Below are 144,179 nucleotides of genomic sequence, written 5' to 3'. Positions count from 1 at the left end.
GTCAAAGCAGCTTTACATTGATAACTGGTATATAATTTTTCCTTTTAAAGAATAGTGTCAATGCAGGCAGATCAAAGCACTGTTGAATAAATGTCAAGAATACTGTTGAATATCAAATGTCAAGTCAAATTAAATTAAATTAGGGCTGCACGATTAATCGTATTTTAATCACGATAACGATATCTGCTTCTCCCGATTGATTTTAAATAATCGTCACGATATTGGCCCACTCTATGAAAATGAACATAATTTGGAAATATTGGAAGTAATATTAGGAGTTTCGCTGTTTTATCTTTTGAAGTTCCTAAAGGTTTCACCGGTTTTCATAATGTTGATCAGCTAGAAATGATTGTTCTTTGCTTTACAAATTTGCCGGGCAATTTGAATCTGGTTTGTCTTATTGCAAACGAATTTTGTTGCTTTAAAATCTAATGTGAATACATATTACAAAGCGCTCACCAAAACCATGTTTTGTATTGATTTACCATCTAACGAAGTTATCATAGTTGGTTAAATTAAGTCGTTGTGCCACCTACAGGCCTTTTGGGTGAATTGTAGGTTGGTAAAGAACTTGCAAAATAGCCATAATTACATTACTCTTTTGATAGAATAAACGTAATTAATAATCGTGATTATAATTTTGAGGAAACTGTGGCACTGGCTGTCGTGTCGATGAGGCCTTCACAATGGATGATCTAGTCGACTCGATCTCGGCTGATACTTCAGGGCTGCGTTGTGGTCGTGTCAAGGCGCCGGTCCTCGGTCTCATCTGGATACGGCCCGAATCCGGTTGATTACGGTAAACATGTAAACGATGTAATCGATACAATCTTTAAAACTGTTATCTTTGGATCAGCGGCAGCGCAATCGCAGATCTGAATGTTCTGGTGTGATTTTGTTTAAGTTTAAGAGACACAGTTGAATATTTATCATTGAGGAATAATATTGCATGGATGTTTGAAATGAGATTGTGATTTTTTTTAACAATTAATCATGCAGCTTTACTATTAAGCTTGTCATAATTATGAATTTTGTACTGACGATTAATTTTCATATAAATCATTCCGACTGGCGATTTTATTCTGTCTTGTTCATGCCATTTACAATTTAAGCCTATTTTTTATTTGGAATCATAATATACAAAAAAAATAAAATTTATAATAAAAACAGGCCCATATGATTTATTTTAATGATGTGAAAATTAATAAATTTTAGATTATTTATAATATAATATTATAAAATTAAAATATAATTTCCCTTATTTGGATGGCAAAACGTGATTTAAACGTTACAATTGACCCTTCGCAAAGACCCGCCCCCCGCTGTCACGCCACACGCGGTGAAAAATACATCGCGGAGCAAAGAGGACACTGACAACACGTCGACAGACAAGACAGAGCAGGTTACTGATGATATTAAACAAACTCCCAGCTTTCAAACTGTGTAATTTTTAAAGAAATTCGGACAATAAAAACGTTTTGTGGCTCTTTAATGTGTCGTGACAGATTGAGCGGCTCAGCTCAAGCGGCTCGTGAACCGATCATCTCTTCCTACTAGTTCATTTATAGCATCAAATAAACATGAACGAACATCAGAAGGAATGTTGTTTCAAATCCTGAAAGACACCATTTTTCAAGTTCAAGTCCACTGAGGTTAATCTTCTAACTCCTGACTGCTTTGGCGGACAAAATGGTGGCATTATGAATGGTTAGATCGCTTGTCAATCAAACTCCCGGCGAAGGTTCAATTATTGAGGCTATGTCAAATAATTGTGATTAGATCAAATAACCACAATCAGACGATTCATAAATAATTGCGACAAGCCTAAAATACTATGATTGAATTAATTCAGAAAGATCTGGTCTCAGTCTAATGGCAGATCTGGCATAACATTTTGTCCTTGCTTTAATTGAGGTTGTTATTTTGATGATTGTTTAATTGAGGATTATTTTGCTCTCTAAAAAGAAGAATTGTTTCTCTCCTAGTTAATGGGAAAACATTAAATATGAAGGAATATTGCTCTCTAGTAAGGTATGTTCATGTCAGACCGATGGACTGAACAGAAGAAATGAACCAGAGAAGAAACAATCTCCAAATGAATGTCGTCTTGGTCTGATTTTGTTTGAAATTACGTCACACCAGTTCATTCTTCGATTTCACTTTAACGGAAAACGTCCTTTGCAGAAAATTACTAGTACAGTTTCCTGATTTTTTCTTACAGTGTGTTATTATACCGCATGAGACAGTAAGAGAGAAAACTGAAAGTAAGACAAAGGGAGGGATGAAGAGGAAAATCCAGAAAGGGAGGATCCAGTGAACACACTCTGACCTACTTAACCCCGGAGCGGACAGTGATGATGACTAACCCGTCTGCGCTGCAGATCTCTGACTCCGCATGTAAACAGTCTGCCATGACAATGCATTTCAAAACACGGAGCAGCGTTCATAACAAACTTCAGTAACGTCACATTTTTACAAGAGAAACAAACACATCAGGAACTGACGGTGATGAAAACGGTCTGAAGACATCAGCTGAAATCACTTCATTTACTGATTCAGACGGATAAAGTGTGGGGTCACACCTGACAGACTGAATACACCAATAAAACATCATAAATCTGACTTCAGAGATTCAGGCCAGACTTCAGGACAGCAATGCATGCACATATTAGAACTAGGTAACCCATAAAAACAGCTAATTTGCAGGAAAGCGAATGTCGCCCTGCTTCATCACTGCATCTTTATCGCCAGCGGGTCAAGGTTAGGCCGGTTAGCGTCACTGCTGGCAGAACCACATGATTATTATGGTGGGAAAAGAAAAAGTATCATTCGGCAGTTCAAATGTTTCTGTTAAAACACATTTTGTTAAGCAACATATGAATCTCAACAGGTTTTGCACTGTCACGTTTCAAATGGATTATTAAAACGGCTGTTAATATAGTGAATAAACGTGGCCAAACTTTTGTCTTTTGTCTGAAGCTTTGTTACATTTTCTTCTGACTATTATTTGATATGTCAGGTTAAAAGACAGCTTAAATCCAGTGTGTTGAAGAGGTGAGGATGAGGACAGGAGAAACGCTCAAACACACACAGACTGTATGGATAAGATAAGACTATACCGAACAGAAGGTCAGAATTCCTACAGATTTTGAGAGAATTGATTTGTGTCTTGGACTGAGTTGTTGTTGACATGCCGTCACTTTACGCCGGACTGCTTCACAAACGAGGGTCAATTCAACACAAAAGATGAACATGACGGCACATGCTAGTGGATGAGTTGAATCAACTCCACAGCAACTACATCAATTTATCCACTAACCATTCAGAAACGTCTAAAAGTTGTAACTTCTTCCTGAGTCTCTCCATCAGTGTCGACTCCGGTTTGAACAATGTAAGGCTGAACACTTTCCTCATTTTGGCTGCGTGAGATTCTCCAGCTTTGTTGTTGTTGAGCTGTTAAAGCTCCGCCCTCTTCTGGAAAGCGGAGCTCATTTGCATTTAAAGGGACACACACAAAAACGGCGTGTTTTTGCTCAAATAGGGGCAAATTTGACAAGCTATAATAAATGATCTGTGGGGGATTTTGAGCTGAAACTTCACACACACATTCTGGAGACACCAGAGACTGATATTACATCTTGTGAAAGAGGCATAATTGGTTTAAATTTAAATATGTAAATGAGCAAATACCATAGACCAGGGGCTTTTGAACTTTAAAATAAATAAACCAATAAATCAATTAATAAAAATTAGAGAAAAATATATTAGGGATGCACTGAAATTTTTGGGTTTCCGGCTGAAACGGTTTTGGAGGGAAACGCTTCTCTGATGGCACGTTTTGACTGTGTTCAGCAAACTACGACACTAGCTCTTGATCAAATATATTCATTTCTCGATTGTAATCAGTAATGATATGGTTCTTTTAATCTAAAATCTCTTAGTCACTGCCGTTTTCTGTTGATGCGTGAACATAACTGCACAAAAACATTATTTGAAGCTCGCCTGTCATCCAATAATTCTTACTTTTAATATGGAGCAAAGTCTCAACTTTAAAATTCTGTTAATTTTATAATGAAATTCAAACAAATGTGGTTTTGGCGCTCTTTAATACAGTGTGAGAGCGCCTCAGTTCATCTCGTTACAGCAGCAGATAAACATGAATGAACATCAGAAGGTACAGAACAACTGACTGAAATGAATCATGTCTCATGTAATCCATCAATCAGTGTTTCGACCGCAGAAACATGTCAATAAATCAGCTTGTAGGCGCTTAACGTCACATTTACCTCAGAAAAGCCATTCAATCACCATGAACTAGTCAGAAAAATAAGCATATTGCTAAATATACAGATTGTATTACATATTCATTCTATTTTTATGATGTCTTCATACATGTTTGAAAAAAATCAGTTATGAAAACAAGTTATTACAGTTTATTGTCATTTAAATGATTGTATTTCACCAACGAACTGGAGTAGAAACAATTGTGTTATTAAAATTTGATATAAAAACTATTTGATGAACTGGTTTTCAGCCCAGAATTTTCATTTCAGTGCATTTCTATAATATATAGCTATATATTATATATATACATATATATGTGATTGAAAAAATATTGGAAATCCTTGCTGGTTATAAAATAAAAATACAAAATAAATACATATTTACTCTAAACAAATAGCCTAAAAGAAAACTTATATTGATGACCCACTGAGGGCGTCTCAGGTTTAGTTTCATTATTAATTGTGACGCAATGTTTTTAATTAGGTGATGATGTTTACTGGTCCAAACCCCCCTTCACCTGCACTGACCAGATCAAACATCAGAACTATGATTTACCAAAGCACGATTTTATTCTGATGTGGCGGAAATGATGTTTCACTGTATCTGTGACGACAAAACATCTGTCCTAACTGTGTGTGTGTGTGTGTGTGTGTGTGTGTGTGTGTGTGTGTGTGTGTGTGTGTGTACAAACACACACCTGTAGGCCACGATGCGTCAAAACTACAGTCGTGTGGACGCGCGTAGACGCGTCGCGATCATTATCATTTGTGTGTCGGATCCTCTTAAGCGTCCTGAAGCACCGGAGACTCGCGGAGGAACCGATCGCCCGTTTCTCTCAGGCGAAACCGAGAGCAAAACTTTACATTCGGGACTTTCCCTTCCGCGCGACACCACAACACCCCGTTCTCGCCGTTCAGATGAACAAACACGACATTATAACACGACTTACCGTCCATGTCGCGCGTCACTGCCGCTCAGGTCACACTCCGTCGTTTTTTGACGTTTCCGGGCTGTAGTGAAGAATGAACGACACACACCAACAACACTTTCCCTTCCGCGCGCCGCCGCGGCTCTACAGTCACCGAGTGCGCGCGCGCTTGTGCGTGGAAAAACCCGGATGACGCGTTTACGTCGCCAACACAACACAGACAAAACTACTCAAAACACACACACACACACACACACACACACACTTTACAATAATAAAAAACATTAAAGCGCAGAATAATTTTACTGAAACATCTTCGCGAGAATCTTTAATTTCTCTCAGCAGATGTTTGATAATAAAATCGAGTGTAATTCTTCAGAGGATCATCAGGCTTCACCAGCAGAGGCCGCAGAAACTACATTGAACACTAAATACACACGGCACAAGATCTGATTTAATGTTGGAGATTAAAATCTATGTCAAATATAAGATGGATGTAACAAATGCATTTGCATAAAGCTAAAATCTATCTATCTATCTATCTATCTATCTATCTATCTATCTATCTATCTATCTATCTATCTATCTATCTAATGTGTCTGTCTGTATTTAATGTTGTGAGATGGAGAATAAAGTGAAAATCTAAATCTTTTTTAGATATGACTGCACTTCTGTTGATGTTGAAGCAATAATAATATAATATAGCTGCGAGCAACAATTATCGGGGTTCAATCTCTTTAAGACCTTTAAGTACATGCGTAAAAAGGAATTATGTTTTAATTAAAGGTCCCGTTCTTCGTGATCCCATGTTTCAAACTTTAGTTAGTGTAATGTTGTTGTTAGAGTGAGCTTTAAAATTGTACAGATTTTATTTATAAAGTTCAATGCCAAGCGAGATATTTTATTTAACAGAAGTCGCCTACATCGAACGGCCAGTTTGGACTACATCCCTCTACTTCCTTCTTTAATGATGTCACTAAAACAGTTTTTTGACTAACCTCCGCCCACAGGAATACACAAGAGTTGCGTTTGTAGAGTGTGTTTGTCGCCATGTCGTCGAAACGCTGTTATTTTCATCCCGCAGTCCAATCACCTTTGTTTGGCCTTCCCAGGGACGCTGTACTTAGAGATCAATGGTTACAATTTATGTTTAACTCGGTTCCCGAAAATTATAATCCACTGAGCGCATACATCTCCACGTTATGGTAAGAGGCGTGACCTTTCCAGGCAAGGTGCGCTGTCGAATCACAACACAGGAACCGCTGGCACAATCAGAACTCGTTACGTATTTCTGAAGGAGGGACTTCATAGAACAAGGAAGTCATCAGCCCGTTTTTATGACAGTGGAAACAGCGGTATACAGATAAGTAAATTATGTGAAAAATACTGTGTTTTTTTACACGCGAAACATGAACACATGTTATATTGCACACTATAAACACAATCAAAGCTTCAAAAAAACACGAAAAACGGGACCTTTAAGCAAGCCTGTAACCATCACGATCATAGATGTAAAAGACCCTTTACAGCAAATACAGGCAATTTACAATAGGAAATATATGGTTTATAAAGCTTTGTAACAGTCCAAAAATCTAGGACTAGTTCACCAGAGTTGGTTTTTGAAATACTCTCCAATATTTAACGAATGATTCGATGGACAGCGGCGGTCCTAGAGACAAAGCTGCTCAGAATGAGGAGTTCTGCCATGTGGTATGAATGTCGTGGGCGTGTGCGAAAAATCATGCGATACACGATCCTTTACACACGTTAAAAAACACAAAGTTTCGTTCTGATCGGCCTCCATTAAAGGTCCCGTTTTTCGTGTTTTTTTGAAGCTTTGATTGTGTTTATAGTGTGCAATATAACACGTGTTCATGTTTCGCGTGTAAAAAAACACAGTATTTTTCACATAATTTACTTATCTGTATACCGCTGTTTCCACTGTCATAAAAACGGGCTGATGACTTCCTTGTTCTATGAAGTCCCTCCTTCAGAAATACGTAACGAGTTCTGATTGTGCCAGCGGTTCCTGTGTTGTGATTCGACAGCAGTTTAGCGCTCCTTGCCCGGAAAGGTCACGCCTCTTACCATAACGTGGAGATGCACGCGCTCAGTGTTATCGTAAACATGTCTTTAATTTTACCCTATCAATTTGAGCCGGAATCGGACCCGGTGATTGGACTGCGGGATGAAAATAACAGCGTTTCGACGACATGGCGACAAACACACTCTACAAACGCAACTCTTGTGTATTCCTGTGGGCGGAGGTTAGTCAAAAAACTGTTTTAGTGACGTCATTAAAGAAGGAAGTAGAGGGATGTAGTCCAAACTGGCCGTTCGATGTAGGCGACTTCTGTTAAATAAAATATCTCGCTTGGCATTGAACTTTGAGCTTTAAAATTTTACAGATTTTATTTATACTCTAACAACAACATTACACACTAACTAAAGTTTGAAACATGGGATCACGAAGAACGGGACCTTTAACCTTGTCTGATAGCTGCTCAAAATTCATTGGTCGATGGCGGACATGTTTTTTTAGATGCGCCAAAAGTCCTTATAGACAGTCATCGCACTTCAGACAAAGACACTGGATGCCAATTTTCAAGTCAGTTGGACTAACGGTGAAGTAGTTATAGCCATTTTCAGTTTTTTTCCTGGTATAGCGCCACCAAGTGGCCAGTTGCCGTGTCCCACAGTACGAGCTCTTACACAGGTGTGCTGAGTGTAGTGAAAATATCTCATTCTGTTCACGAGTTATACAGTGCGTCCCAATTCGCATACTTGTGCACTATTCTTTGATGTTTTTAAGTATAAACAGTGCAAGTAGTGGCTCCGCCCACTTCAAATGTTTTGGCAGCCATTTTGGGGTGAAGCCATTTTTTGGGGCAGCAGTCCACTGCTTTCCATGGCAAAATCAGCTACTTTGTTTAAAAAATGATTTTTGTTTAAAGCTGAAATCCAACACATCACTAGCGATCATCAAATCCTTTTTACAGTTTATTTTACAGACTTTTTCCTCACAAAACTTTTGCGCTCTAGAAACCCAGTCAGTTTGGGTTAAAATTCTTTGAAGTTCAAGTATTAGCATTATAAACACTGAATTATTACCAACATATGAAATTAAATTAAGGACATGCATCAGAAAAATTGGGAATGTTGGACAATAAATATATATCAGAATATAATAGCTTGACAGAAAGTGTTTTTGCAGTGTTGTCTTATATTAATGTCCGTTAAAGCAAGACTATGTAAACAAAAAAACACAATTATGGGATTATGGGATAACAGACACAGAAATGCATCATGTTCTATTAAATCATTATGTTTGTTAAAACATATATTTCAGACCTAGAGGAGTAATTTACTATATTACTAGGTCTGAAATATTGTATGTTTTAATCCTCTGGATCACACTACAAACGTGATGATCTTAACTTCATTAATTATTAATTTATTAATTTACTATTAATAGTAAGTAAAGTTGCATTAAATTAAATACTCAGTATATAGGCTAACTATGTTACCTCAGATGTGTAATAGTTGGATTCAACAACTGATAGACAATACAACATTTACTGTAGGTGTCATAAAATTTACCGAAGTTGAGAAATTTTCTATTGCACCTCTGATTGGGCAGTGAGATTCGCCGATTTGATTCTGTTGTCCTTTTTCACCCCATGATGTCTGCCGCGCTACCGGAGCGCCTCCTAGTGGCTGTTACCCCAAAGCATCAGAGTTTCTCCTCTCGGGTTCTAGACTCTTTGACTACAGTGACAGTGAAGGTCTACATAGACGACAGATTGTGTGAAGAGGTTAAAAAGTACACTCATTTGTACAACTCTAGCATGAAAGAATGCAAAGATAAGTAACTCTCGTGGCGAGAGATTTCTCAAAACTGCGCATGCGTCAAACGCCTGTGATCTGGTACTTATGAGCGCTGTAGCGCCCCCGTCAGGCCGATCAGGCGAGTCTACCAGCCCTCTTCCTGCTGTAGAGCCATGAACAAATCACACTTTTAACTAATTATAACTATGATGAGTTACTGATCCAGCAGTATGTCAGGCAGTCCAGAGCTCTCATTATAACACTGCAGTAAAAGTGTTTTTGTTCATCAGTTACACAGAATCAGTGGTCAGATTGATCTGTCGGTCACTGACGTCAGTTCAGCTGTATCTGACCATCTCTGCTGTGTTTCCTGGTACAGGTCATCAGCTTTATTAAGACTCTTTCCATTACACCGTCTCTTTGTGTCTTTCTGCATGAATGAATCAGAACTACAAGAAACAGCCAAAGTGATGATCTGATCATTCCAGCTGACAAAAATATGTTCTAGGAACGTTTGAACAACGTTGCCATTAAGTTATATTATTTCTGAATGTTCTTTGAACGTTCAAAACGTTCCAGTATTGTTAAATGTTTTTTCTCTTGGTTGTGTGAACGTTAAGAGAACATTCTGTTATTGTATCATTCAAACATTATGTGAACGTTACTTCTGAATGTTCTGAATCAAGTAACATTTAAAAAACATTAGATGAACATCCAACTCAAAAAACCTTCCATGAACGATGTGTAAATAATATTTTTGTGCAAATGTTTTGAGAACATTATTAAAGACTAGATAACGCTGAACAAACGTTCTATTAACGTTGCTGGAAGAACGTTCAGAGAACCTTGACAGAATATAGCTGTGATTTCTTCATGTCCTCAGCTCATTTAAAATAAATTTATGTCCACAGAAAAAGTGTTTTTATAAAGTTTATATAAATATAAATCCAGACTTTTTATTAGAGTTTTACTGTTTATTAACAAAACTGAAAAAATACATATTTTGACACTATGCAGAAAAATATCTCTATACACACAAACACACGTGACATACAGAACATTACAGTGATCATCTACATACTGTAGAACTAAATATCAAAAAATGTTTTTGTTGTTTTCCAGAACACTTTTCCCTAATGAATATCATTCCTTTTACAGAAATTACTTGGCGATTTCTCATCTTCAGAATTTATAGATTTAAACAGTTATTAGTCACTCATCTATCCATGAAATCAGAGAAATGTGTTTTCATTACAGAAATAACCATGATGAGCTTTCATGATTTATGAATTTTGTTTTTCAAGCCACTTTTTAAATCACACTTTTAAAAAACCCTGATGTTTGTGTGTTTGTGTGCGTCTGAACCCGTATCATCCGCTGCTGACGGTGTCATCGTATCGACAGCATCATCACAAACTCTGGAGGAACACAGGAGAACATCATGTTCAACAGCATGAGGTGTGTGTGTGTGTGTGTGTGTGTGTGTGTGACGTTGATCTCCTCACCATCGAAATCCACGGTTCCGTCTCCGTTGAGGTCCAGCTCCTTCAGGATCTCCTCCAGTTCTCCCTTCTTGAGTTTCTCTCCTAGCAGAGTCTTCACGGCCTCCTTCATCTCATCCAGAGTGATCTTCCCGTCTCCATCAGTGTCAAACTGACCACAGACAGACAGTTCTTTCAGTGCTCAAACTGAAATACTTTCATTAAATTCAATTAAAAACTATTTTAGCACATTTGTGTAACGTGTATATTGTGTTTTCTATGTGAATATATAGTAAAGTGTAATTTATTCCTGTGATCAAAGCTGAATTTTCAGCATCATTACTCCAGTCTTCAGTGTCACATGATCCTTCAGAAATCATTCTGATATGATGATTTGATGCTCAAGAAACAGTATTTTAGAGGAAACTGATACATTTTGTTTCAGGATTCTTTGATGAACAGAAAGTTCAAAATTTATTTGAAACAATTGTAACATTCTAAATGTCTTTACTGTCACTTTTGATGAGTTTAATGTGTCCTTGATGAATAAAAGTATGAATTTCTTACTGACCCCAGACTTTTGAACTGTAGTGTATATTATATAATGTTAAATAACACCCTATATTATATATATGCGCTATAACAGGACAGATGTGAATGTCTGACCTGACAGAAGGAGCTCTTGATCTCTTTGAGTCCGAGCATATCCGCCGTCTCCACCATCATCCTGGGGCCCATTAACTCACAGAAGTCATCGAAATCCATCAGACCGCCGACTGAACACACACACACACACACCATGTGAACACACCAGATCATACACACACACACACACACACGTGTGCGTTCAGGCTCAAACTCACGCCTCATCTTGATCTGTTGGATGATCTCCAGCAGCTCCATCTCTGTGGGCATGTATCCCATCGTCCTCATGCACTCGGCCAGATCCTTGTAGTTCAGATAGCCGTCCTGATCGTAGTCGAACTCCTTAAACGCCTCGGACAGCTCTGGAAAACCAGGACTCGTGTCACGCTGGTGTGTTGTTTAGATCTGCGATGTGATGTTCTGATACTCACCATCCAGCTCCGGCTGAGACAGCTCTCTCTCCTGACGAACACAGACAGAAAATAATGCTTGTGTTACAGTTACACACTCATTACTTTTCTTTGGTGATCTTTATGATACACATTTATAATATATATTCATTTGTATACATGTTTATTAATTGAAATAAAGCTGAAATTAAATACAATGTAAATACTAGATGAAAAAAGATTATGAAAATTAGAAATGTATTAGCAATAGCTGAAATAAGTGTAAGTTGAAGCATTAAAATTACTAGATGGAATTGCATAAAAACTAAAACTGAAATAAAAAATAAATTAATTAAATAATTTAAATAATTAAATTATCAATAAAATTAAGAAAAATTAAAATAAGATTAAAATGAAAACAAAATAAAAGCTCATTCGAAATATTAATAAAAACTATAAAAGTACTGAAATAACAGTGATTTTTTCCACTGAGTCAGTCAGGACGCAGTGGGATTAAAGTTTCCGTGGCGTGTTCTGGGTCAAAGAAGACTCTCGTCACTGTTTCCTTTAATGTTTCTCTTAACGCTCTGATTTATTAGAAGAGCGACTGATCTTCATCTGGCTGTGAATCTGTGTTCAGGCACGGCTGTGTCAGCTGAACCCCGAGAATATCTGAACTACGACATCATCACGATGAAAATTATTATATGTGCAAATTAAAGTTCTAGTTTTTTAGTTTTCTCTATATTTGTTGTTTTTCATTTACATTTTTAATCTTTGCATGTTGTAATTCAAATTATTCATTATTAAATATGCAAATTAAATTAATAAACAGTCTTGGGGAAAAAGTTTCCCGTTTAGTTTTTCATTGTGCATTTTTACCCAGTTTGATTCAGTTACGTCGCTAGCACACATTTCTCAATACTTTCTCCTAACTTTCAGCTTCACAGCAGTTCATTTCACATTCAAAATGCAGTAAAACTACCAAAACACTTCATTCAGTCTCAAATCAACTCATTCTTCCAGAGCTTTCTCCCAACAAACACACTTTATCACTCACAGGAGCATTAGACAGTGTTTTCTTTTCTAAAATGTCTTTACAGAACAAGAATGCATGTTTACATTACTGTACAGAATTATTCTTTGTATAGATGAAGATGAAACTGTAAGATGGATATCTCTGCTGGAGTTCAGATAAATCTAATTGTTTTGATAGTATTTTTTTAGATTTTGAAAATAATTCAATATGGTGTTACTGTAGAAATTTTGCAAATATCTGTCTTATTCAGTTTTGTATTATGCAAGATTTTAAACAGTTTTGAAAAAATTGGCCTGTATATTGTGTAAATGACCGTGATTTTAACAGTAAAAGACTGTAAAAATGCTGCAGTGAAAAACTGTCAATTGGTTTACAGAAAGTTTCCGTACTATATACGGTGAATAACTGTAATAGATCTAACGGTACATTTAATGTAATTTTATGGTAAAATACCGTTAAATTAACAGTTTTTGGAAGTGAAAAATAACAATTCATTGTAAAATTTACAGTGAAAAACCATAAATTGATATTCATACAATTCCCTGCGTGACACTTCACATTTGATATATTTTCGTTGAAATAACTCTGTTTCTTCTTAGTTTTTCTCATTTTTTTCTAATCAGTTATGTACATTAGGGTTTCATGTTACATCTAATGTTGTTAAATTAATGTTTATTGCATTTTTAAATTTCATGCATGTTACCATGATGGTGTTTAGTGTGTGTGTGAATGACACTGTGTGCACCTTCTATATATTAGTATTGTTCTCCTCAGCTTGTGATGAACTTTGATTCATCATGTGACTCTCATCACCACTGTGTTTGGTGACTGTTAGTGTATTATAAAGGTACAAAACAGATATTAGTACTTCATTAAGTTGGTAAATTAACATTATATCAGTTAATGAAATACGTTATTTTACTGTAAATTTAACAGATTTTTTTTTACGTTGCTACTGTATTTTTTACGGTAAAGTTCTGGCAACCACAGCTGCCGGTTTTTTACCGTAAATTTTACTGGGATTTTTTTTTACAGTGTGGTGTGTGTGAGTGAGAAAAGAACTGATGGAAACTGAAAGATGTCGTCACTGAATGTGTTTTGTGAGCGATGATAAATGATCCTCAGACCGATGCTGTGATCACTGTGTGAAGAGTTTTGAAAAAGTGAACTAAGTATTGAGAAATGTGTCCTAGTGATTAAAAAAAAGAGCCGTTTTATGTTAAATTCGTTTATATGAGGTTTAAATAATTTTTCAAAAAACGTTTATGATTACCCACATAACCCTGGTTCCCTGAGATAACGGTTCACTCGCATTGCATCAGTTTTGCTGACTCTTATGGGGAACTTAATTCAATAGCGCCGTGCTACAAGAGCAGAACTGAAGCCGATCTTGGAGTCGACAGCTTGTGGACGCTCGAGTCAAGAGCCTTTCGATCAGCTGCATGAAGAGAGGCTCAGATCACAGTCGGAGATGGAGGTTCTCCAGGATCTGTGGACGCATAGCTCCTGTTTCGACAGTTAATCATCAAGGTACTTGAGTATGTGGATTCCCATCTGTCTCAGAGAGGAGAGAGACATGTGTACACGCCTCAAACGTACACGGAGAGTCTGAATGGAAGGACTGTATATTGGTACGCCACACCTTCAAACGTGAATCTCAAGATCAGTCTGTGATCTGGATATGAAATAAGGGTCTTTCAGATCCACTGATGTAAACCAATCCAGGGGCGGATTTGCATGAGGATTCGTTTCATAGTTAATGTTCTGAAAGGGCGTGTCATGAGGGTGCGATTCAGACATCTCAGATTGAGGAAGAAAAGGCTATAAAAGCTTCCGTGGGAACTCTCTCCACAGCGCCTTTTTCCAGCAGAGACTGAACTTCGGCTCTGAGGACAAGGGAACTTTTGTTTGTGAATCTCATCCATGAAGAAAGGTGGTCTGTGAGTGAATTGGAGTGAGTAACCTCGTTCTATTATCCCCAAAATCCAAACTCCGCTCCAGCACTATAGGCTGGACATGCATGTGGGCAGTGGCTTTGGCAGTGCAGGGCCTGGTTCACGGTCAGGTCCAGACTCGTCCATGTTCTGGAGAGCTCGGCCTGATACACTTGAAGCTGAATGTAGTGCAGAGACAGCCTTAGAGAAAGCAATCCATGAGCTCAGAGAGTTCAGATAATGTATTCATGCAATTCAGGACTGCAGCATATAAAGTTGCAGTTATAAGAATGAACACACCGATAGTGAAAGAGACACGTGTGTGTGTGTGTGTGTGTGTGTGTGTGCCTGAGTGAAGTCATGAATCAAACCTCAGCAGGACGACTTTCCTCTGGTGTCCGTCCTTCACTAATCCTCGTTAAAGCTCGTTAGAGTAAATGAAGAGTGACACTGAACCCCGTCATGGGCTATTATTATGAGCGTCTGAGTGGGATTATGCAGAGATAACGTGTGTTTAAGAGACGTGCGACACACACATGACGCTCTGACCCTGAACACACACAGCACAAGTCAATCCGCTCACACACACACACACACACACACACACACACACGCTGAGCAGCTTCTCATTTCTGTGCAAAATCCCACAGCACTGAACATGCGAAACGTTTTTAAATGTTACTTGTTTCAGAACGTTCAGAGAACATTCAAAAGTAACGTTCATATAATGTTTGAAGAATGATACAATAACAGAATGTTTCTTTAACGTTCACTCAACCATGAGAACATGTTTTTATTTTGTTAACATTAATGTTTTTACGTTTGGGCTGATTCTCTCTGGAGATGCAGGGACGTGTGAGATACCTGTCCGAACACGCTGCTCAGCAGGTTGGTGTACACCTTGTTCATGGCGTCCTCGTTCGATTTCTTGCCTTTCTTCTTTTTGTTGGCGTCGATGGACACCGTCTTGCGGAGGGCTGGTTTGGGGGCGGAGCCTTCAGCTGATTGGCTGGATTTTCAGAAGAAAATACAGATGTGTGAGAAACTCAGTAACATTTCTATTTCATGTAATACTGACTAAAAACAATTATTAATAATAAACTATAATAAAGCTTTTATGGTTTGGACATGCTGTAAATCTGGGATTATTCTTGTCTTTTTTTGTGGTTTAGCAACAGAGTTCAGGTCATTCCCAATATCAATGATCAGATGTACCTGTCTGTAGAGGGCGCTCTCTCCGCTTTCTCAGCCATCCTGTAGCTGTCAATAAGAGACACAATCAGTAAACACAATGTATATATAGCTGACAGAGAACATTCTGGTAACGCTTTAGTTTATGGTCCAATTCTCAGCATTAACTAGCTGTTTATTATCATGCGTATTATTATGATATTGGCTGTTTATTAGTACTTATAAAGCAGATATTAATGCTTTATTCTGCATGATCTTATTCTACATTCCATACCCAATACCTAAACTTAACTATACCTTACTAACTATTAATAAGCAGTAAATTAGGAGTTTATTGAGGCAAAAGCCTTAGTTAATAGTGAGAATTGGACCCTAAACTAAAGTGTGACCGGCTCTCTCAAAGTAACGTTAATAGGACGTTTGCTCAAAGTTATCTAGTCTTTAATTACATTATCAAAACATTATTCATACATCGTTTTTCTTCATATTTCTGAAACATTTTAGTTGGATGTTCATCTAATGTGTTTTTTTAAACATTACTACTCATAACGTCTGCAAAATGTTCTGAGAACATTCAGAAATAACATTTTCATAACTTAAAGCATTCTTAGAGCATATTTCTGTTATGGGTGAATGTGACGTTTATGTGATTCTCTTTAGAAAAGCATCAGCTGTAAAATGTGTAAAACAATAACTTACTCTGATATATTCACTAACACACTTTATGAGTATTAATCAAGAGTGTTTTATTAAAATACTTTATGTTTCAGTCTCTGAAAATGAAGCGTATTGAACAATGTGCAGGACACCTGACACACTTTTTATTGCCTTTTATTCCCATTACATAATTCAGTATCATTCGAAAGCTGAAACACTCAAGATTCATCCTGTGAAAACTCATCTGACATTGCATTACCACAGAAACAGTACTTTAAAACCTTTTATCAACTTCAAATTTGAAACAAAACTTGGTTATACATATGGCTTTGATTTTATAGAAATTTAGACTCCAAATAATTTTGTAAAATACATATTTTTTATAAAATAAAAAAGGTTTAGTTATAAACAAACTTCTACAGTGCAAAAAATGCTTTTCTTACTTAGTATTTTTTGTCTTGTTTCCAGTCCAAATATCTAAAACTTCTTAAATCCAGATGCTTTTACTAGATTAGTAAAATGACATAAGATATTTTTTTGTCTTGTTTTCTGGGGAAAATTAAGTGAGTTTTTGCTTAAAACAAGCAAAATTATCTGCCAATGAGATACAGAAACAAGAAACACGATTATTTTTCTTACCCCATTGGCAGATAATTTAGTTTGTTTTAAGCAAAAAGTCACTTCATTTTGATCTTTTCCCAGAAAACAAGCAAAAATATCTAATGTCATTTTACTTATCTAGTAAAAGCATCTGGATTTAAGAATATTTAGATAATTAGAGTGGAAACGAAACAAAAATACTAAACAAGAAAAGCACTTTTTTGCAGTATTTACTCTTTTTTACTCTTTCATTTTTTGAAGCTGCTTCAGCAATAATCAGAGTGTTTCTTCAGAAAGAGACGTTCATGAACTATAACCACTCTGAGCATCTTCATGTCTATGAAGCCCAAAGCAGAGCTGTGTTTACTGTGAAAGGACAGAAGTGTTGGCTCTTACCGTGAGCAAGCTCCTCCAGCAGCTCAACCTCCTTCTCCCTGCGTCTGAAGATCTTAAAGGTGATTAAATGGCTGAAGGTGCCCAGATTAAAACAGGAAACATGTGGGTGTGGCCAGAGAACCAGAGGAACCTCCTATACCTGCTCTGATGGAATGACACAAACAGAGAGAGAGAGTGTCATGATCATGAGTTGGAGTGCCAAGTTTAGCCACCAGAGGGCACTCCAACAAGGACTTTTGTCACCTGTCTACTACATTACCCATAAGACACTTCCCTGGACTCATTATCTCATTGTCATTGCACCCAGCTGTTTTGTGTTTCATCATTAGTGTCTGTCTATTTATACTCAGTTGTTTCTGTCCTTGGTTGTGGTTTGTTGTATTGTGACGTGCACTTTTGTATTTCTGGCTTTTGTTTTTGTGGACTGATTATCTGGATTTTGACCCCTTGCCTGCCTTTGGACTTACGTTTCTGGATTCCCCAATAAATGCTAATGCTGCAGGATCTAGTATTTATGGTGGTTTGTTCTGTCACGGGCACACAAGAACAAGATGTTGAGATCCAGTTGCAGCATTAGCATTTATTGGGGAATCCAGAAACGTAAATCCAAAGGCAGGCAAGGGGTCAAAATCCAGATAATCAGTCCACAAAATAATATGATAATGAGTCCAGGGAAGTGTCTTATGGGTAATGTAGTAGACAGGTGACAAAAGTCCTTGTTGGAGTGCCCTCTGGTGGCTAAACTTGGCACTCCAACTCATGATCATGACAGAGAGAAATATATTTATTAATTGTGATTTAATATTTACTGCCAGATTGTCTTAGTTACACGATACACTAACTTTCATTAATATCTTCAAACATTAAGCATTTTAATAAGCATAAGATTATGCTAAACTGCTGAGCTCATTTCCTTTACATTCATGGGTTCATCAAATCAACAGAGAAAGATTTACATTCATCTTATGAAGGTTTACACTCAACTAAACCAACTGAAGGTTAGAATCACACAAATCATTCAAAGATAGTATAGTACAAATCAGCCACATATGGAAATACATTTTTAAATATTTACATCTAAGACCCCCTGATTTGATGATCAGTTTGTAGCACGTTTAAAGAAAACACAACAGAATTACACTGAAAATGGTGATTCATCATCTGGTAAACAGTAAACAGTGTCTTCAGATGTCTGTTTTATTGGGATCACGCTATCTTTAGAAAGTGAAAGTAAAGAGGAGGAGAAGCAAGAGGACGCTTGATGGATTCTGTTTTTTTTTTTACTATTATTGTGTTGTAATTAATGTAAACCACCAGATTACTGTGATTTAACAGACGAGTCTTTGTCTCCGGTGAGTTTCTGTTTCCTCACTGAACACGACACTGATTTATTATCTCTCTCATGAGCTATTATTATTCGTGTGCTTCTGGAAAAATCCCTGAGTCAGTGTGTTTTATTTGAGTCTGTCTGTATTTCCACAGGAATGTTGTCGATTATTATCATCGCTTTACTGGTCCATCTCCTCATAGAGGCTTCTGGTAAGAACAGGGCTGGGTTTCCCGATAACGTTGTCTCTTAGCGCGCTATGAAGACTCTAAAGATAGACCTTAACTGAAGATGTACAGTTTCTGGGTGTGTTCCCCGAACTATCCCTTAGGCTTTATCTTCTTAAGTGCGACGTTACCAGGTGCTGTCCATGGCGGCGGTGCTGAATCGATAATTCACTCTATACAGGGCGGTCACTGACCGCAGTAAAGATAGTTTGCGGTTTGATATTCAGATTTCTTTTGGCTATAAATACGCAGTGCGCTGTCATAGACATGCAAATAATACCGAATATCGTTCTCCATTATTTGTGAATTAAGGTGACGCTGTCCTTTGGGCCGAAATCAGTTTTTTTTTTCGTAGCGACTCTTAATTTTATAATGGCTATATCTCCAAATGTTGGACACTTAGAGGAATGAAACTGGTGTCATCTTCACCAGCTTGATCTGTGAATTTTTTCACAGCAAAGCTCTTGTCCGTAAACCCCTTGGTAAGTCCGCCAGTAAGGAATGTGAAATAAAGGCGTTCTTCATGTTTAACGTCTATTACCAATGAACACGCAGACTGCTGGAATAAAATAACATTGTTTTAGGTCGAGCTCGATTTGTGAAAACTTTCACAATTGCATTTTATCTCGTGGTCGTGTTTCTCTTTGCTCTGCCCCCCGTTTTTTGTATAATATGATATATATATTATATTGCTGTTTATCATATGCTATAGATTAAAAAAAGAAAGAAAAAAGTTAACATTGGCCTAAGTATGGTGGACATCAGTGATCTTAATCAGTGCTCGAAGTGGGACAGTGTTTGCCAAATACAGAAAAGGAAAATAAGGGACAATTGTGGTTCTTTATGAAAACAGGGACAGAATAAGAGACCACACAGTGAATGTTATTTCAGTGTCTGCAGTTATGTAGGATAAATTCAGTATTATTGGGACACTTTTTTGCCATTGTAATGATTTGGAAAAAAGTGTCCCAATCAACCTGAATTCACCCTATGTGTATTAAGGTTCTCAGGCATAAACACATTTGTTTTGCCCAAAATATTTAAGTACAATTTAATTTGAAAAAGAATTTTAATGAAAGAAATATCACGTTACAAACCACGGTTCAAAAGTTTGTTGTTGTTGGAAAGAAATGAAAGAAATTGATACTTTTATTCAGCAAGGACGCATTAAATTGATCAAAAGTGACAGTTAAGACATTTATAATGTTACAAAAGATTCTATTGTAACGTTACAGGTCTATGACCCGTCTCTGAATGACAACAATAGGCAATGGGACAAAAGCAACAGAAGTGATACTTCCTCATGCATAATACCGCAATTATAATCTTATGCATACTACAGTGCAGGGATTGGACTGAACAAGCTCTTTCTCATGAATAAATGCAGAGAAGTGCTCAGAACTGGGGTGACGTAGATTCGCCCCTGCAAGCCTATCTATCACACACTTCGAGGCCCGAATCTACATCAGATTTTGTGACATAGCTTTGACTTTGCTTTTCAAACCAGAAATACAAAATTCATTCCAAGGACTCCTTTTCAACTCCTGTCTCCAGCATTTCTCTCCATTGTCACTGTGCACTTCCCAAACCACATTTCCATCCAGCTGTCTTGACTGCTACATATACTCTGCAAAACAGAAAAGACTGTTGAGCTCATTCAAGTTACCGTTCTCCATTGCATTGCTATATCTCAGTACCCACCTGCCTGACTTGCTTACGGCTGCTTAAATAAATTAAGGGGCAAATCAAACATATTGCCAATGGAATATACAGGAACTACATGAACACTGATCACCATTCTGGTGACTCAAAATGGTTGTTCCTCTTTCCTTCAGTGATTTTACTCATTAACTTCAGATGTCATCACTACCGGTCACACTGAGCAGTGTTCATTAAACACAGGGGATTTTGCTGTGTAACATCCACCTTAAGCCATTTTAAGACTAGTTACTGACCCTTAATAATTAAAGGACTTTCGAAGAATGCTTTCTGCCAAAATTATTTTAAAAATTCATAAAATACCAATGACAATATGTGGTGATTTCATGAACATTGTTTTGAAAGTGTTTAATTCCAACACTTGCATAACCTTTACATAAATTTAAAAGAAAAGTTAGAAACAATAACTATGGGAAAACCTTCCCTCGTTCCAAGGATGTTTTTTAAAATAGCACACACAACCTTATTCATTTGAGGATAGTTGTCTAATTCTAATGTTTAATGGATGTTCCAAGAATGTTGTTCTAAGAATGTTTTTCCCAACATTGAGAACAATTAAAAACTTCCAAAAACGATGTATAAATAACGTTTTTGTGCTAAACGTTTGCGAACATTGTTGAATAACAGATGACATTGAACAAACATTCTATTAACATTTGTAGAAGAATTTTTTTCATAACTTTGAGAGAACCTTGCCAGAATGTCAGCTAAAATTATGAAAATGTTTCCTATTACTTGGGATCCAGTCATTCCAGTAGGAATCAGTGCGATTGGAAATTTCGATTGAGGACGAAAAAAAGTTCTGGATGCAGATTTTACTCATATTCAATTTGGTCAAACAGAAGGTCAGACAGGCAAACAGAAAGCTGCTTGGTTTGAACATGACTTCTTTGGGAGCTGTGCATCATATCACTACATTATTGACAATATAGCCTACAATAAACCCTTTTTCGCATGGAAATTCTCGCTGAAATATCGCTAAAATTAAGTCTTAATTATTTCCATAAAAATATGCTGCAGATTTAGAACCACTGCTATCAGTAAATAAATACAGTGTAGAATAAAGTCTACCCCATAGTATATTTCATTCAGAGTGTCTTTCTGTGTCTCACAGTGTCGTTCACTGTTGTGGTTCCTCGTGATCAGATAGTGGCTCATGTCGGGTCCACAGTCACTCTGCCCTGCTGGATCACTCCTCCTGAGAACGCTGAAGCTCTGGAGATCCGCTGGTACCGTCATGACCAGTTCAGCAACCCTGTTCTCTTCTATCAGCATGGGAAGATCCAGGACCTCCAGGAAGAATCGTACAGGAACCGAACCTCACTGACTCTGCGCTCAGATCAGTCTGGAGGACTGAAGGATGGAGACGTCTCTCTACAGCTGGAGAAACTCACGGTTCAGGATGAAGGTTCATTTCACTGCTATGTGAGTGGAGATACAGCATATGACAGCAGTAAAGTGGTTCTCAAAATCACTGGTGAGTCAAAATGTTTTTATGGATCTACACCTCATTATAGGAATAGTTCACCAATAGAAATGATCAAATCAAATGTGAATGTGATTTTTAATGTAATTATTATAATTGATTCATATATTTTGCTCCAGAGTTGAGTTCTTCCTCAGATCCACTAGTTTCATCAGATCCATGGAAGACTGCTTTCTTCACTCTTCTCATTTTTGCTCTTCTGGGTTTGGTTGGTCTGATCCTGTACAAATACAGACACAAACTAACAGGTAAAATCTGGAAGAAAGATTTCAAAACATTTAGTCTTCAGTGTTTATATCCAGTGTCATCTATGATATTATTGATCTGTTTTTCAGGGAAGAAACCAGCAAATCAAAGTAAGTAACATGAACTCACATCATTAACATCTAAACACAGTCATGAGTCAGACGAACCCTTTCAGTTACTGAGAGAAAACTCTTTCTCAACTCTTATTTTGCTTTAGAGTTTAAAATGGAAGTCTTTGCATTTTATGAATATTTACATATATCTTTGTACAATAATGTTGTTTCATTGAAGGTAAATGCTGCAGAATGAGAATCAATAAATACAATGATACCAGTATTTTAAAATAGGGCTGGGCGATATGGCAAAAATGTAATCTCGATAATTTTTTCCAATATTGATCAATAATGATATATTTCGATATATAAACTGCTAATGCTGCCAGCTTTAAAAGAGTATCTCAACTATGACTGAAGCCATAAAAATTTGAGGGTTCATTAATTACATTTTAAAGTATAGTTTATTTATTACACATTTGGCCTTAAAAAATTAAGCCCTAAATACACCGGGACTCTTATTTTGAAATGTCTACACAATTGTGGGTTGATCTTTCGATCCTACAACCATCTTAAACATTTTATATAAAGGCCATAAAGTAGACATTGTCATAATTCATCAACTTGAGTTCATTAGCAATCTCTTGGCATAAATCTGCGCTTTTCATTGATAGAGAATCACTTTGAAGCAGTCTGAAGCAACAGCGCCACCTTGTGACTTTGCAACATGCAGCCAAAGTCCCTTGGAGCTCTCCCGCTCCTTTATGTGTCCCAGACTCTCCCACTGCTTTCTGCACACTTCCTCTGAATAAACACAACTTGTCAGTGGGGAAATAATTGTAAATTACAGCGAATAAGCTCAATTGGTCGTCTTTAGTTGGCTTGTATAGTCTTAATATGTATAGCTCAAATTAAGTAAAGACCGTTGTCCGACCTCCTCATTCACTTTCTTTCAAACACGATCCTTTTTATTTCTGATTCTATAAATGTATGAAGATGTACAGCGACGATGATTTTGTCCTCCATTGTTGTTTCGAATTTCTGCCTCAGCTCGCTACGTCACGTCACTAATAGTGCAAGCTCCTGATTGGTTAACGCGGCACGGAAATTCGCCAAAGTTCAGATTTTTCAACTTGTGCGATTCGCGCGAATGGATCGCACCGCAGGATGAAGTCATTTCACTCTGCGGCCATCATTGAAATGCTTCTTGGGCATGCAAGTGCAGCTCCTATCTCTCTGAATGGGGAAACATCAAATTCTCCAAAGCTGTTTGCCAAGCTTTCGATTAAATTTCATATTTGAAATCACCAATTAAATCTGACAACAACTGTCTCATAAAAGTTTTTTCCAAGCACTCGAATCATGACAAAAAAACAATTTTTTAGGCACATCTTGTGTTATTCTATAGTCTTTGATGCAGCGCTCTTTGTGAAATATTACGTGGGAATGTCAGCGGGAGAAAACAGTTCTGACGCACATAGTAAAGTCTATAGTGCGTCTCAATCAGCTCCCTAGTTCAGTTGTCAGGGCACTGATTCACGACTTAGGAAGCCAGGGAGATGACTGAGACACAGAGTAAGTGTGGGAAGCACTGGAATAGGTTGGTTGTGTTGCCAGTCCTGTTTTTCACCATCCGACGACATTTTTACAGATCGTTTTAATCTGTGCCTGTCGCTTTTCAAATAACCAAACCGCTTCCATACAACTAAATTCATGCTACCCTTTTGTCGACAATTTCATCATTTTTGGATAATAACTTTAGGTTAGTTTCACTTTCGTCGCTGCTTCCACTCATTTTTGTCGTCCTTGTGTCAAGTTTTCTTTGCAAAGTGCCGTAGGAAATTGACTTTGTTCTTTGACGTGAACGTTTAAAGCTGCACGCTGATTGGCTGTTGTCGCCTATTTCTGCTGTACGATTGGCTCTTATATTAATTCCTATGGAGTAAAAATGCCTAGAGCTTATCATATCGACATATATTTTATCATGATTTGATATGATATCGTTTATCGGCACAGCCCTATTTTAAATGGTAAATGGTGTGGTTTTGCACAGAATCAATGATGCATATGTAGTTAAGATTGTCACCACTTTATATACAAACGCACAAAGATGAAGATGAAGATTCCAAAAGTCTTCAATTAAACACACAGGCAACTTGAACACAAGGTAGCTTTCACGTAACACTGACGAGACCGGACAATTTGAACTGAAACAGAGAGACAAATCATCGCTTGTTGGATACGAAATGTCAATGTGGAAATAAAATATTATTTATTCTGCGGCGCCCTCTATAGGCCATGATCAGCCACTAGTCAAAGTCACGCTTAAAGTGTCATGGCAGAGCATTAAAGTCCACTAGTCGATTAGCCGGTGCAACCCCTAACACACACCTGAATTTTGATAATCAAATGTGAATTTTTATTTTAAATTCAATGAATATTCGAAATGTTAATTTTAATCGTCAGTCCTGCCGCTTCACTGATAACAACATAAGGCGGGTGTGGCACATTACAAACTGTAAGGGCAGCACTGCTTCAAACTCCAACATCGACGCTTCGCTGGCAGAGGAGCTCAGCTGTTTCTTTGCTGGGTTTGAAGTTAAATCTCCACTCTCACATTCATCTCCAGCTGACACAGACATGCAGGCAGTTGCTGTACAGGTACATGAAGTGAGACGTTCAAAATGGTGAACCCGAGGAAGGCTGCTGGCCCGTGCTTATCAACTCAATGCTGTCTTCACTAACATCTTCAATCTGTCTCTGTCACAGGCCACCGTTCCACCCTTCCTTAAATCAGCCACGATCATCCCATTGCCAAAAAAGCTATCTAGAAAACTGCTGGTGGCTTTCTGCCGCTCCGCAATAGAGAACATCTATCTATCATACTACATTCACAGCTGCTCAGCAGCCGATAAAACAGCATGTCTGTGGTGTCAGGCTTCCAAAATCAGACCCCTTCGGCACACAAGGAGAAATGAAACAATGAACAAACTAGAAGATTAATAAGAAGTGCAACACAGAAATCTGAATGAAAACAGAACATACATGTGACAAAGATAGTATGGTTAGAAGTGTAATTTAATGTGGTTTATTATCTTTCTAATATTTGTTGAAATTGATTGATAATCAACCCCTCCAATCATATTTTCTCTGATTTCAGATTATGAGCTTGGAGCTATGAAGAACAGAAAAGGTATCAGAAGTTGTAAATGATAATAAAAAATGAAAGTAAACATGTTGTTGACTTTTATACCAGGATACATTAAGGTCCAGATGTCTGAGAGCACCAGTGAAAATGCTTCTGGATTTACAAATAATTTTATTAGCATAAAGAGCAACTGCCTTGATAGAATCAAGGAAATCTGACCTACTGTACCAGGAGTTCATTTTGTCATAGTTTATGTTTAGATATTTTTGTATCCCATACTATTTTAGATATAATATATGCAGTTTCTTATAAATGTCTACAAGAGCATAATGTGAATATAATTAAACATACGACTTCAATATGGGAAATTAACAATTCATGAAAGTTTTAATTACAGCTGTAGTTTTCCTTCGCTAAGACCTGAAATTATTTGTTTTTAATTTCAGTTGTGGAAGACATAAATATAGAAGAACTGAGGAAACATGCAGGTATGACATCATCTCAGTTATAAATGCATATGAGTGTAAATATCATCTCATATACACAAGGATTAATAATTGCTTTATTTTCTTCACAGTTCAGATCACTATTGACCATGAGTGTTCACATCCAGATGTGATGATCATTAAGAACTATAAATCAGTGAGAGAAGCTCCAAGATATAAACCCACTGGAGAAGGATTTCCATATGAATTATGTGCATTTGGAGCTCAAAGATTTACATCTGGTCGTCACTATTGGGAGGTTTCATTGGCACGAGAAAATACAGATCCTAAAAACTACTGGTTAATTGGTGTGGCGAAAGATGGACATTTTACTGATAAAGACAGATCTGCTTTAACTCCATCAAACGGTTACTGGTTTCTGTGTTCAGACGGTCCTAAAGGCTTTTACATCAACACTGATCCTCCAGTTAAACTCTCACTGACGCCGAGACCTGAACAACTGGGAGTTCTGTTAGATTATGATGACGGTCAGCTGTCATTTTACAATGTCAAAGAGAAGAAACATCTCCTGACCATGAGCACCAGATTCACTGGATCAGTCGCTCCTCTGTTTAATCCAGGTGTAGGAGATCAGAGTTCGCTTACAATTCTAGATTGTCCAAAACCTGTAGAATCACCTGTAGAGTCCAATCAACCTTTACTGGGTAACAGCTCAGACGCTTGACTGACCAATCCAGTGTGTTCAAACAGAATGAAGCACAGATACTTACACTGATGTCTTTCCCTCTGATGCCAAAGAGTCCTGATTGCAAACTCTTCTTTCCCACATTCATCTAGTGTCTGAGAACAGAGATGAAGAGAGTTTTTACAGTCCTCACATATTTAAGAGTTCTTCATCCTCTCTGTCACTAAAACAACCAGAAAAATATAATCCTAAAATCGTGTTTATCATTGGACTGAATGGTGCTCTCTACGCCATTGATGATAGACACAATCAGACTGATGTTACAGTTTTTCTCAGTCGCTTTGGTACATTTCTCTTAATATTTGCAAACCAGTAAGTTCATTTCTCAAAACAATTCATACAAACAGCACCAGACAATGAATTACCATCAAAAGCCTGTAACTTGCTCAAAATCTTTAGTTCATCTCTCAAAAGTAAGTATTTACATCAATGAACATATCAATGCCATCAGAATGACAAGTCTTTGTGTCAGTGTTCACAAACAAGATGTTTAGTCGATATAACAGTACTCTGACAGTATTTTCAGATATAAACTATAATGATTTTGATGACAATGACTGAAAATACACAACACTTCTTTTTATCTGAATATACATTTCAACAGTACAAACTGACACATTAAAGTATGTGAGATATTGATTGCAAGAGACTGGACAGGATTCAGACTCCAGCTTTTACTGTTGGTCTGTGAACAAATTACAGTACAATGCCATTGTGACATATAAAAAAAAGACAAGACTGTATATACATACACTGTATTTATATGTGTGTTTGTGTGATATAATCTGTATAAAGTGCATTTACTAGGCTATATACTGCAAAATGCACGTGTAATATGTTGCTGTAAGTATAGAAGTAAAAAAAATAAAACTGTCAAAAAAAATAATAAAGGTTTACTGTAAGTGTACCTCTTCCTGTTTTGCCTCCCTTCCCCTCCACCACACATCATTACTCCTCTTCTTCTTCTTCCAGCTGTTGACTGTTTGTTTCCTTAATCTTTCAGAAATTGTAACTCTGTGTTGTGTTCTGTCTATATGCTGAGAAGCACGGTAATGCAATGTTATTTGCTAACGCCACAACAGGAAAAAGAAGAGAAGAAGAAGGGTGCATACATGTCCACTAGATAGTGCACACTAAGCTTTGAATGTTTAGTGGAGCAAATTGTAACAGCACAATGCACAATCAGTTTGTTCCACCTAGAAGCAATTAGTCCTTTAGTTAGTACAGTACAGCCTCCTTTAGTGTATGAAGCAGTGAACAGAACACACTCGTGCATAGGTTATATTGTTTTTGCAGGGCTGATAAAAAACAAAAGGTATTTGGTCACAATCAGCTACAAAACTGAAAAGTTCAAAATAAAATAAAATAAATCAGCATTATGGATTTGCTCCTTTGTCTGGTAACACTTTAGGGTCCAATTCTCACTATGAACTAGTTGTTTATTATCATGCATATTACTAGGATATTGGCTGTTTATTAGTTCTTATTAAGCAGATATTAATGCCTTTTCTGCATAACCATATTCCACATCCCATAATCCTACCCTATACCTGAACTTAACAACTACCTTACTAACTATTAATAAGCAGTGATTAGTAGTTTACTGAGGCAAAAGTCATGCGTACTAGTTAATAGTGAAAGTTGGACCCTAATCTAAAATGTGACCATTTTTCCCATTGTACTGAAATCGTACCGAACCGTGACTTCTGTGTAGCATCCCTAACAGACAGACAGACAGATTTAAAACAGACAGAAAAATATTTTATCTAACAGTTCATCAGTAAACACACACTGTTCTTTCTGAATCCGACAGAAAAAATATTAACATGCCCTTAGCATGTTTAGCAGATTCATTTGCACACATACTGTATGTTCTGATGACGTCTGTGTGTTTTACTGAAGGTCATTAAACTGACATTAAAGTGAAAGTAAACAGGAGGAAAATCAGGAGTACGTTTGATTCTCACTGAAGTTGGTCTGTTTTTATTAATGATATTTAAGCATTCCTAAGGTCTCTTTTTGAATGGTATTTGTATTACAGTGGGATAGGTTAAATATTACTGTGTTGAGTCTAACAGCTCATATTCATCATAACTAACGGACGAGTCTTTGTCTCCGGTGAGTTTCTGTTTCCTCATTGAATATGAAAGCCTGATTTATTATATCTCTCATATTATTTGTGTGTTTCTGGAAAAATCCCTCAGAGTTTGTTTTATTTGAGTCTGTATTTTCACAGGAATGTTGTTGATTATTATCACTTTACTGCTGAATCTCCTCATACAGACTTCTGGTAAGAACACAAACACATTTGGATTTCATTCAGTTTTATGGCTTATATTTTCCACACAAGCCAGATGAAATCAACAAATATTCATATTTATCGTGAAAAATTCATATATGTGAACACTTTCTATAGGTTATTATTGCACTAGATTAAATATTACACAGACATGGGAGATTATTTACAATAGGTTCTTTGAGACACGATCTGTCTTATCTCTAACTCCACTTTACAACATTCAGTCTAAAGTTCAAAAATAACCCTGTTTAAACATTCACTATCTTTACATGTATTTCTAATGTGAGTAAAACTGCTGCAGATTTAGAACCACTATAACTAGTAAATATAATAAATAAATACACTATGTAGGCCTACATCAGAGTCAGAAATTGGCTTTTCCTTAAGGGAAAATATTTGCATAATATTATGAGATTAATGTAATTTTAAATCATCTACATAAAAGTAGGCCTATATAAATTATGAAATTAAAAAACAGGAACTCATTACAATAGGGATGCGATATTATTATTATTGATTATTGTCCTTATTATTGTAATACAGTTTTTCTCAATTGTTTACACACAAATATTGGTACTTGAGACACAATGACCACAGCATGTAACTCATGCACCAACCCCCTGAACCAATTCTGCTAAACTACAAGCACAATTCCTGCTTTACACTCACATTGCAGTTCTAAAACACACTTTTTTCAAAACACTACACACAATTCTCTGCATTTGGCACAATTTTCGGGCAGAAAAATCTCTTGTTTTCACAAGGAACACACTGCCATTCAAATATGCACACTGACTCATCACATGGGCAAACACCTGTCACACATTTTTACAATTAGCAAACAGAGCTTTAGCATAAAAGGGCAACAGGTGAGCTCTTCTGTTTTGGAGCAATGGATGCCAACAATGGAAACAGAGGCAGAGCAGCATAGTTTTTTTTTACTGTAACTGTATACAGTAAATTCTTCTGTTGTTTTGTACGGTATGTGCAACTTTGCATTGGTTGGGATGTGCACTGTACATTGTTTTTGTTGGAAAAATAAAATATATTTGTTACCGTGTATTTGTGTGTTCTGACTATATATACATACATATACATATATATATATATATATATGTATATATATATACATATGTATATGTATGTATATATATATATATATATATATATATATATATATATATATATATATGTATATGTATGTATATATATATATATATATGTATATGTATGTACTGAACCAAATAAAGACCAAAGTCATTATGATGAATGGAGAAGTGTTTTCCATTCATCATAGTGTTTTACATAGAGCACATCAGTGTTCAACTGGTTCTTATAAATGTCTATTCATATGATGGTTTGTGTGTGTCATTTGAAAACAAAATACCATTTTGAGAAGAAAGAACATTGTTTTGAATGTAAAGTTTCATTTTGCAGGAGAATTGAGGGGTTTTGCCCATTGTGTGTGTGTTTTTTGATTTGTGTGTAGAGTTCTGAGAGTATGAGGCATGCTTTCAGAAAATGTGTGTAAACAATCAAGAAAAACTGTAATAATGTCGATTAACAGAATAAATTAGAAACATTTTGTGTGTGAGTAACAGCATATTTTTTAGGGTGTACTCACACACGGTTGTCTTGTCTCATGCCCTGGCACGATTGTCCTACACTACATGTCTCTTCCAATCGGGCCAGTTACGGTTAAACAAACACGCTCGGGCACGGTTCAGATCGTCTAGTGTCTAGAGTCTACACAGGCAAAACAAGCGAGAGACATTTATGAATAAGTTTATTAGTGTTTATTATCAGTGTTTGTCCGGTCTCATTTGAGTTAGCGTTTGCATGTATTACCTGTTGGATTGCTATCTAACTCTGCATTTGAACTTTATTCCTGACATTCCTGTCTGCAACTTGCTAACGGAAGACCGGACCACAACTAAATATGAAATATGCAACTCAATTCGCTGCTTTAGCCTGCTGAAGCCTTCGTTTTTTGGACTTTTTAGTTGACTTTTGTTGTCTCGCCATCACCTGTCCTTATGACAACGAGATCCTGAAGTTATTGTTCTGGAACAGGCAAACTACCACCACCCAGTAGACCTCCCAGACACCTCAGGACTTGACTCGTGGAAGGCCGTCATCAAGTGTCTGAAGAGCGTCTGTCCCTGATCAGGAACACAGCTAGACCCCAGGCCCAATTCACCACCTTCAGCCGCGGAGATTGTGCAAATGCCCCCCACAGACGGAGAGCGACCGCCTGCCACAACGAGTGAGCCAGACCCAGAGGACAAGAGAACAGCGTCGACCCTCGCCTCAGAGTGAGTCTGACCAGGGGTGTGAGCCCACGACACCAGCAGCAGCTGAGGGAATACAGGTGGAAGTGAACACTGAGGACTGGCTGATTATGCTGGATATGGAGGTACTGCCTCCCACCTTACCCCACCCTGAACTATCAGATCTTCATCATTGCTGTTGCCCTTAGGCTTCCCCATTGATGCCTTGCTGTGACATGGAGCCTCAGGTCATGCAACCATCAGCCTCGCCCGAGCAAGAGGATCCTGTGGCTCGACCTATCGGCTCCACCTTAACTCCTCCCACCTTTGACTTCACCAGAGACCCTCAATCTTGCGCTCCACCGGGTTCCTTCATCCCATCGGCTCCCCCTTGGTCAGTCATTACTCTACTTCCGCCAAGCCTTCCGCTGTGCTCAGTCCCTCTGGCTACACTGGGTTCCTCCTACCCTCTGGTTCAGCCTCTGTCCTCCGTCACACTTTAGCTCCACCTCAGTACTCAGGCACTCTGGATCCACCTCAGATGCTCGTCGCTGTGGCTTCACCTAGGTCTCAAATGCCAGCAATTCCGCTCTGTCTACACTCTGGGATCAATTGGCTCTGTCTCCGTTGGTTGCCACCAGAATGTTGTCACCCACAGCAACACCTTGGCTCCTCCCTCCAACTCCCTCGTCATCATATCACCATCCCTTCGCTACCTCCTCGTCCGCCTTCTCAGCCTCCTCCTGCCCCTCTCCACACCGCGAGGTTGCGCTTTCCAGAAGGGGGCATTCTGTTATGCTTATTTAGTTGTGTTTGTTCTTATTTTTGTTTTCATGGACGTTTAGTTTGTTTTCTGACATGTGTTTTTTTGTTTGAGTTTCCCTTCACATTAGTTTTTGTGGAAACTAATCTTTATCACAGCTGTTCATCATTTAGTTTATCATTATGTATTTAAGGTCCTCACCTTTACTTCGTGTTTGTCTGGTCTCATTTGAGTCAGCGTTTGTATGTATTATCTGTTGGATTTTCATTAAACTCTGCATTTGAACTTTATCATCATCTGCACCTTGCTTACAATTAAATAAATACAGTATATACATAGATTAAAGACTAACACATTGTATATTTACTTTTTTTGTGTCTCACAGTCTCGTTCACTGTTGTGGTTCCTCGTGATGAGATAGTGGCTCATGTCGGGTCCACAGTCACTCTGCCCTGCTGGATCTCTCCTCCTGAGAAAGCTGAAGCTCTGGAGATCCGCTGGTACCGTCATGACCAGTTCAGCAACCCTGTTCTCTTCTATCAGCATGGGAAGATCCAGGACCTCCAGGAGGAATCGTACAGGAACAGAACCTCACTGACTCAGTGGTCAGATCAGTCTGGTGGACTGAAGGATGGAGACGTCTCTCTACGGCTGGAGAAACTAAGAGTTCAGGATGAAGGTTCATTTCACTGTTATATGAGTGGAGAAAGTGCATATGACAGTGGAAAGGTGGTTCTCAAAATCACTGGTGAGTCAAAAAAATTAAAATTCATGTTTTTATAGATCATTAAAGTGCTAAAGACCTCAGTAAGCAGCACCTCCTTTCTTAGACTGAGAGTACAGAGAAAAGCCATAGATGAGGAGTGTGCAGCTACAGTCCAACTCTACTCTGCTCATGCTACAACCTTCAGTATTGCCACCTGTCCAAGGGGAGCAAATGTCCCTCCATCAGAACATTATCAGGGATGGAGGCAAATGAGAGAATGGGATGCATTGCAGTTTTTCCAAAATAACTCTGATTAACCAAGCTCTATACCCCAATGAAATCGCAGGGGAGTTTAGGCCGGCAATAAGATAATGGGACTCTTATGCGATCAAACCATAACTTGCCAAGCTTGCACCCTGATTTAGTAAAGGCACTCTCCAGAGCCCATTATGGCCAGTAATCTATTGAAAGCACCCAACCCAAGAGGAAGCATATATCCCTACTTCAAAACTCCACAATAGTTGCAGACAGAGGTAAATGAAATAGAGGGACGCTTTTTACAATACAGATTGTTTCAAAGCAGCTTTACAGTGATAACAGGAAAATAATCCAACAAAGTTTGTTTTGGCTGTACAGCAGCTCTAGAAGAAAATAGTGTCATTGTCCAGCTTAAGTAAGTTCTGGAGAAAACAGTGGTGTCATCTTCCCGCTGATCAGTAATGTTGTTGAATATCAAGTGTCCCCAACTAAGCAATCCAGAGGCAACAGCAGCAAGAACCCAAACTCCATCAGGTGACAGAATGGAGAAAAAACCTTGGGAGAAACCAGTTTCAGTCGCTCAATTCTCCTCTGGCCAACAACGAACAGTGCAAGGATTATGATTCAGGCAGCATTACAGGTCAGAAGTCAGATTGGATCAGAACATTTAAAATATTTAATACAGTTCTTAGTTCCTCTAAGCCAAGGGTGTCAAACTCATTTTAGGTTAAGGGCTAGAGGGGAAAAAATTTAACCATGTGCGGGCCTGACAGTGCTGACAGTTACATTAATATTAACCATACAAACTACACATTCATTTGCAAGAAAAAAAAAAAAAAAACACTGCTCTTTGAAAACTGCATTTGTTTTTACTGCGAAAAGACTTTATTAGTTTTTATGGCCAATTCCAAATGATGCTACATAAGACACCTGCACAAAACAAAAACAGCAGACGATCTGAATGAAAATGCAAATTCACTCTCTGACAGTAGGTGGCGCTTGTGGAACAGCAGTGATATAGCGTTTCCTTGGTTACCGATGTACACAAAGCAGCGCTGCGGTTATAAAATAGGCTACTTATACGGAGATTGAAACTTTTCTGAAGACAATTCCCTTCTAAGTTACATTCATATAAAACCCAATTCAATATTTATATTTTTCTTGCTATATATTCCACAAACAGTGAGCTTGGCCTGGTACAGTATTTGCTCTGCTGGCGCGTCTGTGTTCTTCTCTTTGCGTCAGAATTTAGCATGGCTGTGTTAACGTTCTGCTTACAGAATGAGTAATATTTCCAGACAAACGACAGTTTGGGAAATTATTGCAAAGCAGTTTGCTTGCAAGTATAGAATATATATTGGTCAAAATAAAACTAATAACTGTTCGGATTTATAGTGAGAGCTCGACTTTCTTTGCCCCATCCTACCATGTCAAGCTCCTCAGAGCTGGTCACCAGCAACATGATTTGCCATTGTTAAGTTTTCACATGCTACAAACAAACGGCTCCTGAAGACAAGAAAGCTGATGACATGTGACTCAGACACCCTTTTATACGCACAACTCTCCATGTGTGATGTCATGTACTGCTGTCTGCCAAAGACTGGTGTGTGTCTACACATGCTCATGACGAGGGCGTTCCCCATAATGTCAACACCAAGATGCAGTGTTGAAGTTCCACTTTGAAAGGGAACTTTGTTTGACATCAAGCCGGGTGTGAATACATAAATTGAACATGAGCACAAATGTTTCATGTTAACTTTCATTGATTGTTTTTAGAATTATTTATTTATATATTTTGTTCCAGAGTTGATTTTAAATTCATATGGACTTTCTTCCTCAGATCCACCAGATTCATCAGATCTATGGAAGACTCTTTTCTTCACTCTTCTCATTTGTGCTCTTCTGGGTTTGGTTATTGGGTTGATCCTGTACAAATACAGACACAAACTAACAGGTAAAATCTGATAGAAAGATTTAAAAAGAGTTAGTCTTCAGGAGGTTTTGTGTTTTATGCATCCCTTGTGTTGATATTTTGTATCTGTTTTGCAGTGAAGAAACCAAAAGATCAAAGTAAGTAACATGAACTCACATCATTAACATCTAAACAAAATCATGAATCAGACAAACACTTTCAGGAGTTACTGGGAGAAAACTACTCATCTTTTCTGAAAAGACTTTCTGATACAGATAAATGAGTCTGTTTTTATGCCAGTCAATGCCGGAGATAGTTAAATGTGTAATTTAATGTGGCATGAAAAGTCTGGAGAAATGATAATTGATAAAACAGATAGATAATTAATCCCTCCAATGATTTTTTTTCTTATTTTAGTTTGTGAGGACGTACTTATGGAGAAACTGACAAAAGAAGGTACTTCAAGTTGTTTGTTCTGTGTTATACTTTTATAAGAACCATGAAAAGTCTGGAAAATTTGTAGAAACAGATTGAAAATTAATCCCTCCAATGACATGTTCTGTCATTTTAGTTTTTGAGGATGGACCTGTGGAGAAACTGACAAAAGAAGGTTTTTTTTAATAAAAAACGTAACTGCTAATTGTTAAATAAACATCTACATGCATGTTGTAGCAGAAGAAAACATGAACATGTTTTGGTGGAAAATAGAATAGAAATAGAAGTTTTCTTCAGTGAAAATGAAAGTGACATGTGAAGGCCAAATATGGTTAACCACTCAGAATTTGTCGTCTGCATTTAACCCATCCAGTTAGTGCACACACATTAGGAGTGAGTAGAGGTCTCAAATTGCTTATTTTTCATTTCAGTTGAGGGAGAGATAAATATAGAAGAACTGAGGAAACATGCAGGTATGACAATCTCATTTACATACATTTCATACATGAATACAAGTGAATATGATCTCACACACGAGTTCGAGGATCAATAATTGTTGCTTTGTTTTTTCCTCACAGTTCAGATCACTATTCACCAACAATATGTATCTACATATTTGAAAGTTTCTAAGGACCGTAATATGGTATGGAATAGTAAAGAATATAAACACACTGGAGAGGGATTTCCCTACAAATTGTATGCATTTGGAGCTCAAATATTTACATCTGGACGTCACTATTGGGAGGTTTCATTGGCACGTCCACCTAATCCTCCTAAAAACTACTGGTTAATTGGTGTGGCGAAAGATGAAAGTTTTCGTTCAAAAGACAAATCTGTAACTCCATCAAACGGTTACTGGTTTCTGTGTTCAGACGGTCCTAAAGGCTTTTACATCAACTCTGATCCTCCAGTTAAACTCTCACTGACGCCGAGACCTGAACGACTGGGAGTTCTGTTAGATTATGATGACGGTCAGCTGTCATTTTACAATGTCAAAGAGAAGAAACATCTCCTGACCATGAGCACCAGATTCACTGGATCAGTCGTTCCTCTGTTTAATCCAGGTGTAGGAGATAAGAGTCGACTTAAAATTCTAGATTGTCCAAAACATCCAGAATCACCTGAAGAGTCCAGTCAACCTTTACTGAATAACTCTGAGTCTACACCGGATGCAAGTGGCGCAACGAAACATGTCAAAAGCAAATAGAAACCATTATAATCGGTGATGCTGTCTACACTGGATGCTGAACAACACAGTATGATGACAGAAATTATGCCCTGCTCTATTTCTGATGTACTCCACACACACTGAAGCTGCCGTCACATTAGTGATATTTCAGCCAAATTTCATAAAAAGCTCCACTGTCTCTTATAGCGTAGCGATGTATGAAACACAGCTCACACAGACGACACTTTCAAACCAAGCAGCTTCAGTTTGTCAGCGCAGCGAAAAAACAGCAAAAACGAGAGTGTGAAATGTGAAATTACATCTGATGTTGTAAGATATCTTCAACAGATGGACACTTTTTATAACTTTGTAATACATGTATTTTACTGTAAATGATTGAAAATTGAAGTATATTTTGATTGATGTTTTTGTTATTTTAATAAAAGACAATAAATAATAAATCAAAATATTTCAAAGGGTTTTTCTTTATAAATGCTTTGTGTTCACTGCTGTGAACCTCTTAAATGTGGAAATAATTTAGAAGTCCAACAATCACAGCTGTGGTACCTTACGGTCGGGACTACAGTCACTGTTCACCTGTAAGACCTTCTTTCTTCAGTCAAACACAGGAGGAGATGTTCAGAGCTGAAACTGTTGAGCTTTAAAATAATAAAACGCACCATGAAAGTATCATAAAAGTAGTTCACATGACTTGTGTGCTTTATTCTGTTCTGAGGTTATATGATCTTTTATGAATTTTGTGTGATGAACAGAACAAAAGATCTTCAGCCTGAACAGAACAAAACACAACAGCAGGAAAGAATGACACCTGATGTGATGTTTGAGATACCTGTCCAAAGTCAGAAGGACAAAACTGAGAAACTCATAAACTGAAAATGGAAGTTTCTGTTGCATGTTTCGTCACCAGAACTGATGTGATATGTTTCAAGATAAAAGAAACCTAAAGTATAAGAGACCAAGTGAATGTCAAGATGCTTGTAATGATTGTGGCTGATAAGGACAAAACATTACAGTGTGAACAAACTAATCTAACATAGAGATAAAATCAGATTCTCACAATGTGACACAATCAGAGTTAGTGAATATCAATATAACATCACTGATGTCGTCACTAGTACTGCTCTTCTTCTGCTTCACTTTCCTCCTTTTTAAGCTTCACTATTGCCATAAGGCAGAACTTATATAACACACACTATCGGTCAAGAATTTTTGGATGTTAAGATGTTTTAATGTTTTTAAAAGAAGTCTCTTCTGCTCACCAAAGCTTCATTTATTTGATCAAAAATACAGTAAAACAGTGAAATATTATTCCAGTGTAAATCAGTTGTTTTCTATGTGAATATATAGTAAAGTGTAATTTATTCCTGTGATCAAAGCTGAATTTTCAGCATCATTACTCCAGTCTTCAGTGTCACATGATCCTTCAGAAATCATTCTGATATGATGATTTGAAACATTTATGATTATTATCAATGTTGAAAACAGTTGTGCACATTTTTTTCAGGATTCCTTTATAAATATAAGTTGAAAAGATCTGAATTTATCTGAAATATAAAGCTTTTGCAACATGATAAATATCTATAGCTACTGTCACTTTTGATCAATTTAATGATCGAGATAAATGCTGTTCTTTTGAATTTTCTATTCATCAAATAATCCTGAAAAAAATTGTACACAACTGTTTTCAACATTGATAATAATAATTAATACATTTATTTTCAGTAACAAAACATGCATGATTATATGATGCATCATCATCCTCTACACGCTAAACACAACATGTGTTTATCATCGACTCATATTGATCTATAATATCGCTTTCTGCACCCTTAATTTGCCCTCGCCCTCTTGATAATATTTTTCCTCCAGTCGATCCAGTGGGAAAAAATCCTTAGCCTACACTTCAATGTCGGAGCGACGAGATCTGTGTGGATTTTCTATTATATTCAATCGCCAAACAGAAACAGAAAACACATTTGCATGTTCATTCATACAGAAAATATTATACAAAAACACATCTAATTATACACAGAATATGAAGCGTTATTCATTATATGCTGACTGACGTCTGTTTTATTGAGGGATCACGTTATGTTTAGAAAGTGGAAGTAAAGAGCAGGAAAAACGGGAGGAAAGTCAGGTGCACTTTTGATAGTTTCTGATTTTCGTCCAATTTATCATTTATATTTGACTCTTATATATAATACGCTTCTATCAGCTCATATTCATCTAAACAAACCAGATTTAACAGACGAGTCTTCTGTCGGTGAGTTTGTTTCCTCATTGAATACGACACTCTGATTTATTATTATATCTTTCATATTATTCGCGTGTTTCTGGAAATAAATCCTTTTTTTGTTTGTTTGTTTGTTTTGAGTATTTCTGTATTTCCACAGGAATGTTGTCGATTTTTATAGCTTTACTGGTGAATCTCCTCATAGAGACTTCTGGTAAGAAAAGTTTGGATTTCATTCAGTTTTATGGCAAACACGTAATTCCTGATATATCAACAAATGTTCATATTTATCGATATGTGAACACGTTCTGTAGGGTATCCTCCTGACTACCAGAAAAAAAGTTTTGTGAATTTAGTTTTTTTATGTCATTAAATTGTTTAGAGCAAAAGAAAAAAAAAAAAAGGAAAAATAACAATTTTGAAAAATTATATTTTATTTGTATGTTATGCTATGTCCTCTGTAGTGGACACCAGGACTCAGGTTATTTATTTATTTATTTATTTATTTATTTATTTATTAAATTAATAGACATGAAAAGGCAAAAACAATGGGATTTTTAAAATCACCAATCAATTTTTAGGATTCAAGATTTTATATATATATATATATATATATATATATATGTTACAATTTGTTTAAAGATGATTATTATAAAAAATACAACAGAATGATATAAAATACCATTTTGCTTTATGCAATATGTCAGTAAAATGGCCATAAATGTTTGTTTTTTCCCCCATTATATGCAATGTATCTACACGCTGTATGTAATTTGCATATTAATGTGTTCTTGGAGTAACGTAATGAAATAAGAAGTGTACTAATGGGAATAAAAAGTGGCAAGATTTTCATAATAATATGTATAAAATCAATGGCCACTTTCACTAACATAGCATAATCAAATGAAGCTTTATTTTTAGTAACAGTAATACAGCATTTTCAATACGTTTTAAATACAATACATTTTAAAATTAATTGCATGTCATTTATCAACACAATCATCCAGCATTTAATATGATATTGTAAAATCGATCTATCTTACTGCAGTGTGTAACAGTGTCTCACAGCAGCTGCCGAGCGAACGCACAGAGTAACGTTATAACATCATTTTCAACACTCTCAAATGTATCTAATATGATAAACAGAGCTGCGTTACCTCATACTCATGACCGGGAAAGCGGAAGCGGCGCCGGCGACTGTGTCATAATAAAAGTCCCGCTGCTCGCGACGTGTGTTGTTCAATCACTCCAGCTCCTTGTTCAGCTCCACAACACTCGCTCCTGCTCTGCTTCATACTACAGAGTAACGTTATTAATCAAATCCATGAACATGATTTCTTCCCGACTCCAATCTCTATTCTTTTCCACCGGCCGTTGAGGTGGAGACCACATGTCCCAAGATTCCGCTCTAAAACTTGGCGTCATCAAGCTACGCCTTTGTTTTGAATAGGCCTCTAGTGACCTCTAGCGGACAGAATTCTTACATACTGCACCTTTAATGAGCATAAGAAACTTCATTCAAAAACATTAAAAATAGTAATGTTTCCAAACTTTTGACTGGTAGTATATGTTCATTTTTAGAAAGAAATAGTATCTGTGAGGATTTCCAGTCAGGATTTAGACCGTACCATAGTACTGAGACTGCTCTCATTAGAGTTACTAATGATTTGCTCTCATCATCAGATCGTGGTTGTATCTCTCTATTAGTGTTACTGGATCTTAGTGCTGCATTTGACACTATCGATCACAATATTCTTTTAAATAGACTCGAAAACTATGTTGGCATTAGTAGAATTGCATTGGCATGGTTCAAATCATACTTATCTGACCGTTATCAGTTTGTAGTAGTAAACGAAGAGAGGTAATATCAATCACAAGTTCAATATGGAGTACCGCAAGGCTCAGTACTAGGACCGTTGCTTTTCACTCTGTACATGCTACCCTTGGGAGATATCATTAGGAAGCATGGCATTAGTTTTCATTGTTACGCTGATGATACTCAGCTCTATATTTCTTCACGCCCTGACAAAACTTACCAGTTCACAAAATTAACAGAATGCATAGCTGATATAAAAAACTGGATGACCAGTAATTTCCTACTACTAAATTCAGAAAAAAACAGAGATTCTAATTTTTGGACCGAAAACTTCTTCACGCAATAATCTAGAATACTGTCTAACACTTGATGGCTGCTCTGTTAAGTCTTCGTCGTCAGCTAGGAACCTGGGTGTGCTCTTTGATACCAATCTTTCATTTGAAGGCCATGTTACTAGCATCTGCAAAACCACATTCTTCCATCTTAAAAATTTATCTAAACTACGACATATGCTCTCAATGAAGAATGCAGAACAGTTAGTTCATGCGTTCATGACCTGGAGGCTAGATTACTGTAACGCTCTACTGGGTGGTTGTTCCTCCCGCTTGATAAATAAACTACAGCTCGTACAAAATGCAGCAGCTAGAGTTCTTACTAGAACCAGGAAGTCCTTCACGTCTATTGTGACCTCAGAATTCAGGCCAGCTGATAATACCTAAAATATCAAAATCTACTGCAGGAGGTAGATCCTTTTCCTTTTTAGCACCTAAATTTTGGAACAGTCTTCCTGGCATTGTTCAGGAAGCAGACACACTCTGTCAGTTTAAATCTAGACTAAAAACGCATCTCTTTAACCTGGCATACACATAACACATTATCTACTTCTATATCAAACCATGTAAATTGTTAGGCTGCATAAATTAGGTCAGATGGAACCGGGAACACTTCCAATAACACCTGATGTCCATTACTTTTCTTATACACAAATACAATCACTTTCTTTACCTTCATAATCATAACATTCTTCAACAAACATTTCCTTCATTTTCCTTCAAAATTACTAATGCTTGACAGTTTTACTCATCAAAGCATATTGAGAGGATACAAAGTTATTCATAGCACGAATAATCAAAGCCCTGATAAATGGAATAATACAACAAATAATAAATGTGATGATTAATAGGATCACACCTATAGGAATTAAGACAGATACAAGCATTTGTTGCCATCCTGTGAGCCATGCTAAGAACCCACTTTGATCATCAACCTCTCGTCCTTGTAATTCTTGAGCAATTCTAGACATATTTTTTAAATCCTCTGATATTAAATGGCCGTTTGAGTCATTCTCAGGGATATAGGTACAACAAGATGTTCCAACCATAACACACACTCCTCATCTCACCGCAGTTTACTGATCTAAGACTAGTCTGATTTGCAGGGCAGTTAGATGGAGCCCTCAAAGTTCTTGTTGAACTGAATGAAATTAATTCATATCTTGTAACCTCTACTTCAGTCTGAAGACTAAAAACACCTATCAATGGAAACAGTGCTTCAAAGAATCTTTCAGTACCAGTCAAAATGTACTAGGTAAGGAATAGAATTAATATAATCTGGTACAATAGGAGACAATGGTTTTACCAAATCATTAACTTTTCTAAACACCAAGAAACATTTGCTTTCTTAATCGGATTAATTGGTGTGTTATAATGTGAATGAGTGTGCACCAGGATGCCTTGAGCCAGTAGTTTATCAATAACAGGACGAATACCCTCCACCTTTTCTTTTGAGAGGGGGTATTGTTTTTGATTCACAGGCCTGTCTGTTATTAGCTTAGCAACATAGGGCTGGACATCAATGAATCCTGTGTCATCCTTATGTGCCACCCACAACTTGGGGTTGATGCCCTCAATTTCCTGTTTGAGCTCAGTTGCAGACTCGTCCTCGAGGAGAGCATTTCCTGAATCAACAGTGAGAGAGTAGGCTGCAGGAATCATAAGTTGCAGAGAGTCGGCATCAAAGTGAAGTCAGGCAGATCTTTACAAATAGCCACTGCCTCGGTAACACTCAGAGGAGTAATTTTGTTAGTAATTTTGGAAGCTGTACAAATGGAAAAACCTCAGTTGTGGTTGGCAATTGTGGATACAAACGATTAGTCAAAGCCTTTGGAACTTCAGCAAAAGCAACACATTCATACGGAGGGAGGGGCGCACTATCAGGTTGCAGCTGAGCCTGTGAGAGAGAGATATCTTGTTTTTTCAGCTCTGGACATTTGTGCCAATAAACTTTCAACTTCATCCGAAGCATCTGTCATATATTCTGGGTCATCCCAACATCCAAGGACCATATCTTTTGCAGCACATATATCTTCATCTTTAAAAGAACCATCGCGGGGAAACTGATCTAATTGTATTTTACCTTCTGACCATCCCACGAGATTAGAGATATAGGGTTCCGTGAAAATGCAGATTGTGTCAAAGCAGCTTTACATTGATAACTGGTACATAATTTGGCTGCACAGCAGCTCTTAAATAATAGTATCAATGCAGGCAGATCAGAAGCACTGTTGAATAAATGTCAAGAATACTATTGAATATCAAATGTCGAGTGTCCCCAACTAAGCAAGCCAAAGGCGACAGTGGCAAGGAACCCAAACTCCATCAGGTGACATCAGGTGGCAAACAAGTGGCAAATAGGTGTTAAAATGGAGAAAAAAAAACCTTGGGAGAAACCAGGCTTAGTCGGGGGGCCAGTTCTCCTCTGGCGAACAGTGCTTTGTTACAATCAGGTTGCTATCATAAATCTGATAGGATCGCAACAATCAAAGTATTTATTTCAGTTCCATCCAGTTGAGGATCGTATTCATCACGCCGGTATGGACGGTTTGTTGAGGAACTGTGCTACTGGCTGTCGTGTCGATGAGGCCTTCACAATGGATGATCTAGTTGACTCGATCTCTGCTGATACTTCAGGGCTGCGTTGTGGTCGTGTCCAGTTGAGGATCGTATTCATCACGCCGGTATGGACGGTCTGTTGAGGAACTGTGCTACTGGCTGTCGTGTCGATGAGGCCTTCACAATGGATGATCCAGTTGACTCGATCTCTGCTGATACTTCAGGGCTGCGTTGTGGTCGAGTCCAGTTGAGGATAGTATTCATCACGCTGGTATGGACGGTCTGTTGAGGAACTGTGGCACTGGCTGTCGTGTTGATGATGTCTTCACAATGGATGATCTAGTTGACTCGATCTCTGCTGATACTTCAGGGCTGCGTTGTGGTCGTGTCAAGGCGCAGGTCCTTGGTCTCAGCTGGATACGGCCCGGATCCGGTTGACTACGGTAAACCTCAGGATAAACAGAAAGACTAATATTAGCGTAGATGCCATTCTTTTTCTGATGTAACGAGTACATCTGGTGTTACAGGAAGTGTTCCCGGTTCCGGCTGACCTAATTTATGCAGCCTAATAATCCTTTAACGGATTTGAAAATATAAATTGATAATGTGTTATGTGTATGCTAGGTTAAAGAGATGTGTTTTTAGTCTAGATTTAAACTGACAGAGTGTGTCTGCATCCCGAACAATGCTAGGAAGATTGTTCCAGAGTTTAGCTGCCAAATAGGAGAAGGATCTACCGCCTGCAGTTGATTTTGATATTCTAGGTATTATCAGCTGGCCTGAATTCTGAGATGGCAATAAACGTGAAGGATTATAATGCTTTAAGAGCTCGCTCAGGTACTGGGGAGCTAAACCATTTAGTGCTTTGTAAGTAATTAGCAAGATTTTAAAATCTATACGATGTTTAACAGGAAGCCAATGCAGTGATGACAGAACTGGGCTAATATGGTCATACTTCCTAGTTCTAGTAAGAACTCTAGCTGCTGCATTTTGTACGAGCTGTAGTTTATTTATCAAGCGAGCAGAACAACCACCCAGTAGAGCGTTACAGTAGTCTAGCCTTGAGGTCATGAACGCATGAACTAACTGTTCTGCATTTTTCATTGAGAGCATATGTCGTAGTTTAGATATATTTTTCAGATGGAAGAATGCAGTTTTACAGATGCTAGTAACATGGCTTTCAAATGAAAGATTGGTATCAAAGAGCACACCCAGCTTCCTAGCTGACGCCGAAGACTTAACAGAGCAGCCATCAAGTGTTAGACAGTATTCTAGATTATTGCGTGAGGAAGTTTTCAGTCCAAAAATTAGAATCTCTGTTTTTCCTGAATTTAGTAGTAGGAAATTACTGGTCATCCAGTTTTTTATATCAGCTATACATTCTGTTAATTCATGCCAATGCAATTCCACTAATGCCAACATAGTTTTCGAGTCTATTTAGAAGAATATTGTGATCAATAGTGTCAAATGCAGCACTAAGATCCAGTAACACTAATAGAGAGATACAACCACGATCTGATGATAAGAGCAAATCATTAGTAACTCTAATGAGAGCAGTCTCAGTACTATGGTATGGTCTAAATCCTGACTGGAAATCTTCACAGATACGATTTCTTTCTAAAAAGGAACATAGTTGTGATAAAATCATAAAATCATAGATTCATAAAATCCTTGGGGGTTTCCCCCATTAACGGTCGACTAATCATTTCACCCATTTGAAACAACCAACAAAGATCTCTCCTCTGTTTTAGTGCAAACCTTACAATTTAGAGAATGGCCAAATAAAATACAAAGAAAAATCTGCTGCTTTATATGAAATTTTTGATATTTTGGCCAAAAGAAAATTTTAAATTCAGTATTATTCAATCAACTGCCAACAAGGGCAGAGGAAATCACAATGGAATAGACTTCCATCTATTCTCTTCCCATGCATTCAAATCCATGAGGAAAACACCAAAAAATGAAAGGGTGATCAGTCCACTTTCACTCTTCCCGCATTTATCAAAATACAAGGTAAACCACTTTTACCAAATATGGAAAAAGTGCAGCACAAAAATACAACTATCAATTTCTCAGCAGACAGTAAGAATCAACTTTCAAAATTAAATTAGGAAGCAATACTTACGTCTGGAGAAATCCCGGACGAGCCCCCAAATTGTTAGATTATCAATCCCGAGGCGTGCCTCATCCAAGTCCTCTTAATTGGCAACTGAATGAACAATCTCAGTGCTGAGGGAGAGTATAAAGTCTTATTTTTGTTTAGCTGGGTCAGAGATTATATAGAAAGAGTACAAGGGTAGTATGGATTTAAAGCTGTTAATGAATATTACCATTGCTCTGAGAAATTTCACAGTAAAATTCTGTCATTCCAACAGGAATCGCACATCTGGAGTTTCACATGAGGGTGAAAAAGTTCTGCAAGCAGATTTTGCTCTGTGTTGCATTTGAATTCTCTGTGATGACCAACAGAAAGCTGCTTGGTTTGAAAGTGACTTATGTGTGAGCTGTGCTTCATACATCGCTATGGACTATTTGCATGCAAAATTTCCCCGAAATATTGATTTGCTAATATGTCCGCAGCTTAAGTCTTATTTATTTATTTTTTTTTTCAGGAAAAAAACATATGCTACAGATTCACTGAGTAAATATAGCAAATAAATACAGAATATAACGCATATATTTAATTCTGTGTGTCTTCTGTGTCTCACAGCGTCGTTCACTGTTGTGGTTCCTCGTGATCAGATAGTGGCTCATGTCGGGTCCAAAGTCACTCTGCCCTGCTGGATCTCTCCTCCTGAGAATGCTGAAGCTCTGGAGATCCGCTGGTACCGTCACGACCAGTTCAGCAACCCTGTTCTCTTCTATCAATATGGGAAGATCCAGGACCTCCAGGAGGAATCCTACAGGAACCGAACCTCACTGACTCGGTGGTCAGATCAGTCTGGTGGACTGAAGGAAGGAGATGTCTCTCTACAGCTGGAGAAACTCACAGTTCAGGATGAAGGTTTATTTCACTGTTATGTGAGTGGAGAAAGTGCATATGGCAATGGAAAGATAGTTCTCAAAGTGACTGGTGAGTCAAGAACTACAATTCATTATGTTTTTACACATCATTAAATTCACCTACTTATTTATTTTATTTTATTTTATTTTTTTTGCATGAGTAGGTTTTCTAGAGATTTCTACTTCTCTAACTAACATTCTGGCAAGGTTTCCTCATGATGATGGCATGCTTCAGTCATGAGCGACAATGCAGGTGACAATAAGCCATAGACATTTATTGGATAGCATAGATCATGTTTGTAAGTTGGATTTCAGGCGACATTCTTTTAGCTGCTGGAGGTTGTTAGCATGGTCTTAAAGGGATAGTTCACCCAAAAATAAAAATTTGATGTTTATCTGCTTACCCCAGCGCATCCAAGATGTGGGTTACTTTTATTCTTCAGCAGAACACAAATGATGATTTTTAACTCCAACCGTTGCCGTCTGTCAGCCGAATAATGGGAGTGAATGGGAACTTTGATCAATAAGAGTCGAAAAACCTTGCATAGACAAATCCAAATTAAACCCTGCGGCTCGTGACAACACATTGATGTTCTAAGACACGAAACGATAGGTTTGTGTGAGAAACCGAAAAGTATTTATATCATTTTTTACCTCTAATACACCACTATGTCCAACTGCGTTCAGCACTCGGTTAGTGAGGTCTGATCACGCTCTGACAACGGCAGTGATGTCTCGCACTTATAGTTCAATGAGTGCTAGACATCACTGCCGTTGCCAGAGCGCGATCCAGCATTCAGCGCCATGCATCAGTATTCTCAGAACATGTGCTAGACAGATAGATGCTTATTCTGACACACATGATTTGTCAAATAACCAAAAGTAGAGGCTGCTTTCCCCAACCTGATTGAAATCTCATCGTCTAGGGTGGTATTATGGGTCACTGTAGATCCAAGATAAGTGAACTTTTCCACAAGTGAACTACATTTTTAACTGGAATCAATGTGTGTTGGCAGCAAGTTACAAACAGTAGTTACAGTTTTTTTCAAGCAGATTGTGAGCCCACAAACATCAAATGAGCATGAGAAACAGTCAAGCAGAGTCTGCAGCTCCTCTGGCGAAGATGCGCATAATGCATAAAGCAGTTCTCTGAAAACAAACTCTTGTGTTTTTGTTCTTGCTCTGAACCGGGATAGACTGAAGAAGTTTCCATCAATCCTATTCCAAAGAGTTATTCCAGTGTAATTATCCAATTTTTCAAAGGCTGTCTTGAACACATAGATAAAATAAATGCTGAAGAGGGCTGGAGCAAGGACACAGCATTCTCTGTCGGTTGAGTCAAAAGCTTTAGTCAGATCAACAAAAGCAAGGTAGAGCAGTTGATTCTGTTCTCTTGATATGATGTTTTATTAACAAAATTCGGGAGGAGCAACGTTCAAATAATCTGACTAATCATCACGTCATTTCGGCCAGCTGTCAACAATCAGTAATCAACTTATCTACCCAATCAGCATGAGTGAAAGCATATATATATATATATATATATATATAAGACACGGTTGACTCACCCATATTCCTCGACAGTTTGACAGCATCCCTCCACCACCCTGTCTCCTCACACCTGCCTGGTTACTTTCCTAACCAGAATACGGGGGGAGTACTCTGGGTTCGGGCCAAAATACTGAGCTCGGAGCCCTCTCCTCAGACAGCACGCCAAATACGCATACTACTACGCATACTATTTACTATCTGATTATTTGTAAGTGTGAACTTGTGAATTTTCTTGTCTTACGGCAAAAAAGTCTGTTGTAGAGCGGTTGGGTCAGAAGCCACATTGAGACTCAGGATGTATTACCTCAACTAACTGATGAATGCGAGTCAATATGACGCGGGTCAGGACTTTCCCTGTAACACACAGCAGTGATATTCCTCAGTAATCATCACAGTCTCCATGATCCATTTGTTCTTATAAAGGGTGGTGATCTTTGGATCTTTGAAAACTCGGGGAACATGTTTAGAGTGCCAGCACTTCAGAATGAGTTGATGGAGATGGCAGGATAGGGGTTCTATTCCAGCTTGGAGAAACTCACCTGGTATTTCATCAGTCCCAGTGGCTTTCCCTTTGCCTAGTCAAGTCAAGTCAAGTTACCTTTATTTATATAGCGCTTTTTACAATGCAGATTGTATCAAAGCAGCTTTACATTGATAACTGGTACATAATTTGGCTGCACAGCAGCTCTTAAATAATAGTGTCAATGCAGGCAGATCAGAAGCACTGTTGAATAAATGTCAAGAATACTATTGAATATCAAATGTCAAGTGTCCCCAACTAAGCAAGCCAAAGGCGACGGCGGCAAGGAACCCAAACTCCATCAGGTGACATCAGGTGGCAAACAAGTGGCAAATAGGTGTTAAAATGGAGAAAAAAAAACCTTGGGAGAAACCAGGCTTAGTCGGGGGGCCAGTTCTCCTCTGGCGAACAGTGCTTTGTTACAATCAGGTTGCTATCATAAATCTGATAGGATCGCAACAATCAAAGTATTTATTTCAGTTCCATCCAGTTGAGGATAGTATTCATCACGCCGGTATGGACGGTTTGTTGAGGAACTGTGCTACTGGCTGTCGTGTCAATGAGGCCTTCACAATGGATGATCCAGTTGACTCAATATCTGCTGATACTTCAGGGCTGCGTTGTGGTCGTGTCCAGTTGAGGATCGTATTCATCACGCCGGTATGGACGGTCTGTTGAGGAACTGTGGCACTGGCTGTCGTGTTGATGATGTCATCACAATGGATGATCTAGTTGACTCGATCTCTGCTGATACTTCAGGGCTGTATTGTGGTCGTGTCATGGCACCGATCCTTGGTCTCAGCTGGATACGGCCCAGATCCGGTTGACTACGGTAAACCTCGGGATAAACAGAAAGACTAATATTAGCGTAGATGCCATTCTTTTTCTGATGTAACGAGTACATCTGGTGTTATAGGAAGTGTTCCCGGTTTCGGCTGGCCTAATTTATGCAGCCTAATAATCCTTTAACGGATTTGAAAATATAAATTGATAATGTGTTATGTGTATACCAGGTTAAAGAGATGCATTTTTAGTCTAGATTTAAACTGACAGAGTGTGTCTGCATCCCGAACAATGCTAGGAAGATTGTTCCAGAGTTTAGGTGCCAAATAGGAGAAGGATCTACCGCCTGCGGTTGATTTTGATATTCTAGGTATTATCAGCTGGCCTGAATTCTGAGATCGCAATAAACGTGAAGGACTATAATGTATTAAGAGCTCACTTAGGTACTGGGGAGCTAAACCATTTAGTGCTTTGTAAGTAATTAGCAAGATTTTAAAATCTATACGATGTTTAACAGGAAGCCAATGCAGTGACGACAGAACTGGGCTAATATGGTCATACTTCCTAGTTCTAGTAAGAACTCTAGCTGCTGCATTTTGTACGAGCTGTAGTTTATTTATCAAGCGGGAGGAACAACCACCCAGTAGAGCGTTACAGTAATCTAGCCTTGAGGTCATGAACGCATGAACTAACTGTTCTGCATTCTTCATTGAGAGCATATGTCGTAGTTTAGATATATTTTTAAGATGGAAGAATGCAGTTTTACAGATGCTAGTAACATGGCCTTCAAATGAAAGATTGGTATCAAAGAGCACACCCAGGCTCCTAACTGACGACGAAGACTTAATAGAGCAGCCATCAAGTGTTAGACAGTATTCTAGATTATTGCGTGAAGAAGTTTTCGGTCCAAAAATTAGAATCTCTGTTTTTCCTGAATTTAGTAGTAGGAAATTACTGGTCATTCAGTTTTTTATATCAGCTATACATTCTGTTAATTTAGCGAATTGGTGATTTTCGTCAGGGCGCGAAGAAATATAGAGCTGAGTATCATCAGCGTAAAAAACAACGGTCCTAGTACTGAGCCTTGTGGTACTCTATATTTAACTTGTGATTGATATGACATCTCATCGTTTACTACTACAGACTGATAACGGTCAGATAAGTATGATTTGAACCATGCCAATGCAATTCCACTAATGCCAACATACCCTAGCTATCTATTCCTATACCTAGCCCTTATTCCTTTTCAAAGGCTACGCTCTAAGCTGCGCTTAATAGAGCACTGTGGGGAACGTCTTTAGTCATGACCAGCTGTGAAGATATGTGAACAACATTGCAGTGAAATTGACCTATATTTATACCCTTGCATGACGTCATTGGAATGCGTCGTGAGCGAGGCTATAATTAGATATGCCACCTGTGCATCAGCAGGTCTTTTGTCTTCAGAGGCCATTCTGTGAAGTTGTGTGTGAACTGTGTGTGAAAATGTGAACTGGTGACGAGCATTGTGAACTGTTCACAGTTAAGATGCTTCGTGCTCGTCTCTCTTTCTTCCAGGGATCAGCACCCGCAGTACGATCGTGGGGCTCGCAAATGGATCTCGCTAATGAACAGGAGACGGGTCCTGCCCTTTCGCCCAATTTGTCACCTGATCCGTGCGTCTCCTCGCGCAATCCTGAAGCGCACTCCGGTGCTTCTTCAGCTCACGCAGGGGACGATGATTCTCTTCTCGAGTTTGCTGCCACTGAGCGTTCCTCACGTGATGATAAAGCCGTTGAGGAATTACTCAAGGTAGTAACTCGAGCTGTGGCTAGATTACAGCTAGACTGGCCACAGGAAAAAGAGACCCCCAAACCATCTAAGCTTGAGGATAGGTTTTTGTCTGGTGGCAAAGGGGAGGGGCCACAACTCCAGTCTCTCCCCTTCTTTGAGGACCTCCATGATGAATTATCAAAGTCATGGAGAAAACCATATACTTCTTGTGTTTTTGTGTCCTCGACGTCGATTTATTCGACTAACGTGGGTGCTGAAGCATGGGGGTATACGATGATGCCACAGGTTGAAGAGACACATGAGAGCTATTTATCGCCTGTGTCAGTCAGCATCATCATTAAAAACGACCCCCCCCCACAAAGCCCTGTAGAACCTCCTCAGTGCTTGTGGGAAAAGCCCTCCAAGCTGCATGTCAGGCTGGTGCTGCGCTGCACACTATGGCAGTGTCACAGGCGTACCAAGCTGACCTGTTGAAGGATCTGAGTGCAGGCACTACCATCACCGAGGAAGTGTTCACAGAGCTTCGTCAAGCCTCAGATCTGTCTCTCTGTGCCACCAAGCAGACGGCACAAGCCATCGGCCGTTCTATGGCTGCTATGATTAGCACGGAGAGGCACCTGTGGCTGAACCTCACGGACATCAAGGATAAGGACCGTGTGCCCCAGTATCACCTTCTGGCCTGTTCGGTGACTCGGTCAACACAGTCGTGAGCAGGTTTCAGGAGGTGAAAAAATCAGAGGAAGCTTTTGTGAAGTTCCTTCCTTGCCGCACTCAGGGGGAGGGGCCTCCCAGGCAAGACCTCAGGACTATTCTGCAAAAAAAGAAGAAGTCCTGACGGTCTTGCACCCAGCCCTGTGGGGATGGCCCCCCTTGGGACGGGGCACGTATTATATCTAAAACCTGCTCCTTCTCGGCATCTCCAAATAAACCCTCCTTCCCCGCCACCTCTGGTGCTTCGAGGGGCAGTGGTATCCAGCGAAATGTTAGGTGTTCCGTTAGCTCCTGTAACACATCAGGATGTGGAACACCTAATATCCTCTCAAAAGGAAGTGTCAAAATTAGTGCCCATTTCAGAAAGATTTCCATGTGGGTTCTAAAGAGTAGAATTTGGATACAGAATCCATTTTTTCAATCGTCCTCCGTGTTTCAACAGTGTGGTCTCCACTACCGTGAAGCCAGGGCAAGCGACGTTACTGTCACAAGAGCTGCAAACTCTTCTGGAGAAAGGGGCCATAGAACGTGTTCCCTCTCTACAGAGAGAGTCAGGTTATTACGGCCGATACTTCCTAGTTCCCAAAAAGGACAGGGGGCAGCATCCATTCTTAGATCTTCGAGGCTTGAACCATTCACTCAAAGCTCTCAAGTTCAAGATGTTAACCGTAAAGATGATCGTGTCTGCAAATCCATTGGTTCGTCACGATTGATCTCAAGGATGCATATTTTCACATCGACCTTGCATCCAGTCTCTCTCGAAGCCTTCTGTCCTCCGCCGTTCACAACGCCGGATCAGGAGAGACTTCACAGACTGTTTCCAGTCTGTGCTCTTCAGACTTACGTCCACCACACCAGCCAGTGGCGTAAGTCAGAGCAACAGTTTGTTTGTCACTAAATAGACCATGTCACATTGGGTGAGAGATGCTATTGCCCTTGCCTATGAGGCGCGTGGTCACACTTCACCAATGGGTATCAGGGCTCATTCCACCAGGGGATTTGCCTCTTCTAGAGCTTTGGCAGGGGGCGCTCTCTTGCAACATGTTTGTGATGCGGCAGGCTGGTCCTCTCTGCACACATTCATAAGGTTTTATAGTTTGGATGTTCATGTTACTCCGGTCTCTATTATAGCTTCGCTTACGACACATTCCAATGACATCACGCAAGGCTATAAATATAGGTCAATTTCACTGATGTTGTTTTACACATATATTCACAGCTGGTCACGACTAAAGATGTTCCCACAGCGTTGTATAAAGAGCAGCTTCTCGTTCCCACCTTTTCAGGGAACAGGGTTACAGTGAAGTAACCCGGGGCTAACTATGGTTATTACCTCGTCTAGCTCTAGTTCTGCATCTAAGAAATTTTGAAGTGGATAGTCTTGTTGATAAGTTTCATATGAAATGGTGCTTTTTGAACTGTTTAACTCATTACGTGCTCTATCCACTGCGCAAGTTTTTCTGATTTGGAACCATCTTTCTTCTTGAGCACACCACAAGTCTGGGTGGAAGGTCCTACTGCAGTTTTTATAGCTTTGATATTTCAGGAATTTCTTGCAGTTTCCATATTGGAGCAAAGTAGTCTCCCAGTAGTCTTGAGAACATTTCCAAACTGTTGCTGCCAGTACGATATACAGCTGTTGCTTGTGGAACCCCTCTACCCAGGTCCTATTCGCCCTGCTCTGTGTGGGCCTCGAACCTGGGTCTCTGGCATGGGAGTTGGACACTCTAACAAGGAGGCTAAAGGCTACAACCTCTAACATCAGTCGCTAGAGCATCTCTTGAGATCAGAGGAGTGAGGTTTACTCGGACAGCAACTACTAGCTGGCCTCAGTTACACTTGACTTGTGGGTCTTGATTTGAGGGAGACTAGAGCTTGACACTTTTCCTAAAGAACTGAATAATTTGTAAGGAGGCAGACACCCCAAACTTAGTGATTCAGGAAGATTTTATTTATTTATTTATTAGTTAGGGCTGTCTGGTTGGAAGAGTTGAGGGAATTGGGAAGTGAGACAGTGGGTTTACACACTGAGATGTGAGTGTAAGGCACCAGGTCCAGACGCAGGCTGGTGTAGCACCAGAATCCAACAGAGGTAGAAGGTGTTGGGATACTCCACTCCATGAAGGGGTAGGAAAGACACCAGTAAGCTGGGTTGCTACTAGTGTGTCTCACGAACCCAAGCTCTCTGGCTCTTATATTCAGACAAGGGCACCTCAAGCTTGATTCGAAGTGATTCGGGTAGTTAGAGATAGAGATTGATTCAGGCAGCCTTTAGTTAAATATGATTATTATTTTTATTTCCTATGCATGATATTTATATTTCTTATGTATTTGTTGTGATTACTTTATGATTATCTTAACTCATTTTCTATTTAAAGTTTCTAAGTAAAGTTAAAAATATACTTGCACAGTGTTGGGAGAACATCTTAACATCTGTCTCTCCTCTTCCAGCTTTAGGATCTGCTCCTGTCCTGTTTCCACAGCCTCTGGATGATGGACGTGTGAACATCAGCTGTAAGTCCAGCGGCTGGTATCCAGAGCCGAACGTCATGTGGAGGTCAGATGAGCGAACGGCTCTCCATCCTGGAGGAGGGTCTCGCAGACATGGAGCAGATCAGATGTTCTCAGTCCACAGCTGGACGGTCGTCTCTCACTCGGACACTCAACTGGTCTCATGTTCAATGTCTCTCAAGACTGGAGAGTTTAGAGAAAGTAGGATTGAGATACAGGCCTTCATCTCTTCAGGTCAGAGAACATCTTAGAACAAAGTTTTTGTTGATATTCGAACAAAGGCTATGATCACTGTCAGTTTTTGGGATTGACAACCGCATTTACTTACACGTGTGAGTCTCGAAATATCCTGTTAACACAGCGACTAACATCTTGAATACTGTCTGTATGAAAGTGCAACAGGAGTCAAGCCCATATTCTCTTACCAGTAACCATAGCAACAATGACCAAAGAAATATCCAAGATGGCGGTGTCCATAAAACTGAAAAGTCTTATCACTTTTGTGATATGACAAGAGTCTAATCGAGTTCATCCATCAAATCTTCATTAACCGACAGCAGCTTTTATATCTGTGTGGAAAGCGGAGCTTTGAGTCGCATGTAGAACACAAAACAGCTCTGGTGGAGAACAGTGACCGGATCTAAAACTTTCAGAAGACACACAGCTCATATCTCCATCACTATAAGTTTCCAAAACCATACATGATAATCCGCAAAACACAGTAGACGCATTTTTGCAGTGCAGAGCGGCTGTCTCACACTGTACGAGTGACAGACAACTAGTTGTTCAGTCCAGTTCTGTTCACACAGCGCGGGTTTTCTGAGAATGTGGTTGTGAGTCCTGAAAATTTACAGGTGTGACTTCAGTTATAGAATGTGGTTGTCACTCCAGTCAATAACCGTAATGTGTGTGAATGTAACCTCAAATAAAGAACTGACAAACGTATTCTGCTGGTATGTGATCAAGTTTGTTTAAACTCCAGGCTTGTAATAGTTTCCTGCACCTTAATTTTTTTACTGTGATCTTAATTGAAGTTACATCTTTAATGTATATTTTGTGCAAATACAGTATAATTTAAAATCTATTAATTTATTTATAAATATAGCTGCAAACAGCAATTAACAGGGTTCAAGCGCTTTAAGGCCTTTAAGCATATGCGTAAAAAGGTACTATATTTTATTTAGCAAGCCTGTAACAACCTAGATCATTGATGGAAAAGATCATTTACAGCCAATACAGGTAATTTACTAAGTAAATATATGTTTAAAGCTATCGAGGTTATTGAGGTTGAGCCAAAAACCTAGGACTAGCTAGTAAAAGTAGGTTTTTGCAATTATCTCCAATATTAAATGATCGATTCGATTGACAGTGGTGGTCCTAGAGGTAAAGTTGCTCAGAATGAGAAGTTCCACCATATGGTATGAATGACGTGGGTTTGTGAGAAAAATCGTGTGATATACAATCCTTTATGCACATGAAAATTGCGAAGGCGCCCCCTGGTGTCCAGAGATGGAAACTTGAGTCTGCGACTTGGACTCGAGTCGCACTTAAGTCGCAAAAATTAACAACTTGCGACTTGACTTGGACTCGTGAACTACTAACTCGAGACTTGACTTGGACTCGTGAACAAATACCCGAGACTTGACTCGAGACATGACTTGGACTTGAAGACAGACACTTGTGAAAAATACAAGTCTTTTGGCGTGACATTCCCGATTACGTTCTCTATTTACTATCCCACACGATGGCACGAAACATCACATTTTACTATCTATTCATTCCCAAATATGTGCTGCAGCAGCGAATATCAAAAATCATCTCTAAACACACCAAGCCATCAAGCGCGTGACGCATTTGAAGGCACGCGAATTCATTACCCATTAGAAAACAAATAATAACAATAAAGCCAAACCTTACCTTGCAATAAACTTTTTCATTTTATTTGAAAAGCAATCAATTAATCTGAAGGGAAGCTGCGATGCTGCACAGCTGCAGAGGCTTGGTTGTGGTCCATTTTCAAGAACATTTCCTTTTCATTTTTTTATTTATTGTTGCCCAATGGCAGCTGTGTTTTTCGAGATACACAAATGTCCTCATAGATAGTCGGGGCATCTTGGACAAAGAAACGGCATGCCAATATTCAAGTCAATCAGACTGACTGTTGTGTAGCTATAGCTGTTTTTGTGTTTTTTTCATTCTATAGCGCCATCAAATGGGCAGTCGCAAAGGTGTACTGAGTTTGGTGGAATGATCTCATTCAGTTCAAGAGGAATAGTCGTTTTAGTAAAGGTGGCCATACCCACTCTGAATGTTTTGGGGTCCAGTTGTGGACATGAATCAAAATTTCGACTTTTTTTTATAATTATTGACACTCAGACTCCAGAGGATCTTTCTTCACTGGTTTGGTGGTGATCGGGCGAAAAACTAGTTTGCAAAAGTAGGCTTATTTTTTAGGGGTTTACTTGAACCCCTATTAAATGAGCAATTCCTGCAGGGGCCAGTTGCCATTATGTTAAGACCTTGTCTTAAGATCTAGTAAGACCTACTAGCAGTTAGTTAGGGGCAATCAGTGTTACTTTTCGGTAACAAATTAGGCCAATATACGTTTTTATGTAACTGACTTTAAAAAGTTATTAACAGTCTTAAAGATAAAAAAGATGACTAACTTTATGCAACCGGCCATCCAATAAAAAATTTAAAAAAAATAAAATCCCATTCTACATTTTGTTGTTGATCCTGTTTCAAAAGAAAAATGAATTCCAAATGACATTTTTATGTTCACAAAGTTTCAAAAATATTTTTCTACTTGATTGTTGTAATTGATTTATATATTTTGAAGATGTTTAGATTGACCTGGTTTCTCTTTCTCAGATTCATCAGATCCATGGAAGGCTCTTTTCTTTATCGTTCTCATTTGTGCTCTGGGTTTGGTTGGGCTGATCCTGTACAAATACAGACACAAACTAACAGGTAAAATCTGGAGGAAAGATTTCAATTATTTTATCTTCAAAAGATTTTTATGCAGGTATTTTATGCTTATGTGTCATTTTTTCCATCTTTCTTTCAGGGAAGAAAACAGCTAAAAAAGGTAATTAAACTACACATCTTTCATTTTAAGATCCAAAACACATATGAATCAGCTTAACAGAAACATTTTTTGTGGTTTACAAATTCTAGAGTATTTGTGGAAACAATAATTACATTTTTAATAATTAAATTTTCCCTTATTTTAGTTTGTGACGATGAATCTATGGCGGGACTGACAGGTATCTGAAGAAGTTTAATCACTGCAATATCAGCAATAATATCTAAAGCGATCCACTAAACATATAAATATTCATGTTGTAGCAGAAATCTTGTACCAGAACATAATTTGAATGCAATCCGAAGTATAACTTTAATGTGGGAAACTGCCAGTGTAGAATTAAAGCAGAATCATAGACACTCCCACCATCACATTAAATAATGTTTGTTAAAACAAATAGTAACTGTATATGTCCACAATTACAGCTGCAGTTTACTTTCTCTAAAACCATAAATTATTTGTTCTTCAATTAAGCTGTGAAAGACACAAATACAGAAGAACAGAAGAAAGATACAGGTAGGTTATGACTGTCACAGACACGCCAGGCTCCACCTCACCACAGTACCCACGCACTCAATCACCAGCATACTAATCACCGCCACCTGCATCTCATTCACTCTGCAATCACCAGCACTATAAAGCCACCACACTCACACACACTCACTGTCCGGTCTCGTTTGCACTACAGCACTTGTATGCTTACCTCAAGGACTCCCTATCGACTTACTTACCTGCTCCAGCGATCTCCTTCATCTCCTTCGTCTCCTGGTCCCTTTGTGTGCTTACCTACCTGTGTGTGTGAGTGTCTCCAACGTCTCCCTCCATATCATCTCAGCTCACGGATCTGCAAGTCAAACAAGGACAGTATCACTTTCTATTCATCTCTCAAGAACCTGATATCCACTGCTTTCACTCTGTGCTCTTCATATTGTTCAATAAAACTCACCTGGATTGCTTTTACCTCTGCCTCCGTGTCTATATCATAACAGAAGACCGGACCATAACAACTTCACGGCATGAGCACCAACGATCCTTTCCAGGAGCTCGTGGACGCGCTGCGTCGAGCACTCACACCACAACCCTCTACATCGTCACCCTCCAACGCGGCTGTCTCCGCACCCGCCAGCACTACTCCTTCACCTGCATTCACCGCCAGTCCCATGGCCAAACCGGCGCCCTACTCTGGATCGGCGGAGGAATGCAGCGGATTCCTTCTCCAATGTGAACTGGTCCTGGAGATGCAGCCGCACCTCTACACCACTGATACAGCTAAAATAGCGTTCATTATTTCACAACTGCAAGGGAAGGCTCTTCAATGGGCAGATTCGCTATGGACCCAAAAAGGCCCAGTCGTCAAATCCTATTCGGCGTTCGTCTCCCACTTCCGGGAAGTATTTGGGAAACCTCTGACAGATTCCTCGACTGGTGAGAAACTCTATAATCTAAAACAAAGAAATCTCTCTGTTAACGAATATGCCTTGCAGTTTCGAACGCTAGCCGCCACCAGCGGTTGGAACGAGCAAGCCCTCATCACCACTTTCCGTCAGGGGCTGGAACCTACCGTGCGGCTGCATCTCGCTGCATACGAGGACTCCATGGGATTAGAACGCTTCATCCAACTCGCCATCCGCGTGGGGTCCCGTATGCAGTCGTGTATCCAGGAGCACCAGGGCCAGTCATCCATCACCAACCTCCTCCGTCGGTCCGAACCCGTCAGCTCCCCAGAACCAGCTCCAGAACCCATGCAAATTGATCATTCTCGTCTCACCCCTAACGAAAGACAGAGAAGGCTGACCCTGAATCTTTGTCTGTATTGCGGAGCTATGGGGCATAATCTCTCCACATGCCCAACACGTCCTCCTCGACCCGTGGTGAGTGCAATATTTCCCTCCATTCAGAAAATGAAACCGCTCACTACCATTGTAACCCTTACTGCTGTAAATATCTCTGTTCCAGTGGTGGCGCTCCTTGATTCAGGGTCAGCCGGAAACTTCATCTCAGGCGCCCTCTGTAGACAACTCCAACTCAAGGTCTCTCCTTCACCGACGAGCTATCAAATCCACTCCATCACGGGCAAACCCCTGAGCCGTAAACACATCCGTCACTGCGTGGGACCACTTCAACTTGGAGTCGGCGTCCTCCACTCGGAACACATCCATCTGCTGGTTCTGGAGGAATCCACCGCTGACGTGGTTCTAGGGCGCCCGTGGCTGGAACAACATAACCCCAACATCTCCTGGCGCACGGGCGAAGTCCTGAAGTGGGGCGATCACTGCTTCCCAGACTGCTTCCCAGCGCTTCCTGTTCCGAAATCTCCACTACCCCAGTCTCTACTCGTCAACGCCACGTCCATCGAGAGCCCGGTCGAGAAGCGCTCCGTGGATGTTCCCCCGGACTACGCCCCCTTCAGTGACGTGTTCTGCCCGCAACGCGCCTCCAAGCTTCCTCCACACCGGCCATGGGACTGCGCCATCGATCTGCTACCGGGTGAACCAGTGCCCAGGGGACGCATATACCCCCTGTCAATACCGGAGGAGAAGGCCATGGAGGACTACATCCAGGAAGCACTCGAACAGGGTTACATCCGTCCGTCTACTTCCCCTGCTGCTTCAAGCTTCTTTTTTGTGGCTAAGAAGGACGGAGGCTTGAGGCCCTGCATCGACTACCGTGCCCTCAACAAGATCACCGTAAAATTCCGCTACCCACTTCCCCTCGTCCCAGCGGCCCTGGAACATCTCCGCGGTGCCACTGTGTTCACCAAGTTGGACCTCCGCAGCGCGTACAACCTCATCCGGATACGTGAGGGGGACGAGTGGAAGACCGCCTTTGTCACGCCCACAGGACACTACGAGTATCTCGTCATGCCGTATGGCCTGGTCAACGCCCCCTCCGTATTCCAGGATTTCATCCACGAGGTGCTCCGGGAGTTTCTCCATAAGTTCGTTCTGGTATATATCGATGACATCCTCATCTACTCCCGGAGCTTGGCCGAACATCGCCACCACGTTGCGGAGGTCCTCCAGCGCTTACGGCAGTTCCATCTCTTCCTCAAGGCTGAAAAATGCTCATTTCACCAACCCTCCGTCCAGTTCCTGGGGTACGTAATTGATCACAGTGGCATCCGGATGGACGAGGGGAAGGTCTCCGCTATACAGTCCTGGCCCATTCCTACTACCATCAAAGAACTCCAACGATTCCTAGGTTTCTCCAACTTCTACCGCCGGTTCATCAAAAATTACAGTACTATCGTCTGTCCACTCACCAACCTACTCCGTCACCAGCCCAAGTCTCTGTCCTGGTCTTCACAAGCCACCAACGCCTTTGAAACCCTGAAAAGAGCCTTCACCACCGCTCCCCTCCTCGTCCACCCTAACCCGGATCTCCCGTTTATCGTGGAAGTGGACGCATCTACCACCGGAGTGGGAGCGGTCCTATCCCAGCAGCAGGGGGTACCAAGTAGACTCCATCCATGCGCCTTCTTCTCCCGCAAGCTCAACCCGGCGGAGGTCAACTACGACATCGGTGACCGCGAACTCCTGGCCGTCAAGCTTGCCCTCGAGGAGTGGAGGCATTGGTTGGAGGGAGCAACTCACCCTTTTCAAGTTCTCACCGATCACAAGAACCTTGAATATCTAAAGGCCGCTAAGAGACTCAACCCCCGCCAAGCTCGCTGGGCCATGTTCTTCTCTAGATTCAACTTCTCCATCTCCTACCGCCCTGGTTCTAAGAATACTAAAGCTGACGCTCTGTCTCGCCTCTATGCTCCTGAGGAGAAGCCCGAAGAGCCTGATACAATTCTGCCGGAGTCCATCTTCGTGAGCCCCATCCAGTGGTCCGAAGAAACCATTCCCTCCTCCAATGCCTCCACACGCACTCCGCCGGGTTGCCCTCAAGGCTTGCAATACGTCACACGGGCACGTCGCACTCCACTCCTGCACAGCATCCACTCATCACTTGGCACTGGTCACCCGGGGGTCAAGGAGACCCTCTCGTTGCTCAAACAACGCTTCTGGTGGCCCAACATGGCCAACGACGTCAGGAGGTACGTGCAGGGCTGCAGGGAGTGCGCCATCTCCAAGAGCCCACGCCATCTTCCAACCGGCAAGCTCTTTCCTCTGCCCGTTCCTGAGAGACCCTGGTCACACCTGGGAGTGGACTTCGTCACCGATCTCCCCGAGTCTGACGGTCACACATGCATCCTGGTGGTGGTGGACCGCTTCTCAAAGTCCTGCCGTTTGATACCCCTGGAGGGTCTGCCTACCGCCATGGCTACTGCAGAACTAATGTTCAATCATGTTTTTCGCTATTATGGATTACCTGAAGACATCGTCTCCGACAGAGGACCCCAATTTGTCTCCCACGTCTGGAAAGCCTTCTTCTCCCTCCTGGGTGTGACCGTCAGCCTATCGTCTGGATACCATCCTCAGTCGAACGGGCAGACGGAACGGAAGATCCAGGAGATCGGCCGCTTCCTGCGTACCTTCTGTCACGGCCACCAGAACTCCTGGAACCAGTACCTGGGTTGGGCCGAGTACGCACAGAACTCCCTCCGCCAAGCCTCAACTGGACTAACACCCTTCCAGTGCGTACTCGGCTACCAACCCCCGATGTTCCCCTGGGACGGGGAACCCTCCAACGTTCCGGCAGTCGACTACTGGTTCCGGGAGAGCGAGAGGGTGTGGGACTCAGCTCACCACCAGCTGCAGAGGGCCCTGCGCAGACGCAAGATGGCAGCCGACCTTCGACGCTCCGAGGCTCCTGTCTACCAGCCGGGGCAGAAGGTCTGGCTGTCCACACGGGACATCAGGATGCGTCTGCCCTGCAAGAAGCTGAGTCCCCGCTTCATTGGCCCGTTCACCATCCTTCGGCAGATCAACCCCGTCACCTATCGTCTCCAACTCCCGGCACAGTATAGTAGAATCCATCCTACATTTCACGTGTCTCTACTCAAACCTCACCACCCTTCTGTTGTTCCCTCCACAGAGCCTGACGTGGCAGCCGCCGAGCCCCCCCTTCCACTTCTTCTAGAGGACGGCACAGCCTACGTGGTCCACGAGATCCTGGATTCCCGGCGCCGTGGTGGTAAACTCGAGTACCTCGTGGACTGGGAGGACTATGGTCCCGAAGAACGCTCATGGGTTCCCAGGAATGATATCCTTGATCCTCTTCTGTTACAGAACTTCCATACCAACCATCCAGACAGACCTGCCCCGCGACCCAGGGGAAGACCACCACGACGTCGGGGTCCACGGCCCTCAGGAGCGGGCCGTGGGAGGGGGGGTACTGTCACAGACACGCCAGGCTCCACCTCACCACAGTACCCACGCACTCAATCACCAGCATACTAATCACCGCCACCTGCATCTCATTCACTCTGCAATCACCAGCACTATAAAGCCACCACACTCACACACACTCACTGTCCGGTCTCGTTTGCACTACAGCACTTGTATGCTTACCTCAAGGACTCCCTATCGACTTACTTACCTGCTCCAGCGATCTCCTTCATCTCCTTCGTCTCCTGGTCCCTTTGTGTGCTTACCTACCTGTGTGTGTGAGTGTCTCCAACGTCTCCCTCCATATCATCTCAGCTCACGGATCTGCAAGTCAAACAAGGACAGTATCACTTTCTATTCATCTCTCAAGAACCTGATATCCACTGCTTTCACTCTGTGCTCTTCATATTGTTCAATAAAACTCACCTGGATTGCTTTTACCTCTGCCTCCGTGTCTATATCATAACAATGACATATATGCATTTATACACATACACTGTACAGTAATTGTAAAGCTTGTTGTTTCATCCTGTCGCCCTTTCTCTTCCACTTCACTCCACTCTCAGACTGATTAAAGATGAATAACAGTAAACAAACAAACAAATAAATAAATAAATTAATATAATAACAGTGCTGCCCAATCCTGTTCCTGAAGCTCTTCCTGCAGAGTTCATCTCCACCCCTGATCAAACACTCCTTCATGAACTCTTGATGATCACAGACGGTGTGTTGGAGGAGGCTGAACTGAACACTAATGTTCAGCTTTTCTTTTTAATAGTCAATTTATTTTCAGCAGTCATCAAGCTTGTATGCACTGGTCACTGTCATGCCTGTCAGCTGGAGTGCCGATGTGTTCGTAACAGATAATTTCACCAAGCTGATTATTCCCTTTCTTGCACGAACCAATCATATCCAATCATAGCACGATGGAGGCACTGATTCCTCTCATGTGACTGTTCCCCATTCATTCTCAATTACCCCCCATCAAACCCACCACACACTTTAGGGGCTCTGTTTAAACTTTGGGAGGTAAGAGAGACACGGCCTCCCATAACTTTATCTGCGGGTGTCGCTGTTGGACAGTGCTACTTTATAAAAATGATTGTGTCACATTTTGTAATTTTGCATTGTTTTATTTTTGTAATATCAATGATTTTTCAGTTTTTTTGAGGAGACGCTGCCTCTCTTGCCTCCTCAGAGGAAACGCCCCTGTCTGAAAGGCTTAAAAGCTTAATTTATTGTGGTTTACAGTGTCTGGAGAATCTGTAGAAACAGACTGATAATTAATCCTGCCAATGAAATTTTCTCTCATTTTAGTTTGTGAGGATGAACCTATGGAGAAACTGACAAAGGAAGGTACTTCAATAAGTTGTTTGTTTTTTGATTTAATTTCATAAAACTGCTGAAGTGACCCGCTAATCTTTAAATAAACATCTACATACATGTTGTAGTGAAGAAAACATAACAGGGTGGCTCACAAAACATTCAGATTGGGACTGAACTATCCACACACACACACACACACACACAAACAAACACAAACACACACACACACACATTAAAAAATAAACTAGCATTTTTGTTTTGTGCATTTCTTATACCAGGATTGCCAACTGTCTTGTAGAAATTACACAGCAAGAACAATTATATATAATTAGATATTTATGCACCAGCTTAAATCACACAGTGACATCCAGAAGTCTGAGAGCACCAGTGACAATGCTTTATTGTGTTTTTAACATTTTTCATTAATTATTTTATAAGCATGAAGAGCATTTTGTACTTCAGTGGAAAAAGATCTTACCGATTATTTATGTCCTAGTTTTTTTTTGTTTTTTTTTTTTTTTTTTGCAGATTGTCAGTGTCTCAAACTTTTGGACTGTATATTTTACAAAGTGTTGCAGACGCAATACATGTAGATTTCTTTTAAAAGTGTACCAAATATACAACTTCATTATAAGGAATTAACATTGAATAAAAGTTGATAAAACAAATCATTCCTGTTATATTCTGATCATAAGTCTAGATGTTCCCAATTACAGTCTAGATTTCTTTCTCTAAAATCTCAAATTGTTTTTCATTTCAGTTGTGGGAGACGTAAATATAGAAGAACTGAGGAAACATGCGGGTATGACATCACCTCATTTTTATATATGCATTTCATCATCTTTAGTCATTTATGCACATATTTCTAAATTTGATCTCACACACAAGTTAAGGTGTATTAATAATTGTTGCATTATTTTCTTCACAGATCAGATCTCTATTGACCGTGAGCAGTTACATCCACGTCTGATAGTTTCTGAGGACTGCAAAACAGTGAGAAACAATCCAGATTTTAAACACAATATAAAGGGATTTAAATATAATTTATGTGTGTTTGGAGCTCAAAGATTTACATCTGGTCGTCATTATTGGGAGGTTTCACTGGCACAAGAAGATACAGATCCTAAAAACTGCTGGTTAATTGGTGTGGTGAGACACAAACGTAATCGTTCAAAAGACAAATCTTTAACTCCATCAAACGGTTTCTGGTTTCTGTGTTCAGACGGTCCTAATGGCTTTTACACCAACTCTGATCCTCCAGTTAAACTCTCACTGACGCCGAGACCTGAACGACTGGGAGTTCTGTTAGATTATGATGGCGGTCAGCTGTCATTTTACAATGTCAAAGAGAAGAAACATCTCCTGACCATGAGCACCAGATTCACTGGATCAGTCGCTCCTCTGTTTAATCCAGGTGTAGGAGATCAGAGTTCGCTTACAATTCTAGATTGTCCAAAACCTGTAGAATCACCTGTAGAGTCCAGTCAACCTTTACTGATTAACAGCTCAGATGCTTGACTGACCAATCCAGTGTGTTCAAACAGAATAAAGCACAGATACTTACACTGACGTCTTTCCCTCTGACTCCAAAGAGTCCAGATGTAAGTCAAACTCTTCTTTCCCACATTCATCTAGTGTCTGAGAACAGAGATGATGAAGTGTTTTTACAGTCCTTTACAGTCTTTCTTCATCCTCTCTGTCACTAACACACAACCAGAAAATCACAAAAAATGATGCTCAAAAATATTTGTATTTCTTTAACTGTATATTGATGGAGAAACATGATGTTTGAAAATGTTTGATGAAAAATTCTAAAGGTGCCTTCTGATATTTAACAGATGATCGTAGTAATTTGGGTTCTTATTTTTCTTTTATAAAACACTGTAACTGATCATTGAATTGCACGTTGATTTATGTTCGTGTTCGTTTAATAAATTCACAATGATCTGAAATGTAACGTCTGATACAGATGAGGCTGATTCCACACAACAAGATTGAGGAGTAAATGAAACACACATGGAGGAAATAATTTTAGCATCAAGACAGCATCAATAGAAACATTTTTGTAGTTGTAAATATTCTCAGAATCAAAACACAAAAGCTCTGATTTCCTGTTTAACATTGGAATGAATGTTCCCTTACCTGCCTGTAGGTGGCGCTCTCTGCTTTCTGTGCCAGTCTGTAGCTGTAAATAAGAGACACATTCAGATTGATGTTACAGATTTTCTCAGTCGCTTTGGTACAAATTGACACATTACTGTATATGGGATACTGATTGCACGTCACAGGATAGGACTATTTCACAGTATAATGTCATTGTGATATATAAAAGAAAAGAGATGACTGTATATACATACACAGTATTTATACATGTGTTTGTGTGATATAGTCTGTATAAAGTGTATTTACTAGGCTATATACTGTAAAATGCAAGTGTAATATGTTACTGTAAGTATAAAAGTAAAAAATGCTGTAACTGTAAAACATAAAGGTTTACAGTAATATACAGTATTAGAGTGCACATTGTTGAAATTCATGCTTGTTCTGTCTATGAAATTCATTGAATGATTGAGGAAATGGTTGTTCTCCCAACATTCACCTGCACCTTTCGACCCTCCTCAGCCATAAGGTCATGATTGAGTACATGAACCACAATAGTGGCCCTTATTTCATCAGAAACATGCCTACTTCCTTCACCTTATCTTCCTCTTCCTCTGTATTGCATACTTTCCACCACACACCCTTACTCCTCTTCTTCTTCCTCACAACTGTTGACTCTGTTTGTTTCCTTGTTCTTCCATTATAAGAAATTGTAACTCTGTGTTGTGCTTTGTGCTGAGAAGGGGGCGAGCACAGTATACAACACTGTTTGCTGACCGCCACAACAGGAAAAAGAGCAGAAAAAGAAGAAGACTTGAGCGCTTGAAAACAAAGTCCACTTGATAGTGCACACTAAGTATAGGAGGGTTGGCCTTAAGCTTTGAATGTTTGAATATAGTTTAAGTGGAGCAAATTGCAACACTCCTAATGCACAAGTTTTATTTCTCATTATTCAATTTATTTTGTACTTTTATAACACAAGATGAACAGACAGTAGTGCAAATCAGTTTGTTCCACCTAGCAGCATTTTGTCCTCTAGTTAGTACAGTACAGCCTCCTTTAATGTATTAAGCACTAAACAGTAAACAGAACGCATTCTTGCATTGGTCATCTGTGTGAATTTAGCAGGTTCAGTCACACACATACTGTATGTTCTGATGATGTCTGTGTGTTTTACTGAAGGTCATTAATCTGATGTTAAAGTGAAAGTAAACAGGAGGAAAATCAGGAGTACGTTTGATTCTCACTGAATTTGGTCTGTTTTCATTAATGATATTTAATCATTCCTAAGGTCTCTTTTTGAATGGTATTGGGTTAGATATTACTGTGTTGAATGTGTCTAACAGCTCATATTCTTCATAACTAACGGACGGACGAGTCTTTGTCTCTGGTGAGTTTCTTTTTCCTCATTGAATATGACTATGACTGAGTTTGTTTTATTTGAGTCTGTATTTTCACAGGAATGTTGTTGATTATTATCACTTTACTGCTGAATCTCCTCATACAGACTTCTGGTAAGAACATGACAAACACATTTGGATTTCATTCAGTTTTATGGTTTATATTTTCCACACAAGCCAGATTAAATAAAAAATGTTTATATTTATCAAGTAATTCATATATGTGAACACTTTCTATGGGTTATTATTGCACTAGATATAATATTACACAGACATGGGAGATTATTTACAATAGGATCCTGTACAAATACAGACACAAACTAACAGGTAAAATCTGGTAAAAAGATTTAAAAAGAGTTAGTCTTCATGAGGTTTTATGCTTATGCATCTCATGTGTTGATATTTTTGTTCTGTTTTGCAGGGAAGAAACCAGAAGATCAAAGTAACATTGTTAACATCTAAACACAGACAAATGTCGGAGATGCCGGAGATGGTTAAATATGTAATTTAACATGTTATGAAAAGTCTGGAGAATTTGTAGAAACAGACTGATAATTAATCCCTCCAATTAAATTTTTCACTTATTTTAGTTTGTGATGAAGGACCTATGGAGAAACTGAGAAAAAAAAAGGTATTTGAATAAGTTGCTCTTTGATATATTTTAATAGTTAACTAAACATCTTCATGCATGTTGTTGTCACAGACAAGTCAGGTTCCACCTCACTCCCTTACCCACGCACTCAATCACCAGCATACTGATCACCGCCACCTGTAACTCATCAGCACCGCAATCAGCACCAGTACAAAGCCACCACACTCACACACACTCACTGTCCGGTCTCGTTTGCACTACTACACATGTATGCTTACCTTAAGGACTCCAAACGCCATACTTACCTGCTCCAGTCGTCTCCTCCATCTCCTCCATCTCCTTCGTTTCCCGTTCTCCTTGTGTGCTTACCTGCCTGTGTGTGTGAGTGTCTCCGTCAGCTTCAACCATCTCATCTCTTCACCTGCATCTGCAAGACACAAATCAGGACAGTATTATATTCCCTTCATCTCTAAAGAACTCTTCACCTGCTTACCATAACCCTGTGCTCTGCTTATTGTAAATAAAACTCACCTGAATTGTTTATACCTCTGCCTCCGTGTCTCTGTTGTAACAGAAGACCGGACCCTAACAACTTCACAGCATGAGCACCAACGACCCGTTTCAAGAGCTCATGGACGCACTGCGCCGAGCACTCACACCTCAGCCATCGTCACCATCACCCTCCAACGCTGCAACTTCCGCACCCTCCATCACCGCTCCTTCACCATCATTCACCGCCAGTCCCATGGCCAAACCGGTGCCCTACTCTGGATCGGCGGAGGAATGCAGCGGATTCCTTCTCCAATGCGAACTGGTCCTGGAGATGCAGCCGCACCTGTACACCACCGACACGGCTAAAATAGCGTTCATCATTTTGCAACTGCAAGGTAAGGCCCTGCAATGGGCAGATTCCCTGTGGACCCAGAAAGGCCCTGTTGTCCAGTCATATTCGGCGTTCGTCTCTCACTTCCGTGAGGTCTTCGGGAAACCTCTGATGGATTCTTCCACTGGTGAGAAACTCTATAATCTAAAGCAAAGAAATCTCTCAGTTAATGAATATGCCTTGCAGTTCCGAATGCTAGCCGCCACCAGCGGATGGAATGAACAAGCCCTCATCACCACTTTCCGTCAGGGATTGGAACCCAACGTGCGGCTGCATCTCGCTGCATACGAGGACTCGATGGGACTCGAACGCTTCATCCAACTCGCTATCCGCGTGGGTTCTCGTATGCAGTCGTGTCTCCTCGAGCACCAGGGCCAGTCATCTACCACCAACCTCCTCCACCGGTCAGAACCCATCAGCTCCCCAGAACCAGCCACCGAACCCATGCAAATTGATCACTCACGCCTCACTTCAAGTGAAAGACAGAGAAGGCTGACCCTGAACTTATGCCTATATTGTGGATCTCCGGGGCATGTCATCTCCACATGCCCAACCCGTCCTCCTCGGCCCGTGGTGAGTGCTATTTTCCCCTCCATTCAGAAAATGAAACCACTCACGACTATTGTAATCCTTACTGCTGCAAATACCTCTGTTCCAGTGGTGGCGCTCCTCGACTCAGGGTCAGCAGGAAATTTCATCTCGGGCGCCCTCTGTCGACAACTCAAACTCAAGATCTCCCCGTCTCCGGTTAACTATCAAATCCACTCCATTACGGGCAAACCCCTGAGCCGTAAGAACATCCGTCATTGTGTGGGACCACTTCAACTCTGCGTGGGAATTCTTCACTCTGAAAAGATACATCTGCTGGTTCTGGAGGAATCCACCGCTGACGTGGTTCTAGGGCGCCCGTGGCTTGAACAACACAATCCCACCATCTCTTGGCGCACGGGCGAAGTCCTGAAGTGGGGCGACCACTGCTTTCCTGATTGCTTCCCAGCGCTTCCTGTTCCAAAGTCTCCACTCTTCAAATCTCTCTCCATGAATGCCACCTCCATCGAAAGCCCTGTCGAGCAACGTTCCGTGGATGTTCCCCCGGACTACGCCCCCTTCAGTGACGTCTTCTGCCCGCAACGCGCCTCCAAGCTTCCTCCACATCGGCCATGGGACTGTGCCATCGATCTGCTACCGGGTGAGCCAGTGCCCAGGGGACGCATTTACCCCCTGTCAATACCGGAGGAGAAGGCCATGGAGGAATACATCAAAGAGGCCCTCAACCAAGGTTACATCCGCCCGTCTACTTCCCCTGCTGCTTCAAGCTTCTTTTTTGTGGCGAAGAAGGACGGAGGCTTGAGGCCCTGCATTGATTACCGTGCCCTCAACAAGATCACAGTTAAATTCCGCTACCCGCTTCCCCTCGTCCCAGCAGCCCTGGAACATCTCCGTGGTGCCACTGTGTTCACCAAGCTGGACCTCCGCAGCGCGTACAACCTCATCCGGATACGCGAGGGGGACGAGTGGAAGACCGCCTTTGTCACGCCCACCGGACACTACGAGTATCTCGTCATGCCGTATGGCCTGGTCAATGCCCCCTCCGTATTCCAGGATTTTATACACGAGGTGCTCCGGGAGTTTCTCCACAAGTTCGTTTTGGTGTATATTGACGACATCCTCATCTACTCCCGGAGCTTGGCCGAACATCGCCACCACGTTGCGGAGGTCCTCCAACGCTTACGGCAATTCCAACTCTTCCTCAAAGCTGAAAAGTGCTCCTTTCACCAGCCCTCCGTCCAATTCCTGGGGTACATGATAGATCACAGTGGCATCCGGATGGACGAGGGGAAGGTCTCCGCCATCCAGTCCTGGCCCACTCCATCCACAATCAAAGAACTCCAACGCTTCCTAGGTTTCTCCAACTTCTACCGCCGTTTTATCAAGAACTACAGTACTATCGTCAGTCCACTCACCAACCTACTCCGTAATCAGCCCAAGTCTCTGTCCTGGTCCCTACAAGCCACCAACGCCTTCGAGACCCTCAAAAGAGCCTTCACCACCGCTCCCCTCCTCGTCCACCCGAACCCGGATCTACCATTCATCGTGGAGGTGGACGCCTCCACCACCGGAGTGGGAGCGGTCCTATCGCAGCAGCAGGGGACACCAAGTAGACTCCATCCATGCGCCTTCTTCTCCCGCAAGCTCAACCCGGCGGAGGTCAATTACGACATCGGTGACTGCGAACTCCTGGCCGTCAAGCTTGCCCTTGAGGAGTGGAGGCATTGGTTGGAGGGGGCTGCTCACCCATTCCAAGTTCTCACTGATCATAAGAACCTTGAATATCTGAAGGCTGCCAAGAGACTCAACCCTCGCCAAGCTCGCTGGGCCATGTTTTTCTCAAGGTTCAATTTCTCCATCTCTTACCGTCCTGGTTCAAAGAACACTAAAGCTGACGCCCTTTCTCGCCTCCATTCCCCTGAGGAAAAGCCTGAAGATCCAGAAACTATCCTGCCGGAGTCCATCTTCGTGAACCCCATCCAGTGGTCCGAAGAAACCATTCCCTCCTCCAATGCCTCCACACGCACTCCGCCGGGTTGCCCCCAAGGCTTGCAATACGTCACTCGGGCACGTCGCACTCCACTCCTGCACAATACCCACTCTTCACTTGGCACTGGCCACCCGGGGGCCAATGAGACCCTCTCGTTGCTCAAACAACGCTTCTGGTGGCCCAACATGGCCAACGATGTCAGAAGGTACGTGCAGGACTGCAGGGAGTGCGCCATCTCCAAGAGCCCTCGCCATCTTCCCAGCGGCAAGCTCCTACCTCTGCCCGTTCCTGAGAGACCCTGGTCACACCTGGGAGTGGACTTCGTCACAGATCTCCCTGAGTCTGACGGTCACACGTGCATCCTGGTGGTGGTAGACCGCTTCTCAAAGTCCTGCCGCCTGATACCCCTGGAGGGTCTACCTACCGCCATGGCCACTGCTGAGTTGATGTTTAATCATGTTTTTCGTCATTATGGAATACCTGAAGATATAGTCTCCGACAGAGGACCACAGTTCGTCTCCCACGTCTGGAAAGCCTTCTTCTCCCTCCTGGGTGTGACCGTCAGCCTGTCATCGGGATACCATCCTCAGTCGAACGGGCAGACGGAACGCAAGATCCAGGAGATTGGCCGCTTCCTGCGTACCTTCTGTCACGGCCACCAGAACTCCTGGAACCAGTACCTGGGTTGGGCCGAGTACGCACAGAACTCCCTCCGCCAAGCCACAACTGGACTGACACCCTTCCAGTGCGTACTCGGCTACCAACCCCCGCTGTTCCCCTGGGATGGGGAACCTTCCAACGTCCCCGCAGTCGACTACTGGTTCCGGGAGAGCGAGAGGGTTTGGGACTCAGCTCATCACCAACTGCAGAGAGCCCTGCGCAGACGCAAGACGACAGCCGACCTTCGGCGCTCCGAAGCTCCTATCTACCAACCGGGGCAGAAGGTCTGGCTGTCCACCAGGGACATCAGGATGCGTCTGCCCTGCAAGAAGCTGAGTCCCCGCTTCATTGGCCCGTTCACCATCATCCGGCAGATCAACCCCGTCACCTACCGTCTCCAACTCCCAGCACAGTACAGTAGAATCCATCCTACATTCCACGTATCACTGCTTAAGCCTCACCACCCTTCTGTTGTTCCCTCCACAGAACCTGACGTGGCAGCCGCCGAGCCCCACCTTCCACTCATCCTGGAGGACGGCACAGCTTACGTGGTTCATGAAATCCTGGATTCCCGGCGCCGTGGTGGTCAGCTAGAATACCTCGTCGACTGGGAAGGCTATGGCCCCGAGGAACGCTCATGGGTTCCCAAGAATGATATCCTTGATCCTATCCTGTTACAGACCTTCCACGCCAATCACCCAGACAGACCTGCCCCACGCCCTAGAGGAAGACCACCACGACGTCGGGGTCCGCGGCCCTCAGGAGCGGGCCGTGGGAGGGGGGGTACTGTCACAGACACGTCAGGTTCCACCTCACTCCCTTACCCACGCACTCAATCACCAGCATACTGATCACCGCCACCTGTAACTCATCAGCACCGCAATCAGCACCAGTACAAAGCCACCACACTCACTGTGGCGACCAGGGCGGGCGAGAGCCGTGAGGGAACGGCGCGAGGCCGGTGGCGCGAGTGTTAATGAGCTTCACCTGGGAGGCGCACCGGCCTTGAGTCCCTCACGGAGGAGCTCCGGGAGCATAAAAGGAGGAGCGACTACAGTGAAGGAGGAGAGAGGACCAGGCCTGGACTTCTCTCGTCCTTCACTGTAGTCGCTCCTCCTTTTATGCTCCCGGAGCTCCTCCGTGAGGGACTCAAGGCCGGTGCGCCTCCCAGGTGAAGCTCATTAACACTCGCGCCACCGGCCTCGCGCCGTTCCCTCACGGCTCTCGCCCGCCCTGGTCGCCACACTCACACACACTCACTGTCCGGTCTTGTTTGCACTACTACACATGTATGCTTACCTTAAGGACTCCAAACGCCATACTTACCTGCTCCAGTCGTCTCCTCCATCTCCTTCGTTTCCCGTTCTCCTTGTGTGCTTACCTGCCTGTGTGTGTGAGTGTCTCCGCCAGCTTCAACCATCTCATCTCTTCACCTGCATCTGCAAGACAAGAATCAGGACAGTATTATATTCCCTTCATCTCTCAAGAACTCTTTACCTGCTTACCATAACCCTGTGCTCTGCTTATTGTAAATAAAACTCACCTGGATTGTTTATACCTCTGCCTCCGTGTCTCTGTTGTAACAGTTGTAGCAGAAAACATGAACATGGTTTGGTGGGAAATAGAATTAACAGAATAATGAAACAGTTCAGGAACTCTCTACATATGCGTTAATAAAAAATAAACTTAATTTACAGAGCAATGTCATTTTGTTGCTTTGACGGTCCAACTGTAATAACAATTAATTCACTTTCCATATTAGTTAATTTAGACTCTTAGTTATTGATAACTGTAGATGTCCTCGAATACAAACTGTAGTTTTCTTCAAAACATCAAATTGCTTGTTTTTCATTTCAGTTGAGAAGAACATAGAAGAACTGAGGAAACATGCAGGTATGACCATCTTATTTACATATATTTCATATGCATATATGTAAATTTAATCTCTCTTGAAGTTTGAGGAATAATTGTTGCTTTGTTTTCTCCTAACAGTTCAGATTACTATTGACCGACATTCTGTTTCTCAAGATTTGATAGTTTATTAGGGCCGTAAAATGGTGAGAGACAGCGAAAAACAAAACAAATGTGAAATTACATCTGATGATGTAAGATATTATCAACAGATGGACACTTTAGAGACTTTGTAATTTTACTGTAAATGATATTGAAGTACATTTTGATTGATGTTTTTGACAAGACAATAAATAATTAATCAAAATATTTTCAAAGGTTTTTCTTTATAAATGCTTTGTGTTCACTGCTGTGAACCTCTTAAGTGTGGAAATAATTTAGAAGTTCTCACAATGTGACACGATCAGAGTTAGTGAATATCAACATAACATCACTGATGTCGTCACTAGTACTGCTCTTCTTCTGCTTCATTTTCCTCATTTTTTAAGCTTCACTATTGCCATAAGGCAGAACTTACATAACTTACATGCTCCGGTCAAAAGTTTTTAGATGGTAAGATTTTTTAATGTTTTTAAAAGACGTCTCTTCTGCTCTCCAAAGCTTCATTTATTTGATCAAAAATACAGTAAAACAGTGAAATATTATTCCAGTGTAAATCAGCTGTTTTCTATGTGAATATATAGTAAAGTGTAATTTATTCCTGTGATCAAAGCTGAATTTTCAGCATCATTACTCCAGTCTTCAGTGTCACATGATCCTTCAGAAATCATTCTGATATGATGATTTGATGCTCAAGAAACATTTATGATTATTATCAGTGTTGAAAACAGTTGTGTACATTTTTTTCAGGATTCTTTGATAAATAGAAAGTTCAAAAGAACCTTCTCTGTTGTCTTTATCATCGGTTCATACTGATAATATCGCAAACTGCAGCCTTTGCCCTCTTGATAGTATTGTTCCTCCAGTCGATCCCAGCGGGAAAAATCCTCAGCCTTCACTTCAGTGTCGGAGATCTGTGTGGATTTTCCATTTGCTATATTCAAATAATAGGAATTATACACTGAATATGAAGAGTTGTTCATTATATGCTGATTGACGTCTGTTTTATTGGGATAACGTTATGTTTAGAAAGTGGAAGTAAAGAGCAGGAAAAATGGGAGGAAAGTCAGGTACACTTTTGATAGTTTCTGATTTTCATCTAGCCTGTTTTATCGTTTATATTTGACTCTTTTATTGTGTTGAACGCGTGTATGAGCTCATATTCATCTAAACAAACCAGATTACTGTGATTTACAGACGAGTCTTCTGTCGGTGAGTTTGTTTCCTCATTGAATACGACACGCTGATTTATTATATCGCTCGTGTGTTTCTGGAAATAAATCCTTCAGAGTTTATTTTATTTGAGTCTTTCTGTATTTTCACAGGAATGTTGTCGATTTTTATAGCTTTACTGGTGAATCTCTTCATAGAGACTTCTGGTAAGAACAAGTTTGGACTTCATTCAGTTTTATGGCAAACACGTCATTCCTGATATATCAACAAATGTTCATATTTATCTAGTAGGTCTAATTCATATATGTGAACATGTTCTATAGGATATCCTGCTGACTACCAGGAAAAATGTAGTTTTTTATGTAATTAGCCTTAATTTTAGAGCATACAAAAAAAAAATAAAATACAAATTATATTTTATTCATATGTTATGCTATGTCCTCTGTAGTGGACACCAGGACTCAGTTTTAAAAAAAAAATGAAAAGGCAAACAATGGGATTTTTAGGTTAGTCAAATGACTGCATTAAAGTGGTTTAAACAACTGCTTTTTCTGCAGTTTCATAATTGAACTATATATTTATTATAGAAGTTGCAGTTTCATATGCTGATTATCGATTTCTGTGAGAGTCTAAATAACACTGTAGTTAAAAACTTCCTGCACACTGACCATGTGATGTGATTGTGAAATCAGATTTCTGAACACTGTTAAAACAGCCAGAGAATAACTAATAAAACCATCAAGGGTTGAGAGTCCAACTACAGGAACACTGATCATCACAGTGGTGACTTCAAATGTTTGTTCCTCTTTCTTTCAGTGATTTTTCTTATTAACATAAGATTCATCATTAATGGTCACACTGAGAGCTGTTAATGAAACACCCCTGCGCTGTCTAACATCCAACTGTTGGAAATTTCAGAAGCATAGACCAGGAGACTTTGGGATCTCTTGAAGCAGAAGTTACTCTTTATTGAGAAACACGCTGTGCGTCGCTGTGGTCATCCAAAATCTGACTAAGGCAGTGACTTGGTAGTTCATATACATTCAAGGGGGAGGGATACATAGAGTAGAGGTGTGGACAATCTAAACAAAGGATGCAAATGCAGTACAGGAATCAGATCATTGCCTACATTTCCCAGCCATGATCTAATCAGCATAACTGTGTCATTCAAATGCATAGGTGGTAATCCAATCAGTCTGGCAGTATCACCTATACCTTTACATTATCATAGAGACAAAAGCACAGCTGTATCTTGAGCTGGTCATGCCACATGGTCAGGAAATGCATGAGACAAAAGGTTAGTGTCTCAGACACCTGGTCTGCCTGCCTTGACACAATATACATAAAGTTTTCAGTTCATATACTATTACATTGGAACCTAGATATAACATAGAACAAATTTGTAATCCCACACAACCATAAACCAGTGTTTAAGCCAGAATGTTAATGACCCTTAATATTTAAAGGACATTTGGAAAATAATCTTCAAATAATATTTTTTGCCAACATTATTAGAACATTCATCAAATACTAATGACAATATGTGGTGATTTCATGAATACTGTTTTGAAAATGTTTAATTCTAACACTTGCATAACCTTTACATAAATTGAAAAGAAAGTTGGATACAATAACTATGGGACAGGCTGTCACAGTCACCGTCTTGTCCCGTTTCTTTTGGTTGTCATGTGCTTCTTTGTTCTAAGTTCCCGCCACTCATCAATCACCATGGACACTAACCACCATCACAGCTGTCCGTCAGTTTCATTGTGTATTTAAGTTCCTTCCTGCCTTCAGTTCATTGTTAATGTTACATGTGTTTGCTGTCGCCTGTTCTGTCAGTCTTTGAGATTAAACTTTGTTGTGTTACTTGTATCTTCTGCCTTCGTCTTCCTTGGAGCACACACGTTACACAGGCTACAAAACTTTCCCACGTTCCAGCACACAAATCCTTATTCATTTGAAGTTAGTGGTCATTCTAAATGTTTAAAGGATGTTCCAAGAATGTTATTCTAAGAACATTTTCTCCCAACATTATGAGGACATTTAAAAAACCTTCTACAAACAAAACATATGTATAAATAGCATTTAAATAACTCAACATACAAGATATACACTGTAAAAGTTAGAATGCCAGTTGTTAATTTGTGTAATTGTATTTTACTGTCAATTTTAAGTAGTGCTCAATGACCAGTTGTTCAATAATATTTAAGGCCGATGTTAATGAATATTACCATTGCTCTGAGAAATTGTGCTGTAAAATTGTAAAACACATCAGGACTTTCACATTAGGGCGAAAAATATCCGCGAGCAGATTTCGCTCGTATTCAAGTGTTGCATTTGAAGTCTCCACGATGACCAACAGAAAGCTGCTTGGTTTGAAAGTGACTTATGTGTGAGCTGTGCTTCATACATCGCTGTGGACTATTTGCATGCAAAATTTCCCTGAAATATCGATTTGCTAATGTGACCGCAGCTTAAGTCTTTATTTTATTTTTTCAGAAAAAAACATATGCTACAGATTCACTGAGTAAATATAGCAAATAAATACAGTATATAATGCATATAATTAATTCTGTGTGTCTTTCTGTGTCTCACAGTCTCGTTCACTGTTGTGGTTCCTCGTGATCAGACAGTGGCTCATGTCGGGTTCACAGTCACTCTGCCCTGCTGGATCACTCCTCCTGAGAACGCTGAAGCTCTGGAGATCCGCTGGTACCGTCATGACCAGTTCGCTAATCCTGTTCTCTTCTATCAGCATGGGAAGATCCAGGACCTCCAGGAAGAATCGTACAGGAACCGAACCTCACTGACTCGGTGCTCAGGTCAGTCTGGTGGACTGAAGGATGGAGACGTCTCTCTACGGCTGGAGAAACTCACGGTTCAGGATGAAGGTTTATTTCACTGTTATGTGAGTGGAGAAAGCACATATGGCAGTCAAGAGATGGTTCTCAAAGTCACTGGTGAGTCAAAAACTACAATTCATTATGTTTTTATGGATCTACACCTCATTAAAGGAATAGTTCATCTATTTTTTTTTTTTTTTTTGCATGAGTAGGCTTTTCTCCAGATTTTATTGTATAGATGGGAACATGTTTAGAGATCCAGGACTTCAGAATGAGTTGAAGGAGATGGCAGGATAGGGGTTCTATTCCAACTTGGAGAAGTTCACCTGGCATTTCATCAGTCCCAGCAGCTTTCCCTCTTCCCAGCCCTTGAACTACCTCGTCTAGATCTTGTTCTGCATCTAAGCAATTCTGAAGTGGATATTGTAGGTTATTTTAAAGTTTCATATCAGATGGTGCTGTTTGAACTGTGTAACTTACTAAAGTGCTCTATCCACGGCACAAGCTTTCCTGATTTGTCTTCAGACAGTGGGTTTACACACTCAGATGTGAGTGTAAGACACCAGGTCTGAGGTCACAGGCTGGTGTTGAACCGTAAGCCATACGAGGCAGATGGTGTGATGAATACTCCACTCCAATAATGGGTTGGAAAGACGCCTGGTTTCTACTACTGTGTCTCACAAACCGAAACTCTCTGACTCTTATATTCAGACAGGGTTGCCCCGAACTTAGTTAGAGATAGAGATTGATTCTGGCAGCCTTTAATTAAATGTGATTGTTATTTTTATATCCTATGCATGATATTTATATTTCTTAAAAAAGTGCTATATAAATAAACTTGCATTGCCTTGACTTCAAATTAAACATTCAATAAAACAAACATAAAAATCTTAATTCTCAATAAGAACTTCTGTAGATGTTGCATGCCGAAATAAATGAAGTTCCAGGCGTGCTTGGTTTGATGGGTTCGTTTAATGTTGTTTTCCTGCTTACACTTATTCGTATTCCACAAAATCTCTGCCTGCCTTTTTCAACCCAAAAAAACCCAACTAATTCTCTCGCTTGTCATTTACGCCCGCACCTTTCTTCCGCGGACGCCCTCTCCTGTCTGATCACTAAAACAACATGCCTGCTTGAGCATTACTCACATTAAGCAGGATTTTATGCAATTGCACCAACATTTTTAACCCCAACCATACATTTAGAAAACATAACCATCAAAATGAACTATACAAAATAAAATAAAGACATATGGGGGATGCGCTCTCTTTAACCACTAACATTAACATCACAGGGAATGTTATTATGAGCCCCACACTCTCCCCTCCAAAAATGAATGCCGACTTGGCATTCCATCGTTCCAAGCATCTCTGTTCTCAACATTAGAGCAAAGTAGTACATCAGGGAGTCAGTCTCTACACTTGATGCTAATTTGTCTTGCAACTGTCTTCGGATGACATGTATCTCCCCCTTCATGCCATCTGCTGGAGTAGACACCACTGGCCACATGATGTCTGAAAGATTGCTCCGTCATGCAACGGGCCACACATCAAGTGCTGAAAGGTTGGAACCTTAGACATAGTCTATGCTCTATAAACAGACCCACATTATAAGCTATCATGACTGTATCACTATAGTTTAGCAATTTATGTGCCATTGTCTGTTTACTGGAACTGTATGTATATTAAATAAAACAATCTCATGAACTTTCTCTTACTTATGAACTTTATGAACTGTTTTTACAACTTCACTTAGCAACTATGAAATCAAAGAACCTCTATGTGTGAGAGAGGGTTTGCCTAATGTATCATACGTCAGTGTTGTGGGTGGATGTCTTTGTCTTAAAGGATACTTTCTCTGTGGCAGGATGAGTTGCTGCTGGGCTGATGTCATCTGCTTCATCTGATGATGTCACCTGCCCCCTTCTGCCATCTCCTTGTCATCTTCCACTTCATTTGCAAACGCTTCTGAGTTTCCGTCCTCTTCATCACACCTGGGCAGTACATGCTCACCATCTGACTGCTGGTCCAATGCTCCTTCAGTAGCTTTTAAATGGAACTCATCCTCTTCAGGTCTCAGCTGGCTTTCGTTCTCTGTAATTTGCTGTATTGGCAAGGTCGTCACGCCTCTCCAGTCATCCTCATCCTCTGAGTCCTCTTCAGTTACAGCATCCTCTTGATGTGTGTCTTTTTTTCCTTTTGTCTTTGTCTCTTTTCGCCCTAATTGTGTTTTACTGCTCTTTTGTTGGTTGTTGTCAGCAGGTAGGAAGTCGCAAGGCAGCAACAAGTTTCTGTGAAGGACCCGTGCTTCCCCAGGGCCATGCTCTGGCTTAACTACATACACTGGGCCGTCTTCATACTTCCTTTCTGTCACAACATGCACTCTGTCCTCCCAGTATGACCGGAGCTTTCCCGGACCACCTCTTTCTCCACAATTCCTCACCAACACTCTGCTTCCTGGCTGGAGATCTGTTCCATATATTTTCTTGTCGTAGCCTTGTTTTGCTCTCCTCTGCTCCTTCTGCACTGTTCTTGATGCCAATTCATATGCCTCTTTCATGCGCTTTCTCCACTTGGCGGCATAATCACTGTGCGACTCTCCACACTCCCTTGGCTTCAGGCCAAACATTACATCAACAGGCAGCCTTGGGTGTCGTCCATACATGAGGTAGTACGGGGCATAACCTGTCACTTCACTTCGCGTACAGTTATACGCGTGGACAACCTTGTTAAGGGAGCTCTTCCAGTCAGCTTTGGCTTGACTCGGCAGGCATCTTAACATTGACAACAATGTTCTATTAAATCTTTCCACCTGCCCGTTTCCAGCAGGATGGTAGGGAGTCGTGTGGGAGCGTTGGATATCGCAGAGTTCCTCCATGTGGGTGAACAACTTGTTCTCAAATTCCCTTCCCTGATCATGGTGGAGTTTAGTGGGGAATCCGTACCTGAGAACAAAGTCGCCAAAGATTTTTTCTGCAGCTGTTTTTGCAGATTTGTTTTTGCAGGCATACGCTTGGGCAAAGCGTGTGAAGTGGTCCATTAATACTAGGATGTATTCATAGCCACCCTTGCAGCCTTCCAGATGCAGAAAATCCACTGATACCAGTTCAAAAGGGTAAGTCGTCACTATGTTTACCAGTGGTGCTCTCGTTGTCCTATTTGGACGCTTGCGTTTCAGACAGCTACACACTTTGGTGACATAATGTTCCACATTGCCTGCATGTGAGGCCAATAGAACCTGTCCCGGATAAGGCTCAGTGTGCGCTCCACTCCTTGGTGTCCCATCTCCTCATGAAGCTCCTTTAACACCAAGTGAAAGTATTTTCTAGGCAACACTGTCTGGGATCGTCCTGCTGATTGTCGACACAGTATTCCCTTTTCATCTAAAAACAACTTTTTTCTCTGCCTGTATAGAACAGTCAACTCATCACGACGGCCTCGTCCCACCAACCTTGGCCAACGTTCTGCTAGAATGTATTCCCGTACTTTTCCAAGTACCGGATCTTGTTCTTGGGCTGTTTTGAGTTCTTCGGGAGTCACTTTGTTCACTTGTGATGTTCCTTGCTCCTGCTCAGCCTCAGAGCAAATTGTAGCTATGGTGATCGGGCACATCCAGGGCTCTTCTTCCTCTGGCTTCAGGAGAAGTGCATTCGTGACAGCAGCTATGACTCTTGGACTGGCCTCCTGTGAACAGGCCTGCATGTAACTCTCCATGTCTAGAGGCATCCTCGACAGTCCATCAGCATCCCGGTGTGTGCGGCCTGGTCTATATGTGATGGTAAAATTGTAGTCAGCCAACTCTGCTATCCATCGGTGGGTGGTGGCATTGAGCTTGGCCGTGGACAACACATATGTCAGCGGGTTGTTGTCCGTATAGACCACAAAGGAAGTTGCGTGATAAAGGTATTCACGGAATCGCTCACTAATAGCCCATTTCATTGCAAGGAATTCCAGTTTCCCCGAGTGCAAATGATAATTCTTCTCCGGAACCGTTAGTGTCCGTGATCCATAGCCAATCACCACCAGCTTCCCTTGCTGCCTCTGATATAGTATGGCTCCCAGTCCATCTTGTGACGCATCACAATGCAAGATGAAGGGCTGTTCGAAATCAGGGTAGCCGATGATTGGGGGGTGAAGCAAGAACTCAAGCAGCTGGTTGAGGACATTCTGGTGTTGTTCTGTCCAAGTTATAGACTGACTGGAATTAAGCTGTGCTAATTTTCTCCCTTTTCCCACACTCTTCTTACAGCTTTCCCCTTTACCACCTGCCACTTTTCCTGGCGGCTTTCCTGCTGACAATAGTTCATAGAGGGGTTTAGCAATTTGGGAAAAACTGGGAATGTATGTGCGATAATATGACAGGAACCCCAGCAGTTGTCTCAAGTCACCCACCGTCTTAGGCTTACGGTCTCTTAGTGCTTGTACGGGTGCAATTTCCTTGGGGTCCATAGTATAGCCTCCTTTAGAGACTATTTTACCCAGGAACTTTACCTCAGCCCTGAACAATTCACACTTCTTAGCTGTGAGCTTCACCCCATGTCTCTGGTAACGGCGTAACACTTCTCTGACATCACAGAGATGCTCCTCGAATGTCTTACTGTGCACAAGGTTATCATCCAAGTATGGAAGGCAGGTGTCATCCCTCAGTCCTGCTAAACATTCCTCCATACTGCGCTGGAACTCGGCGGGGGCAGAGGACAGCCCAAAAGGGATCCGGACCCATTCATAAAGGCCCCAAGGCGTTATGAAAGCTGTGTATGGTCGGCTGCCCTCCTCCACGAACCCCTGATGATACGCCTTCCCCTGATCCAGGACTGAGAACCATGCACTCCCACTTAAGCTGTTTAGCATGTCCTGTACCCGTGGAATAGGGTGACGGTCTGGGACGGATTTGCGGTTGAGCTCGCGGTAATCTATACATAGGCGTAAACTACCGTCTTTCTTCCGTACACAGACGATCGGGAGATGCATAAGAGGAGCGAGACTTCTTAATCCATCCTTTATTCAGAAGGTCTTCCAAGTATTCTTTCACCTCTTTATGTAGCGGTTTTGGCACAGAGACATAAGTACGCTTTACTGGAGACATGTCACTTAAGCGGATTTTCATTTTGAGGGATGGGATGCACCCCACATCGTCCTCATCCTTCGAGAACGCTGCACACTCCTCCCTCAGCAGCTGCTTAACTTTTCTCTGTTGCTCTGGCGTGAGATGATCAATTGACACTGGTGGGTCCCACAGATTTCCATTAGCATCCTGGCCGGTGTTGTCAAACCCGTTCAGAGATGTTACATCTTTACTTTCAGTGACCACCACTCCTGCTATCACACTATCACCACTGTCAGTCCGGTCTGACTCTACAATAGCGGGTTTTGTGTCTGCTGGATAAATGGCTCGGACTCGCTGTACTCGTCCTAGTATAGTGCGGGGAGCCAGCATAATGTCCACATTGCTGATGTTGGTTACTGGGATGTGAACTTTTGTCAAGTTTCCATTCTGTAGACTGATTACCATTCTAGCTACATCCAGTCCCTCAGGCCACTGTGGAATAACTTCTGGCTCAAACAGGACTTCCTGCTTTGAAACAAGAGGACCAGCCCTCACTCCACACTTCACCATTTTTGTCTGTCCTGCTGCAACTACTGTAGTAATTCGTCCAACTTTCACTACTCCTTCTCTCTCGACTCGGTCCCCATTTTGTATCATTCGTATCAATACAACAGCTTTTTTGCAGTCACATGAGAAAGCTTCCTTTACCACTTCTGAGATGACATCAGGGTGCTGCTCCATTCCCTCTGTCACCAGCTGCTGAATAACATTGTAGCCAATGATTGGAGGCTGCCCCACGCCTTGTTCATTTGAGACAAGCACTGGCACCAGGAGTTCTGCCTGGGACCCTTTTTTTGGCCCTAGTTGGAATTTCAGCTCCACCCATCCAGAGAAGGGTATATCAGTTTGATTTGCTGCTCGACCAATGAGCGTTTCACCTTCATCCAGCAGCTCATTCAGGCTGCGTGTCTCAATGTGAGGAAAGCAAGTTCTTCTCCATTCCTCATTGACAATGGTCACCTGCGATCCAGTGTCCCAGAGCGCCTGCACCGGCACGCCTTCAAAGAAGCAGTCAACCATACATCTTGGACCAATGAGGTTCTCCAATCTCGCTCGATGCCGCAAGGGTATGTGGTTGGTGTAGGTGGCAGCTCTAGCATGCTCTGTTTTTCCTCTTTGCTCTAGCTCCGCCTCTAGCTGTTTAATTCTTTGCCGCAGGAGCTCTTGAGTTTTCTCTTGTGGACCACTGTAGCCCAAGATGGTGGTTGAGCTGTCTGGTCTCATGGAATGAACTGATATTTTTACATCGCTCCTCCCTTCTGCTGGATTCTTTGGCGCTCTACAGCCCCGGGCAGCATGACCCACGACTCCGCATCTGAAGCAGTGTTCACATCGATCCTCTTCACCTTTCTCCTGACATGCTCTGCATCCCTTTCTGTAGCTGGATCTTCCCCTTGCCATACGTTCAGGAGGGTTGTTTTGGTTTTTCCTGAGTTCTGCAACTTCCTCTCTCAGGAGTTTGACCATCTCATATAACTCTGTTTCTCTCCGCCCCTCCACTGCTGGTGTATCTCTGCTTTTTCGCCTGACTATATCACTTGACTGTTCCTGAACCAACACCTTGGCGGTCATCTCATCCTGCCTGCATGGATGGGCCTGCATTTCTGGACAGAGTTTGTGTACTTTTGCCACTTTACTTGCAGTGTTCTTCTTTTGTTTATTCAGTCTCTCTATCTCATCACCAGCGGCTTCATTCATTTTGTTTATCAACATTTCGTCAGAGATCTTTGAATCATCCAAGTACGGCCTCAGCTGAAATTTAATATTATCACTGATCAGCCCTGTGCTAATAGAGCGTAGGAATTTCTTCTGAACGTGCTCTGTACTGAAGTACTCACCGCCCTCTTCACAGGTGTGCAGCAGCTTCTCTTTTAACTCAATGGCTCTGAATAGAAATGCTTGTGGAGATTCATTGGCATTTTGAGTGATGTTCAACAATTTGTAGTACAGGTCAGTAGAACTGTCCTCCTTGAAATGTCCCTTTAATATTGTTTTCAGCTGTGACAGAGTGAGATCTCTCTTGATTTCAAGCATATTGCGTAGACTCAATCCTGGGCTAATAGCTTTTATTACTGCTTCAATAATTTCTGCTTCACTATGGCCTCTTCTCAATCCTCTGTCCACCTGGTGCATCAAATTAGTGAATGACAATTTATCTTTTTGTCCGCTCTCTCCAATTTGACCACAAACTTTGAAATCCCTCCTTACAGTGACTTCAGGGGCAAGACAAGTAAATGGTCGCTGTTCTAGGGGCCGATTTTGAACAATTTCATCCTCTTTTCCTTTTATTTTTACCATCTTATCTCTCATCTCCGTATTTTGCGTGTGCACTTTAAAGTGACTTTGCTGTAAATCTGTCTCATCCATAGTATACTTTTCAGCCTGTGAAATGTCTGTCGCATTTTTAATACTGCCGCCGTCATTTTCATCGTCCTCTCTCTCTCCCTGCGTTTCCATGAACGTCAACATTGACAACAGAAAATGCTTTGCTACGTCTTCTTCCTCGTGTTCAATCACAGCATCGATCGACTCAGTTACTCTCTTGATAAGTGCGCGCTTAGTGGGGGCGTTTTCGAGAGAGATTTTGTTACAATCACATACCTCTTTCACTTGATCGAGCCGCAACAGCCACAGTCTCTCTGTTACACTTTCGGCCAGGGCTTCCAGATCCATCTCGCACTGATATTCACCCACTTAGTCGGCCGAGAATCTCTGCGTTCTCTCTGGCTAGCTCTCTCTCTCGTGAACCCTTCGGCTCGCACTTCTTACAAATCCCAGCGGTGCCTCCAAGTTTGTTGCATGCCGAAATAAATGAAGTTCCAGGCGTGCTTGGTTTGATGGGTTCGTTTAATGTTGTTTTCCTGCTTACACTTATTCGTATTCCACAAAATCTCTGCCTGCCTTTTTCAACCCAAAAAAAACCAACTAATTCTCTCGCTTGTCATTTACGCCCGCACCTTTCTTCCGCGGACGCCCTCTCCTGTCTGATCACTAAAACAACATGCCTGCTTGAGCATTACTCACATTAAGCAGGATTTTATGCAATTGCACCAACATTTTTAACCCCAACCATACATTTAGAAAACATAACCATCAAAATGAACTATACAAAATAAAATAAAGACATATGGGGGATGCGCTCTCTTTAACCACTAACATTAACATCACAGGGAATGTTATTATGAGCCCCACATAAACGTATGACAGAAATACAGTCAACATTTAATCCATTAATTATCTAGTTAATGGCAGTTGCTTTAGTGTTACTTTTACACTCTGTAGATTTCGACCCATACAGACATTAAGTAGTGTTCATTTAACACTGAGGATTTTACTGTGAAGAATATTGTTAATAAAAATTAAGTTGAAAGAGTGTTTCTGGAACATCATACTAACCTTTAAATGATGTTCTGTTAACATTGAGGAAACTGGATATTTTAAGGTTTCCTTAACCTAAACAGAATGTTTGGAAAATGTTCCTAGAATAAAAATGTGTTAGCTGGGAAGCAGCCTCCATTGGAGCACTAGAGATGCATTTACCCAAATAAATAAAAAATATGCTTTCACAGTGTTGGGAGAACATCTGAACATCTGTCTCTCCTCTTCCAGCTTTAGGATCAACTCCTGTCCTGTTTCCACAGCCTCTGGATGATGGACGTGTGAACATCAGCTGTAACTCCAGCGGCTGGTATCCAGAGCCGAACATCATGTGGAGGTCAGATGAGTGGAGGGATCTTCGTCCTGGAGGAGTGTCTTGCAGTCGTGGAGCAGATCAGATGTTCTCAGTCCACAGCTGGACGGTCGTCTCTCACTCGGATGCTCAACTGGTCTCATGTTCAATGTCTCTCAAGACAGGAGAGTTTAGAGAAGGAAAATTGAACATACAAGCCATCATCTTTTCAGGTCAGAGAACATCTTAGAACAAAGTTTTTTGTAGATATCCATACAAAGGCTATGTTCATTTTCAGTTTTTGGGATTGACGACCACATTTACTTACACGTGTGAGACTAACATCTTGAATACTGAATGTATAAAAGTGCAACAGGAGTCAAGCCCGTATTCTCTCACCAGTAACCATAGCAACAGTGACCAAAGAAATATCCAAGATGGAGACGTCTATAAAACTGAAAAGTCTTATCCCTTTTAGATATGACAAGAGTCTAATCGAGTCAATCTTCATTAACAAACAGCAGCAGAACCGTGACTGGATCTAAACCCTTTAGACGACACACAGCTCATGTCTGTTGCTGCAAGTTACTGAAACAGAAACCACACATGAAAACCACCGTTTGTGCAGCGCAGAGCGTCTCTCTCGCACTGTACGAGTGACAGACAACTAGTTGTCCAGTCCGGTTCTGTTCACACAGCGCGGGTTTTCTGAGAATGTGGTTGTGAGTCCTGAAAATGTATGGGTGTGACTTCAGTTATAGAATATGGTTGTTGACCCCTGTTGGTCTTTCTTTGATGTCATCAATCCTTCCAATTAAAAAAAACAAAACAAAAACAAACAAAAAAATCCCATCACATTTTGTATTCAACCCTGTTTCAGAAAAATAGATATAATTACAAAAAATATATATTTTTCTACTTCATTTATATATTTTGATGATGTTTAGATTGATCTGGTTTCTCTTTCTCAGATTCATCAGATCCATGGAAGACTCTTTTCTTTATCGTTCTCATTTGTGCTCTTCTGGGTTTGGTTGGGCTGATCCTGTACAAATACAGACACAAACTACCAGGTAAAATCGGGTAGAAAGATTTCAATTATTTTATCTTCAAAAGATTTTTATGCAGGTATTTTATGCTTATGTGTCATTTTTCCATCTTTCTTTCAGGGAAGAAAACAGCTAAAAAAGGTAATTAAACTACACATCTTTCATTTTAAGATCCAAAACACAGATGAATCAGCTTAACAGAAACATTTTTTGTGGTTTACAAATTCTAGAGTATTTGTGGAAACAATAATTACATTTTTAATAATTAAATGTTCCCTTATTTTAGTTTGTGTCGATGAATCAAAAGAAGTTTAATGACTGCAATATCAGCAATAATATCTGAAGCGATCCACTAAACATATAAATATTCATGTTGTAGCAGAAATCTTGTCCCAGAACATAATGTGAATGCAATCCGAAGTATAACTTTAATCTGGAACATTGACAGTGTAGAATTAAAGCAGAATCATAGACACTCCCACCATCACATTAAATAATGTTTGTTAAAACATATTTCCAGCAAATAGTAACTGTATATGTCCACAATTACAGCTGTAGTTTTCTTTCTCTTAAACCTTAAATTATTTGTTCTTCAATTAAGCTGTGAAAGACACAAATACAGAAGAACAGAAGAAAGATACAGGTAGGTTATGACATATATGCATTTATACACATACACTGTACAGTATTTGTAAAGCTTGTTGTTTCATCCTGTCGCCCTTTCTCTCCCACTTCACTCCACTCTCAGACTGATTAAAGATGAATAACAGTAAACAAACAAACAAACAAATAAATAAATATAATAACAGTGCTTCCCAATCCTGTTACTGAAGATCTTCCTGCAGAGTTCATCTCCACCCCTGATCAAACACTCCTTCATGAACTCTTGATGATCACAGACGGTGTTGGAGGAGCTCTGCAGGAACAGGAATGAGCTCCTGATCTCTCATTTCACTTGAGAGTTTATAGTTTAAATGTTTCAATTTTGCAGAATGACAATCTATAATTACAATCAACCATTCTGAAAACATTTTCATTTTGCATATACAGAGAAACACCAAATCACGAGGCAGCTGTGATGAAATCATTCAGTTTATGACTGCAGACTCCACACCCTCAGCAAACACTGATAAACTGCTTTTCAATTCATATTTGAAGATTTTGATCATTAAGAACATTGTCATTTTAAACCAATCTGATCTGAATGTCTTGAAAGACTGACACTACTAAAGTAATGCCTGGATGAACGGATGAACACTAAGAGCAGTGTGATTCACTAAATGAACATAGATTATGTTGTAGCAGAAGAAAACATATCATATAACATAACTATCAACACAGACAAACAAACACACACAATCTTAGTGAGGACTCTCCATAGGCGTAATGGTTTTTATACTGTACAAACTGTACATTCTCTCCCACTACCCCTAAACCTACCCATCACAGAAAACTGTCTGCATTTTTACATTTTTAATAAAACATTGTTTAGTGTGTTTTTAAAGCTATTTTAAATATGAGGACTCATAAAATGTCCTCATAAAACATGTTTAAGTCGTAATACCAGTGTAATACCCATGACATTATACACATTTGTGTCCTCATAAATCACAAAAACATGCGCACACACACACACACACACACTAAAAATAACCTGGCATTGTTGTCTTGTGCAATTCTTATACCAGATTGTTGGCTATCTTGTAAAAATTACACAGCAAGAATTATATATAGCTTTATTCACAAAATGACATCCAGAAGTCTGAGAGCACCAGTGACAATGCTTAAATATTGTATTTTTATAATTTCACAAGATCTTTCATAAATGATTTTATCAGCATGAAGAGCATCTTGTGCTTCAGTGGAAAAAAGATCTTACCTTCTTCACAAAGATTATTTATGTCATAGTCTTAAAAAAAATAAAAAAAATAATTAAATCCTAATTTTTTTTAATCGCAGATTGTCAGTGTCTCAGACTTTTGGACTGTATATTTTACAAAGTGCTGCAGACACAATACATTTAATTTCTTTTAAAAGTGTACCAGAACATAGTGTAAACATAATCATATATACAGCTTCATTTAAATTAACAATGCATAAAAGCTGATAAAAAACAAATCATTCCTGGTATATATTGATCATAACTCTAGATGTTCCCAATTACAGTCTAGATTTCTTTCTCTAAAGTCTCAAATTGTTTTTCATTTCAGTTGTGGGAGACGTAAACCTAGAAGAACTGAGGACACATGCAGGTATGACATCAATATATATGCATGTATTTCATAATCTCAGTTATAAATGCATCATATTTAGTCATATATGCACATATTTGTAAATTTAATCTCACACACAAGTTGAAGTGTATTAATAATTGTTGCATTATTTTCTTCACAGTTCAGATCACTATTGACCGTGAGCATTTACATCCAGATCTGATGATCACTAAGAACTGTAAATTAGTGAGAGACTCTCCAGATTATAATCACACTGGAGAGGGATTTCCATATCAATTATGTGCGTTTGGAGCTCAGAGATTTACATGTGGTCGTCACTATTGGGAGGTCGAGTTGGCACGAGAAAATACAGATCCTAAAAACTTCTGGTTAATTGGTGTGGTGAAACATAGACATTTTACGGCTAAAGACAGATCTGCTTTAACTCCATCAGACGGTTTCTGGTTTCTGTGTTCAGACGGTCCTAATGGCTTTTACACCAACACTGAAACACCAGTTAAACTCTCACTGACGCCGAGACCTGAACAACTGGGAGTTCTGTTAGATTATGATGACGGTCAGCTGTCATTTTACAATGTCAAAGAGAAGAAACATCTCCTGACCATGAGCACCAGATTCACTGGATCAGTCGTTCCTCTGTTTAATCCAGGTGTAGGTGATCAGAGTTCACTTGAAATTCTGGATTGTCCAAAACCTGTAGAATCACCTGTAGAGTCCAGTCAACCTTTACTGATTAACAGCTCAAAACCTGAAGACTCACCTGTAGAGTTCAGTCAAAACAGCACAGACGTCTGACTGATCAATCCAGTGTGTTCAAACAGAAAGAAGGACAGATACTTACGTCTTTCCCTCTGACGCCATCGTTACACATCAGAGTTTAAAGAGTTCTTCATCCTCTCTGTCACTAACACACAACCAGAAACTAAGGAACTTACTGTATACTTTTTTACTTTCTTGCATTTAATTTCTACACTAACCTGTGATCTAATCTGTGGTCCTGCTCTAAACTTGGCATTGAGTATCATGAATATTGTTGGCTCTTGTGGAAAACTGCTTGAGATCTTCCTCATTTGAATAAATGTAAATCCAAATCTTCAGCCTTACAGGAAAAATCTTCATCCCTTTAAGATAAAAGGTCCCAAAATATGATGCTCAAAAAATTGGTACTTTTTTTTTTTTACAGTATATTGATGGAGAAACGTGATGTGTAAAATGTGCGATAAAAAAATAAAAAAATAAAATAAAAAAATTCTAAAGGTGCCTTGACCAAATACTTCTGATATTTAACAGATTATTGTAGTAATTTGGGGTCTAGCTTTTCTTTTATAAAACACTGTAACTGATCATTGAATTGCAGGTTGATTGAAGTTTGTGTTGATTTAATAAATTCACAATGATCTGAAATGTAACGTCTGACACAGATGAGGCTGATTCCACACAACAAGATTGAGAAGTAAATGAAAAGAAAGACACATGAAGGAAACTGTTTTAGCAGCACATCAATATAAAAAAAAATCCTGTAGATGTAAATGTTCTCAGAATCAAAACATAAGAGATGAATTTTTCCTTACCTGTCTCTAGGTGGCGCTCTCTGCTTTCTGTGCCATTCTGTAGCTGTTAATAAGAGACACAATGAGATTGATGTTAATATCAACAAACGACATACTATGACACTCATAACAGTATAAAATCAAGTGTACAGTAGTTTACTGAAGTATTTTTCATATGTCAGATTTTTTATTTTTTGGCTATCAAAATGACTGATCTTTGTGTTGCTTTATTTAGGACTCCACATTTACCTGATGCACAATAGCCATACATGTACGGAGCCCCTAAAGTGATCTGGCAGTGGGGGGAAAAAAAAAAAAAATGGGATGGGAGGAAAATTTTTTTCCAAATCTTTTGCATTCCCTCGCAAAGATATTATCATTCCCTTGCTGTGAGCTCAGACAAACACTTCGTCTTTAATGTCCCGCTGGCTGGCAGTAGTGTTTCAGTCAGCTCCATACATTAATAATGCACAAATAATGCATGGCTCAGACGAATTCAAGTGATTTTGAACTTAAAAACGAGCGAAATCCCAGCAGAACAAACATGAAATTACATTTGATATTCTACTATATTTTTAACAGATAGACACTGAGGACTTTGTAATGCATGTTTTTTTATAAATACTGTAAATGATACTAAAGAACACTTTGATGCTTTTGTTATTTAACAAAAAATGTTTTTGTGAATGCAAGTCTTGAGTAGAACACTGAGACTTCAGATACGAAGGAAAGTGACATTAATGAAACACTAATGTCTGCTGTGTTGTCTCAAATGAAGAAGGGTGATGATCTAAATGCAAGCAGTTTATTCCACACTAAAATACACATGTACAATGTCACATGAATACAAACTTGGTTGCAGGCATGATGAAGTAATCCACAGATTAGCAAGGCATGAATCCAGGCATGGCAATAACATGAACTCCAGACAAGACAAGACATGAACACCATGGGAGAATAAATAAACACCAAGTTAAGGAACTCAAAACAATAACCAACAAACTTAGACAGAATCAGGAATTTAGACAGAGGCGGACTAAGATAAGGAGGGGCGTGGATAATCGTCAGAGAAACTAACAAGAAAAACTATGGCAATAATAAACAAGGCAGTGAAAGCAGGCATATGGTGAAGCAAGACATGAAATGACAATGAACTTCAATGTAAAAGTCCTGATTTATCAGTGCTTGTGTGGGTCTACTGCTGTAAACCTCAAAGCAATTCAGTTCTAATGAATTTAGAAGTTCTCTTTCTCTCTCCAACAACCACAGCTGTGGTACCTTACGGTCGGGACTACAGTCACTGTTCACCTGTAGGACCTTCTTTCTTCAGTCAAACACATGTTCAGAGCTGAAACTAAATGAGAAAAAGCACCATGAAAGTATCATGACTTGTGTGCTTTATTCTAAGTGTTCTAATTTCTGTGTGATGAACAGAACTTGATCTCGACACAAAAGACCTGCAGAACAGAAACTCACGACAGCAGGAATGACTGACACCTGATGTTTGAGATACCTGTCCAAAGACGCTGTTCTAGGGGTTGAATGACTTCGGATTTTTTAAAGTCAACATTTATGTGATTAAAGTCGAGTCGTCGATGACGTCATTAATGAACAAATAAGGGGCCGTTAACACAGAAGGGGCTTTTCCATTGTTTTTCCATGTAAACGCGCTGGACGGACGTGTGTGACCGCTGCGATCTTAAACATTCTAAAAATTCTTACCAGAACTGATGCGAAACGTTTCAAGATAAAAAAAACACATATATAAGAGACCAAGCGAATGTTGAGATGATAGATGGCTGATAAACACATGTATTGTGTGTAAACAAACTGGACTAACATCATCACAGTTATTAGAGATTCAACACTGACTGTCACATTATACTGTCAGAGAGTTCAATATGGACACACTCACAGGTTTTCAAGTATTCTCCTTAATATGTGCCAGTGCCACTATTCTGGACTTTTGCTGGTTAAAATGAAACATATTTTAATTTAAAACTCTGAAGAGCTCCAAACACTTATATTAATAATAAAAGATTGTTAAATAAAGAATAAATCCCTCTCTAACCCTATTTAGGAGCAGATCCAAACCTTAAAGCTCAAATTTTTCACTTAATGAAACAAAATGCAAACCCTGATTTCTCTATGAAAAATATTCCCAAAGCTGATCAGATTCATCTTCTCAAGAATAGGCTGATGAAGCTTCTCTCCTCCTCCTCCTTCAAACTATAGCATCACTAAAAGAGCCGAATGATGTGGCTTTCAGGTTTCTACTGTTTCTAAATGAACACATTTACTAATAAAATATAAATGATTATATGATGGATCATCATCCCGTATCTGTTAATTCATCAGTAAACGCACACTGTTGTTAAGGGGTGTCGTCATGTCATAAACTGATCTACATTATCTCATACTGCAGGATTCTTTCCCTCTAGATTTATTTCTTTTACAGTCGACCCAAGAGGGAAAAAAGGGGAAAATCCTTATTCACGTCAATGTCGGAGCGACGAGATCTGTGTGGATTGACCATTCATATTCTGTGGCTTCAGGCGCATCTATTTTTAGAAAGTGAAAGTAAGGAGCAGGAAGGGAAGAAAAACCAGGAGCACATTCGATAGATTCGGATTTAATCGCTCATATTTGACTGTATTATTGTGTTGAACGCGTGCATCAGCTCATATTCATCTAAACCAGCCGGATTACTGTGATTTACCGGACGAGTCTTTGTCTCGGTGAGTTTGTTTCCTCACTGAACTCGACAGTCTGGTGCATTATTGATATCATAGCATTCGTGCGAGGGAACAAATCCACCAGAGTGTGTTTAATATGAGTCTGTCTGTATTTTCACAGGAATGTTGTCGATTATTATCGCAGTATTGGTGAATTTCCTCATAGAGACTTCTGGTAAGAACATGAAGCGATGCATTTCATTTAGATCATATTCAGGCCTGCTATTGTTCAGATGTGTGTTCTGTTCTGGTTTCGTTTTCATTCAATCTGTTTGCTCTTCTTCACGTTTTTCTTAGTTCTCTAGTTAGTCTTCTTGGCTGCTAATTAGTTCTATCTCACCTGTTCTGTTTCATGCGAATTACTCCCCATCTATTTAAGCCCTGAATTTAATAATCGCTTCTTTCCATGTCCTTGGGGCCAATATGACCCTAATCGACTTTCCTTTAGTTAAAAAAAATGGTTCCCTTCATCTCAGTGGAATAACATTTTGTGATTTTTTCCTACATTATCTATCTGTACACACACAAAAACTGGGCTTGATTCGGTTGTTCTAAAGGCATGTACAATTTTATTTTATAATTTTTTTTACTAATGTTGTCTTTGGGGTCAATATGACCCCAACTGAAAATGAATGGGAAATGCGAAAAAATAAGACTTTTTTTCTTTTTAATTTGTCAAATAAAATAAATAAATCCAGCATAAATCCAATCTGGTTCTGGAGCACAAGGGGTGTGACTGCAATAGAGAGCATTTTTATAGAAATTGGCAAATAAAATCAATAATTCATGCATAAATCGGAAAGTTTTTACACATAAACGAAGGTCTGGGACAAAAGAAATGTGGATGAACATGATCAACAAACATGCGCACACACGCGTGCACACAAAAACACAAACAACACACATAAACACACAGGTGTTACTGCAATAGAGAGAATTTTTATAGAATTTGGCAAATAAAATCAACAATTCATGCAAAAATCTAAGTTTTCACACAAAAAAATTCTGAAATGTTTAATTTTTTAATGTTTAAATATATATTTACAAAATATTCATCACAAAAGAGCAGTAAGCCACATCCAGAAAAATGAATGGATCTCTATGGGCCTCTGCTGGCCAGATATGGTAATTGTCCCTTTTTTTCTAAAACTAATTCCTACAAGCTTTTTTCTAACCAACAGATGGCAGAATTCTGCTTCTAACACCGAGATCAATATCCTGAAACAACTTATATTTCATCTTTATTAAAGTGTTTTGTTTCGGGGTTTTTTTTTTCATAAAAATGTAATATTTCATATGCGTGCTAAAGGTGTAGTTGAGGAATTTTGCAGTAAATAGATAAAAAAAGTACTTAAAATCTCCCAAAACACAGCATTAATGTATAGATGAGAAGCAAAAAAAATAAAAATAATATTATTTGTATCATTGAAAATGTATATTTTTTTTACAATTACGCTTTCAGTTTTGGGATCATATTGACAACATGTGTAAACAGGAAACAAGGACCATCTGAGGGTTAAAGAAAATAAAACATTAAAAACTATCTGTTACAAGCGCTCATTATGCAAGAAGATACATATAAATACAGTATATACATTAACCACTAATGCATAGTAAATTTGCACTAATGCGTAATATATTCATTATTGACTAAGGAATATTGTGTCTTTCAGCGTCGTTCACTGTTGTGGTTCCTCGTGATCAGACAGTGGCTCATGTCGGGTCCACAGTCACTCTGCCCTGCTGGATCTCTCCTCCTGAGAACGCTGAAGCTCTGGAGATCCGCTGGTACCGTGAAGTGTTCGCCAACCCTGTTCTCTTCTATAAGGATGGGAAGATTGAGAAGGAGCAGGATGAATCCTACAGGAACCGAAGCTCACTGACTCTGCGCTCAGATCTGTCTGGAGGACTGAAGGATGGAGACGTCTCTCTACAGCTGGAGAAACTCACGGTTCAGGATGAAGGTTCATTTCACTGTTATGTGAGTGGAGAAAAGGCATATGGCAGTGGAGAGGTGGTTCTCAAAGTCATTGGTGAGTCCAAAACTACAATTCATCATTTTTAAGGGTTCTACATTCTTTTAAAGGAATAGTTTGCTTATTTTTTTGCACGAGTAGGCTTTCCTCCAGATTTCTACTCCTCTAACTCTGTATCCAATAGAATATCAAACCCAGTATTTTGCAGCAGAAAAGCTGCCAAAATTTTCCAAAGAAATGGTCAATCAACTGCACTAGAGATGCATTTACTCAAATAAATGAAATATATAGAACATCTGAACATCTGTCTCTCCTCTTCCAGCTTTAGGATCTGCTCCTGTCCTGTATCCACAGCCTCTGGATGATGGACGTGTGAACATCAGCTGTAAGTCCAGCGGCTGGTATCCAGAGCCGAACGTCACATGGACGTCAGATGAGCGAAAGGCTCTCCATCCTGGAGGAGGGTCTCGCAGTCGTGGAAAAGATCAGATGTTCTCAGTCCACAGCTGGACAGTCGTCTCTCACTCGGACGCTCAACTGGTCTCATGTTCAATGTCTCTCAAGACTGGAGACTTAAGAGAAAGTAGGATTAACATGCAGGCCTTCATCTCTTCAGGTCAGAGAACATTTCACTCATTCTCATACATGTTTAAGTCGCAGAACGTAGCAGGTTAGTTGTGGATAGCCAATATAAAGTGATGCTTGGACTTCAGCCCTGTGATCATTTCCAACACCTCGAATGTTTTCCTCTGTGACTTTAACTTGAGGTTAATAATTTCACTTTTAATTTACATTTTGTGCAAATATTATTAGCTATAAAAATTATTTATAATAAATCTGTATATTTGGATTATAGACGACATCAGTCCCTCTTTTCAACCACCTGTCATGGAGACATTGTTTAAACATCCAATCCAATAAAAAAATCAAATCACATCCATTTCTCATGGACTATCCTGTTTTGAATGTAAAACTGGTTGCAAATGGCATTTTTATGTTGCCAAAAAAAAAAAAAAAAGATTTTCAAAAGTCTAAACATTTTGAAGGTGTTTAGACTGATCTGGTTTCTCTTTCTCAGATTCATCAGATCCATGGAAGGCTCTTTTCTTTATCATTCTCATTTGTGCTCTTCTGGGTTTGGTTGGGCTGATCCTGTACAAAAACAGACACAAACTACCAGGTACAGATTTCAAAAGAGTTAGTGTTGAGTGTTTATGTATCCAATGTCATCTCTTAATATTTTTGATCTGTTTTGCAGGAAAGAAACCAGCAGATCAAAGTAAGTAACATGAACATCACTAACATCTAAACAGTCATGAATCATTTCATCATTTCAGTCACAAGCCAGATACTGGGACAAAACTCTTTTCTCATCTTTTATTTTGCTTTAGAGTTTAAAATCAATCAATCAATCAATCAATCAATCAATCAATCAATCAATCAAATCAATCAGTCAGTGTTTATTTATAGAGCACATTTAAACAACCAAGGTTGACCAAAGGGCTTTATAAAGAATTAAAAAAAAAAAAAAAACACACAATGAATAAAAAGATTAAGTAAAAAACAAAATAATCAAATGAGCAATCAACAGTATGCAAAGGAAACCCAGGATGACATACTAAGAAATGTTAAAAGCCAGGGAGAATAAATAGTTCCCATCCACTAGCATTATTTGACTGACAGAAGGCAACGGTTGGAGTTAAAAATCATCATTTGTGTTCTACTGAAGAAACAAAGTCACCTACATCTTGGATGCGCTGGGGGTAAGCAGATAAACATCACATTTTCATTTTTGGGTGAACTATCCCTTTAAGATAGGATTTAAAGTGCCCCTATAATGGATTTTTGAAAATCACCTTTCATGTAGTGTGGAACTGACACTTTAGCTGACACTTATGGGGAAAACTTTGGGGAAAAAAGTTTGTATGGGGAAAAGTCTGATTGGTTTACATCTGTGAAACTGACTTACGTCTGGGCCATCTGTTCTTGCAGTTGTTAATAGCAGTCTGTCCTTAGGTGTGGTTCCTAAAAATTTTAACCATGCAGTAGTGCAACCTCTGATAAAAAAAAAACCTGGTCTGGATCCTGTAGATCTTGCAAATTTCAGGCCTATTTCCAAACTACCTTTTCTTTCAAAAATCCTTGAAAAGATAGTTTGCAGTCAATTAATGGCCTTTTTGAAAGGCCACAATATTCTTGAAATTTTCCAGTCCGGTTTTAAAACTTTGCACAGCACAGTATCTGCTATTTCAGTAGTTTTTAATGATATCTTTTTAGCTACTGACTCTGGTGATTGTGTTATTCTTGTGCTTCTTGATTTAACTGCTGCGTTTGGACCATTGTTGGGGGTAACGAGTTACAAAGTAACGGATTACAGTAACTATATTACTTTTTTGGGTAACGAAGTAAAGTAACGCATTACACTAATAATATTGGTAACTACACTACTTTACTAGACTATACGAATGAACTTTCCTGCGTTACCCAAGCCGTGTTTGCCTGTGTGTAAAGTTCTGTCTGTTTAAGTGGTGCGTGCATGCGTGTGCCTGTATGTGTGCCGTTGCCATAGAGATCGATTTGACGTAGCTGATGAGCAACCTGTCTAAGCATTTGTCAGTCCAGCATGGTAATACAAAACCTGTGGCGAAAGATCCTGCTCACCGGTCATTTGAAGGAGTCACTGATCATCAGCCGACCCCGCCTAAAGGCGGGCGTACACGGTGTGAATTTTGATGGTCAGAAGATCGTATGTCCACGCACACGTCACGAGTGAGTTTATCTGAAAATCGTACGGACAAGGTGATATACGACACGATTTTTCGACCTACCGATTTCCGAAACAATCGTACAAAGTTGCGTGTGTGTGTGTGAGAGAGAGAGAGAGAGAGAGAGAGAGATCATGCGAGCGGAGCGCAAGCTCAAATCAGAATACCCTTTGTGACATGCTGGATAGAAAATATGTGAAATAAGTTTTTTTCTCATCGACTATAGCTGTTCAAGCCATTAGTTGACTAATCACATTGATTAGTTGATTATTCACATTCAATTTCTTAAATACTGGAGAGAATACAATATTATAATTAGCATTTAGCCTATATAGCACTCAAGCGCATGCATAAAGCTTGCCATAAAGAACCGGCAAAAGAAACGATTATGAATTTGACAAAAAAACAACAAGGTGACATTTTAATTTTTTTTTTTTAATAATTTAATGTATTCTAAATCAGTGTTCGGCTGCAAAGATGAAGTTGATATATTACTGACTCTCATCATCTTCGCAGTGGATGTGCAGAATGCACTTTTCATTCGGATTACATAATCAGAGAGCAGCCCATTTCTTTTCGTTTTGAATTATTTAGTTTAGAAGAAGACATTTCATGCTTTCTATAGATATTTTTCTTGTGTCTGTGAGGCAAACAGCTGCTGAGTTTCGGTTCATTTAGCCAAGTCACGCTCCTGTTCAGGCGCAAGTGATCGCGTCCGCGCATCCATGAATATATTTGCTTCTTTATTAAACCAAGACAGTTGGTTGATGAAACATTGATTAAAATTAAGATACAATTTTTACAAAACGAAATTCACTTTAAAGAAAGGCTTTCTACAAAACTTAATGAAGTGGTCAAAATCATGTCTGATCCACTCCATGTCTCCAGATGTATTGCGCATCTTATGATGTATTTCTGTCTTACTCATGCTGTCCACTTAATCAAATAGATGAAATTAAAAAATAACATTATAATAGGCCTATTTAAGCATAAATATGAAACTAAATATGTTTTCTTTAATGGCTACCAACACGTATTGTACAGTAGTACAGAGAAATTTCATGTCGTGATCAAGAGTGAGTTTTTTAACCTGATAACTGTAGCTCCTGGGCGATCCGCTGTAAAATATCATCTCGGATGACCCTGTCATGGTACTCACTGCTTGACAGATACAGCGTAAAGTAATAAGTAGTGAAGTTACTTTTCAAATGCAGTAACTAGTAAAGTAATCTCATTACAATTTACAGAAGTAACTTGTAACTAATTAAATTTTTTGAGTAACTACCCCGACACTGGTTTGGACCAAATGTTTTGACGATATACAGGCCTGGATGTCTCTTAACTTTTTAAGTTTTAATGTAAAAAAGACAGAGGTGTTGGTTTTTGGTGGCACCATTGGGACCCCTTCTGTTGATGTGGAGGCCTTGGCCCAGTACAACAAACTAACCATGACTAACCTAGGGGTTAAAATCGACTCTGACCTTAAGCTTGACAGTCAGATCGGGGCAGTCATTAAATCAAGCTTTTTTCAATTGAGGCAGCTAGCCAAAATAAAGCTATTTCTTTCGAGGCAACACTTTGAGACAGTAATCCACGCCTTTGTTACCACTCGGCTTGATTACTGTAACGCACTGTATGTGGGGGTTAGTGGGTCTTCTGTTGCTCGTCTGCAGATGGTTCAAAATGCTGCAGCATGTCTGTTAACTGTAACGCGCAAATATGCGCACATTTCCCCTATTTTAGCCTCACTTCACTGGCTGCCCATACATTTCAGGATCCATTTTTTTTCTCTTATTTGCTTTTAAATTTTTAAATAGTCTTGCCCCACTCTGCATTTCACCCACGAAGATCAGCGCCCCTCATCTGCTGCGAGTGGCTGATCTAAGGACGAATTGGATTCAATGTCTTTGGCCGCTTCTGAGTGTGGTGAGTAGGCGAGTTCTGGGGATAGCTCCGCCCCTCTGCTGCTTAAAGAAACTGATGACGTGCAGCCCCCGATGGACTCAGAGCTCATGCGAGTCCTCACTAAAGCTGTTCAAGAGCTCAACTTGGACTGGTTGGCCCCGTTCTTCCCGGAAGTCCACCAGGAGCTCACTAAGAAGTGGCATCCCCTCTTCCTCTTCGGCCACTCTCTCCACGATCGATGGTGCTGATGCTACATGAAGCTCCCCCCAGTGGAAGAGGCCGTCACCGTGCATCTCTGCCTGCCCACGGGACTCGGCTGGAAGACAAAGCCCATTCACCCTTCAAAAGCCATGCAGGACTACGTCAGCACTCGCCTCCAAAGCGTTTGCTGCTGATGGCCAGGCTGCCAAAATGGTGGTACTTCAAGTGTATCAGGCCAAATCCTTCCACAATATGGATGAGTCCGGACCCGACCCAGCGCTGTTTAAAGTCAAGTCAAGTCACCTTTATTTAAATAGCACTTTTTACAATGCAGATTTTGTCAAAGCAGCTTTACAGTGATAACTGGTATATAATTTTGACTGCACAGCAGCTCTTAAAGAAAATAGTGTCAATGCAGGCAGATCAAAGAGATTAAAGATGCTGAAAGGACTTCTGGATTCCCCATCTCCCTGTCAAGCCTGTTTGGCTCCGCGGTTGACGGCTTTGCGGATCGCTACATCACGGCACAGAAGTCATCCAAAGGCCAGGTGCCACTTCCTGCTGTAGAGAGCCAGCTCGTCAACTGTTTCCAGTCACTCCAAGACAGCCCAGCCAACTCAGCAGCAACCCAGGCCAGCATCAGCACCCGCCCAGCCCCAGCTGATAGCAGAGCCTGAAATCAAGCCACACCTCCACCTGGCCAAATGCTCCTCGTTTCCAAAATGGCAAGGGCCTCGCCCCAAGTTGGAGCGGTCCACCGTGCAGGCCATCCCCGGAGATTTTGGGAGTAATAGAACAAGGTTACTCGCTCCAATTCAGTCGCAGACCTCCACGCTTCATGGGCGTGATTCACAGCAGTTCTCATGTCTTTGCTAGAAAAAAGCGAGTCAGGCTTTTACAGCCGCTAATTCCTCGTCCCCAAGAAAGATAGTCTCAGGCCCATTCTCTATTTGAAATGTCTGAATCGTGCCCTCATGAGACGGTTGTTCAGAATGTTAACTATGAAATAAATCCTCACGCAGATTTGCCCTGGGGATTGTTTTGATTGATTGATTGATTGATTTAACTTTATTAATCCCGACGGGAAATTAAATTGTCATGGCAGCTTAATACAGTCAGTAACACTTTAACACATTTCTTTCCTAGACAGTTGAGTTAAATACTTTAATAGCACTAGGCAGGAATGATTTCCTGTATCGTTCTTTCAAGCAACGAGGCTGAATAAGCCTGTTGCTAAAACTACTCCTTAATTTGTCCAGGGTTTTATAAAGAGGATGTTTTATATCAGTGGATCTGAATAGTATACAGTCCTTCCATTCAGACTCTCTCTACCTTTGCATACAAAGTGCATAGTGTGGCTCTTTCCCCAGGTGGGAATCCGCATACTCAACTACCTCGACGATTTGCTGCTTTTAGCCCAGTCAAGACAGGAGCTATGTGCTCTGCAGTCATCTGGAGAACCTGGGATTCAGAGTCAACTTTGGCAAGAGCTCGCTGCTCCCCAGCCAACAAATTTCATTCCTGGGGGTGGTCTTTGATTCAGCTCAAATGCAGTCTTGGTTTTCTCAAGTGCACTCACTGAAAATCAGGAACATGGCAGCCTCGTTCAGAGTGGGGTCTCTTCTTCCCCTCAAGAGGTTTCAAAATCTGCTGGGCCTGATGGTGGCAGCTTCCTCAGTAGTTCCACTGGGCCTGCTCTATATGCGACCACTCCTGCTTTGGTTAAAACCAACTGTCTAAAAAATGATGGTTAAGGAGATTAAGTAGTTGTAGACAAAACTCAGAGGTCCGCTCGACAACGGGACGGTGGTTGCCTTTGTAAACCAACAAGGAGGTGTCAGGTCTCACCCTCTGCACAGACCTGGCGAGCCGGCTTCTCTTATGGGCACAGAAGAACCTTTGGTCATTGAGGACGGTTCACATGCCGGGCTCCTTAAACAAAGGAGCGGACATGCTATCACATGGCGGATCCCCCCAAGCGAATGGAGATTCCACCCCCGGGTGGTGAATAGAATATGGCACACCTTCGATCAAGCAGATGTGGATCTCTTTGTAACGAAAGAGAACTTCCGCTGCCAGACAAACCTTTTGAATTAAATGGATGTGCTGGCCCAAAGATGGCCTCACCTGCGCCTTTATGCCTTACCTCCTGTAGTCATGAGAATGATCTCAGAGGCAAAGGCTCCCTCCACGAGGCACCTTTACACCCAGAAATGGTCTATTTTCTCAAGCTGGTGCTTAGCTCGAAAATGAAGACCCCACTAATTGCAAGATTGTGTCAGTTCACAGGAAAGTGTATGTGTCAGGTATTGTGGCGAATCATGCCCCGATGTCTTGCACTTAGACTGCGCTTTACGACACTTTACAACAGTAAAGTGATCCTTAGGTCAAGGAAAGGTTACGTGCCAAAAGTGCTTTCTACCCCATGCAGAACGCAGGTGATAATTCTGTAACTCTGTCCTGTAAGGGCCCTCAGAGTGTATGACTGAGCGCTCTGGCCAGTTTTGGCAATCAGAGCAGCTTTTTGTCAGCTTCGGAGGCTGCACTAAAGGTCTGCCGGTTTCCAAGCAAAGACTTTCAAGTCTGTGGACTGAAAAGTGCCCCTTAGGAATGAGGGCTTACTCTACTAGAGGTATGGCCTCCTCTTTGGTGTGGTCCAGCGGAGTCTCTATCACAGATATCTGTGCGGTGGCCAGCTGGTCTTCACCATCCACTTTTATCATATTTCACAACCTGGACATCCCTGCTCTTCAAGCATGTGTGTTGTCAATCTTGTCAATTATGTGTTATGTAGCAGGCTCCGACTGAGGTCTGAGCCTCTCTTTATACAGCTGATCAAGGCCATGCGATTGCAGTGTGACTGAACCATTATGGTTACTAGTGTAACCCTGGTTCCCTAAAATAACAGGAATGAGCACTGGGTAGTTTGCCGTGCTACTACGGTCATTTGAGAATTGAGGATACTAATAGTTACAGTTTTGCAAGGGGAATTTTTACCCAATCTCGCCTGATACAACTGTCTGTGGTCATCGCTGTCTGTCCTTTTCATGACGGACTATACATTTTCAATAAGAGTCAGATCTGGACTGTAAGCAGTCAGACACATGCACTCTACGGTGTAGATTGTATAGGAACCACTCTGATGAATCACGTGCAGAATGAGGCCTGACATTGTCTTGCTACCCAGGAAATATAGTAAATATTTATATCTCTGTACAATCCCAATATATGCCTCCATGTCAATGGTACCTTCACACAAATGCAAGTCGCCCATGCTGTTTGCACTGATACACCCCCCATACCATGACAGACATATGGTTTTGCACCTGTTGCTGATTAAAGTCTGGATGGTCCCTTTTGTCTTTGGGACTGAGAACTCGATGTCCATTTTTTCCAAAAACAAGCTGAAACATGGATTCATCTGACCACAGCACACATTTCCACTGTCTTTTAGACCATCTGAGATGAGCTCGCGCCCAGGGAACTTAGCAGCATCTCTGCATAGAATCGATGTATAGCTTTTGTCCTTGTGTAACAGAGATTTGAGTTTAATTTCTTGATGTAGCGTCAGACTGTTAAGTGACAACTGTTTTCCTAAGTACTCCCGAGTCCATGTGGATTTATTTAAGACAGTAGCATGACGGTTTCTAACGCAATGCCACCTGAGGGGTCAAAGGTCATGCACATTCAATGGAGGTGTCCTACCTTGCCCTATACAGATTGAGATTTCACCAGATTCCCTGAATCTTTTTACAATATAATGTATGGTAGATGGTGAAAGACAAATTCTTTGCAATCTTGCATTGAGAAATGTGATTTTTAAATAGTTTGACAATTCTCTCATGACATTTGGAACAATGTGGTGAGCCATCTTTTCTTGCACAGAGACAAAAGCTCTTTTACACCCAAACACGGACGGTGCACGTGTGCATAGCGAACGCGTCTTTCCGCGCTCATGGGCAAAGGAGTTCTTCCTCGTTTCGTTTCGCTTCCTCTCGTGCGTCCTACTTTCGTTTCGCTTTTAGATATCTCTTTTATAGATGCCATCAATGCTTTTAACTTTCTATATGTAATTACCGAAATCAAAACAAGCCAGCTCGCGCGTCAACCTGAGAGATCAGCCTCCTTACCTTAAAGTGTCAAATTTCTTGGTTTCTAAATGGACGGTTTGGCTTAATTGACAAACGCTAACGTTCGGACATGATTTATATACCACCGACCTGTCCTAAAATGTTAGCACGCTGTGATCGATTGCTTGGAGATCGCGTGTTTCTCCGTTCGAGAGCGCATTTCCTGTTCACATCTGCGACAAAACAGTTGATTATTTACGAACAAAAGCTCACAGAAACGTGAAAATGGTCTCATTTGAAAGGAAATATCCTAAGCTAAAAGATGATATAGTGTGACTGATTGAAGCAGCCCTTATCAAAAGTGCGGGGGTCGATTTCTGTCTTTTCAAAACTGCGGGGGTCCTGACCCCCCTGTCCCCCATGCCAACAGCGCGCCTGGTATTTCACAAAGCATTTTAGTGCTAAAACTAGCTCCTAAATCTGTGAAATGTTAGGAGTAGTCAAGAGGACTCCTGAGTCACTGAGACTAAATCACAAACAGTCGTAATCCACCCAAAGACACTGAACACCATTGAGGGAATAGCGATTGAGCCTTGGGTGCTGAACCTTTTCTTCATAAATGCAATACATTTTGATTTATAGATTTGAATCTACGATGAAACGGCAAAAATAAATCTTTAACAAATAAATAAATATTGTCCAAATACCTGTGGCAGTGGTTTTCATGAGCTCACACTTACAAATGATTGAATAGAGTAAAAAAAATAAAATAAACACATTTGGTGTGCTGTCCAAGGGGATTGAGGGCTCTGAGCTTGGAATTTAACCCAAAGTTCTCCCCGTATCCCCAGCCGAGAGTGAGGATCAGGGTGGAGGAGGGATGCAGAAAACTGTAGGCGAGCTGGCTCTCGTCTGTGTATATATTCCTCCTCTCGAGCTGATTAGATTTGAATGCGTTTCTCGCAAACTTTGTTTATAAAACATAATTTGTCCCTTGAATTCTGCATTCTCTTGAGATGCAGATACCTAAGAGGTGGACAATTCACTGTATATACTAGTTTAATTAGTGACACTTAGCCTACATTTTAAAACCTTTATTTGAATATGTCAACATTTTTATTAAAAAATCTTTATTTGAATAGGGCAACATTTGTATTTTAAAACCTTTATTTGAATGTGGAAACATGACACCTCATTCTACAATATTTCTATGGTTAAATCGCTGACAGAGACTCCTCCCCATCAGCCAATCACTGTGTGTTTACTCCATAGCAACGAGGTCAACCCCGCCCTTACTCTTAGTTTAAGACTTCAGTCTATTCCTTAGTAAAAGTTTGTCTCAGCAGCTTTGTGAATAGGTTTTAAGAGAAAACTTTTACTTTTACTGCTATTTAGGAGAACTCTTAGTGGTAAGATCAAATGTTTTGTGAATACGGCCCCTGATCTGTATGCAACCTGACCTAGAACCTGACCTGGAAAGTTTGTTTTTGTGCCAATTAATGCATAAAATTATGAATTCTAGTGATATGTACTTTTACACAAATGAGCCAGACTCCCTTGAATGCCTGGAATGGTTAAAAGTGTAATTTAAAGTGGTTTATTGTCTTTCCAAGTATTTGTTTGTTGTTGACTTTTTATACCAGGATACATTAAGGTCCAGATGTCTGAGAGCACCAGTGAAAATGCTTCTGGTTTGTATTTATCTAATTAGCTTTCATCTTTCGTAACAAATAATTTTATCAGCATAAAGAGCAACTTGTGCTTTAATAGAATCAAGGAAATCTGACCTGCTGAACCAGGAGTTCATTTTGTTTAGATTATGTTTAGATATTTTTGTATCCCATATTTTTAAGTTTCAGACTTTTACGATCCCACTCTATTCTTTTATTTATTTAATTTTTTTTAAAGATTTTTGGAATTTTTTTGCCTTTATTATGATAGGACAGTGTTTAGACAGGCAGCGAAGTGGGAGAGAGAGGGAGATGGGATCGGGAAAGGACCATGAGCCGGGATTTGAACTCAGGTCGCCCGAAGCGCATTGGCGTTACATGTCGGCGCGCTGCCCATGAGGTCATCGGCGGCGACCCCACCGTTTATTTTCAGACATAATATATGCAGTTTCTTATAATAGAGCACAATGTGAATATAATTAAAAATATAGCTGCAAGCAGCAATTACGGGGCCAAGCACAAAAACGGCACAAGAAGCCAGCCAACATGGCTGGGAGCATCAGACCAACAGCAGCAGTGAGCAATTAGAAAAAAAAGTTATTAGCATTTTTGTAAATTTTGTTATAACTTTTGACCACAAGGTGGTGCTGGTCCGAAACTTCTCAGGCTCCTTCAGGGCATTGTCCTGATGAACCATACCAAATTTATGAATTTTGGTCAAACCCATCAGAAGTTATAAGCAAAAACAGCCATTTTTCATATCTCCACTCCAGTAGGTGGCGCTGTGCTGAAACATTGTATGATGCCTCAGGTCATGCTTGTGATGACACATACCAAGTTTGGTCTGAATATGATAAAGCATTGCAGAGATACAGCTTCAAGAGTCATTTTTGCATCATGCCTCAAATTCGTTGCTCTGGTATACGAAAACGGTTTGACTTATCGACTTGAAATCCATAACTTTCTGTCGGCATGGTCTGAAGATGATACGGTTCGATTTTGGTGAAAATCGGAGCAACGGTCTAGGAGGAGTTCGAAAAAGTAGGTTTTTAAAGAAAAACAATACGGCGGACAGGAAGTTCAGCTGACTATGGAAAGTTTGATATCTATGTTCTCAGCATGACCCAAGGAATCTACTGAGACCAGTTTCATTACAATCGGTTAATATAGTCAAAAGTTATTAGCATTTTTGTAAATTTTGTTATAACTTTTGACAACAAGGTGGCGCTGGTCCGAAACTTCTCAGGCTCCTTCAGGTCATTGTCCTGATGACCCATACTAAATTTATGAATTTTGGCTTTTTGAAGAATTTTGTTTCTAGCCCTTATGGTTCAAAAGTTACTAACATAAACATAAGTGCAACTTTGGACAGCTGGTGGCGCTAGAGGGATTGAGTTAGAGACTCCAAATTTGCTGTGGACAAAGGTCACACTGTCCTCTAACTGTGTGCCAAATTTCACAACTTTCCCGCAAGCGGTTCTATGGGCTGCCATAGACTTCAAGAGCGGAAGAAGAAGAAGAAACGGAAGAATAATAATAAAAAGAACGCCAACGGATACAATAGGTGCCTCCGCACCTTCGGTGCTTGGCCCCTAAATATAGCTGCAAGCAGCAATTACGGGGCCAAGCACAAAAACGGCACAAGAAGCAAGCCAACACGACTGGGAGCATCAGGCTAACTGCAGCAGTGAGCAATTAAAGACCTATTAAGATCATTTTAGGTAAAAGAGCTGAAAAATGATCAAAAATGAGGATTTACTGGTTCATCACTTTCGACCAATAGGTGGCGCTGTGTCCAAATTGTTGTGGTATGGTCAGAGTGAGGTGACAATGACACTTGCAAAGTTTGGTGTCAATATGTCAAAGCACTGAAGAGATACAGCTTCAAGAGTCGTTTTTGCATCATGCCTCAAATTCTTTGCTCTGGTATACGAAAACGGTTTGACATATCGACTTTAAATCCATAACTTTTTGTCGGCATGGTCTGAAGATGACACGGTTCAATTTTGGTGAAAATCGGAGCAACGGTCTAGGAGGAGTTCGAAAAAGTAGGTTTTTAAAGAAAAACAATATGGCGGACAGGAAGTTTAGCTGACTATGGCAAATTTGATATCTATGTTCTCAGCATGACCCAAGGAATCTACTGAGACCAGTTTCATTACAATCGGTTAATATAGTCAAAAGTTATTAGCATTTTTGCACATTTTGTTATAACTTTTGACCACAAGGTGGCGCTGGTTCGAAACTTCTCAGGCTCCTTCAGGGCATTGTGCTGATGACCCATACCGAGTTTCGTATCGATATGCTAATGCGTTCGTAAAGTACAGTGTTTTAGCACAAAATTCAAATTGGATGATGGCCAAAATGGCCGATATGGAAAAATTGGATATCATTCGACTCAACATGATGCCCCGAATCTAACAAGACCAAATTTATGATTTTTGGTCAAACCTATCAGAAGTTATAAGCAAAAATATTCATTTTTCATATCTCCACTCCAGTAGGTGGCGCTGCTCCGAAACACTGCATGATGCCTCAGGTCATGCTTGTGTTGACATGTACCAAGTTTGATCTGAATATGATAAAGCAGTGCAGAGATACAGCTTCAAGAGTCATTTTTGCATCATGCCTCAAATTCATTGCTTCTGTATACAAAAACTGTTTGACATATCGACTTGAAATCCATAACTTTTTGTCGGCATGGTCTGAAGATGACACGGTTCAATTTTGGTGAAAATCGGAGCAACGGTCTAGGAGGAGTTCGAAAAAGTAGGTTTTTAAAGAAAAACAATATGGCGGACAGGAAGTTCAGCTGACTATGGCAAATTTGATATCTATGTTCTCAGCATGACCCAAGGAATCTACTGAGACCATATTCATTACAATCGGTTGATATAATCAAAAGTTATTAGCATTTTCGTAAATTTTGTTATAACTTTTGACCACAAGGTGGCGCTGGTCTGAAACTTCTCAGGCTCCTTCAGGGCATTGTGCTGATGACCTATACCGAGTTTTGTAAAGATACACTAATGCGTTCGTAAAATACAGCATTTTAGAACAAAATTCAAAATGGCCGACGGCCAAAATGTCTGATATGGGAAAATTGACTATCGACTCGGCATGATGCTCTGAATCCAACGAGACCAAATTTATGTTTTTTGGACAAACCCATCAGAAGTTATAAGCAAAAACATCAATTTTTCATATCTCCGCACCACTAGATGGCACTGCGCCGAAACGCTGCAGGTTGCCTCAGGTCATGCTTGTGATGACATGTACCAAGTTTGGTCCGAGTACGATAAAGCGTTGCGGAGATACAGCCTTATGTCTATTTTCACAAGCACTACGTACAATTCGTTCGCGTGTTTTTCAAAAACGGTTTGAGGAATCAACTTGAATTCCATAACTTTTTGTCAGCATGGTCTGAAGATGATCCGGCCTAGGAGGAGTTCGAAAAAGTAGGTTTTTCAGAAAATTCAAAATGGCGGAAATTTTTTTATGACGGAAAATGACGTCATTTTGTTTCTAACCCTTATGGTTCAAAAGTTATTAACATAAACATAAGTGCAACTTTGGACAGCTGGTGGCGCTAGAGGGATTGAGTTAGAGACTCCAAATTTGCTATGGACAAAGGTCAGACTGTCCTCTAACTGTGTGCCAAATTTCATAACTTTCCCGCAAGCGGTTCTATGGGCTGTCATAGACTTCAAGAGCGGAAGAAGAAGAAGAAGAAGAAAAAAAAAAAAAAAAAGAACGCCAACGGATACAATAGGTGCCTCCGCACCTTCGGTGCTTGGCCCCTAATAATAATAAGCGTACGGAACGCCAACAATAACAATAGGTGCCTAAGCACCTTCGGTGCTTGGCCCCTAAATACGACTTCAATATGGGAAATTAACAATTCATGAAAGTTAAACTATTTATGCTCATTTTGTCCTCAATCACAGCTGTAGTTTTCCTTCACTAAAACCTCAAATTATTTGTTTTTAATTTCAGTCATGAGAGACGTAAACATAGAAGAACTGAGGAAACATGCAGGTATGACATCATCTCAGTTATATATGCATATGAGTGTAAATATCATCTCATATACATAAGGATTAATAATTGGTTTATTTTCTTCACAGATCAGATCACTATTGACCGTGAGCATTTACATCCAGATCTGAGGGTCAGTGGGGACTGTAAAAGAGTGAGAGACTCTCAAGATTATAAACCCACTGGAGAGGGATTTCCATATGAATTATGTGCATTTGGAGCTCAAAGATTTAAATCTGGTCGTCACTATTGGGAGGTTGAGTTGGCACAAGAAGATACACCTCCTAAAAACTACTGGTTAATTGGTGTGGCAGAACATGGAAATTTTTGTTTAAAAGACAGATCTGCTTTAACTCCATCAAACGGTTACTGGTGTCTGTGTTCAGACGGTCCTAATGGTTTTTACACCAGCTCTGAAAAACCAGATAAACTCTCACTGACGCCGAGACCTGAACAACTGGGAGTTCTGTTAGATTATGATGACGGTCAGCTGTCATTTTACAATGTCAAAGAGAAGAAACATCTCCTGACCATGAGCACCAGATTCACTGGATCTGTCGCTCCTCTGTTTAATCCAGGTGTAGGAGATCAGAGTCCACTTATAATTCTAGATTGTCCAAAACCTGAAGAATCAACTGTAGAAATACCTGCTTCTGTAGAATCACCTGTAGAGTCCAGTCAACCTTTACTGGGTAACAGCTCAGATGCTTGACTGACCAATCCAGTGTGTTCAGACAGAAGGATGTAAATGAACAAAAAGTATATCTATCTCTCTTCTCACACTTCAAGGTCATGGATTTGATTCCCAGAAATCATGAAAACTGATTTAATGTACAGCTTGAACACAGCAGCCTCAGTTCTAACTAAATATCTGATATTAGTTTTATTGATGGTGTTTTATTAAATGTTATTATCCAAAAGCTAGTGAGAAGAAGAAACTTTAAGATGTCAATCTGCATATGTGATGGACATCAGCACACGAGTACCGAATTGAATTCTCTTTCATCTCTTCTTCTGTTGAAATGTTTTTAAATGATTTCTCATGTAAAGTGACAAGACAAAACATGCAAAATAAATAAACTTTCATGATGGTTAAACTTTGCAATTAATACGCAAATCGTGGGGCCTGGTCAAAACAGATTTAAATGATAATGTAGTAAAATAAGAATAATATTAGGCTAATAATAATAATAATAATAATAATAATAATGACAGGCATTGGTTTGCTTTATGAATTCATTACACAAAAGCTATTTGTGTCCGCGGAAAGACACACAGTCAGCAAATACATTACCAACCAAACAAAAGCACATTTCCATGTTTATAATTAAAATGCAATTTATCATTGTGCAAAAAACAAACAAAAAAAAAAAAAACAGAAAGCACAAGCTTTTGTGTAAGGTTGTTGTACAGATAAACATAACGGTAAAATTGTGTATTATGACCCACCACCAATCAGAAAGGTTCCTGAATCTCAATCTACTCTTTGACTGATTGGTTATAATGGAGAATATCTCCTGCACCACTCTATTTAGTGAGGGGTTTGCAAGATCAGTGTTGGCGCCCCCTGTATATTCTATCCCTTTGACAACCAACCATCACAAAAAACTTTCTGCAAGTCAACGACTGTAATTAATAATTAATATCTGGAGGAAGTCATTTAATCACACATCTAATTGTTTCTGATATCACGTTTGATTGCATGCTGAAAGACATAACATACTCATCTGCATTAATAGAAGATGAGGCCAAAAGCCCAATAACTAGCTTGTGCTTGGAGAGATGCAAACTTATCACCGGTGGGGAAAGATGCGACCCCCTCCCCCCATTTTCGATACCATAGTGTGTTGTAAAACACCCCCTTTGACCCCTTGACAGATGTTCAACCCCAGACAGAACAACACATTTTTAAAATAATTTTTTCAAACAACATGTACTATATTGCTCTCTTTTTAGTTAAGCAGTTTTGGAGGGATTTGTGATTTTTGTATTGTTTATTTGCCTCAAAAATATTTATATTTCTGTTTTAATTTAAAATGGGAACAGTATATGTAAAACTAACTTTAAAGAAGATCTGAATTTTTTATTTATGGAGATAAGTCATGGGAAATGGCCATGCTTTAGTGGAAGATTTCTGCCACCGGGTGGAAAACACTTTAAATGAAAATGACATGATATTACCACTATAACCAGCAGATGGCTGCCAGTAAGAGCACTTTTTGGCTGTTTCCGCTCCCTAATATAGTTATTTTCATATATTTTTCTTTTGGATTTATATTTAGATCATATATATTTAGAATCATTCGCACACAAAATCGTAAATGTTATTTTAAATCTTTATTTAGTGGCCAAATGCAGACAAAATGTTTCGAAAACTACATGAATCACACAAATGACCTATTTTGAATTGCAAATGGCAATTTTCAGCAAACGTTGACTAGATTGTATTGCTCTCAACAATCTCCTCAGTTTCTCTTGAATGTAAATTGAACGCCCTTTCACGACTGAGGTACTGTCAGTGAATGTCGAAGCGTGAGCGGTTATATACTCATTTGGTAATAAAATACATCTTTGAACTCTGTGTGAGCTCATACATAGACAATGGACATTTATGAATGCTAATGTGACGGCAATTTAAGAATCAGTATCAGTTCATCAATATGAGAATCAATTAATATCAAGAAATCAATATTGTGAACCCTGCACTAATATATGTATTCTCTTTTCTAGGCCTGTTCTCAGTAATTAGTTTGTAAGCTGAAAGCAAAAGAAAACGCTTTAGATACTTGTGAACATGTATCTTGTAATCATCACAATATACTACAAAGTGTGTCACTTTCTGAGAAAACGTCTGCATATAAGAGGGTTCAACAGGGTTAAAAACCCCTGAAGGATCATGATTGATTTTTCTGCTCAAAAAAATATATGGCAAATATTATTTTAATTGAATATTGATGGAGGAACAATGTGTAGAAGAAAAAAAGATATTAGTCATGTAAATATAAAGGCAGCTAATGAGGTTGGACTGGTCTACACACATGTGCAATGATTATAGTTGGATCAAATAATCATGCATCTGATTTCTAGCTCTGTTGAACCGCATGTGTAAATCTGCTCTGTGAATAGCTGAATGTATCATTACTTACAAGTGTTGAAGTGAAATGTTTTTGGTACCATTAAAAAAAAACATGTAGACATGAAATATTTAACTACTCTTTTATAGGATTGCAAATCTGAAGAATATATGTTGTACTTTCAGTCTTTGCAATACGTGTCTGTTATGAAATTTTTTTGTTATTGTAATAAAAGTCTGTGAAATGCAAAGTCTGAGGGTGATTAATTCAGCTGGTTTTAATCCAGTTTTAGGTCTGATCAAATAATTTCATTTGTCACACTGCTTGTTAAAATGTATTCCAGACATAAAGCAAATTCTGAGCAGAGTATACATACTATACACTCACTCAACTCGAGGGAGAATACTGCTGTGGCTCCATCTAGTGTTCATCAGAGGGACACAAGAAACACACTCAAAAATCAAAAATGCACACAATTGGTTTTTCATGTGTTTGTAATTTAATAAAAGCACATGACAATCTGAAATTCAAATAATGTGACATTAACCTCTGTATTTGTCAGGATATCATCTCGCTAAAATCTGATAGACCTTTACAACAGCATTTAAGAAAACAACTTTAAAATGTAGTACTTTCATACAAGTCAGTATTTACAGAATGTACATGAGCACTTCTACCGTCTAATATCACAGTTACGATACGTCACTGTACAGAGCAGAGTTCAGAGGAGGGGAGGTAAACGCCGTCAGATCTCACGTGAACATGTTCTGTTTGGCACAGAGGAGAAAATCAAACTCAGATGGAATGAAAGTGATGGATCTCAAAACTCAGTGATCCCTAAAGCGTGACGTGTTGAGCTGAACGGCTGCCGTCTGATGCATAGAAGCTCCAGTCTAACATCAGCGTCACTGCAACCGGAGAAGATCCACAACAACACAACCAGAGGTAAGGCAATTCAGCTGAGAACAGATGGAGGAATCTCACTGCGATGAACACGTCCAGGTCAAAGTTCACACACTAAACTAAAAGATGCATGGGGAAAAACTCAAAACTCATTTGATTGCATGCAAATTTTTTGCATGAATAAAATGAAGCCCATTTCTCACAGAGATTTTCTGCATCATGAAGCTATTTTCTATGGAAGCTTGTTTCTGCCACAGAATATAAAAAAATTAAAAAGGCAAGTTTATACCTCACAATTCTGACACAATTTTAACTTGCAATTATGAGATGAAACTTTTTGATTTTTTTTTCTTTTTATTCCATGGCGGAAACAAGCTTCCATAATTTTCAGACATTTAAGAACACAAATAATAAAAAAATATTATTAATGTAATGCAAAATCTACTACAATCACAAATGCAAAAAGCATCATAAAAACAGGCTTCATTATCTTCATGCAAAATATAATTTCCTCTTTGTTGATTTCAGCATGAAATACGAGCTGGACATGTTCTGATGAGATTCAGTCCGACAGTAGAGCAGGTCTGCAGAGGTCCAGACGGCGTGAGGTAAGATTGACCTCTGACCTCTGAAAGAAACGCTGGTCCCAAATCATCAAACACTGTTTCATAACCGGTTGGTGGAGAGAAAAACAAAGAAAAATCAGTCCAAATCCATCACAGCAAAACTCCATGGGACGAATAATGTCATTCGCGTAAAAATAGTTTCGGCATTGAGAAATAAAGTCACGGTACAGTTTCTGAGCCAAACTTTGAGTTTGAATACTGGACTGTGTGTGAAACGGTTCCTTAGTTTGACAGACACAGAAGTGGTCTGAGAAACACACACACTCGGGAATGTGGGAAGTGTGTGTGCGATACACACATGATCATTGCACTGTGTGATAGCTTAGAAGAAGTCGTCGTTTACTCGTGTCGTTCTACAGTAGAGTGAATCTTCATACAGCTCTTCTGTTAATGTCACTCATATGAATTCTGTTATGATCCTCTTTAGTGCCGTTTTGTCATTTTTAGCACTTCACAGACATAACAGATGGATTAAAGCTGTATGAAGATTCCTAATTTCTCCTTTGGAATGACGTCAGGGTGAGTTAACGATGACAGTGTGTGTGTGTGTGTGTGTGTGTGTGTGTGAGTGTGTGTTACTGCAGTTAGCAGACGGCTGCCGCGTTCCCTTCCCGCCGTCCCTGTTTCTTCAGTAACTGGATGCGGTTGTGGCAGTAGAACTTGATGGCCCTCCAGTCGCGCTGATTGCTGACCAGCAGAGGGCAGTGCTGCAGACATCGCTCGCAGTCCGCCTTTGCAGGAACGCGCAGTTCCATGATGTTCCGCTTGAGGTGCGTCTCCACGGCGACACGCTCCGCCTCCGACCAGGGCCGCTTCAGGACGCCACGCTTACCTGAGGAACACGCAAACACCATGAATGTTAGGTTACGTCAACACAAACTCCAATGTTCGGTCCTACCATCATTTGTTTTTTACATTTAAAAAAAAAATCAAAGTACCTTTTATTTTGTGGAAATTGTTTTAGCTGATGATCGGTATCCCATATATTTTATGTTTGAGTAAACATGTAACATTGTAAATATATCTAACATAGTATTAGCTGCCGTAAAATCACATTTCTAGCATTGTAAAGTATGCCCTGTCACACCTCACAGTCCTGATATATGGACGGCTAATTTACACCTAGATATTGTAAAACAAAATGTAATGCAGCTGATGTTGTTTAATATAAAAGACAGTAAATAACACATAAATAACTGCTGCAATTAAATTTAGATTTATTTAAATATTTTATAAGTTAGTAAACATTTGACATATTTACAACATTTTCGATGGCCAATGCCGATATCAGATATATATTTAATATAAAGATAGTAAATAACACATAAATAACAACTGCTGCAAAAAAATAGATTTAGTTTACATATTTGCTAAATAAATAAATATTTTACATATTTACAAAATTTTTGATGGCCAATGCCGATATCCAACATATTGGCAGATATATTTATTTAAAGATAGCAATTAATAAATGATTAACAATTGCTGCAATAAAATTTAGATATATTTTACATATTTGCTAAATTAATAAATATTTTACATATTTACAAAATCTTTGACAGCCAATGCCGATATCCGTCATGTTTGGCAGATATATTTAAAGATAGTAAATAAAACATAAATAACAATTGTTGCAATAAAATTTAGATTTATTTTAAATATTTATTAAATTAGTAAACATTTGACATATTTACAAAATTTTTGAAGGCCAATGCTGATATCCGATATATTCGGCGATATATATTTAATATAAAGATAGTAAATAACACATAACAATTGCTGCAATAAAACTTAATAAATAAATATAAATAAAATAAATAAATATTTTACATATTTACAAAATTTTTTGATGGCCAATGCCGATATCTGACATATTGGCAGATATTTAAAGATAGTAAATAACACATGAATAACAACTGCTCAATGAAATTGTTTTTTTTATTTTACAATATTTTGTAAAAATATAAAAACCAAAACAATATTTTTCAATCATATATATATATATATATATATATATATATATACATATATATATATATATATATATATATATATAAAATCTCAATATATCTGCATATATCAATATGCACTTGATTTCAGAATCAAAACTTACAACTCAGATTCAACATAACTTATTTTAAGGAACAGAACTAAATGTTAGTGCTGGGCGGTATGACCGAAAATCTGTATGACGTTATTTTTTTAAGATTCTGGCAGTTTCACGGTATGTCATGTTTAGTTTTATAGTTTTATCAAATTAAACGGTGAAATGTTCATAAAATGACTAAGAGCAGCTCTGCAGAAGAAGTTCATGTATAGTGAGTGAGGCAGCAGACACTGAAATCATCGTATACCATATGAACCAGTATACCGCCCAGCACTAAATGTCATTAAAAACTATATTTTAGTAAAGAAATGAAGCCAGTTCTTGAATCTCAAGCTTAGCAGTGCATCATGTGACTCACCCGATTTGACCTGTGAGCTCCGCCTCTTGAGCGGTGAGGGCGTGGCCGGTGACAGGCGCGGGTTGTTTCCCTTCTTCGGCGGAGGCCCTCGATTACTGGGGGCTCTCTTCTTTACAACTTCAGCTCTCTCCTTATTCTCATTGCCTTCTCCATCGGACTCGTCCGAGAAAGAGTCGGCAGAGTTTCCAGACATCACTGCCGAAACAGAAAGAAAACTTTAACAGTTTGTGTTCAGATGCAATACTCTGAATGCAACCTATTATGCAAAATTCACTTTTAAATGGTGTTTGAGCATACATGTGTGTTGGCAGTGTGCGTACACAACCATATGATAAAAATGCACCTACTCCTTTTTTTAATGTACTCCTGACATCAGAGCTGACGGAGCAGTGGATTCGTCTTATTTTTTAAGGGAATGCACCACTATACACCTAAATTTGTTTATGTCTGCACTATTCATTTTACACCAGACTGCTTTGTACAAAGGGACAAAACAAAAGTTAAAAAGTTGTTACTCAAGGATGGATCAGCACCAACTGTTCATGATCCAGCTTACAGTCTCCAGAGCGATACTGGATATGGCAGCGATGAAGGGAGAGCACTTTATTACAGTTCATCGGAGTTGATTTACGGATATAAAGTTTTTATTAAGCACCTTGAAAAGGCATAAGGTCTGTATAGATCTGTTTACTGTTAGTTGTAACGAGTGTTTCTGTGTAATTCGCTGTGTATGTTGATGATAATGCAAGAGAGAGAGGGAGTTTATGGATAAGACTTTAATGCACACTTCTACTGTTCTTTATTTTGTTGTTACGGTGATTTTCTGGAGTGAAAAATCATCTTTTGTGTCATCACGCTTCATCTTTTGAGTGAAGTATAAAAAACATAAAACTCAGTAAAGTTTTGGCCATCATTCGGACGGGCTCCGCTACAAAAGGCTTGTACTAATAGTTGATAAAAGCATGAGTTCAAACTGAACACCATTACTGACAGTTTCTGACATTTTCAGTGCGTGAGATTGTCCTCTTTTGTTGTTGCATGAGCTCTTGAATCTCCACCTCTTCTTGAAAGTGGGCAGGAGCAGCAGCTCATTTGCATTTAAAGGGACACTTTTTGCTTACCCCCAAAAAGTGGCAATTTTAACATGCTATAAAAAATTATCTGTGGGGTATTGAGTAAATATGTAACACTGTAAATATATCTAACGTAGCATTAACTGTGGGAAAACACATTTATAGCATTGAAAAGTATGCACTGTCACACCTCACAGTCCTAATATATGGACTGCTAATTTACACTTAGATACTGCAAAACAAAATGTAACACAGCTGTTAATCGAAAAGAAAAGCTGTATATTATTAATTTATTATGCGCTTTATGAGGGTATCCATTGTAGTATCGGTGCATTTATGCTTTTAGCAGATGTGATGTCACATGTACATGCTCTGCTCTATTGAGTGCACACAAAACCTTTAGAAATGATATTTTAGCGTTTCGTTTCTTACCGTCCAGCTCGAGGCAGATGTGCTGCAGACTCATCCCTCTGAACAGAACCCCTTCCCGCTCTCCGTACAGCACCACTCGCCCCACGCGGTTCATCAGCGCTGGGTCCTGACCAATCCGAGTGCAGCTTTGAGTCACATGGTACTCCCTCTGCAGGAAATCCTCCAATCTCTTTGCGGCGGCGCCCGGGGCTCTTTCGCCCTCCTCGAGCAGCAGGAGCTGTGTGAGGATGGCCACTTGGCGGCGGGCGCGGGGCGCGGTGAGCGTTGTAGGGTTTTTAGCGCCGCTAGTGCGTGCCAGGCTCCGGAGAAGGTCAGTGCCGCGGAGCGGCGTGGCCGGGGAATGATACGGCCGGGAAAACACGTAGGGGCTCTCGGGATCAACGCCCACATCCGCAGATGTCTTTAGGAGAAGGTCCAGACAAGCCTCTGAATGCGGAGGAAGGATGAGAGGCTGAACACGGCCGCGTTTGCCCAACACGCCCACGCGGGTGAGGTGACAGAGGACGTGCCGTTCGAAAGGGGAAAGAGACGCGTCCGACGGGGAGACGGAGTTACGGTCGCGGTAGTCCTGAATGGTGAGTTTGGCCACCTCGCACTCACGATGGCGGTTGTACAGGATGAGAAGAGCCAAACTGGAGTGGCAGAGGAGACGCCAGGCCTCCGCCGAGCCCGCGGCACGAGAGAGCGAGAGAAAGGAGGAGTGCTGCTGTCGACGGAGGTACATGACCAGCGTGGAGAGCGAGGACAGCAGAGGAGGCATGTGTGAGCGCTGGGAGCTGCAAGAGTTACAGTAAACACAATCACTACAGTGAAATATCATCATTTTGAAAACTTCACTGCCTAACCTGGAAAACAATTCAGCAGTTTAGGCAAAACTTTTTTTAATGGAATATAGCAGTGTTTATTCTAAATGATTTATCGGTTCACATCATTATTGTTTTAAATTCAATGGTCCTCATAATCTTGAATCAGAATATCTTCTCCTCCCTCTTGCAGCATCTCTTCTCTTCTCTGATGATGAGGGCGGGGCAACCTGTCACTCACATGAGATCCACCAATAGCAAACCACAACCATCCAATCAATTCCCCACAGACAAAATCAAGCCCCGCCCTACATTTGTTCTTTTTCCAGAAGCAGTTACACTTGGAAATATGGCACAATAGTGAAGAAAAGACTAGCACAACTTCCGTTTCATCATGACTTAACCCTTGTGCTGCAAATCTTTTACCTAATTTGGTGTTCCGGGTCAAAATAATAATAATAATAATAATAATAATAATGATGATGTTTAATTTATATAGTGCCTTGCCTAGGCTCAAGGATGCTTTACAAGGTACAATGATACAACAAACAATCAATACGAGGTAACAATTAAATGGATGATGGACATTTGCCCAGTCCAGAAGTCATGGATAATGCAGTTGCATGATATAACAGAAGTTGAGTAAACTTTAAATCAAAAGAAAGAAACTTAACATTGTGTCATGAAGACAACACAGAAGGTAGGCAAAGAGAAGAAGAAGAAGAAGAAGAAAAAAAATAAAAAAAGGAATACAAATACAGTGCATCTGGAAAGCATTCACAGCGCTTAAATTTTTCCACATTTTGTTATGTTACAGCCTTATTCCAAAAGGGATTAAATTCATTATTTTCCTCGAAATTCTACAAACAATACCCCATAATGACAATGTGAAAGAAGTTTGTTTGAAATCTTTGCAAATTTATTTAAAAAAAAAAGAGCTTCCTAGAGCAGGCTGTCCGGCCAAACTGAGTGATCGGGGGAGAAGGGCCTTAGACAGAGAGGTGACCAAGAACCTGATGGTCACTCTGACAGAGCTCCAGCATTTCTCTATGGAGAGAGGAAAACCTTCCAGAAGAACAACCATCTCTGCAGCACTCCACCAATCAGGCCTGTATGGTAGAGTGGCCAGACGGAAGCCACTGCTCAGTAAAAGTCACATGACAGCCCGTCTGGAGGACTCTCAGACCATGAGAAACAAAATTCTCTGGTCTGATGAAACAAAGATTGAACTCTTTGGCCTGAATAGCGAGCGTCATGTTTGGAGGAAACCAGGCACCGCTCATCACCTGGCCAATACCATCCCTACAGTGAAGCATGGTGGTGGCAGCATCATGCTGTGGGGATGTTTTTCAGCAGCAGGAACTGGGAGACTAGTCAGGATTGAGGGAAAGATGAATGCAACAATGTACATCCTTGATGCTCCAGAGCGCTCTGGATCTCAGACTGGGGTGGAGATTCATCTCCCAACAGGACAGCGACCCTAATCACACAGCCAAGACAACAAAGGAGTGGCTACGGGAAAACACTGTGAACGTCCTTGATTGGCCCAGACTTGATCCCGACTGAACATCGCTGGAGAGATCTGAACATGGCTGTGCACCAACACTCCCCATCCAACCTGATGGACCTTGAGAGGTCCTGCAAAGAAGAATGGGAGAAACTGCCCAAAAATAGGTGTGTCAAGCTTGAGCATCATACTCAAAAAGACTTGAGGCTGTAATTGGTGCCAGAGGTGCTTCAACAAAGTATTGAGCAAAAGCTGTGAATACTTGTGATTTTTTTTGTTTTTTATTTTTAATAAATTTGCAAAGATTTTAAACAAACTTTTTTCATGTTGTCATTGTATTATTTGTAGAATTTTGAGGAAAATAAAGAATCTCTTTTGGAATAAGGCTGTAACATAACAAAATGTGGTGAAGGTGAAGCACTGTGAACACTTTCCAGATGCACTGTACCTAAATTTCTAACAGAGGCAGATGGAAATAAAGATGTGGCATCAAGGTCAAACCTAGAAACATTTGTTATATTTTTTATTTGAGATGGGGAATCAGTTATTAAGATTTCTGTCTTAATCAAGTTCAAGCTAAGAGTGTAGCCAGACTTTTAAATCACTCACACATGAAGATAATGAGGCAGTCGAGTGGATAGAATCTGGCCGGCAAACAGAATAAATCTGGATGTCATCTGCATAATAGTGGTAGTTAAAACCATGGCGACGAATTATTTGGCCAAGAGTCGGAATGTAGATAATGAATAATAATGGTCCGAGAACTGAACCCTGGGGAACACCCTGTTTGAGTGAGACACTGGGAGATTTGGAAATGTGCAGAGATGTACTAATGTATGTTTCACACTGTACATTCCTAAACCCTGGGTTAACTTTGATTGGATAAACACAACGTGACCTGTTTACATTGCACATCTTCATATTGCCGACTGTACTATCGAGTTTATACTGAATAGACATTTCACGCTACAAAGGTAAGAATGAAACAGTCTCTTCTACACTCAAATTGTCGCCGCATTTGGCATTTTTCCTCTTAAACACTGAATTTACTGTTTATATACAATGCACAGTGTTTCCGTGACCGTTTAAAGCAGGCAAACATGAGTACACGATTGGTTGTCTGTTGAGGTGGTCCTCACTGCAGAACACAAGATCCAAGGGGTGGGTTGATCCAACTCCTCCCACTATCCATAGCCCTACCTGACTCCGCCCCCTGACTCTAAACCTACCCATCTCCACCCCCTGGTTCTAGATCCAACTCCTCCCACTTTCCATATACCTTAACCTACCCGACTTCGCCCCTTGGATCTCGAGTGTTCTGCAGGGAGGGGCTACTGTGTCTGTTGCTAGCTGTAATATTCTAACATTGTATCGCTGCAAACGACAAAACTGCAGTGCTAATAATCTACAGAACGATATCGTCTGCTGGTGTAGATGCTAATATTAGCATAGAGGCAACTTCTAAACTAACACACGGTCACTGCAAAACTCCGGTTTAGATTTCATGTGATCTGTAATAACAAAAGTTTCAAACACAAACTTGCCTGGTCATTTCACCATTCTTCTCTTCTGCAGATCCATCTTCTCTCATGTCTGACTCATTCTCCTCTTCCTCCTCCTCCTCCTCTTCTTCCTCTTTACCAGGCGTAGGAGGCGGTTCCTCTTTTGTCTGCTCCACCTCCTCCTGTTTCTTCAGTTGCAGTTCTTTCTCTCTCTTCGGCGGGCGCCCTCTCCTGGCGGGAGGAGGGTTGGGCGTGACGACGGCGCTCTTGTTGATGACCTTTCTCGTCGGCGCCGTGGATGTCTTTTTTGAGGTATTCGGAGGCGGAGACACTGAGAGCGAGAAGGAGACGGCTCCAGATTTAGAAGGCGAAGACAAAGGTTCCTGCTCCCGGGAAAACAGCGACGTTCCCAGGGAGGATGAGGGCTGAGCGGGAGACGGAAACGAGTCGGCGCTCGGAGCGTGAGCAGGGAGGTGCGACAGCTCCATGGCGGCTCGTACCTCGGGCTGCTGGTCGTGGTGTTTCTCCAGGTGCCGGGCGAGCGAGCGGAAATGGCGTCCGCAGTAGGGACAGTGCTGTCGACGCGTTGCGCCATGCCCTATGTTTATGTTTATGTTATTGTTTATATTAGTGGTGGGCGGGGCCAGAGGCTGCTGGAAGGGGGATGAAGAGGAAGGGGCGGGGTGAGCGAATGACAGGGGGCGGGGCTGAGTCTTTTTCTTGACACTGGCCGAGGTTTTCCTTTTCTTGCGCCGTCTCATCATTCGGCCCCTCAGCTCCTCGAGCTCTTCTTCATCATCGTCGTCGTCATCGTCGTCTTCCTCCTCTTCTTCATCCTCTCTATCGGAGTCGCTGGCTTCGGAATGAGACAGCGGTGAGGAGGAGGGTGACAGCGACCATGATGGCGTGAGGTAGTCAGAAACAGTGAGAGACAGAGGAAGCGAACCCGGCTCCTCCTCCTACAGAGAGAGAGAATTAGCTGTGAGACATGTTCACTTAAAAAATTTCATGCATACATTTTGTAAACTGAAAGTGTTTCATCAATCGGCATGTTGTTAAAAAACAGTACAATCCATCCACTATACTTTATTTTCATTCCAGCCCAATATTAAATACGCCTTGGGTGATCTATAGTGATGCTGTCAATGTTTTTATCGTTCATTAGCTGGATAAAATTGTTCTGAAAGTGATTCCAAAGATATAGTTCCTCTGTGCTGTCATAATCAACTCTGCTATTATTTTATATTGAGAACAATTTTTAGAACTATATCTTTATCGTTATCTATATAGTTGTCATCCTTGGTGTGAACGGGCCTTTAGGGGGTTTTATTGTGCTGACAGACCAGTAATTACAATAAAAAAAGTTGTTGAATTACATTGCTGATGTGTAGTGGAATGCAACAAAACTCTCTTTCATGGATGTTTCTAGAGATGTGCAGTTATTGGAGGAGGAATATGTTGACATAAGATAGAATTTAAAAATATATGGGTTTTAAAACTTTGCTAGATTTCCAATTTAGCAAACTATTAGCCCATTTTCAGATAGCCTGAATCAAATGGAAGTTATCCATACCGGGTTTGTTTTTGCTCACTTTCCTTGCCGTTTTTCACATGCACTGAAAACTTGTTCAAATACGTTATGCACATCAGATTGAGTGTTTATGGCAGCTCTAAAGAGTGACTCATATAAAGTGTGTGCATGTAAACTAGTGAAAAGCAGCATGTGTAACAGGAGCATATGTGTTTGCGCATACGTGTATGCGTACTTTTGTGTGTTTGTGCATAAGTTCATGCATGCTTGTGTGCATTTCTTCAGACTTACATGTTTGTGTGTGCGTTTGCGCATGCTTTTGTGCATCTGTGCATCTGTGCATGCGTGCGTTTGTGCAAACCATGTGTTTGTGCGTGCGTTTGTGTATGCTTGGGTACGTTTGTGTGAACTTGTGCATGTGTGCGTTTGAGCGAACTCGTGTTTGTGTGTGCGTTTGTTCATGCTTTTGTGCATTTGTGCATGCGTGCATTTGTGTGAACTTGTGTTTGTGTGTGCAGGCTTTTGTGCATGCGTGCGTTTGTGTGAACTTGTGTTTGTGTGTGCGTTTGAGCATGCTTTTGTGCGAACTTGTGTTTGTGCATGCTTGTGTACGTTTGTGTGAACTTGTGCATGTGTGCGTGAACTTGTGCATGTGTGCGTTTGAGCAAACTTATGTGTTTGTGTGTGCGTTTGTGCATGCTTTTGTGCATGCATGCGTTTGTGTGAACTTGTGTTTGTGCATGCTTTTGTGCATTTGTGTATGCGTGCGTTTGTGCAGACTTGCGTGTTTGTGTGTGCGTTTGTGCATGCTTTTGTGCATTTGTGTATGCATGCGTTTGTGCGGACTTGCGTGTTTGTGCGTGCGTTTGTGCATGCTTTTGTGCATGCATGCATTTGTGTGAACTTGTGCTTGTGCATGCTTTTGTGCATTTGTGCATGCATGCATTTGTGTGAATTTGTGTTTGTGCATGCGTTTGTGTGAACTTGTGTTTGTGCATGCTTTTGTGCATGCATGCGTTTGTGTGAACTTGTGTTTGTGCATGCTTTTGTGCATTTGTGCATGCATGCGTTTGTGTGAACTTGTGTTTGTGCATGCTTTTGTGCATTTGTGTATGCGTGCGTTTGTGCGGACTTGCGTGTTTGTGCGTGCGTTTGTGCATGCTTTTGTGCATTTGTGTATGCGTGCGTTTGTGTATGCTTGTGTACGTTTGTGTGAACTTGTGCATGCGTGCGTTTGAGCGATGCGTGTTGGTGCATGCATGCATGCATTTTGTGCGTATGTTTGTGCATGCATGTATTTGCGCATATGTATTTGTGCAGGTACACGTGTGTTTGTGCATGTGTTGCAAGAATCACCTTCTTGATGTTCCCCTCTGGGTTAAACCCACACTCAAACCCGCGTGGAGACACTGAACTGTGAAACCCCTGCAATTTAACAGAACACAAATGAATCTGAAGAAACACACAGTGTCAACAGCCCTACTGGGACAGTAACCATTTCTCACGGGGATGTAAGCTATTTTTAACATTCAGTCAGTGATTTTATTGCTGTCCGAATCAAGAATGTTTGTGTTTTGCTCCCACAATCCGTGTAAAATCATGTGATTGTCAGCTGTGACGAAATGTGTTTTATGGCTCGGACAATTAATAAATTCATATTATTTAAATGCATGTTGATGACTTACCAAGGCATTTTCTCCCCAGTCGTTCAGGCTGTAGTCCACTGTGATCTCCTCGCCTTTGGCAATGTCTCGAATCGCTATGACGACAAGCCGGACCTGATTCCCACAATGCACCTCTCTAATCCTGCAGTTGGCTGGCGGGTGGAAGAGCACAGGCCCGCGGACGCCGCTCGCGCCATCTTCACCGAGCTCAGGAACACTATAGGACACACACACACTGATGAATATTCTCTGAAACGCCTCCATCTTGAGTTTTCTTCACAATATTCCTCATTTAAATAATTCACACACAGAATAAAGGGGCGGGGCCTGGTTGAGTTAGTTAGTAGTGTGTTGAAACTGGCGGTTATGGTAAGGGGCAGGACATTTCCCAAACACCAATCACAACACACTACTCCAGCCGACCAATCAGAGCACACTGTGCTTTTCAGAAGGAGGGGCTTCATAGAGACAGGAACTAAACAGCGTTACTGACAGACTGGGAAGAGAGGAGCTGCAACAATGGAGAATATGAGGAGAATAATCAACATTCTGTTCTAGTAGCATAATGAAGTAACGAAGTAAACAGTATTCCTGACATTACTGTAACCCCTGATGATAAAAGCGTCTGTACCAGAGCTGCGACGGGTCGGTGAGGAAGTACGGGCTGCCCGGCGGGGGAAGCCGATCTTCAGCTCCCTCTGCATACTGCTCGTCTCCTTACACAAGAACAAAGGGTTAAAACTGTCAATCACAAACAAAACATGAAGAAATTAACCCTGTAATGCCTGACATGTCAATAAATCTTTTCTTTTCAGTACCTGGGCTGTAACTGTGTTCAGACAGACTCTCCTCTTCATCTTCCGTCACATACGCGACTCGTTCACACACTTTAACCGGCGTCCCCTTCCTCTTCCTGCCACACACACGCCTGCGAAACACACAATATATAATACACACTATTATCTAGGGCTGGGTAAAAAATATTGATTTCTTGATTTTAATCGATTCTCACTGATATCGATTCTTAAATCTCAAGAATTGATTAATCTGTTTTCAGTTGATGAATGAGCAGAATATGTAGCGCCTCCCATCCAATAAATCACAATAATCTTTGTGCTTTGTTACTTTTGATATGTGACGTCCATCTTATTATGAGATTCAAACAATAAACACCGTTTTGGCGCTGTTTAATGTGGCGTGACAGATCGCTTTAGCGCCTCAGTTAAAGAGAAGCATGTGATCATCCTCTCCTCCGCTTTAATACCAGTTACAGTGAAATAAACATGCATGAACATCTGAAGGTATGTTAAAATATACAGTACAACTTACTGAAATCCGTATCATGTCTCGTGTAATCGCTCAATCAGTGTTTCAACCTCGGAAAGACGTCAATAAAACAGATTGTAAACAATGTCACGTAGCGACACATTTACCTCAGAAAAACATATTCAGTGACCATAAACTCATTAGTCAGCTAGAAAAGTGAACTCTAGAAAGCAACATTCTGATAAATATAGCTATGCACCGTTACATATTCATTATAATTTTTAATGTTCTTCAATATTTTTAATGCATGTTTGAATAAATCAGTTATGACAGCCGCGATTTAAATGTTTATATTTAAAAAAAAAAAACGAATTGGAGTAGAAATATGATTATGTAATTCTAAACTTTACTTATAATAAAAACATCATTCAGTGCAATTTAAGTGTTTGTATATAAATAAGTTAATTTAACCTTCAATATTATTATAGTAGTACCAGCTGACTCCCATGTGTAGTTTACAGCATTAGTTATTTTTTCCTTATAAGTCATTTTTTTCCTCTAGAAAATTTGCCATGTACTGCAACTGAAAAACTACATCCAAAATAATCGATATTGAATCGAAATCGTAATCGAATCGAAAGCATGTGAATAGTAATCGAATTGAATCCTGAAAATTGTGTCGATACCCAGCCCTACTATTATCAGTGCTGAAACAACATCCTTCATTTATTCAATTATAGACGCAAACAAACACAAAAACAAAAGCGAACTGGATCACAATAACAGTTTAATAAACGCTTCACCGGATACATCTTAAAGAACGCGTTTTAAAAAATATGCTTAAACTTTGAGCCAGATATGATAATACAGTATGCAAATTAGCATATATATTTACTAATAAATACTAATATTACTCACTATACGAATGGTAACACTATTATTATATTAAAAATACATATTTTGTTGGAACTGTTTGGCTATTTAGCGACATAAATGATAACAATACACAAACATGTACAATTTTCTGACTTAAATTATCATCATTATAATCAAAATGCATATTATGTTAGCGGTTTGACTATGTAGTTATTTAGTTAGGTATGAAATACTAAAATAAGGCCATTAAAATCCGTTTCACACACAATTAAACAAAAATAATCGCTATCGGTCGTATAAAATATCGCTACGGTTACCATGGTGAACAGTTGTAACGGTCGCTTGCACACGTGAGCGCGCTCAGCAGCAGTGTCCGTGCACGCGCTGACAGGTTTCGCGCACTCGCGCGATGTTTTGCTAATCGTTCGAGTCGCGGCCGCTTCGGACGTTTACGTGCCCCGGTAAAGAGCTACGGAAAAATAACGATGTAAACATACGCGCGAGCTCACAGCACGAGATAAGAGCCAGGCCACGGGCTTTCTTTCATCACGGCGTGTGCACGAGGACAACAGAACCGGACCGGCTAACCGTTAGCACGCATGCGAATCCGAGCATTCCACCCGAAACAAACGGCACGATCCGTTTCACCGGAGAGAGAGACTGACCCGCGCGGTGGCGGCGGCTTGCTGCCATCCCCGTCGCTGTCGAGGGTCGGGGGCTCCCGGTAATCGAACGGCGACCGCACGCTCTCCGCCATTAGCGCTGCTCCGGTGCGCATGCGCAGCAGCTCCGAGCTGGCCAGGCCCTGAGATGGGCTCCAGCAGCTACATCATTCCACTGATTCCACACATTATAGCCATCATTAGTGTTTTTCACGTGGAGAAATGATTGGAAACACGGAATTAAAGAGAAATCACCAAGCATTAAAGAATAATTGCATTAAATTAAAAAAAATATATATTAAAATGAATCCTAAAATGTAATGGGAATTTCTAATGCATGTATTTTTAGACCTCAGCTCTTAAAGCTCCTAAATGGTTCATATTTATAAAAACATTATTATTACTCTCACATTGCAATGCTCATGTTTCTATGCATTTAATAACATTTATTAATTCAGCAGATGCTTTTATATAAAGCAAGTCCCAGGTGAAAAAAATACTATAGTAATTTATAGTAAATACTATAGTGTTTTTGAACTATAATATATACAGTATACAACAATTTACTATAGTATAGTATTTACAACACTTTGTTAATGAATGCTACAGCATACTTTAATATTAATTATAGTGAACTTATCAACTGTAACAAATATTGTAGTATACTTTAGTTTTTACTACAGTAAACTGTAGTGTATACTGTAGTATAATATATCCTAAAGATTAAAGAAAACTTAGTACAGTAATTTGTTTATATTACTATAGTTGTTATATTACCACAACAAATTAATTCAAGTACTTTACTATAGTATGGTTCAAAAACACTATAATATTTACTATAAATTACTATAGTATTTTTTCACCTGGGGTTACACAAGCAGTTCGTCTTAAAGAGGCGAGAGTTCATTACCATGTAATATTCATAAGTATATGTTGTGTATATTGAATATAACTAGTATTGAAGTATAGTTAATATAAGTAAATTTCACTGTATATATTGATTAATACTAATGAACTACATGTATTTAAATGTAAAAACGTGTTATTCTGAGGTGGTACTTGTATTTACACTATTGTTATATGAATTATATTTTTCAATGTATAGATTTATATATAAAGTGTGACTTTGTTATTGTTTTTTATGTTTTATTATTTCTGGTTTTCATTTTAAATGAAGACATGAAAATATCCAGTTTCTTTTTGACTAAAATATATATATATATATAATTTCAAGAATTATTGTGAAACATAAGAGTATTCATCTGTTAATATTAATATCTATGTAAAAATATTTTATTTAGGAAACTGATAATGTGTATACTTATTTTTTATTATAAATTATTATTTTAATAGTAATAGTAAATATTATACAATATATTATTAGTATTAATACAATTATTACTGTTATTTTTACTATAAAACTTGTGTATTAATGTTTAACATTATGGAATTAAAACCCATCTACACACACATCAGCCCCTCATGAATAATAACACACTCAATTACACAAGTTTCATCCCATAATTTATTGATTAATGCAGACATATACATTATACTGTGATCAATAATATAACGAACATCAGGCAAACATTCTGGCGTGAAGCGTGAGTTAGTGCGAGTCTCACAGATCAAACAGTGCATAACCTCAGATTCACAGCATTCATAACTTCATGGTTAGCTGTCAGCAGCGGCGCTGGTATTAATAGCAAAGAAGTGCGTCACAGTGTTACATTTACAGAACATCTCAGTAAAAATAAAGAATAAATAAAGAAATTAATATATTAATCATTCAGATTTTTGGTTGTAAGTATAGTGTTTTTTTACTAAAAAATAATACTATTATTTTCACTTTCAGTAATGCCTTTGATTTTCATTTAGTTCACAATGAAATATGACTTGCATCATACAGTAATTCACAGTCTAAGTCAAGGCTACATCAACGGTTAGTACAGTATGAGTGTTAGTCGCGTCCTTCTGCGGGGATTAAAGCGTTTCATCACTACATGTTCTTGCGTCTCAGGTCATTTTCATATCGCTGTCATATATGTGGGGAAACTTAACAATAAACACTTCATTTCTTCATTATTGTCTTATTAATCTAACCTGACAAATCATAAACTTTGTTCGTTTGTTTGTGGGTGAAACGACATTACAAACACACAGGACTTCCTCCTAAACGTAAACCAGAAAATATTTAGCTCTAAATTTGTGTTTGAATTAAATTGCCATGCATTTGGAATACACATTTTTAACATAAACTAATACACTTAATGTGATGCATATTTGTCAGTCATTAATGAAACCGGTCATAAATCTATTCTATGTAAAAATGTATTCAGTTCAAAAGTATGATTGGTTAAAATATGTCTAGCTGTGGAACAAACAATATTCAGTCAGCTAAAATGTATGAGATTAAAACAAACTGATGATAAATACATAAACCTAGTTATTGTGTTGAATCTGACCCGTTTCATTAATGTTTGTCTGACAAGTATGAATCACATTAGAAATGCATTTTTATATGGAATTCAAACACAGAAATCTTAAATTCAGGCCTAAATATTTTTGAGCGCACCTCAATCTTTACAATCAGAAAATCCTGCCATCATTTACTCACATTCATGTCGTTCCAAACCTGCATGACTTTGACTTCTGTGGGAAAGCATTAGAAATAATAGTGAAATCGTATTGATGCTTTGTGTCCATGTTTACACGTTTGTGTTGTCAGAAATGGAGCATGGCATTGGTTTTGAATGAGAGTAAGTGATGGCAGAACAGTGAAGGACCCAGTACTGACCCCTGCTGATCTCCATGCGCAAATGTCTGTTTCTTTTGACACCAACGGTAAAATCAATTTGGGTTGCAGCTAACAAGTGTGTAACTAATGTTGAAGTGTGTCTGAAGCCCTGGAGATCCAGAGGTGATGTATTTCACAAAACAGCCCTAATTGTCCTACCATATTAGATCTGAAGGGGCACACTGTCATAGATCTGAACTATCGCTTTCACACAATATCAAGACCGTAGAGTCACAGAATCTGCATCCGACTCTGAAAACAGCTTGTCTTTTGTCTTGTTTTCCAGTGAATTTAAGATGTTTGCTGTTTTAAGCATAAATTTAACCTAATCTACATTTTTGAGAGGTTTATAAAACAAGGCAAACAATTGGTCATTGGGGTAAAAAATAAAGCTAATTCAAAACATATCCTCTGAGAACAATCTTCCCAAGCAAATGTGTTTTTGAAGGAGGTTTTTGTCTGATACATTGTTTACACCGAGATGCTTGAGAGATACATTACAACTTTTTAGTAACTGCTTGAACTAAATAACACATTCTTTTGTTCATACTGGTTCCATTTTAGTCGTAAACTAAGTTTAGTCTAAACTAAAGGCCTGATTAAATCAGTGTACAAGCATCATTCAGACTGTCAGAGGTCTAGAAGTCTTCGGTCTTGACATGTGTCGAGTTATTTAACCTGGGAGCGTTTCCTGCACTAAACGTGGTCCTGGACTAAACATACTGATTGAGTTTGGTTCAGGAAAACGCTCCACGATCTCTTCATGTTGTCTAGAGGAGCTGCTGCTGCTGCTGGCCTTGTGTTTCAGTGTGGAATACGTGAAGCGTCTGAGAGGCAGAATCTGTCCAGTGGATGAGCTCCAGCAGAACTCGATAGGTCCAGAGTTTAGCAGCAAAACTTCCAGAACCTTCAACTTCATCCTGACCCTGCAAATGACAGCAGAGAGACTTCATCATACAGATGAACTGAGCCTCTGTACCATATTTGAAACGTGAATTTCTGAATGATAAACATCATCAACAACATCGCACACAATCCCCTACAGTCCTTCTGTCGTCTGATTGAAAAGACTTTGTGTAATTGCAAGACTGCACAACTGTCTTGTGTGTGTGTGTGTGTGTGTGTGTGTGTGTGTGTGTGTGTGTGTGTGTGTGTGTGTGTGTGTGTGTGAGAACACAGCAGAGTTAAATAAAGACATCAGCAGTCTGATTCTAGATAAAATACAAATTTGCAAACCCACTTTGTGGTCGATTTGGGGCGTTATAGGGCATAAAAATAGATGAGACGAGCACTTGACGCCAACACACTCAGATCCAAAGTGAAGTGGCTTTTTGATCACGAGCCAAGCGTCTGTTCATAGGAAACATCTAGAGTTAATTTCAAGAACGCATTCATTATGTGACTCTGATACGCTTCAGGTCATTATCTGTGAAGGAAAGTGTGCGTCTGCCGCACATCCTGATGTAGGAGATCCGCTGGACCATGTTGGAGGTCTGGAACTAAAAGTAGCCACCCTACTAACTTACCTACATCTGTCAGTATAGCGTGACCGTACTTCAGCTGTTGTGAAAATAGCGCAGCTTTTACAGTAACAAGCTACTTTACCAAACAGCACTGTATTACACATGCAACATTACTACTAACGAACTGATGCAATAATTTAACATGCATGAAATAATTTAATGAAATATGCCATGAAATATGTCTTGAATCAATTTCAATTGTCCAATCTTACATTACATTTTGTTATATTCAAGTATTTTTCTAGCATACTCAAATTTGTATCATTGTACATTATATTCTATTCTTTTTAGTTGGATTTAACATAAATGTATTGCAGTCGCTCTAATCAGAGATTCAAAACCCCTTACTGTTTAAGAACCAAAGAAATACAGCACTGATTAAATGATCAAATTTGATAGTAATGCATTTTATGGAGTGTTAGTTTAACAGACTAAATTTAAAAAAATAAAGAAATTGTAAATGTGTCATGGAATGTTGCAATAAATGTATTAAAGCACAATGAAATTTAAGCATAAATAAAATAGGCGTGAAATATATTTATTGATTTTTTCGTAACATAAAAAGGATGTGAAATACCATCTGAAATACATCATAAAATGCAAAAAAAACGTAACCCAACCATTTTCCTCGATTTCTATAAATGACCCAATAAAAACATTAATAAAAAACAAAGCAATTCTGTAGATCTTTGAGACTTTGACAGGTGACGGCATATTTCATGTCATATTTCATAAATAAATATATTTAATGTATTCATATCACTTTTTATTAGGCTTATATTTTTTGTTTGCAACATTTTATTGTTTTCAATTATTTTGTGATTTTTTTATATTGTCTGCTTTATTTTATTTCAAGATGTAGTCATGAGGTTTTTCATTTTAAGATGCATTTCACATCCTTTTTTTATGTTACATGTAAAAAATTATAAAGTTTTAATAAACTTTTACTTTTTGCATCACTTTTTTTTTTTTTATTTGAAACATTATTTTTACAGTGCCATTGTACATTTATTAATTTAATTTACTCTGTATTTAAACTCCATAGTATTTGAAAAGCCCATTAAATAGTTTGAACGGCAGTATTTTGAATCTACTTGGCAAACAGCGGTCTTGTTCGGGGGGGGGGGGGGCGACTGCTTACAGGAAAAGAGATTTAGGGTTTAGCAGTGCAGCTTGGGAAGGGTTTGATGTGTGTCCAAATGCTTATCGCCGCTTATATATCAACTTCAGCAGACCCAAACAATGTGTCACGTGATATAAAGCACAGGACGGCAGATTTATAACAGGCAGGCGTGATGGCAGAAACATTCCTTTCAAGCATCATGCCAATGCGAACAATGAGAATTATCCAGCCGAGATATCAGCAGCTTTCTGATTCTAAAGCAGAAACCAAGCGTAGCTTATGTAGACTGATATTTCGCCTTTTTTCTTCTTCTTTTTTTTAGATCATCACCATCAGATAATAACTGTGTCCATCTGGATGATTAAAAGAAGTTGTATATTGCTGTATATTGCTCATGTAACAGCTCAAAAGTCAGCTTTATCAATGGATAAAAGAACATAAGTTCATATGTTTTACTGAATTTGAATTAAGTAAGACACTACAGGTGGAAATATATATATAAAATCTGCAGAGGGGTAATAATGGAACAAATTTTTTACTATTGTTTACAACAGGATGTGAATTTTCCTAGGTTTAAATTAAAGATTTGTGTTAAGAGACAATAAAACAACTGAGTGTATCAAAACCACTCTTCTCCTGTTAAAAATGAACTAGATTTCAAAAGTCAATAAATTTGCGAAAACTGAATGTATCATTTTTTGACAAGCCAAACATGCATTGAGTCACATGCAATTTATTTATGCCACAAAATAAACTTCATTCCATAAAATAAGCTTAAAGACCTTCACAAAAAGCACTTCAAAAAAGTCTCCAGCATGTTTTATATAATTACCCAAAATCAAACAGTACACCATTACACTTTTTATCACGTCCATCAAAAACTTGGCTGCCGGTTGGAATTAAAAACATTGACATAACACACTCATGGTCATCAATCACTTCACTGAATACTTGCCAGCTAAGAAATAAAAAATTATTACCTTACGACCCATACGTTTTCAAATCCACATCATTTGATTATCAAAATGTTGTTACATTTTCCAATTAAAGGTCATAAATTTTACACAATTGAATTGCCCCTTAGCAGATTTTGACTAATATATATATATATATATATATATATATATATATATATATATATATATATATATATATATGAAATTTTGTTTAAAGAAGCAAATGAGACATTAAATAAATACGCAATAATTCACATACATTTCCAGAACATAAATCTGAACACTGGATGAAGCCAGGTTTAAAATTTGTGTTTGATTTTGTTGCCACATTAGAGTTAAAGGTTTTTACAGCAGGAATTTTGGATTTCTCTTTTTATATTCTATAAATCAGAAAATACTGTCAACAGACAGAAAAAAAAAAACACATTTTCGCCATGTTTTTAGGAATAAAATGCTCTATAAATCAGGTTGAAAGATATATGAACAAACCCCACAGTAAAAACCTTCAGAATATAGATATGAATAAAACTCTAAATTGTGGTGTATGTAAGTGTTACTGAAGTGGAGAAAAAAACTCATCTTGAGGAAACGGCTTCTAAAGAGATGTACTGTAATTGAAATCTACAGATGCAAATAGATAAAGAGCAATAAAATAATCATTTTAATATGTATTTTGTATGTTTTCTTTCCACTAGTCTTTTGGAAGCAAATTAGATCAAAATCTCTAAATTGACCAGTGCATGAAAAAACAATGTGTCTTGCCTTAAATACTGTGAAAATAAGTGTTCTTGGAATTTTAGAAATCATTATTTTTTTTACCTGCATGTCAATATAAAGAGAAATATAAAAGAAAGAAAATAAATAAATTATGAATAAATTACTATGTAAATAATATGCATTAAACATTATATATTTTAATATGTTTATAAGCTTCTTTGAAACAATCTGTATTATTTAAAGCACTACAGAAATAAAGTTGACTTGACTAAATTAAATCATAAAAATGCACTTACTAAAAAAGATATATAGTATTTGTTTACCTGCATGTCAATGTAAAAAGAAATGTAAAAGAGGGAAAAATCAATAAATTACGAATAATTTACTGTGTGAATAATAAGTAATCATGTAATCAATAAAGTACTTAATTTTTGGTATCTGATTACATAATTAGTACTAGCCGGCAGTGCAAATCAATAATTCCGAAACAGACAAACTGCAGTCAGCCGGGCTCGAAGAATTGAGCTACTCAGCCGACCAGGAATTGGACTGCACATTTTGGAGCACAAGTGTACCTCATCGCACTGAATCTGTGGAGACGGCGGGCAGCCGCCTTCCCCGTTCTCCAGCAGAGCTCCGGTGCTGTGGACGAGATGCCCGAGGCGATCCTTCACGGTCTTCCGCAGGCTTTCGAACTCGCCTTCCAGCTCTTGGCCCATCTCCTCCACCTCTCGGCTGATCAGACACTCCAGCAGCTCCTTGCAGCGGCGCAGGGCCGAGCGCACGTGTCCCACCTGCTCCGCTGTGCTCAGGGCCTCGGGACAGAGGGCGAGGGTCACCAGACGCTCACCGCCCGGGACATGATGGGACAGGAAGCTCTCCCGCTCTTTCTGAGGAGGAGGAGAGTTGTAATTAGTTATTACAGGAAGAGTTAGTCACTTGCTCTGCCCACTTGATGGTTACCGTTAATGCGCTGTGATCTGTTTTTATTCCCACGTGCGCCGCACCACCTGTAATTAACAAAACGTCCCTCTGAGTCACATGCACAAATGCATTTGATATCAATTATGCATTGCGTGTTACGCCACCTCTTCAGACAAACTTAAAAATGGCTCTCTGTCCTGATGGGATGCGTACAGCACACAATGCAAAATATAAAATGCATGTTAGGACTGAAAGATAAATGGACGTTTAAAGCCACACTAGAAAAAGGTGTAGGATTTACTTCGAAATATGTTTCACTCAGAAATTATGAGTAAATTTCAGAAGTAGTAAGGCTGAAGTAGAAATTTTAAACTGAAAATTTTATGGTTAAAAAAACAGTAGCTTTGGTTGCCAGAACTTTACTGTAAAAAAATATAATACAACTGATTTAATGTTAATTCACCAACCTACTGAAGTGCTAATATCAGTTTTGTACACCTGTAACACACTGACAACCACCAAAAACACGTGATGAATCAAAGTTCACCGCAAGCTGAGGTAATATTAATATATGCACAGAGTCATACATACAAATACAAAACAGCACACACACACACACACACACACACACACACAACACTAAAATAATGCAATAAACATTCATTTAACAACATCAAACCCCTATGTGCATAACAGATAAGAAAAAACAAGAAAAAAACAACAAGCACTACAGAAATAAAGTTGACTTGACTAAATTAAATCATAAAAATGCACTTACTAAAAAAGATATATAGTATTTGTTTACCTGCATGTCAATGTAAAAAGAAATGTAAAAGAGGGAAAAATCAATAAATTACGAATAATTTACTGTGTGAATAATAAGTAATCATGTAATCAATAAAGTACTTACTTTTTGGTATCTGATTACATAATTAGTACTAGCCGGCAGTGCAAATCAATAATTCCGAAACAGACAAACTGCAGTCAGCTGGGCTCGAAGAATTGAGCTACTCAGCCGACCAGGAATTGGACTGCACATTTTGGAGCACAAGTGTACCTCATAAACAGTTTTTTTAATGAAAAATTATCAAACATGAGCTGTCACACAGGGAAATCTGGGAATGTCAATTTAACTGTAAATTAAATAATTTCACTATAATTAAATATGTTGCTTTTTTACTTCCACAAGCTGTAAATTTAACAGCATTTATTATTTCACCATATAAAGTAAGGGAATTTAATCAATTATCATGATTTTACTGAAGCATTTTTACAGCCGTTCACTGTTAAAATTATGATCATTTTTCAAAATGTAATTTTTTTTGTAAACCGCACTCCAATAATCTTTGTTTACAACTTAAAAAATACTTTTTACAGTGACAAGAGAAAACATTTAACCTCTGCTGTTGATGTCACAGACCGTGTGTCCAATCAAACTCAACACTCTAATAATACTGGTTTAAAAACAACCCAAGCTGGGTTGAAAATGGACAAACCCAGCGATTGTTGTTTTAACCCAGCGGTTGGGTTAAATGTTTGCCAAACCTGTTGGGCAGTTTTATTTAACTCAACTATTGTTTAAAAACGACAGTATTGCTTGCTTAAAATGAACCCACTGCAAAAAATGCTGTTCTTACTTAGAGTTTTTGTCTTGTTTCTAGTCAAAATATCTTAAAGTTCTTAGATCAAGAAGCATTTTCTTGACAAGTAAAAATTATTTTCTTGTTTTCGGACAAAAATAAGTCAAAATTGTCAAAACAAGCAAAATAATCTGCCAATGAGGTAAGAAAAATAATCTTAATCCAAACTGAAAACAAGATTATATATCTTATTTTTGGTTTGATATAAGATTATTTTGCTTGATTTAAGGAAAAACTCACTCAATTTTGACTTATTTTTGTCCGAAAACAGGAAAATAATTTTTACTTGTCAAGAAAATGCTTCTTGATCTAAGAACTTTAAGATATTTTGACTAGAAACAAGTAAGAACAGCATTTTTTGCAGTGCCCAAAGTATGTTGGAAATTAACATTTATTAATATGTTTAATAAACATTTATTTTTAAGTTTAATGACTAATAATTAAACAATAAACATGTGTTACATTGCTTATTATTATTGTTGCCTCTGATATGTGTCTGATTTTTAATTTCCAACATATTTTGGGTTCATTTTAAGACAATAGTTGAGTTAACTAAAACGACCCAACATGTTTGACAAACATTTAACCCAACCGCTGGGTTTGTCCATTTTCAACCCATCTTGGGTAGTTTTTAACCCAGCATTTGTAGAGTGTACAGTATTTGAGCACAAATTCATCTGTCACATGGCTGAAGCCAAAATTAGACAGGCGTCCACATGCACAGGTCATGCTTACATCCTCAAAAAACACAAACAAACCCACACTATGAGGAGAAACATGATCTGCGATGAATCAGTGACAATCAAGGGATATTTAGTAAACAAACAGTCAAACTATAAAGACTGTAAATGAGTCGACTGCTGTCAAAACTGTCAATCCTCACGAGCACTGGGCTTAGTTGATTCCTCAAATCTGAAGATCTGGATCAGCTGAGAGTCACACATCCATTATGAAGAGATGCTGACTGTCCACATCATTAATTGAATAAATGCAGAACTGTGTCTGTGTCTTAAATCGTAGTGAGCACCCTACCTAGACAGCATTTCTGAGCAAAACCAGCTTAAACCACCTCAGCCTGGTCAGGGCTTTCAGCTGGTCATGTTAGAGCTTCACCAACACTGTTGCCAAGCTAGACCACTGAGGCATTATTATAATAAGATTATAACAAGAAGAAAAGGAGAATCATCGCTGTTATTATGACCGAATGAAACGCGCCGTGATTGACAGCAGGAGTGTCGTCACCGTCGCGTGAATAACGGGAGTCGTACTCACGTAGAGCTCGAGCAGACGCGTGCAGTCGCGGTGCAACAAGCGGGCGAGCGCCGCCGCTCTGTCCGCCGATGATCTCCCCGGGACGGGCGTGTCTGACTCCGCTGCTCCCTCCATCGCGTCACGGCTCCGTTATCGAGCTGATCCCGACGCGCGTGCCTCGAGCCTTTTAAATAACACACTCGCGCGCGCGTCCGGACCGATCGGAGAGCTCGCGTGCGTCTGTGTCGCTCCAGCCATCCGTGGGACACCGCGCACACCGGAGGGCGTAATGACGTCACCCGCGCCGGTTCCGAGAAATTAAAAGCTCCGGGACTTGCGCCAGCTCCATTGAATTGAGCCATAATTACAATCCGCCCCGAAGCGCGTCATAATTCAGAGTGCGCGGTTCACCACTGTCACTCCTGTCACCAGCTATTGTTATTATTATCATGTTGGCTTGTTTGAACTTATCTATAAAGAATTACTTAACAATTCTGGTAAATATTTCTATCTGATATAACAGCATATTATATGTGTATTTTTCATTTAATAATTGCGAAAAAATAAATACAACTAAGTGAATACCATTCTAATAATTTTGACAAAACTTCATAAATTATTATTGCTTGTTATAATTAATTAAACAAAATACAATATTTGATACACCACACAAAACTAGTTTTTACTACTAGAACCAGGAAGTATGACCGTATTAGTCCGGTTCTGTCAACACTGCATTGGCTCCCTATTAAAGGGTAAGTTCACCCAAAAATGAAAATAATGTCATTAATTACTCACCCTCATGCCGTTCCACACCTGTAAGACCTTCGTTCATCTTCAGAACACAAATTAAGATATTTTTGTTGAAATATGCTGAGCCATCGGATTTCATCAAAAATATCTTAATTTGTGTTCCGAAGATTAACGAAGGTCTTACGGGTGTGGAACGGCATGAGGGTGAGTAATTAATGACATTATTTTCATTTTTGGGTGAATTAACCCTTTAGTCATCGTATAGATTTAATTACTTACTGGGAACACTTCCCATAACACCTGATGTACTCATTACATCATAAGAAGAATGTCGTCTACACTAATATTAGTCTCTGGCCCTGTTTCCACCTGGTATTAAGATGCGTTTTGGTCGATCAGATCACAAGTGGATGACGATAAACACAGGTGTCCACTTTCAACCACTGCCAGAGGTAGTCGAAAACGCATTCGACCGGATTGCTTTCGTAGTGCAGTCGACTGACCTAACGCGTAAACATTATGGGAAGCGCTCTAGCCAGACGGGATTTAAACTTTGTCAGCTGAAGACTAAAGTTTGGTATAAAGATGATAAATGTACCAAGCACAATGTTCTCTCTCCATTCCTAATTTCTAACACACACTCAGAGCAGAAACGAAAGCTGATGCTCTCTGTATGTTTTTCCGTCATCTCCGGTAACGTTCATATGTAAATTGCCTGAGCTTATTTAGTCCATTAGATTGAAAGATCTAAAAATAAAACATACATTTACTCGCTCATAGACCCTCCCCTCAAAGAAGTGGTTGAAAGTTGACAAAAGAGACACCAGATGTAAACGGTGTAAACTACTTGTGATCCGATCGACCAAAGCGCATCTTAATACCAGATGGAAACAGGTCCTCTCTGTTTATCCCGAGGTTACTTTAGTCAGCTGGATCCAGTCCATATCCAGATCAGATGGAGGAACTGCAGACACAACCACAACAGCAAAGACTGCACTCTAAAAAACACTGGGTTAAAAACAACCCAATTTGGGCTGGGTATATATAGGACAGAACACATGTGGGGTTAATTTTCCCAGCAAATTGGGTTGTTTATTGAACCCAGTATAATGGGTTGATTCATTTTTACTAGAATACTAGCTTATTTTTTCTTTTGCTTTATACATGAATAAATGTTTATGGATTAAACTCTATTTTTTTTTTTTTTTTAAATACTCCACACAACCACTGGTTTGCTTGATAATTCCTTTATTTTTGATCATATTTTATAGAATAGAATGTTTTATATAGTTTTTAATACATATTACCTACATTTAAGTTCTTTTAACAAATATTAGAAATAAAAATTAAATATTTAGAAGTAATTCAAGTGTAATCAATCAGTCTCTGTTGTCCTGTTTCCACCGTAACGGCTCTGGATTTTGTGCCGGAGATGACTTGTGTTCGGCAGGGGAACTGATAACTTCAGTCCGCCGCCTGCGTTTCACTCGTAGCCGAAAAATGCTGTGACTGACTCCATAACCTGTCCATAATCAGTGTACAATTCTGAGAACATATTTGACATTCTAAGTATTTATATTCGGTATCTTTTTGAATAAAATCATAACATTTTATGCAAGGCATCAGGCGTTTCCATCACACAAGTTTAGATGATTCACATCGCGCCCCTGTATGTTGCTTTGCATAAAATGAAATGATATACAGAATAATGATGAATTTCTAGATAAATTAAAACATACACAAACCTGTATTTTACTGAAGACATGCACCAATTTGACGGAGCTGCACTGATCTCTCCTGAAGAGGGCGCAAAAAGCCTGCAATAAATAACTCAACTGCTGGGCTGTTACATCTGACCCAGGAGCTGGGTAACACTAAAACTACCCGAACGCTGGGTTGTTACGTCCGACCCAGGATCTGTGTAACACAAAAACTACACAAACGTTGGGTTGTTACGTCTGACCCAGGATCTGGGTAACGCAAAAACTACCTGAACGTTGGGTTGTTACGTCTGATACAGGATCTGTGTAACACAAAAACTACCTGAACGTTGGGTTGTTACGTCCGACCCAGGATCTGGGTAATGCAAAAAATACCCAAACGATGGGTTGTTACATCTGACCCAGGATCTGTGTAACACAAAAACTACACAAATGTTGGGTTGTTACGTCTGACCCAGGATCTGGATAACGCAAAAACTACCTGAACGTTGGGTTGTTACGTCTGATACAGGATCTGTGTAACACAAAAACTACCCGAACGTTGGGTTGTTACGTCTGACCCAGGATATGTGTAACACAAAAACTACCCGAACGTTGGGTTGTTACGTCTGATCCAGGATCTGGGTAACGCAAAAACTACCTGAACGTTGGGTTGTTACGTCTGATACAGGATCTGTGTAACACAAAAACTACCTGAACGCTGGGTTGTTACGTCTGACCCAGGATCTGGGTAATGCAAAAAATACCCAAACGATGGGTTGTTACGTCTGACCCAGGATCTGTGTAACACAAAAACTACCCGAACGTTGGGTTGTTACGTCTGATCCAGGATCTGGGTAACGCAAAAACTCCCCCGAACGTTGGGTTGTTACGTCTGACCCAGGATCTGTGTAACACAAAAACTACCCGAACGTTGGGTTGTTACGTCTGATCCAGGATCTGGGTAACGCAAAAACTCCCCCGAACGTTGGGTTGTTACGTCCGACCCAGGATCTGGGTAATGCAAAAAATACCCAAACGATGGGTTGTTACATCTGACCCAGGATCTGTGTAACACAAAAACTACACAAACGTTGGGTTGTTACGTCTGACCCAGGATCTGGATAACGCAAAAACTACCTGAACGTTGGGTTGT

General features: G+C 39.8%; 8 protein-coding genes across 10 annotated transcripts in view; 5 read left to right on the top strand and 3 right to left on the bottom strand.

Annotated features, from left to right (window-relative positions):
* Positions 1–5,397, bottom strand: part of rela (v-rel avian reticuloendotheliosis viral oncogene homolog A) — a 17,509-nt gene extending 12,112 nt beyond the window's left edge. Inside the window, exon 1 of one of the 2 annotated variants that reach the window (XM_048183452.1) lies at positions 5,234–5,397. In XM_048183452.1, coding sequence (XP_048039409.1) covers positions 5,234–5,240 — 7 coding nt within the window. In that variant the 5' untranslated portion in view covers positions 5,241–5,397. The remainder of the gene's footprint in view (positions 1–5,233) is intronic. The other variant, XM_048183451.1, reaches the window with a different exon arrangement.
* A 4,611-nt stretch (positions 5,398–10,008) lies between these two features.
* On the bottom strand, positions 10,009–17,525 carry si:cabz01076231.1 (calcium-binding protein 2). The gene is made up of 8 exons (XM_048183450.1): positions 17,373–17,525; positions 15,744–15,788; positions 15,393–15,537; positions 11,598–11,628; positions 11,385–11,528; positions 11,188–11,297; positions 10,546–10,693; positions 10,009–10,458 (listed from the first exon to the last, which is right to left on the bottom strand). Exons 2-8 carry the CDS (start codon positions 15,779–15,781, stop codon positions 10,430–10,432), a joined length of 645 nt encoding a protein of 214 aa, XP_048039407.1. The 5' UTR covers positions 15,782–15,788; positions 17,373–17,525; the 3' UTR covers positions 10,009–10,429.
* Positions 17,526–18,490: 965 nt separating this feature from the next.
* LOC125264236 (erythroid membrane-associated protein-like) lies at positions 18,491–27,884 on the top strand. Of its 2 annotated transcripts, XM_048183445.1 has the most exons (8): positions 18,492–18,724; positions 18,855–18,911; positions 21,760–22,122; positions 22,251–22,379; positions 22,467–22,487; positions 25,591–25,623; positions 26,025–26,066; positions 26,156–27,882. In XM_048183445.1, the coding sequence occupies exons 2-8, from the start codon at positions 18,857–18,859 to the stop codon at positions 26,746–26,748; spliced, it is 1,236 nt and encodes a 411-aa protein (XP_048039402.1). In that variant the 5' UTR covers positions 18,492–18,724; positions 18,855–18,856; the 3' UTR covers positions 26,749–27,882. The 2 variants fall into 2 exon arrangements, with proteins under 2 accessions (XP_048039400.1, XP_048039402.1); XM_048183443.1 differs by having other exon boundaries at positions 18,491–18,724; positions 22,251–22,487; positions 26,156–27,884.
* An 802-nt stretch (positions 27,885–28,686) lies between these two features.
* LOC125264237 (butyrophilin subfamily 1 member A1-like) lies at positions 28,687–37,049 on the top strand. Its single transcript, XM_048183446.1, has 8 exons — positions 28,687–28,887; positions 29,006–29,059; positions 32,487–32,849; positions 34,906–35,019; positions 35,115–35,135; positions 35,395–35,433; positions 35,844–35,885; positions 35,991–37,049. The coding sequence occupies exons 2-8, from the start codon at positions 29,008–29,010 to the stop codon at positions 36,617–36,619; spliced, it is 1,260 nt and encodes a 419-aa protein (XP_048039403.1). The 5' UTR covers positions 28,687–28,887; positions 29,006–29,007; the 3' UTR covers positions 36,620–37,049.
* Positions 37,050–63,886: 26,837 nt separating this feature from the next.
* On the top strand, positions 63,887–66,835 carry LOC125264238 (E3 ubiquitin-protein ligase TRIM39-like). Its single transcript, XM_048183447.1, has 3 exons — positions 63,887–64,113; positions 64,844–64,885; positions 65,012–66,835. The coding sequence occupies exons 1-3, from the start codon at positions 64,053–64,055 to the stop codon at positions 65,599–65,601; spliced, it is 693 nt and encodes a 230-aa protein (XP_048039404.1). The 5' UTR covers positions 63,887–64,052; the 3' UTR covers positions 65,602–66,835.
* Positions 66,836–75,129: 8,294 nt separating this feature from the next.
* Positions 75,130–91,194, top strand: LOC125264239 (butyrophilin subfamily 1 member A1-like). Its single transcript, XM_048183449.1, has 9 exons — positions 75,130–75,479; positions 75,593–75,646; positions 78,041–78,403; positions 87,002–87,295; positions 88,034–88,135; positions 88,232–88,252; positions 88,713–88,754; positions 90,322–90,363; positions 90,506–91,194. The coding sequence occupies exons 2-9, from the start codon at positions 75,595–75,597 to the stop codon at positions 91,138–91,140; spliced, it is 1,551 nt and encodes a 516-aa protein (XP_048039406.1). The 5' UTR covers positions 75,130–75,479; positions 75,593–75,594; the 3' UTR covers positions 91,141–91,194.
* A 3,007-nt stretch (positions 91,195–94,201) lies between these two features.
* On the top strand, positions 94,202–112,612 carry LOC125264235 (butyrophilin subfamily 1 member A1-like). The gene is made up of 8 exons (XM_048183442.1): positions 94,202–94,633; positions 94,752–94,805; positions 96,304–96,663; positions 96,929–97,222; positions 97,685–97,786; positions 97,865–97,885; positions 111,214–111,255; positions 111,345–112,612. The coding sequence occupies exons 2-8, from the start codon at positions 94,754–94,756 to the stop codon at positions 111,965–111,967; spliced, it is 1,494 nt and encodes a 497-aa protein (XP_048039399.1). The 5' UTR covers positions 94,202–94,633; positions 94,752–94,753; the 3' UTR covers positions 111,968–112,612.
* A 2,193-nt stretch (positions 112,613–114,805) lies between these two features.
* On the bottom strand, positions 114,806–130,063 carry LOC125263942. Its single transcript, XM_048183142.1, has 10 exons — positions 130,050–130,063; positions 129,643–129,801; positions 127,654–127,763; positions 127,467–127,551; positions 126,857–127,052; positions 126,528–126,596; positions 123,683–124,599; positions 119,829–120,604; positions 118,324–118,518; positions 114,806–116,690 (listed from the first exon to the last, which is right to left on the bottom strand). The coding sequence occupies exons 1-10, from the start codon at positions 130,061–130,063 to the stop codon at positions 116,443–116,445; spliced, it is 2,769 nt and encodes a 922-aa protein (XP_048039099.1). The 3' UTR covers positions 114,806–116,442.
* Between the last annotated feature and the right edge of the window lie 14,116 nt (positions 130,064–144,179).

Source organism: Megalobrama amblycephala, linkage group LG3 (genome assembly GCF_018812025.1).
Source record: "Megalobrama amblycephala isolate DHTTF-2021 linkage group LG3, ASM1881202v1, whole genome shotgun sequence".
In the NCBI taxonomy this organism is placed as follows: Eukaryota; Metazoa; Chordata; class Actinopteri; order Cypriniformes; family Xenocyprididae; genus Megalobrama; species Megalobrama amblycephala.
This window is presented reverse-complemented; position numbering and strand designations above follow the sequence as displayed.

What these genes read in the sequence shown, in the direction of transcription:
- LOC125263942 (XM_048183142.1), bottom strand. An exon ending in ACCGACCCGTCGCAGCTCTG is followed by an intron (nt 127,053 to 127,466) that starts GTACAGACGCTT and finishes TGTGTCCTATAG; the next exon opens with TGTTCCTGAGCTCGGTGAAG. An exon ending in AAGAATGGTGAAATGACCAG is followed by an intron (nt 120,605 to 123,682) that starts GCAAGTTTGTGT and finishes TAACTCTTGCAG; the next exon opens with CTCCCAGCGCTCACACATGC.
- LOC125264236 (XM_048183443.1), top strand. Translation starts at nt 18,857, where the DNA reads ATGTTGTCGATTATTATCATCGCTTTACTGGTCCATCTCCTCATAGAG. An exon ending in TCTCCTCATAGAGGCTTCTG is followed by an intron (nt 18,912 to 21,759) that starts GTAAGAACAGGG and finishes TGTGTCTCACAG; the next exon opens with TGTCGTTCACTGTTGTGGTT. An exon ending in AGAACTGAGGAAACATGCAG is followed by an intron (nt 26,067 to 26,155) that starts GTATGACATCAT and finishes TTTTCTTCACAG; the next exon opens with TTCAGATCACTATTGACCAT.
- LOC125264239 (XM_048183449.1), top strand. Translation starts at nt 75,595, where the DNA reads ATGTTGTCGATTTTTATAGCTTTACTGGTGAATCTCTTCATAGAGACT. An exon ending in AGAACAGAAGAAAGATACAG is followed by an intron (nt 88,755 to 90,321) that starts GTAGGTTATGAC and finishes TTTTCATTTCAG; the next exon opens with TTGTGGGAGACGTAAACCTA. An exon ending in AGAACTGAGGACACATGCAG is followed by an intron (nt 90,364 to 90,505) that starts GTATGACATCAA and finishes TTTTCTTCACAG; the next exon opens with TTCAGATCACTATTGACCGT.
- LOC125264237 (XM_048183446.1), top strand. Translation starts at nt 29,008, where the DNA reads ATGTTGTTGATTATTATCACTTTACTGCTGAATCTCCTCATACAGACT. An exon ending in GAAGAAACCAAAAGATCAAA is followed by an intron (nt 35,136 to 35,394) that starts GTAAGTAACATG and finishes TTCTTATTTTAG; the next exon opens with TTTGTGAGGACGTACTTATG. An exon ending in GGAGAAACTGACAAAAGAAG is followed by an intron (nt 35,434 to 35,843) that starts GTACTTCAAGTT and finishes TTTTCATTTCAG; the next exon opens with TTGAGGGAGAGATAAATATA.
- si:cabz01076231.1 (XM_048183450.1), bottom strand. Translation starts at nt 15,781, where the DNA reads ATGGCTGAGAAAGCGGAGAGAGCGCCCTCTACAGACAG. An exon ending in GTCTCAGCCGGAGCTGGATG is followed by an intron (nt 11,529 to 11,597) that starts GTGAGTATCAGA and finishes CTGGTTTTCCAG; the next exon opens with AGCTGTCCGAGGCGTTTAAG. An exon ending in CGGAACCGTGGATTTCGATG is followed by an intron (nt 10,459 to 10,545) that starts GTGAGGAGATCA and finishes GTGTTCCTCCAG; the next exon opens with AGTTTGTGATGATGCTGTCG.
- LOC125264235 (XM_048183442.1), top strand. Translation starts at nt 94,754, where the DNA reads ATGTTGTCGATTATTATCGCAGTATTGGTGAATTTCCTCATAGAGACT. An exon ending in TTTCCTCATAGAGACTTCTG is followed by an intron (nt 94,806 to 96,303) that starts GTAAGAACATGA and finishes TGTGTCTTTCAG; the next exon opens with CGTCGTTCACTGTTGTGGTT. An exon ending in GCAGGCCTTCATCTCTTCAG is followed by an intron (nt 97,223 to 97,684) that starts GTCAGAGAACAT and finishes TCTCTTTCTCAG; the next exon opens with ATTCATCAGATCCATGGAAG.
- LOC125264238 (XM_048183447.1), top strand. Translation starts at nt 64,053, where the DNA reads ATGAAATTTTCTCTCATTTTAGTTTGTGAGGATGAACCTATGGAGAAA. An exon ending in GGAGAAACTGACAAAGGAAG is followed by an intron (nt 64,114 to 64,843) that starts GTACTTCAATAA and finishes TTTTCATTTCAG; the next exon opens with TTGTGGGAGACGTAAATATA. An exon ending in AGAACTGAGGAAACATGCGG is followed by an intron (nt 64,886 to 65,011) that starts GTATGACATCAC and finishes TTTTCTTCACAG; the next exon opens with ATCAGATCTCTATTGACCGT.